Source organism: Myxocyprinus asiaticus, chromosome 42, assembly GCF_019703515.2.
Source record: "Myxocyprinus asiaticus isolate MX2 ecotype Aquarium Trade chromosome 42, UBuf_Myxa_2, whole genome shotgun sequence".
Classification (NCBI taxonomy): domain Eukaryota; kingdom Metazoa; phylum Chordata; class Actinopteri; order Cypriniformes; family Catostomidae; genus Myxocyprinus; species Myxocyprinus asiaticus.
Window position 1 is genome coordinate 11,947,826 of NC_059385.1, and position 144,179 is coordinate 12,092,004.

The window sequence follows — 144,179 nt, forward strand, 5'->3', positions numbered from 1 at the left end:
CTGACTATGTGACTGACACCATGGGTTTTTTCAGGTTTCAGGCCATTTTGGCATGAAAAATGTGATGCCTTCAGTGTGTAAATTGAAGCTCGGTGATCACTGGACTTTCCAGCAAGACAATAACAACATGGTTTCATCCAAGTTGTCCAAAATCTGGTTCAGGGATAGGTCGTGGAATGTCCTTAAATGGCCCTTTCAGTCCATCATTAAAATCCCATTGCAAACCTCTGTTGGGATTTCAAGGAAGCAGTGGCAGCACAGAAACCAAAGAATGTCAATGAGCTGGAAGCTTTTGCTCATGAGAAATGTGTAAAAATTCTAATAGAGAGGTGTCCGAAGCCTGAGAACACTTACCTGAAACATTTATTTGCTGTTATTAAGGATAAAGGATGCTCCACAAATGATTGACTCTGGGGGTTGAATATTTTTGACATGACATTTGTGGAGAGAATTAGTTATTTGTTATTTTAAAATTTGGGTAAACTGAACTCTTTGTTCTCAAAATCACTCAAATGTATATTAAAAACTTACTTTGACTGTTTACTGAGGTTTTAGTTGATGTGTTTTAATTCACATCACCAGAATGTATTGCTGGTCAGGGGGGGTTGAATAATTTTGATTGCAACTGTATATATATATATGTATGTATATATGCTGCTGATTACACAAACTGACTAGCCTCTCTTAACGAGGTAATCCACAGGGCATCAAGGGCAACCACAATCAAAATATTAACATCAAATCTTCTGCACAGCCAAGGCACCATAATGAACTCACAGCAGTGATGGATCTTAGATACAGAGTAATAATCTTATTTGCGCATCTCACAACTAAACTGCTCTCAACTCTCTTTCCATTTTCCATGAATCAACACTGTCATCACTTGATGAGAGACGTTACAAGCGTTCCTCTTCTCACACAACTTAACAATCTACTTTCATACAGAGCCAGACAAAAAGAGTGGATTTCAAGTAGTTGCTTTGAGGGAACCAGATCCAAAAACTGATTGGATCTCTCATCAGAATGAAAGTGAAATGACTGAGAAAGACAGCGTGAGAAGGAGTATGTATGTATGAGAAAAGTGAAAGACAAAAGCGAGAGACTGGTTTGGGCACTAATGAAATCCAGAGCTTTTGTGTTATTTAATGATTCTGATGCACATTTCAACATTTTGTTTGCATTTCAGCTCTCGACATCAATGAAGCACCAGGCGTGGAGAAGATTATGTGACACATGGTAACAATATACAGATCCGAATGATGGGAGATGACTGAATGGTGAGACATACACTACTGGTCAGAAGTTTTGAAACACGACTGAAATGTGTCTCATGATCTTAAAAATCTTTTGATCTGAAGGCTTATGCTTAAATATTTGAAATTAGTTTTGTAGACAAAAATATAATTGTGCCACCATATTAATTTATTTCATTATAAAACTAAAATGTGATAAAAAAAAAAATAAATAATTAAAAAAAAAAAACAGTTTTTGAAATTGATGACTTGGACCAAATAATAAAGAAAAGCAGCCAATAAGAGCCCAACATAGATGGGAACTCCTTCAATACTGTTTAAAAGCATCCCAGGGTGATACCTCAAGAAGTTGGTTGAGAAAATGTCAAGAGTACATGTCTGCAAATTCTAGGCAAAGGGTGACTACTTTGAAGATGCTAAAATATAACACAGTTAGGGTTAGGGTTAGGTTAGAGTTAGGGTTAGTGTGCAAAGAAATAGATCGGCTTCTTTCAGCTTGTTGAACATGCATTTTCATTTGGGCATTTCTAAGCGCCAAACGCGCGAGTCGTTGTCATGGTAACCAGATAGATTCTGAGCGAAAAAAAAAAAAAAAAAAATCTTCCCTTCCCTGCAATCGATACCAGACACGATACCAAGAAGGAAGTTGATGATATTTAATTTCAAAGAAAAAAAAAATAAAAATAAAAATAAAAAAAAATCAGTGAGCCTAACAGCTGAAACCGGGACATTATTATATATTTTTAGAGAAATGACGGGACAACAGGACACACCTCGTAAAACCGGAACCGACTTCTGGTCACCCTAGTTTTCTACCTGCTTTGCTTCTCTCCATGATGTACTGTAGTGATTCCCTCCAGCTGTCTATGTTAGTGTAATGAGGGGAATAGACATCTGCTAGTGCTATCGCCGCCTAGTGGCATCTTCATGTTAAGGTGAAAACGGGTTTAAAGGTTAAAAACCTATCGCAACAAAAACGAAAACGAAATACTTTTTAAGATTATTTTTGTTTTATATTTGTTTTTTCAGAGCCATGAAAATTTATTTTAGTTTATCTTCAGTTTTTACAATTACGTTTATTTTTATTTCAGTTTACGAAAATATTTTTTTACATTTAATTTTCGTTTTAGTTCACGATAATAACCTTGTTCTGCACCAAGCAAAGTTTCTGCGCAATTGATTGTTGCTTTTTCCACTCAGCTCTTGTGTGCTGAGGGGTCGCCGTGCTTTGTTAAAACTGTGTATATTTGCTGTTACAATACTGTTACAACAGTTGACTACAATGCTTACATAAAATACAGCCTATTGCAACAATACTTACTTGGAAAAGAAATTATAATAAATAGTGAGCTATTTCGGGTTCAGGCTTAAAATCTGTGTATGTTTGGGGTTTCATTTTAAGGCATGTGCAGACCTCTAGTGTGTGCTTACCAAATTCAAAATACTGCCCCCAGTGGCCAAAGCCATAAGTGTTGTTTGGTTAAATGTCCACAGAGGGGCGCCACAAGTGAGTTTTTTCAAAGGTACAAGATGTTATACAGTGAAGAGGAATGCATACTTTATAATATGTACCCCCAACTCAAAACCCGAAACCTAAACCTAACCATCAGTTGAGTAAGAACTGTAATGTTAGAGGAAAAATGCAATGTCAGAATTGTGCTTCTGTGTGATCCTGTTGTTAAATCAGGGATATAATCTTTTCATTCATCTTTTTTAATGAGAATTAAATAAAGCTTTACAAACTACAGGCCTACTTGCACCAGCATGAGTGTGTACTGCATGTTGACACACTTAAACTAAACTTGATGAACTTCAGCTGAAGTCTCAATGGGGTTCTATTTTGGCAGCTGAGAGAGTTTGCCTGGCAGTTTCTGGCTGAGGAGAGACGCACAGTCTCACTTCCTCTCTGAACAAACCATGGCCTGAGCCTCTCCTGGACGCTTCAAAATGGGGAGGGGAGAATAAAAATGTTTACACAAACCAAGTCTCTGTCTTAAAAAATTAGCCATTTATGATCTGAAGCAGGTGTGTATGTGGGTAGATGCCTACTGTATAAACTAAATAGAGCCTGTGCCACAAATAGATACTTAGAACTTGTGAAAAAAAGGTGAACTTAATCAAATAGTTTTAAAATGCTCTTTAACAAATTACGCGTCATTATTTGACAACAGTATACCATGGACACAAAGTCGAAAACTTTGTATCTTCTTATGGATTTCTTTTTTCTCTCCAGCAAATTAAATGACACAGAATTAACTAATTCCAGTGGAATTCTCGTAAAATCACCATGTGACAGTTTAGTTGCATCTTCAAAGCACTAAAAAAGGTCAATGTGGTTTCTGTCCAAAATAAGAGAAGAAACCTGATTGTTGGTGCGAAAAAAAATAAAATAAAAAAAAACTACAGTAGTGCTTTTGAGGACAAAACTCTCTCGAAGGCAGAAGAGCACACAAATTGACAAAAAGAAGATTCAGAAAATTGCATTTCACTAACATTAAACCCCTTACAGCTTAGAAAAAGTCACACAGATTCCATTTGGAAAGTCAGAGAGAGAGAGAGGTGAATTTAGTCAAGGGGTGTGTAAGTTCATTGCTTGGTGTGTCCCACAAAACTCATGTCCTAGAGTACTGTGTCCTAACATGGCTTCTATTTTTTCTTGTTTTCTTTCTAATCCCTGACAGTGACCCATCATGAGGAACATATGGGGCGCATATGTTCCCAGCTCCATTCTTCGGCAGACCCGACCAACCACAGAGACCAGCCAACCTGACCCAGCCATGGGGGACAGTGTGTTGCTCTTTCACTTAACCAGAGCTGTCAGTCAATGACTCAACTCCGCACCTATAATATGTCTTCTTTGTCTTAGCCTCTTCACCTTGAATTCATATGGTAAATGTATTTTGTATATGAGCTGGGGCAGGGCCAAAAGGGTGGCACAGGGTGGCAGCTGCCACCCTAAAAATGAGCTTTTCCACCCCACTTGCCACCCCAACTCGGACCCCACTCTTGCCTGGAGATGGTGCGCAAAAGCTTAACCCATCCGTGTTGCAAATGGTCCATAACAACGTTCCAAATGAGTGTGTTTACACATGCACATTTTTTTTTTTAAATCAGGCGATGCAAGAAAACAGTGTTTACATGACACATGAAAACATTGGGTTTAATGATGTCCAGTTCGCAAACGAATCGTTCTTTTGAACCAATTCACCAAATTGGACTGAATCGGGAACAGTTCGCAAGTCGATCTCAAGTCGAAATGAGCCGAGAACTGGGAGTAATATTCAAGGGGCGTAGCCAGGAAATTCCTTTTAGTGGGCCTCAATAAAAATGGATGGGTCATGTTTTTGCCCAGATTTTTTTTAACTACATTTTCCTTAACAACAGAGAAGTGGCACATTCAAAGAGTTCTTTTACACTTTCAGAAATCAGAATTTATGAATTTTTTAAACTATTTTATAAATATATATTTGGAGTCAAATAATAATCTCTAATATTCTGGGTGGGCCTGGGTCTAATTTGAGTGATGAAAATGACTCGGACTTCCCATTGCTAATCGGTATATTCTCTGCTTTTGATGTCAAAACATACACAGGCATGCAAACAATACTTGGGCACATTAGAGGGCCAGTGAAAATGCCGGTAAAGGTGTTTACATGCAGAGCAAAATCGGGGTAATGGACAGAAATCTGTTGATCGGTGTGGTGATGTGGGCGTGGCTAAGCGACGTCTGTGGAGAGCGAGGCCGGGAGAGGAAGAACGGTAAGGATTGACACCTGTTAGAAATTATCTCTAACAGCTGTTCTGTGTTACAGTGAGAACTGGAGGGGGATAAAAGGGCAGTCCAGACCACCGGAGGGGAGAGAGAGAGACACACACACAGCAGAGTGTTCTGTGTGTTTTGTGTTGTGCTGAAAAGCAAACCTGGTTGTGTTAGACAAAAAAGTGTGTGCAATAAAGATTCACATTGAATTGTTTGTCCAGCTCCCACTTCCTCCTTCAGAAGAAATCTAGAGACCTGTCACAATCGTTTTTTGCTTTGACAGTTTTTGACTTTACTCCAATAAAGGAAAGCCATTTTAGGTGTTAACATGACCAGGCATGTTGTCATCTTATTAAGCATAATCAGTGTAAGCATATGCATGTGAATACCTTCAATGTTAAGCATAACAATTTCAGAAAAAGACAATTATCAGCAGTACAATATTTCATTTTCATATGTTTTTTTTTGTTTGTTTATCGGAATGTGGTAGATAAAAGAACGGACACAAACATACTTATACATTCTCACCAACACAAACGCACACCTCTACATATACTTTTCCACAATACACAAACTTCAGATTCAGCAGCAGATTTCTCCCAACATTCAAACATTTTTAAATACATCTACAATAATGACACTCTTAATTATTATTTATATATTCATACCTTTATATACAATTATGGCTTCATATAACAGCTGCATTTTGTCTTTTGTTAACTTTCATCAACAGTTTGTCATCTGTGTTTAATTACATTACAGGATTATCAGCCACTTCCTCCATGTAGAGCTAGTCTATAAAAGCATTGTGGTTCTGACAAGGACTGTACAACAAGTGTAACTGGCTACAGTGCCATGAGAACACATCTCCCCATGTCAATCAGGTCATATTAGACAACATTAGAATCAGCAAATACAAAAACCATCACTAATACATTTAGAGACTAAGTCATCCATTAAGAAATTAGAGTCAAATCTAGCCAATGACATTTGTGGTTATTAAATAAGACGAAATCAACACTATTTACATGCCAATCGATCCAAACAGACAAAACAAAGACCAAATGTAAAAATAAAAGTGATATATGTATAATTACATACAGAAGCATACAAAAGCATAACTTTACTATTTATAGACAGTTTAAAATGACTATAAAATGCAGTTTTCTTTATAGCTGTTAAAAATATATGCATATGTTTAAAATATTATTAATAATTTACAAACCCTTCATGGTTCTCCTCACTGTTTGGATAGAAAACTGTCCCACATGTTGAAAATCTCAAAGCATTCAATATTTTACAGTTAGAATGCATGCACTGTATAATGCATTCAACACATTTGTGTGTTACAGTGATATTTAAAATTCAGACAAGAACCCAGACAGAACCATTTTAAATTACACTAAATCATGATATATTATGTTTTAAATACAAAATGGAAAAGCATTTTGAGGAGCCTTTTAGCCCGACCCCCACAGACAGACTCAAATTAGGCTTGAAGTAAACTTTTTTTCTGGTGACCTTCACTGAGAATTCTAAAATACCAGCAAAACTAATTCTATATTTATTCAATCTTGCCATTACTCTTTTTTGAAAAAATGAATAAATAAAAATAAATACATACATATTTACAGTATATATATATATATTTATATAGACTCTAAAAATTATGATATTTAATTAAGATATTTAAACTTTTTGTTTTTTAGGTAAAAAGTATTTTTAAACAAATACTGTATCATTAATTTTATCATTTGACTACCTGAACTAACCAACTGTAAATTACAGGGAATAACTCTGAAATATTTTTTCATAATTATATATACTGCAAAAAGGCCACAATACAAAATCTTTTAGGCTTTAAAAGTCTGGTGGGGGTTCCTGGAGAAACTTAAGCAAGAACTTAAAATGATCAGTAAGACGCTGCAATTCACATATACACTGTAGTATAAACATTTCATTTACCAATCCAATTGGTACAACAAAAAAAAGGCATTCTCTGTACAAAAGGCATTCAATTCAACACACTGACATGTGAAAATGAACTGTAATGTACAATATAATATACATTAAAAACAAAATTCCAGTTTAATCAATATGACCCAGTTCTGCCCTGAATTTGAGTGACCTACAGTGCCAAAAATGAGAGGAAAACTACACAAATATGTACAAAAAAGCCATGATCTCTGACTAGCCGACTTATTTACAGTTGGACTAACCAAAAGCAAATCCAGATTATGATGATTCCTGACAACAATGGAGTCTACTGGAACAATGTACTGTAAATTAGTACATAGTGAGCAATCACAGGCCTCTGCTGATTGGCTGCAGAAGTTCTGTCTGAAGTAAACAGCTGAGGAGGTGTATGCACACACTTCAAAGAGAGAAAAAAAGGAAACAGTGTAATAGAGTATTTGAACAGTGTATTAGTACTAAAACTAAATATGTCATTGCTGCCCATAAGAGCTGAATGCTACTATGGTTTGAATATGAAACGCAAGTCTGCTTGATAACAGGCACAATGGATGATCCGAGACCAGTTTTACTGCTTTCTGTTCAGGACAAGAACATAAATTGGGAAAAAGCAGTTAAAAGTTTTTTACGATAAGTTTTACAGTCCTGACAGATGAGGATAAGGAAAGTCCTGCTGAAAAAAACATTTGCTAAAAAATCCTTAAAGCTGGTCTGAGCTGACTTAAGCTGGTCTAGCTGGCCTCCCAGTCTGGTCAAAATGGTGTTCATTTGGTTTAGCTGCTGGTTTTAGCTAGTCTCCCAGTCTGACTCGCTGAAAAATGCTCCCTCATAAAACCAGCAAACAGGCCAGCCTGGCCAGGATGGAAGACCAGCAAAACCAGCTTTGGCTGGTTTAAGCTGTTTTTTTTTTTCAACAGGGTTAGCAGATAAGAATGGAGTGCTTAAAGGATGCATATGCAGCCAATTGATTTGACCTTCATTCTGCAATGGTCAACTGTTTATGAGATATTTACATACAGTATATATTCAAATATCTGTGCTATACAATGGTGTGTCACACTGTTTTGATAACATAACATCATCCTCAATCACAAAATACATCTGAAACCGTCTACTTATGTGAATGAGTTTGAGCAGATATCGGTGTGTTTATCCAGATACCCAGTTTTGTGTGTTGGACTTTACCCCATGAGAGAAATTCTGTTGACTGCTCATGGGGTCAAAGTTGAAATCTAGCGCATCACCATCCATAAGTGTATCATAAAGGACAGTTTCAACGTCACAGTCAAGCTGCTCAATGGACATATCATCCAAGTCACTGGGCAACCGCTCTGGATGTCCATGGTGGTGAGGACCAGGTCCATGCCTGTGGATGCCATTGGTGCTGCTGTAACTTGGCAACCCTCCCTCACCGCAACCTCTTCCCAGCTGTGCGTGATGATTATGAGGCAGGTGTGGTTGGGGCTTCATATTACCAAGGCGACCAGGATGCCCATGGGGCAGCATGGTACACCCATTCATGCCCATAGTGGGCGAGGGCAACTGATGAAGCGATCGTGGCTGTGTATGCAGGTGTAGGTGATGGTGTGCGTGAGGGCCCATCATTTTGCCCCCTTGTCCCAACTGACCATGACTAGCATAGGTAGGTAGCACCTGTCCCCCCTCCCCAGTCTGCGACCCCAAAGACTGCATTAGCTCGCCTCTTGGATTGGCATCTGCGGTCAACAGCTCTTTGAGCAACCCTGCAGCGCAGTTATACTGACCCATGAAAGGTCCGTAACCTCCGGGTTTACTGTCTGATAAAGTTGGTATGGAAATGGGACTCAGTCCCCCAACTCCTCTCTGTCCATACAGGCACTTCCGGTAGTCTTGTTGAATTTGGGATTGAGGGTGAGGGCCAATATTAGGGGAGTTGTAAGATGGGTATCTGGGACTACTCTGCATCATAGGCTGGGCGTCTTGGCTGCCCTGACTGTTATTTTTGGGTGAGATGAGGTTGAGGTTGTCAAGCAGATTATCCATCATGACATTTTCAGAACCATGATGAACCAAGGAAACTGCCACTTCGGACAGGCTGGGAAGGGGGCCACCCAGCTTGGTGCCTATGGTACCCGGGTACCCGATATGGACCTCACCAGCCTCGTTCAGGTCCTCCTCAGGGAGAAAGGGTGAGCGGCGTCCGCTAAGAGTGCTGGCGTCAGAGCTGGCACGTGTACGAAAGGTGGTCCAGGGCTCGAAATCATCATTGCTGTGAGAGTTGGGGCTGCCGAGCCATTTTGGGTACTGAGAACCAGGACTGTTGGAACCACCCTCCAGTCCAGCCTGTAAGGACATCTACAAGCACAAAAGAGAGAATCAGAACAGTAAACAGTGAAAACCGGGTTTAACCCATTACTGTATATGTATTAATTCTTATCTTGTGAGAAAAAGTACTGTAGCGGTACCATGGTACAGTGATGGTATAAGCTGATACTATGATACCATGGTAATTTGATATATACAATGGCACTGAATTAGATGTGCCATTCATGTGCCATGGTATTTACATGGAATTTCAAATTATTACATGGCTCTCCGTAATGCTCGATTCTGATAGGTAACACCATCCAGTGGTCTGATATTTCTGAATCATGACCACACATCCAAGGATAAAGTGATATTTCACCAGTCATCTTTTCTACTCCTCGTATCACACTGCGATCTCTACAAGTAAGCTTATAAAATAGTTTAAACTCAAACCAATATTTCATGACCATTTATTTAGTAGTCTCTTAATAAGTGGGATAATGAGCAGCCAGACAGTCATTTTCACAATACTAACACCTTACAGGACTCCGATGCAAACCGGAGGAGGAATTCAGCTGTTTCTGGAGACTCAGCTGTCTCTTTCTTCTCACATGATGACGCCATTTTAACTTCAATCAATATTTCAGGTCAGTTTAATAATATTTTTTGGTAAGTAGCCATGTAATAAGTGGGATAATCTCCAATTAGCTGGTCTTTATCATCCTGTTCACCCTGTGACCAATGACTATAGATTAGCCCTTAAGAATACCATGGGATTGTCCCATGGTACTTTTTTGGAACTTTTTTGTTAGTATTGTAACCTACATTCAAACAACATATTGCTATAAATTACTCTTAAAATATTTTTTGTTTTTGATATCATATGGTAATAAGATGAATGATTATGAATGATTCCCATATTCATGTACCACGGTATTTAAATGGTACAATGGTACTTTGATATATATACAAAATGTTATTGAATTACAATATTTATGTGCCGTGGTATGTATGTGATATATCAAAGTATACTATAGTATTGCTAGGGTACAGGTAAAAAACAAAACCATCCTATTACAATGGTAGTTTTTAGAACTTTGTGGTTTGTTTCTCTTAAAATCAAAGAAAGGTCTGTTGCAATTTTTTTTGGGAGCGGTAAACTTATCAAAACTTCTGATTATAGAGATTTCATGCTGAGTGAGGCATGCAAATACTCAAACCACCATATTTACATGCGCTCCCACACACTGCAATCTGCTTCAACAAAACTGTGAAGTCACTCCCAGTAGGTGACCAGAGATCTGTTTCCCCTCAACTGACCTTTTTCTTGGAGGCTCGTCCACGGCTTTTTGTAAACTTGCTGTTGTTGTCCATGGAAGTGGCTCTCCTGCGTAAAGACTTGCCACTCTTGCCTCCTTCAGGGTTCAGCATCCACCACGAGCTCTTCCCGGTTCCTTCATTCTGCACCCGCACGAAACGACTGTGCAAGGACAGATTGTGTCTGATTGAGTTCTGCAAGGGAGACAGAAAAAATGGGATGAGAATTTACAATCTGAATATATTTATATATAAATATTTACTGCAAAACCATTCACAGAGAATGGAAATGACCTGCAATCATTTAATCAATGTCATAATATAATGCTTTAGTGTTATGAGACAGTAACGGTAAGCAAATATGATGAAATAAATACCACAAAACCAGTCAGTGATATTTTTCTAGACAAAAGATCCTTTTGTCTTACCAAGGACTTTTTGACTGCCAGACATTGGGGTTAGGATGTTTGCACAGAGTGGCCACAAAAGTATTAAAATACACAAACTTAATGTATGAATTTCATTGCATTACATAGAAAAACATAAAATCAAGTAGAATCCACAAACAAATATTTTTGGAGTTTTACAATCAGAATACCTTTTGTCTTCATTTTAAAAAGAATATGTATTGTTTTATCATTTAAAACTAACAGAAGTCTTTTTGTGAAATGTTTTGCTTGAAAAAATTGCTAATAATGCAATGACATTCATACTTTTTAAGTGTGGCTTAAGTTTCAAAATATTTTTTGAGGCCATTTTTTAACAGTATATGTGTGTGTCTGTATGTTTGTTTAGGAGTTTCTCAAAAGGTCAGTATGGTTCACCTTTCATATACTTGTCTAAGAATGACAGCTATCCCTTAGCTATCTTATGTTACCTAATCACATACACACAATCACAGATAACTGCACACACTTAAATCTCCTTCAGCGTTTATAGACAATGTCAGCCTCAAAACCAAAAAACTTATTAGTCATGTCCTTTTTGAAGGCACACACACATGCTCAGACATCAGTGTATACACACACATCCTGTGCTAATGATATTTAGTCTGCTTCTGTTTTTTCCACTCACTCCAAGACCATACCTACACTGAGATAACAAGAGGGTAAGAAAGAGAGAGAGTACTATAGTATAATTTAAAAGCTCCAAATATTTGCTGGATTAACTTCCCTGTGACGGAAAAGAGGAAGAGGAGACGTCATTAAGACCTGATCTGTGAGCTGATTACTGAGGCCTGTTCATTGACCTATGAGAATGACCATCAATTCCCTGACAAACAACAATAATACCAAGGTAATACCATGTTTTTCAACATTTACCATGGCAATACCATGGTATTCTCTGAAGTGCCTTGGTGTGCAATGTAAAAACCATGGTACATGAATATGGTATTCATTTAGTACCATAAAACATTTTGATTTTGGTATTTGTGTAAATACCATTTCTCCTTAGTAGAACCATGGTAGAAGAGGACCCATGCTACAAGAAAACGTCATGGTTACTTGCGTAACCTCCGTTCCCTGATGGATGGAACGAGACGTTGTGTCGATGTAGTGACACTAGAGGTCACGCTTGGGAGCCTGAGACACCTCTGGTCTTTGATAAAAGGCCAATGAAAATTGGCGAGTGGTATTTGCATGCCACTCCCCCGAACATATGGGTATAAAAGGAGCTGGTATGCAACCACTCATTCAGGTTTTATGCTGAGGAGCCGAGACAAGGTCTGGCCATTTCAGCGGGTAGTTCAGCGTTGTGGCAGGAGGGACACAACATCTCGTTCCCTCCATCAGGGAACAGAGGTTACGCAAGTAACCATGACGTTCCCTATCTGTCACTCACTCGATGTTGTGTCGATGTAGTGACACTAGGGGTCCCTATACAAAACGCCGCAACTGGCTAAACTGTGTTACGTGAACTGGCGGTGTGTGAAAGGGAAGAAAACTGTGTGCCTCGTAGTCAGCGCACCAGGCCGACACGTAACCTCCCCCAACATAGTTATGAGTGTCGAACGGCCCTTTGGGGACAAGTCGACTACCCAAAAGATAGAGACAGGCTAGCCCAGTCGTGGCCTCTTTTCCCTTTCTTTTTTCCACTCCCTAAAAAAAAGGGGGATTATCCGACTGGGCCGACCAGGTCTAGTTGGGGGGTGTCCCTCCCAAGGGGAGGACACCGCGGAGACCACACCTCGCCCAGAGAGAGGGGGGATATTTAAGTGGAAAATACATCACATGGTCTTGCCGATCATGTGGAGAAGTCTCATGGTATGTCCTACCCAATGGGGGAGGAGTTACTACAAACATGGAGACTGTGGCAGAGGGGCCTCTGCCCAAGGAAGACGCAGTTTGCCAAAAGGGAAACGAATTAGTGGAAGATATACATCACATGGGGTTGCCTACAGGGAACCGCCACATGCAGAGCACCTACCTCAGAACAGGACTTTTAGTTAGCACGTGTACTGGGCCGGCAGCGAGTCTCTCTGAAAACTCAGCTGCCACAGGGCTCGGAGGAAGTCAACCAGGGAAAATAGTTTGTGAACACTACTGGGAGTTAATGGTGCACGTCTTCAGCTCAGAGGAGGTGAAAGGCGCTATGTGCAAGCGATACACCCGGCCGGCTATCCCGGGCTTATCCGCTTGTATTGCGTGCCACTACCCGGGACGAAACCGGTTCCACCCGGAGGTTTTAGAACCTCACAAAGGTGTTGGGTGTTGCCCAGCCTGCTGCTCTGCAAATGTCTGGGCCAGGGCCCAGGAGGCTGCTACACCCCTGGTAGAATGGGCTCGTAGCCCTACCGGGGGCAGCACGTCCTGGGCATGATAGGCCATAGCTATGGCATCAATGAGCCAGTGGGCGATCCTCTGCTTGGAGACAGTGCTTCCTTTCCGCTGTGCACCAAAGAGCTGCTCAGAGATCCTAAAGCTCTGCGTGCAATCCAAATAGATGCGTAAAGCGCACACCGGACACAGCAACGACAGGGCTGGGTCTGCCTCCTCTTGGGGCAGCGCTCACAGGTTCACCACCTGGTCCCTAAAAGGGTTCGTGGGAACCTTGGGCACATAGCCCGGTCGGGGTCTCAAGATCACGTGAGAGTAGCCCGGACCGAAATCCAGGCACATTTCACTGACAGAGAACGCTTGCAGGTCTCCTACCCTCTTGATGGAAGTGAGCGCAGTCAGGAGGGCAGTCTTCAAGGAGAGTGCCTTAAGCTCAGCAGACTGCAAAGGCTCAAAGGGGGCTCTCTGTAGACCCTGAAGAACTAGAGAGAGGTCCCATGAGGGAAAAAGGCGCGGTCTGGAGGGGTTCAGCCTCCTGGCACCTCTCAGGAACCTGATGATCAGGTCGTGCTTCCCTAAGGACTTACCGTCCACTGTGTCGTGGTTTGCTGCTATAGCGGCTATGTATACCTTTAAGGTGGAAGGACTGTGCATCTGTGGCGTCTGCTTCCTGAGGTGGGCTCCACGCCAGGGCCGGGACGCAGGGGCGGGCTGTGGCGGAGCCGGTGCAGTCACCGCAGGGGGACGCCCTTGGCGACGAGCAGACGGGGTGCGGGATCTTGAGCCGCGGTGCGGCAGGAAGTGCCGGATGACCTCTGTCTGCTGCTTCACCGCTGAGAACAGCTGGGCAAAGTCCTCAGTGCCGCCGGACTGGCCAATTTGGGAAATGGGGGCAGCAAGGAACCGTGGCCAAAGGTTGAGCCAAAGGTGGCGCTCCTGGACCACCAAGGTGGACATTGCCTGCCCGAGAGACCGCACAGTGACCTTCGTTGCCCGGAAAGCGAGGTCGGTCGCCAAGCACAGCTCCTGCATCAATCCCGGGGCGGAACTACCCTCGTGCAGTTCCTTTAGTGCCTTGGCGGACTTGCAGGAGAGCCATGGCATGCAGGGCGGAGGCGGCTTGTCCAGCGGCACCATAGGCCTTGGCCGTCAGAGACGACGTAAACCTACAGGCCTTGGATGGGAGCTTTGGGTGCCCCCGCCAGGTGGCGGCGCTCTGCGGGCCGTGAGACAAGCCGGCGGACTCATCCGGAAGCCTGAGCGTACTGGGGAATGGGAGGTCCATGGGGAGATTCCCGGCGGAGGTGGTCCCATTGGGGTCCCCAAATCGCCCCCAGTGCTAGCTGCGCTGGCCTCATACCCATGGGTAGAAGGACCGAGGCGGGGAGCCTCTGGGGTGGCTTGCTTTCTTACGAAGGTAATCCGCAACCGCATCGTTGCCATGGACATGTTCTCGCAATGAGTACATGACCCATCCACGAACGCTGTCTCCGCTTGAGCAGTGCCCAGACACGAAAGACAGTGACCGTGACCGTCAGAAGGCGAAAGATAACGAGCGCAACCAGGAATAACACACAAAGGAAAGGCATCTTTAAAAAGACGCGTCTTTAAAAAGATGTTCCGTGTGTGCTGCTCTTTTAGAGATATATACTCTTTTAGAGAAATATACTCTTTTATTTCTGCCAAAGCGCCCAGGGGCATTCTCTGCAGTGCACCAGTGCAGAGGAGGGAGAAGCTGCTGAAAAGCGTCGTCAGATCCAGCAGAGGTGAATGAACAGTCGTGGGAATTCAGCTCAGTGAGTATGACCGTTCAGCTCCGAAGAGAAAATCTGAATGAGTGGTTGCATACCAGCTCCTTTTATACCCGTATGTTCGGGGGAGTGGCATGCAAATACCACTCACCAATTTTCATTGGCCTTTTATCAAAGACCAGAGGTGTCTCGGGCTCCCTAGTGTCACTACATCGACACAACGTCGAGTGAGTGACAGATAGGGAACTTTATTTCACACACAGACACACAAAAAAATTATATATTTACATGTATAATATATAATAAATATGAACATACTAAATGTATAGTATAAGTGCCAAACATTGGTTTAATCAGCAAAGGGGAAGACAAAATTAGCAAACCTCAGTTTCCCAGGAGATCAGATGCTGATTCTAGATCTGCTTTTGATTTTTTGGCATGTAGGTATTGTGACTGGTGTACACAAGAGAAACATTCTCTTTATTCAAAATACAGTGCACTTTGTGAATATGATGCCTGGCTAAGTGTAATTTATGTATTGGGCACAGAGATCAAATCAATGAACCCAACACAAGAGACAACAGAAAAAAAAGGAAAATAAGAGCACTAACAGACAATTTCCCTTCACAAGCATGTGAATGTAACTGCTCCCTCCATCATAAATGCAGACTACGCAGACAAAGACAAAAACCTCACTGGCAAGTCTAGATCAGTACTGACCTCAGTGAACTTGTGAAAAAAAACAGGTCATTCAAATTGGTTAAAGTGAACCAAACACATTTTTTACATTCCTGATGTATTAGTACATAAAGATTCTATTAAAGGTGCAAGACCAAGTGACCAAGGCCACATCCACACTAATCCATTTTCATTTAAAAACGTTGTTTTCAGTTCCCTAATGTCATTGTTTGCCAAAGTATGTGGTAATGGAGAGTGTTTTCGAAATGCTCTGTTTTTGGGGGAGGAAAACTGGTGTGGATTAGAGGCATAAATGTAGTGCAATTATTGTGTTTTCAAATAAAATGTATTAGTGTGGATGTGGCACAAATCTAACGTCACTACACTGGAAAAGGGCACGGTTTATTTCCTATGTAGCAGGAAGTAGATTGGTAGGAAGAGGAAAAGAGAGGCACCACAGTAAGGGCCACCTCCAACCTTTGATGAAGGTCATGACTTATAAGGTCAAGTCAAGGGAAGTGGAGCTTCCACATCACAGAATCACTCTAAGGGGAGCTGACCACATGGGAGAGATATGAATTCCAAAAGGCTGAGAGCAAAATGTGATCCATCTGAAAAGAGAAAGTGTACAAGTGGAAAAGATGGACGTATTGTGAAGTACCATGGAAATACATGGCGTGGATGACAAATCACGTGAGACATTTAGAAGAGCTGGGTCATCAATATTTAACTAGTAACTAGAGGTCAACAGAACACAGTTCAAAAGACCAGCTTAGACCAACATGATTCTGATGTTGGTTAAGGTTGGTTTATGCTGGTAGGTTCTAGTTTGGTCAAAACACCATTTTGCAGGCTGGTTAAGCTAATGTGCATACGCGTCTTCGAGATGACTGACAGGTGATGTTTGTATCTAAATGGTGTAAGGCAGGACTTCCTTTTCTACATCCGCCATATTGGGTGTTCCAATTTCTCCCAATTATTTAAATACAAGTGCTCCGTTTCGGGTTAAATAGTCTCTGGTTTGGTGTTTATCTAGCTGATGGACCAGAAAAGCCAAGCTATTCACCTGCAAAAAGGCTGGTTAAGCTACTTAAAAAGCGTATTGGATGAAACCAGCACACCAGCATGCAATGCATGGAAACAGCATCCAAAATAACAACATATGATGGCGACCAGCATATGGAAAGTAAAGGTGTTTGAGAAAAAATGTGTAAAAGAAAGTGAAAAGGATGAAAAGTGAGAGGAAAAGAAAGAACTGGAGTAATAGAGATAAAAAAAAAGAAAGCGAGGTAAAACTAAGGAGAGTAAAGTGCTTAAGAGTGAGTGAGAGAGCTAGCAGGAATTGAGTCAGGGAATGGGAGGGTGTGTAGAGGTAGAAAAGGGAGGCAGGGCGGTTGGGAATGTTTTCCTGGTGAGAGGGATGGGGTCGATGGGTTCATTGTGTTTGTCTGTGTGTGTGTGCGTAGAGAAGGGCAGCTTCTCCAGTAGTGCTGACAGACCCTTGCAAACAGAGAGAGTGAGTGAGTGAGAGAGAGAGAGAAAGAGAGGGGTAGAAAAAGAGAGTAATAACGTATGGTGCTGTCTGGCGTCTGTCTCCACTGTAATAGAACCCCCACAGCACAACCTCACTCCACCCTGAGACCGAATTCATACCGTGTAGAGAATGAGACAAAGAAAGAATGATAGCAAGAAAGAAAGAAAAAACAAAGCAAGAAAGAAAGAAAGCAAGCAAGCAAAAACCTCTAATCCTCATTTCAGTCATTTCGTCAGTTTAGCAGATCGCCAAATAGTCACATTTAGAGCACATGTGCACACGCTTAGCACATGTACATAAGAGCCAGGCGACAGGATGTGAGTCAGTACAAGAATGTGTATCTTTGCAACGGGGAAGGTGTCACACTTTTATAATCAAATCATAGATCACTTGTTTAAAAAGAATAAAATGAGGTAGAGGCCAGTATCCACTTTGTTCTCACTGAAAATGAAATGCGAGACTTGCACATGCATATTAGCTATTAATGTAGGACAATGCAGGCACCTGAGTTAAGGACTGGGACAGTACCTTCAAGATACCTTCAATCTTGCAGTTGGGGGGTGGGGGTGGTTGCTCTTAAGGGCACCTCTGCATTTGTGAATGAAAGAGGCCCCTGCAGCCCCCATTCTGTGCATGTCAGTGCTTCAGAACTATTCTATATACTTTTCAGAAAAATTTGAACAGTTTTGTTTTTCATGTTAATAAAAGGGCCAATGTGAAGTTGACTGTTTAGGCACTGTGTTGATTCACTTATGTATAAAACAGCAATAAAGTAATTCAAGGACACAGCTCACAGCTTGCTTTGAATGTGTAGCCTGCATGGCATGAAGATGCCCCAAACAAAATATACATTTATATATTTTAAAATAAATGAAATTCATTGAAATTAATCGCAATTACAATAATCAATGAAAATAATCGACAATTATTATTTTTGTCATAACTGTGCAACTCTACTAGCAATGGCGAGCCCATGGGACATCTCTGCATGGTGTGGGGCCTTTACCTTTCTCTCTGACCCCTCTCTTATCACAGGTATGTGAGGTATTTCAAAGGTACGATGTGACCTTTGGTCTCAGATCTGGGATATCCCCAACTGATCTGCGACAGTAAAAAAGTTAACATTAAAATCCCCTTTCCTGTAAGATGTGAGTCATTTGAAGTCTGAGATGAAAAGACTGTGGACTCATGCACCAGTTTATCTACAGATGGGTGGGAAGTGTGCTCAGGATTGCACAAACTGAAACTTCTTTTATTTTAGGTTGTTATAAGGTTGCACAGATAAATGGGTGATAAATGAAATCAATACATCTGAAAAATTGCTCTGTAGACACCAAGAGGAAAAGAAGACTACACATGAACAGTGGCGTCTCAGGGTCATTATTTAGTGTGGGGCACAAACAATCACTTAATCAATTATTTGACCGATCTTTGACACATTGACGAATAATTCCAAATTCTGTCCGTCATTTTGACAGATAAATAAGAAACAAGAAAAACATTTTAACCAAGTGCATCAGTTTTGAATTCACTCTTTGTCCCTCACATTCCCGTTGTGCATGTGCCCTGTTGATTTTCTGGTATTAATATGTGTATATGATGCGTATTAACTGGTGACATCATCATTTACACCTGGTATTGTGCATCGCTTTTGTGTTTAGATTTTTAGTAAAGGGTATCTGATTTCATGACTGCTTACATCAATCATTACTTCAGTGTGTTAATGCATGATAATAAAGTGCAGACTGCATAATAACAAAAAGAAAACACAAAAAAGTAGCACATCATTTCAGCCAATTATGCATGCATTTAATATAAGCGCAAACATTACGTTTAGAGCAGAACTGCCCTTTATTTTAGTGGAGTAACTGTGATAATTGAGCTTCACAGATGTGCTTCTCGTGTTACACTTTATGTTCACATCAGGGACTATGAAGTTCTGTGAACTTGTGCATGTGTGTATGCGCTTTAACTGGCAAAGTAAAAAAAAAAAAAACTTGTTTTAGTGCAGCGGTTGATTGACAGGTAGAAATTTCACACTAGAACTCATTGGTTTCAACAGACTCAAACAAGAGGACTCAAATGATCTATCATTAAAGCCTATATACTGTCATGTATGTGCCATTATAATGGATGCTACGTCCCTCAATGCCCTAGCACTTACAAAATGAAAACAAGTATGACTGATAAAAATAGATCATGACAGAAATTTTACAGAGTGACGAATACATTTTTTTGAACATGATGCCAAACAAACATCCCTAATAATTTAATCTCAGCACAAAACACCACTAAGACGTGCACATCCACGTCAAAAAGCTCAAGTGACCATGGAAGTAAATCACAAATAGGCAAATCTTCAAAAGGTGTGCATATTATAGCGGGCCTGGGTAGCTCAGCGAGTACTGACGTTGACTACCATACCTGGAGTCACGAGTTTGAATCTAGGGCGTACTGATTGACTCCAGCCAGGTCTCCTAAGCAACCAAATTGGCCCGGTTGCTAGGGAGGGTAGAGTCACATGGGGTAACCTCCTAGTGGTTGCGATTAGGGGTTCTCGCTCTCAATGGGGCACGTGGTAAGTTGTGCATGGATCGCGGAGAGTAGCATGAGCCTCCATGTGCTGTGGCTCTCCGCGGTGTCATGCACAGCGAGCCACGTGATAAGATGCGCGGATTGACGATCTCAGAAGCGGAGGCAAGCCACCACGAAGACCTACTAAGTAGTGGGAATTAGGCATTCCAAATTGGGAGAAAAGGCGATAAAAAAAAGGTGTGCATATTATCTCACTAACTCGAATGAACAGCATAACAAAACTAATCAAAATGACAGACTCCCAATATTTAGCAGTCATAGTAATATAATACAAACCAATGCATAAACAACACAACACCTCAACACAATGGCATATAATTCATTGAAATGATGAATGGTGCACTTTAACTAATCCAACCAGCAGCACATTATAATAAAATTAGCTTTTAAAACTTACCAATGAAGTTCACTACGCTGGTCTACTCTGCACCCGGTAACTTCCGAGGCTCATGTCAACAGCTTGACATAAATATGATCAAAGCTTTTGACTGGCTCAGGGGCAAAAGGCAAACTAGGCCATCATTGAATGCTCGTTGCACATGCGCATGATGTTCTCCAGATCTCCACTGATTAACATTGAGGATGAAGGGCTAGCCCCACGCATAGCAAATGAGAATGATTAAATGGCTTTTACGCAACATACCTTAATAATAATAATAATAGAATTCAATCAAAATAATACATGCTATTTTCTTGTATAATGGACATAAAACACATTTAAGTTATGAAAATATATTATTTCTCAAAATAAATTTAAGATGATGCCATGCAATTTGCACAAAATGCCCCTAATGTAGAGATGCTGCTGCACATGAATGGAGTTACGGAGATACAATGGGTTTCAAATGTCTCAGTCCAATTCTGAAAATACCTCTATTTCGCATTTTATTCTAATTTATTAGCCATTTTTGTTCATTACAAATTATATTATCAGGAAAACAATTGAAAAAAGTTAGTTGAAAAATGAGCATGAATTTCAGAATTTCTTAGTATTTGGTATGTCCCCCTTTTGCTTTAACGCACTTGAGCTGGCATGGACTGTACAAGTTTGTGCAAAACCTGATGATCCATTCCAGCATGATTTGAGAATGTTCCAAATAGCGTCTTGTGGGATTCAATGAGAGCAAGGAAATCTGACCTTTTGTATGGAGTTCAAACTTCGCTTATATTTGATTAGTTACAAAGAAATAGTTTAGAATTCATTTGACGACATAATGTTTCTTAGCTTTAACCTGTTGATGTGCATGCCCCCCCCCCCCCCAAAGAACTGATGTCACTTTGCTTAAATTAGTTCAAATTTACTATATAGTCTAGTCAAAATAGAGTTAATAATGTTGACAAATTATACAGATGTATAATTTGTCAACATTATGACAATTTTGAATGGCACACTATATAGTAAATGTGAACTCATTTAAGCAAAGTAAAGTCAAACCCATGGGTGGGGTCAATAAGCATCAACAAGTCAAAAAATTCCAACATCTTAAAACATATTTCCAGGTTTAAATTAGATTTTAAATCCCAGTTTTTCAATGTGGACTGTATGTACAGACAAATTGGTTTTCTGGTACTCTGAGTAATTGAAAGTCAAGTAAAAAAAAGAGTAAATTCTTCACGGGCCAATATACAAGGAATTGGTAAACAGAAGTGCATTTGCTTATAGTAACAGGTGCAGTGACATATATGTGTGTGAAGCTATAATTGTGTAATGTTTAATGTGTGTGTTCATGTATATCATGTCTTTTATTTTGTATTCTAGTTCCTGTTTCATGTCATGTGTTCCCTAGTCATGTGATGTCCAGTTTTCCATCCATGTTCATGTGTCTTGTTTTTATTGGTTCATTGTCTTATCTTGTTATCAGTTCTGTCTGTTCATTGGTCATTTTTGTCATGTGTTCTCCCATGTCTAGTATTTAAGCCCTCATGTTTTCCATTGTCCCTGGTCAGGTATTGTTGAATGTAACTTTGGTTGTGATTAGTAATGTTATGTTAATGTCAAGCCAAGTTTATGTCAAGTTTAGTCAAGTTCATGTTTTATGTTTCTTTCATGTTTATTGTTCGGGTTTTCTGGATTTCATGTTTAATAATAAATTTGCACTTGGTTTCTTCATTTCATCGTCATCGTCATTGCCAGCAGCAACATCGTTACAGAATAACTGACCTACAATGAACCCAGCAATCCAGCTTCTCTGCTTACGTCAGGGGAATCATCCCCTGGAGGACTATGTGGAGGACTTTTGTGCTCTGGCATGCCGGGTGGACTTTAATGAGGTTGCCCTCAAAGACATTTTTTGATGTCAGAGTTTCACATCATGGCTGCCAAGCCAGAGTTCCTCGTCATGGTCGCTGAACTAGCGCCATCTTTTGCTCCTGATCCTGTGCCTGCCCCATGCCATGTCACAACAATGCCTCAGCCTGCTCCATGCCATGTCACAGCAATGCCTCAGCCTGCTCCATGCCATGTCACAGCCATGCCTGAGCCTGCTCCATGCCATGTCACAGCCATGCTTGATCCTGCTCCATGCCATGTCAAAGCCACACCTGAGCCTGCTCCATGCCACATCACAGCCACGCCTGAGCCTGCTCCATGCCATGTCACAGCCACGCCTGAGCCTGCTCCATGCCACATCACAGCCACGCCTGAGTCTGTTCCATGCCATGTCATGGCCACATCTGAGCAGTTGGACCTGGAGATGGTTCCCGCCCTTGTACCCACCCTTAGTTCTCCTGCACACGCAAGGGGAACTTTCAACCCTCCGACCCCGCCTGGACCCACCGAGCCCTGGACTCCGCCTTGGCCTGTCGGTCCCTCGACATTGCCTCAGCTCTGTGTTCCCTCGGCTCCACTGCAGTCCTTCAGCCTGTTGGCTTTGCTGGGGTCCCTCGTCCCTCTGGCTCCTCCTTGGTCTGTCGGTCACCTGGCTCTGCCTTGGCTCTCCGATCCTCTGGCTGCGCCTCGTCCCTCCGATCTGTCAGCTCCACCGGGGACCTCCTTCCCTACGGCTCCACCTTGGTCCTCAGTCCCACCGGCTCCGCCACAGTCTTCCGAGCCTCCAGCACCGCCTTGGTCCTCCCTGCCATCAGCTCCACACTGGCCCTCCGAGTCTTCGGCTACTCTCCGGGCACCAAGTTCCACGGTGTCGCCCTTTAAGTCTCTCACAGCTCCGCTTTCCAAGGCTCCACCCCTAAAGTCTCTCACAACCCAACCTTCCACAGCTCCACCCCTCGAGCCTCTCAGGGCCTGACCTTCCATTGACTCTGCCCTGGTCCCATGCCCCACGCCCTGTCCCGCCAGGCCATGCCCCATGCCTCAAGCCTGTGTTCTCCCATGTCTAGAATTTAAGCCCTCATGTTTTCCATTGTCCCTGGTTAGGTATTGTTGACTGTAACTTTGGTTGTGATTGGTAACATTGTTATGTTAATGTCAAGCCAAGTTTATGTCAAGTTCATGTTTTATGTTTCTTTCACGTTTATTGTTAGGGTTTTCTGGATTTCACGTTTAATAATAAATTTGCACTTGGGTACTTCATTTCATTGTCATCGTCATTGCCAGCAGCAACATCGTTACAAATTGCATGTGTGTGTTTTTGACAGTCTGTATTTATAAATGTGTGTGTGTGTTTGCGAGATTTGTGAACGCCTGGGTCAGGTTTTTCCAGCACAGTTTGGACCAAATGTCCCCACAAGGAAAATGGCTTAATAAACATACTAAATAATGTCTTAATGAAAATGTAACAATACAGAAATGTTTCTCTAAAAGGTTAGGTTTAGGGGTAAGTTTAGGTGAAAATATCATTAGCTCAGTATAAAACAATACAAGTCAATGGATAGTCTCCACCAGGATGGAAAAGCATGTGTGTATTTACTGTATGTGTGTGTATGTGTGAAAAACGCAATTCTATTCTAATCCTCAAAGCTATATCTGCAGTGCTAGGTGCCAATAGGCTATGCTTAAGGGGTCAGGTATGTGTGTGTGTGTGTGTGCGTGTGTGCGTGTGTGTGTGTGTGAGTGCACGACACATGTGTGCATGTGTGTGTGTCAGATCTCCTGAGGGATTTATAAACAAGTCCGAGAAACCCCATCTGTATCCTGTCTGACACCCAGACAGCAGACACATAGACTGCCATTCAAAAACAAGCAGGCAATATTAATCAGCCATCACCAAGAACACTTACAACTCGTCAACATACTGTTCCCAAACCATTTACACTCACATTTTATGTAATCAAGGACAAATCAAGGAGTCAGACTGTGTTAAATGGAATGCCTAAATCAGAAATCATATTGCACATCATATTTTTGTCATGCTTTTTTGGATATAGAATTGGACATGAGTGACCTTAATGGGTTGTTCAAACCGAATGCGTTCTTGCGTTATTAAAAAAAGATAGACGCAGCACAACAAATGGAACCAAATTCCGGTGTCTTAAGACACGATTTTAAAAGCTGAAGTTCTTTCAACTTGACAGTCTTAAAAATGCTTTGTTCGTGCAATGAGATTCTGACAGAAGCAACAAGATGCCTAGCTAGCACATAGAAAAACAATTCCAAAACAGCGCTGACAGATGCATAAATGCTTTTTGTGTAAACGGCCCTTAACACTTTGTTTACACTGCAAGCCAGCAGCACAATTTAAAGTGGTGTTTACAGCATTGTTGATAGCATTGAAGACATGGTATAATGCTCGACTGAGGGCATCAAAAGTTTAACATTGGTAACAGTACAGCTGTTTGACTGGAGCCAGTCATGTGTGACACTTTGACAACGGACACCGGTCGAAGTAAACAAGCAGCGCTTCGAAAGACCAGGTGCGATCTGACAGACAAGTGCCTGATGTTCACACACACACACAAACACACACACGCGCACACACGTTGGTGCGGCTATCCTTATGAGGACTCTCCATAGACATAAAGATTTTTATACTGTACGAACTACAGATTCTATCCCCTAACCCTAACCCTACTCCTAAACCTAACCCTCAAAAAAAACGTTCTGCATTTTTACATTTCCAAAAAAACATCGTTTAGTATGTTTTTTAAGTGATTTGAATTATGGGGACACTAGAAATATCCTCGTAAACCACATTTATAGCATAATACCCTTGTTATTACCAGCTTGTAACCTAAAAAAAATGTCTTCGTAAACCACCCAAACCTGCCCACACACACAAACACACACACACACACACACACACACACACACAACGCAACAACTCCCTCCCCGGTATCATGCACGCAAATGCATCAAACGAGCAACAAACCAGCTTTTTTATTTTGATTTAAAATTTCCTTGGCCCAATGAGTCGGCTATACTATATATATAAGGTGTTGTCTAACTTCGGACCGAACAGTTCTCGTTTACCATAACGTTCTGTACCGATCTGGGCTTCCCACTGTGGTTCAGCAAATTCAGGATTAGAATAGATTTACTGGGCAAGTGACACCAAGGTAGACCATGACAAAAGTAGACAGACAGCGAGAGCAACATTGTATATATAAACCTGTATAAACATCAGCAGACACATGGGCATGTCATCAAGTCTGTTGCACTATTACCACATCAAGAAACCTAACCTAGTGTAACAGGTGATTCGATAAACCATGAGTGCACCGAGCAAAGATTTTGTTTCTGCAAGTGAGATTCAGTCATCTGTTGGACGCGGTCTTGAGTAAACACAAAACTGACATGCTGCATCCCATTTTATGCCTCATAGGAGTTCTGAACCAGAGGAGTATGCCAGTGGATGAGATTTCAGTAAGAAGAGATAAACACTAGTGGAATGCAAAAGTTCAACAGAGAATGGTGTGAGGTTCTATGAGATAAGCCCTTGACAGAGACTTCAATGGGCTAACCACTTCCTCCTGCGCACATCCGCTTTATCTCTCTCTCTCTCTCCTTCATTGTAAATATTTAGCACTGAGGTGAAAAAGCAGAGAATAAAATATATGTCTTGAATGTGTCAGTGTCTAAATTCCCAGTAAAACTGTTATGAATGAAAAACTGAAGGAAGATCAGTTCTTTAAAAGTCATTCACTTCTGTATTCAAACACACCCAAGCAACAGCAAAGCAAGTTAGCAACACCCATGATCAAGCACATAGTCTACACATTATATTGTGCACTCTTTATTTTATTTTATATTGTGTTTACATTTGGTGCAATAAACAGTCTGAAGCAGCTTGTCATTTTAAAACAAACTGAATCTGTAATATTAATCGAATTGAACTGAATAGTGTATTAAACTGAATTCTGAATTTGCAAAAAAAGCATTTGAATTTAATGGAAAACTAGTAAAGTGTGGACAGAATAAATCTCTGTCAACCCAAAGATTCACACCCCTACATAGCACCCTTGCATCATGGAGCATGGGCAAGCACGACTCATATTTTCTTTTTAAAAACAATCTAGTAATCTTTGTAAAAATCTAGTTATACTATAATATAGTTATTTCTAATTAAATATAATTACAATATTGATGATTAACAATGGTGAATACTAATACTTCAATGTTAGTTCAGCCAAAACTTTAGGTATAGTGGCGATTTATAGTAGTCTTCAGGCTTCACACACAGATTTCACACCTCTCAGTGAGAGACGTTATGTATCTAAAATAAAACTGAGCATTTTCTGTACATTGCAGGAAAATATTTGCACTCTAATCTACAGTAGAGGAGATTCACTGTGAAGTACCACAAGCACCTGTGCTTTTTAAGAGTTCTTTAGTATCACACACACACACACACACACACACACACACACACACACAAACACAAGCTGCACTTTACCTTAATTTCATGCGGCTTCATATAGGAGGGACAGGAAAAGCTGAGATGATTATAGCGTGTGAGCAAAAACAGTCATCCACAGGCCCTGTGTGTAAAGAACTGTAATCTGGCTTATACTGTAAAGAAAATCACATAATCCTGCATATGCTTAAAGTAAAGGTCAAACGGGGCTAAACGCATAAAATGTAAAGAGCTCTAATTTCGATTCTGCTCATTTTTCCTATGATAGCACCACAGAGCCACAGTGTTTACACATTTTTCGAAGATTTGCTTGTTTATAGTGGTCTCAGCATATTAAAGAGATAGTTCACCCAAAAATGAAAATTATCTTGTAAAAAAATATTTGTGTAAAAGGAGTTATATTTTGGTCTGTTCTCACCAAAAACCAATAAGATCTCTTCAGAAGACTTGGATTGAACCACAGAGTCTTATGGATTACTTTTATGCTGCCTTTATGTGCTTTTTGGAGCTTCAAAGTTTTGGTCACCATTCACTTGTATTGTATGGACCCACAAAGCTGAGGTATTCTTCTAAAAATCTTAATTTGTGTTCAGCAGATGAAAGAAAGTCATACACATTTGGGATGGCATAAAGGTGAGTAAATGATGAATGAAATTACATTTTTGGGTGAACTATCCCTTTAAGATGGGATAGGGAAAAAATGGCACACTTCAACTTTATATTGGTGTTTAGGACTGATTTATTTTGAGTGAGTATGAGACAAGAGAATGGAAAATTGAAAGAGAGAAGGGGACAAATTGAAAAACTTGACGTCCCACATGTGCAGTCAGACAGTGGACCGGTCGCCCTCACTGGCCCATCCGTTCAGGAAAGAGCTGTGTGTAGCTGATAGGAGCCCCGTCTGCCCTCTCGCACTGCCAGACCAAAGGGCTCCTGATGGGCACAGACTACTAGAGAGACACTGCAGAGATCTCTGCAGAGTAAAATACCCTAATAAATGATAAAACGACTTGCCTTATGATGTAGTGATGAGAGTCAGCGGCAGGAAGGAAGTTACCATTGAGGAACCGCTTCAGACATGTGAAAAAAGACCCTGATTACAGTATTATTTTTATCACACATTCATCGTAATAAAGGATATTTTACAGCTCAAAGAAACAATACCAAGAACTCCCACTGTGAAAAATTACTGATTAACTGTGCTTCCAAATAAAAGTAAGAGGTTTAGTACTTTAACCCTTTTAATCTCTCCCAGAAGAACATTTTATTGCACAGAGTGTGATCTTTTGCAGCTCAGAAGACTTAACAGACATCATCAGTATCAAGTATCTTCAATCTGAGACTTCAATCTCAGATGTTTCTCCAAAAAATTCCTCTAAAAGTCGAGTTTATATTGAAATCCATGACTGTTGATTGCAGACTTTTGGTATCTTGGCACATAGTTTTTTTTTAAATTTTTCCCCTCTTTTGTTTTTTCTCCCAATTTGGAATGCCCAATTCCCAATGTGCTTTTTAAGTCCTCGTGGTCGCGTAGTGATTCGCCTCAGTCCGGGTGGCGGAGGACAAATCCCAGTTGCCTCCGCGTCTGAGACCGTCAACCCACGCATCTTATCACGTGGCTTGTTGAGCGCATTGCCACGGAGACATAGTGCGTGTAGAGGATTCACACCATCCACCGCGGCAACCACGCTCAACTCACCACGCGCCCCACCGAGAACAAACCACATTATAGCGATCACGAGGAGGTTACCCCATGTGACTCTACGCTCCCTAGCAACCGGGCCAATTTGGTTGCTTAGGAGACCTGGCTGGAGTCACTCAACATGCCCTGGGATTTTAACTAGCGAACTAGCGAACTCCAGGGGTGGTAGCCAGCGTATTTTACCACTGAGCTACCCAGGCCCCCATCTTGGCACATTGTTGAGATCTCCTCTGAAATTGTAGAAGAAACATGTGAGATTGCTAGGGCCTTTTTCTCAGAAAAATCTGAGAAGCAAGAAAATTCTGTCATTATTTACTCACCCTCATGTCGTTCCAAACCTGCATTACTTTTTTGTTTTTTTGCTTTTGTGCTTTGGTGAAACATAAAAGGAGATGTGAGACACAATGTTAGCCTTTGTCACCATTCACTTTCATTGCATCTTATTACCATACAATGAAAGTGAATGGTGATAGTTGCTGGCAGTCCCTAACATTATGCCTAAAATCTCCTTTTGTGAAGAAAGTCATTCGGGTTTGGAACACATGAAGGTGAGCAAATGAGGACAGGATATTCATTTTTGGCTGAACTATCCCTTTAAGAATAAGTCACAATGTGCTTTCCATTTAATCTCATTGCTGTCTAGGAGAAACAATTAAGATCTTAAATAAATATCATTTGTGATTTTTCTTTCCTACAGTATGGGTCATGTGTTTTGTCCGGCTACATACTGTACATACATTTACACAAAAATGTTAACACAGGTATGTATGCAGACACTGCGGACAAAGAGGGCAGGAGGTCACAGGAATCATGACAACCATTGAGGTTTATCATGCTTTTCTAACTTCTTTCCACACCCCACCAATCCAGACCAGACCCACCTTTACTAACTAAATCACACACATACACACAAGCCAAACTGGTTTGAACTCAGATCTGTCGTTTTATAATTTCATGTGGTCTCTCCAGGGAGGGGCAGGAAAGGCAGAGACAACTAAAAGCATGTAAGAGCACAGCATGAAAGCAATGCGCGTGCACACACACACACACACACACACACACACACACACACAAGAGAGAGAGAGAGAGAGAGAGAGAGAGAGAGAGAGAGAGGGTGATTCAGCAGTTCTGTTGGTTGAATAAATGCATTATATAGTCACTTATTAGCATTAATCAGGATTTCTTAATTGTAAAATTTCTTTAAAAGATTATGGTCATATTTGTAATGCATTAGATGTGCCTTTAAAAGAATGTGTGTGCGTGTGTGTGTGTGTGTGTGTGTGTGTGTGTGTGTGTGTGTGTGTGTTTGAGGGGATCTGAAGCCGTGAAACCAGAGGAACCTGATGATGCAGCCTCTCTTTTTTCTCTCTGCTTTAAACACAGGGTGACCCGACATGAACTATGTCACTAACTAAATGAGTTTGACAGTTTATTTCACTTTTAAAGTCTTTTCAATTTCTTTCACTTACCCTCACCTCTTGCTCAAGGTCAAATGGAAAGACTGAGTCTACAAAGAGGTTTGGCGAGAGAAGAGAACTGCGTTATTTGATGAAAATATTGCTCTGCAGTGTAGCGCTCAGGTTTTTTTTTATGTACACGTACACAAACACAAATAAGATCTGAGAGTGTTGGCGGAGGGCAAGATTTTCAGCAAAAGATGACTTAAATTTCAGTCTTTTCCTTACACAAAATTATAATATGAAATCAGAAGCCCTGGAATATAACACACCAGTCATATGGACAAATCTTTTGGTACTTTTTTATCCTTTTCGGCAGTAAATGACAGTATAATCACTGTCCGCTTTCTTTATATGGAAAAGGACCAGTGAACCATCCCTTTAAATTTGGATCTGATTTGCAAGTTCAAATATAGGTTCCATTCTAGCATTCTGTAAGGATCATCACACACACACACACACACACACACACACACACACAGGGGCCCAAGGAAGAGTAATTACCTTCAACCATACTTAACACAATACAATGAGCCAACATGCTTAACATACCAGTGTCACATACATAGAGACAACCTACACTGTACCAAGCCAAGGACACACACACATACACTTTCCCACACACAAGAAAGACAAATTACTGTAGGCAGTCAGCTGATGGCTCGCACTGACCCGATTTTAAATTCTCTGTCTAAATTATTTTTCTTCGTCTGCTTGTGTGAGCAGCCTTTTTATTTTTTTAAATATTTTAGTCTGTAGTACAAATGTAATACATTGAATACTGTTCTTACATGCTTGCTCATACACTAACACTATACTCCTATACAGACGGTGTGTGTGTGTGTGTGCGCAAAGTAACAGCTCAATGAAAAATCTCTAAACCAAAGATATTTACAGGAAGTGACATCACATCTTTACAGGGGAAGAGGACATACACATCCAGGCCAAGGTTATGTGACCATGCCTTATCTACATTCTTTTCATCTACGTTTTTTTCCGCTAACAGAAAAAAGTGTGCACACAAACACACTCTCACACACACACACACACACACACACATTCATCTCTTTATCATGGGTTTCCCACATCAACAATGTTCACTAACTTCCTTTAACCCTATTTGGGAAAGAAAAATGGAAATTAGTTGTAATTTTATCAATCAATCTAAAAAAAAAAAAAAAAAAAAACTTTTTTTAAAGTTTGCTTTTAGTAGATATAAAGAGTAGTCCAAAGTCTGAGACATCAAGTGAAAGTGCTTCTAATTAAAATGTGCATAATTTAATACAAAATGCTTCATTACTATGACAGCATATTAATGCCACATAAAAAAAAGCATTTGAGAATAAAGTCGTAACATTACAAGAATGAAGTCACAATGTTTTGAGAATAATCTCAAAGTAGGCCTTTTAAGAGAATATAGTAGTGTTGGGTTCGAGTCCACCTTAGTCGAGTCAAGTCTGAGTCTTTAAACAATCGAGTCCGAGTTGAGTCCAAGTCCAAAAGGGGCCGAGTCAGACTCAATACCGAGTCCATAACAGGCCGAGTCAAAGTCGAGTCCGAATGAATCTGTTCAAGAAACTGAATTAAAATTGTAACCGTAAACTCAACATTAATATTTTAAGCTTATTTTAACCTTCACAACTAAGAAAAACTATTTGTCAATATAAATGCAAAGAAACAAATGATTAGTATCCTGCTGAACAAATTTCAAAGTGGTTTCAGAATAAAAGCATATGCTTTAGGTGTATGAAGATAAAACTGTCTTCAACACACTTCTTATTGCGTTCTGTTGACATTTCAATTATTTGTTACTTTTCCCCTCCACTCAAACATACACCAAAGAAAGTGAAAGCTGCGTTAGTCATTACAACCAGAGTTATTATTATTTCGAATTTTAATGTAGTTTTTATTTCTACTTTTTTTCAATTTGTCAATTCAAATTAGTTTAGTTTTATCTAAAATTATGGGTGAAATACATTTAATGTAATTAATTAAATACATTTAATGTGTTTAATACATTTAATAAATGGTAATATTAAAACATTTAATAATGCCCATAAAATTAAATACAACAACATAAAATAAAAAGATCAGATACCATTAAAAAAATATTTATATACTACAGTACTACACTTCACACTTTTCAGTCCTCCTGCTGTGTCCAGGCGTAGCCTACTTCCCTAAAGTCAAGATACATTTTTTTGACAAACTCACATTGGGCTGCCAATTCTTTTCACATTATATTTAGTATAGATAGGTGAATAGAGACTTCTCCCCTCACTTGTGTTCTTCATTGTATTTTCTGACTTTTTTGCCATTGAAATGCAAGTGTCAGCTTTACAGGTAACACACAGAGGTTGCGCTACAAATATGTGACGGACGGAGTTGTGCAATTTCCATCATGGTCTATTTCATCCGTCATGTTAGTTTAAATGCCCCTGATACATAGTAAATTTTATTTTGTCTCGATATAGTCAACATTTTCAGTTAGAAATGACTTTGCATAGTAAGCATGAGTCTGATAAAACATGTTTTCTATTTAATAATTTGCAGAGTAGGGGAACGTACTTTTTAAAGTGTACTTACGTTATTGATATTTCTGGATGAGAGCGGAAGCATACAGCATGGGTGCACAGGCGAGAGAGTTAAAACAGTACTTTGAATGAGTGCGCGCTGCTGCTCTCAGCAAGAATAATCACACGTAAGGACATATACGCGTGTAAATTGATGTGCAGTATCAAATACACAGAACGTATGATAGTAATAACTGTAGAGAGCACATCAATATGAAGACAAAGCCAAATCCCGGACATTTAGAGGCAATTTTGAAATCCTGCCAGAACGCCGGCAAAGAGGATGTATGGTCACCCTATGTTACATAATTTTGTTTGTTTGTTTGTTTGTTTTTCATTGCATCACAAATGCCATGGACTCGGCCAGACTCAGAAAAAAATCCCAAGTCCAAAAGGCTAGAATCCGAGTCAAGTCCGAGTAAAAATGCATCCGAGTCCGTGACAAGTCCAAGTCCATTAAAATTGGACTAAAAATTCTAGAGGTGGGGTACTCGAGTTCGGACTCGAGTCCGAGTCACGAGTCCGAACTCGAGTACCCCACCTCTAGAATATAGTCATACAGTTTCGAGAATAAAGTCTTAACATTACGAGATTAAAGTAGTAATATTTTAAGGCTATGTCCACATTAATCCGGATAAATTTGAAAAGGGCGTTTTCATTTTCGAAACACTCTCCATCCACACTGTCGTTTTCAAATGTTCCACTTACTGTGCATGCGAAAAATCGCCGTTGCATGTACAGTCTGAAACACAATTATCCTGGTGTTCCGCCACCGGACAGCAATTACGAGTAAGCTTCCCATCACCTTTGAAGGAAAGCAATGTAAATGTTGTACAAAGTAACATTTATCTTTACCAACGCTCTCAAAGTAAATAGCAGACAAAACAACACCGCTAAATTGTCACTTGCCATCATAATTGTTTTGGATTGGATGGATTACATGACTGAGTCACATGACAACAAATACATCATTGTTTTCAGACATCTCCGTTTTCCCTGTCCACACTTCAACACAAAGACGGCGTTTTTAAAATGTATCCACTAGTAGTATTAGGTATGCCACATACACTCGAGCTGGCATGGACTCCACAAGTTTGTGCAAATCCTGATGATCCATGTTATCCAGCATGATTTGAGAATGTTTTATCGAATGCTTCAATGGAAGCAAGGAAACCTGACCTACAGTACTTACAAGGTCAAAGTCAAAAATTTGCTCACATTTGAATGGAGACCTAGAAATAGTGCAACATGTCTTTATTATTATTATAAAAAAAATTATTTTTCAAAATTCTAAAAATTTGTTTATTCCCAGGTTTGAATGAAAAAGTAAAGCTTCCACTGTACATTAAGCCATTCTGCTGCCAGTTTACATACTGCACGAGTCGAAATGGTTCAGTTCACAAGCCGATGAGAAAAACACTGACTTCCAGTAAGGCGCCAAACATTGGCGGTCTTTGTGCCCCCCCGGTATCCAGAACTAGGCCTCTCCAGAGAGAAAGACATAGCAGAGGGACCCCTTTCTGAGGAACACCCTGCGAAGACAAGCACCTGGCTTTTTGTATGTGTGTATCTCCGCAAATGTGCCTGTGTGGGTGTGTGCGTTTGCACGTGTACATGTGTGTGTTACAGGATGTAGAACCCCCCCAACTGGCCCCCAGAGGCCTGCAGGGGTGTGTTTGTTATTGTGAGGTGGTGTAAAAGAATAACACTCCTCCTCTCCCCTCCCGTTATCTCTCATTCTCCTCCCCTGTTATTCCACATCGGTCATTATGAGAGTGACAGTTATTTATCAGCAAGCTCCAAATCCCTATCCCCATCAAACTTAATTTTAATATTAGCAAACTATAGTTTTGGCAAGTCGTTTAGGACATCTGCTTTGTGCATGACACAAGTAATTAGGAGATCATGGGAAAATCAAAAGAAATAAGCCAAGACCTCAGAAAACAAATTGTGGACCTCCACAAGTCTGGTTCATCCTTGGGAGCAATTTTCAAACACCTGAAGGTACCACGTTCATCTGTACAAACAATAGTACACAAGTTAAACACCATGGGACAACGCAGCAATCATACCGCTCAGGAAGGAGACACATTCTGTCTCCTAGAGATGAACGTAGTTTGGTGAGGAAAGTGCAAATCAATCCAAGAACAACAGCAAAGGACCTTGTGAAGATGCTGGAGGAAACAGGTAGACAACTACCTATATCCACAGTAAAACGAGTCCTATATCGACATAAACTGAAAGGCTGCTCAGCAAGGAAGAAGCCAATGCTCCAAATCCGCCATAAAAAAGCCAGACTACAGTTTGCAAGTGCACATGTTGAAAAACATATTTTTATATATACTTTTTTGGAGAAATGTCCTCTGCTCTGATGATACAAAAATTTAACTTTTTTGGCAATAATGACCATCGTTATTTTTGGAGGAAAAAGGTTGAGGCTTGCAAGCCGAAGAACACCATCCCAACCGTGAAGCATGGGGGTGGCAGCATCATGTTGTGGGTGTGCTTTGCTGCAGGAGGGACTGGTGCACTTCACAAAATAGATGGCATTATGAGGAAGTAAAATTACGTGGATATATTGAAGCAACACCTCAAGACATCAGCCAGGAACTTAAAGCTCAGTCGCAAATGGACAATATTTGGAGCATACCTCCAAAGTTGTGGCAAAATGGCTTAAGGACAACAAAGTCAAGGTATTGGAGTGGCCATCACAAAGCCCTGACCTCAGTCTGATAGAAAATTTGTGGGCAGAACTGAAAAGTCATGTGCGAACAAAGAGGCCTAAAAACCTGACCAGTTCTGTCTGGAGGAATGGGCCAAAATTTGAGCAATTTATTGTGAGAAGCTTGTGGATGGCTATGCAAAACGTTTGACCCAAGTTAAACAATTTAAAGGCAATGCTACCAAATACTAATTGTATGTAAATTTATGACCCACTGTGAATGTGATGAAAGAAATAAAAGCTGAAATAAATAATTCTCTCTACTATTATTCTGACATGTTTTCTACGATTAAATGTCAGGAATTGTGAAAAACTGAGTTTAAATGTATTTGGCTAAGGTATATGTAAACTTCTGTCTTCAACTCCATCCATCCATCCATCCATCCTTCCATCTATCTATCTCTGTCATAACCGATTACGTATGTAAGCGCTCTTCTCTTTGTCACCTGTTGAATGTACATAATGCTGTATGTTTCGTATTGTATATTTTAAAAAAAGTCTTTCTTTTGGGAATCGGACTACACTGGTTGCGTTGCATGTTTCGCACTGCTGATTTAGTCGTGTCAATAAATGGTATCGCAGGAAACACTATCACAGTGATTTAGCATGGTGTTGTGTCCACATCAGCGAAAGAATGCATGTTCGAGAACCATTAACGGAACAGAAAGTCATGAAAATAATATGGGTCTGGTATTTTTATATATATATACATATATATATATATATATATATATGTATATATATATATATATATATATATATATATATATATATATATATATATATATATATATATATATATATATTTTTTTTTTTTTACAGTGGAATCAGTTCTGAATCATAAAACTTTCTTAGTTCCCAACACTACCCAACATCCAGGATCTAATAAAATCTTCACGGATAAAATCAAGCCCCTCCCAACATTATTTCTATCTGAAAATTGTTTTTCTTTTGAATAAGATCCACACATAATTCTTCCATAGAAATAGTACACATCACTCACAAAATTTTACCTATCCTCCATCTCTTGTGTGTTCGTTTATTAAACAGCACAGAAAACATGAAAAAGTGCACAAAAACTCTGTGCGGGCCTATATACGACACAACCTGGTCTCATGAACGTTATGTGACCATGGCAACATTTTTGCAAAACAAAATTATGTGCCTTATTGCACGTTTGGCTGTAGTTTCCTAGTGAAATGTCCAGTGGGGGGTGCCAAAAAAGAGTGAAATGGTGTCGTAATCAGAAAAGGTTTAAAAAGTTATTATTAGATGGAGGTTTTGATGAGTAACACATACCTCCCTATTCTAAAACTGTAGTCTAAATCTAACCAATAGTTATCTAAAATCAAATGAGAAGTAGACACAAAACGTACATTCTTACCCTTCACCAACACCTAAACCTAACTGACAGTGTCCACAAACAAAATGCTAAAGAAAAGCACATTTTCTGAAGCAACCACATCCTCATGTCACTTCTTTGACACTCTCGTCTCACCTGTCAGCTTTCATGCTTGACTGGTCTTGAACCGCGGCCTTCAGAGTCCAAAGTTCAACACTCTATGAGGTGAGCTACCATGAAAGCTAGTCAAGTTGGAATAAATGTGTAAATGTAGGTCAGTCTGTGATACAAGTTTTTTAAATGATGCATTAGAGTAAGTGTTTCAATATATAACATGTGTTAGTGTGTGAGTAATAGTGTGAAAAATAAGTGTTAAATAGCATCTTAAGTCATTATCAGCCGTTGTAGTCGTTATTTTTGTAAAAGTGAATAAAATGCAGATGTTGTAGTGCCTCTACCATTAATTTAACCAGGAAACTGCGACAAAATGTAGAATTCGTCATGTAAAAGTAAGTGTGCAAAGATTTATTTATAGTAACGTTCTTTCTATGGTTGACAAGGTTGATACCACAATATGTGGGTTAATGAAGTCTGGCAGGATGGTAAAACAGCATTATGTTGTACAGCAGACCAGGTCTTTATTCTGAAATATACTGACAACCAGTTTTATTGTCAAACTCTAGTGCCCCCCGAGTGTGTTTGTGTGTCTTTTTCAGGGAGGGAATGTCGCTATTTTCCAGCTACTCAGCAGGAAATGCATCATCACTCATTGTGGGAGACGTGTGCACTGCTTTTACAGAAAAGTGCAAAAATAACCTCAAGCCAAAGGTTCCACCAGAGCCGCTGGACTCAAAATGACAAAACTCTAGAAGCGGTTCAAGTTTTAAATAAAGGAAAAGGATATCTCAACTCCCAGCAGAGAGAAGAGAAAAAGGGTCATGTTTGATTTAGTGGTGGCTTTAATGAGAACCCTTTGGGAGCAACTTATATGAAAATGATATTAAGTGTCTAAATGCCATTGTTAAGTATTGAAAAGATTACTTGTGATGCACTGATTATAAAAATGGAATCAATAGGAAAAGAAGAACAGTGTGTGTAAACATTCTCTGAACACGCACACACAGGAAGGACATGGACTGAGACGTCTAATCAATGCAGCAAATGATTAGTGGTTGAAAATAAAGTCGGGGAGGTCATTCATCAGTGTTCTCTCAATGAGAGCTGCTTCCAAGGTACTGCGCCAACGTAACTTAGAAACACATGGATGCAGCGGCATTAGACAAGGGAGACATTCTTAGGTCAGTCACCCTTATTGGTAGGAGCAGGGTTTTGATGTCAGAGGGACAGGATAGTGTACAGTCCCGTTTAAAGGTAGAATGTTTAGTTTTTATGTTAAAACACTTTCTCCTATCCTAGCTTAATATAACTATAAGTAAACACTTTGTAAGTTGACTCCCCCGAAAGTGTAAACACTGGTGTCCTGTAGCAGAGTTAAACATTGCTTCAGCCCAGTGCAGCAACATTAGCTCAACCAGTGGCATGGGTTTGGGAAAAGACTATGGCCATGTACACATTACAAAGTTTCGGGAGTGACAACCACATTTAAACGCGGGAGTGAATCCTCTAAATTATCATGTGCAAAGTGTGCAACGTTTAGCAATGTTTTAAAGTTTTTTAATGGTTACGTATTAACTAATCTGTGCTCACAAGAAAGCTGACTGCAAATAAACACAAGCTTTGGGCAATGGGTATCATTCCCAAAAGACAAATAAAATGTTCTTACACACACACAGACACACACACACACACACACACACACACACACACACACATGTTGGTTATCCTTATGAGGACTCTCCATAGATATAATGATTTTTATACTGTACGAACTATAGATTTTATCCCCTAAACCTAACCCTCACAAAAAAACTTTCTGCACTTTTACATTTTCAAAAAAAAAAACATCATTTAGTATGTTATTTAAGTGATTTGAACTATGGGGACACTAGAAATGTCCTCATAAACCACATTTATAGCATAATACCCTTGTAATTACCAGTTTGTAACCTAAAAAAAAGTCCTCGTAAACCACATAAGCATGCCCACACACAGACACACACACAGAGAAGATGAAAATGCAGAGAGACAACTACAAACTCTTAATATGACGTCAGCAATTCTAATCAAAAGGTTTTGGTTCAACACTGAATCAACATTAAACATACTGTAACAAGCAAAATCAATGTTCTTTCAACCTGCTGAGATGGACATGAACATTACACACAGGGACAAAAGACCAGCGCCAAAATAACTGTTAGAGAGCCTGTAAGAGTCTGGGACAAGGATTTGTGCCTGGAACATGTTGAAGTTGTAAAATGCAGACACATAAACCTGTAACTTAACTTGAAGAGCATGGGCATGGTGCTAGAGTAGCAATGCCAAGATCATGAGGCCATTTGAAAACTCATATCTTGTCTCCCCATGAAGTCACACACACATATACACACATATATGAAGCGGGAATGCACAGCAAGTCTCTCTTGTAAATGTAAACCAAAAATGCAAACATGAAAATGAAGCAGTTCAAGCCAGCATCACCATAATGTCCCTCTACAAGCCACTGGCGTTTCTGATGGACCGCAGAGGAAATGCTTTAAGGAACATGCTCAGTTGGAAATGAGCGCAGCGCTCAGGAATGGAGGATGTTTGACGTTTTTCCCTAGTAATCCCTTTTCCCTTCAACTCCTCCTGCCCCTTTCTCCTCTCCCTCTCTCCATAAGAGTTGTCAACTCCTATGATTATGCAGTAAGCCCTGAATATTTCACTGGAGTACAGTGGAGCCTAAAAAATTACCCCCCTGCTGCCCTTTAGTGACCTCTGTGATCCCAGATGCCTCTGAACTCTCTGGGATTCAGTGTGAGGAATCCCATGACAGAATTTTTAGACATACATGGGAAGACAGAGAATATATAGGCTCTGGAGGGTGTAGACTGGCTTTTCACTGATAACAATGCAGACCTCCCATCATGGTACCTCCACCGCCATAGAAGTGGCTTCAACAAGGTGCATTCTACATGACGGATGGGAGTTGACAAAGAGATGAGGTGGCCTACCACCGTCTGCACATCTCTTGCCCCTTTGAAGGTGCACACTTGTTTATATATATGTTAGCTGTCCCAAACTACCTAGACTTGGTGCACTCTATTAATCTTTGCACCTTGCTGCATTTTATACATTTGTTTGTAAAGGCCTATTCAAAATAAATGGCCTGTTCTTGCCTAATAAAAATGATAGATTATCTGTGACTTTCTGGCTCATTCTTTTTTTTTTCAGAAAAATAATGTATTGATTTATGGTGACCTCCTTTTTCCACAGAAAATATACTTCTTTCTGTATTTCTATGGCTTTGAAATATCTGTGTATTTTGCCTTAATGCTTTGCTTTACAGGGGACGAACAAGGCACCAGGCACCTGCTTATGAATCTCTCTGCCAGAATCTACAGACCACAGAATATCATCCATTGTGCTGCGCTTCCGTTACATTGTGAATGTGCAACACTGATTTGAGACACCTTATTTGACCCATAGTACAACTTATTCACATACACATTAGAGAGGTCTACTACCTGACCAGAGCCCGTCAGGACCCGACAAACAGTTTTTTTTAAAGTATAACTTTGGGTCGGGTAGGGTTTGTAATGAATGAAAAAATAAATATTATTATTATTATAAATATTTTTTTATATATAATACTGTTATTGCCACTCTCTCTCACAGACATGCACTGACAGCCGATTAGGGGATGTTCACACGAACATGTTTTACGTGCTATTTTAAAAAAAAAAAAAAAAAAAAATTATTCTATACAAACACATGCTGGACGAACGTCTTTGACCGCTGCACTGTCTCCCTTTTTACAGTCTTGCACACGGCAGACACCGTTTTGAAGACATTTTTTGAAAATGCATCTTGATACTTCTGCATTCCACTTCATTCTAACTTTTATATATATATATATATATATATATATATATATATATATATATATATATATATATATATATATATATATATATAAAACACAGGTGTCAATACAACATTCTGAAACTATACTGTAACAAATTTTGTCTACGATAAATCAATAAAATACAGTCTACTGCAACAAATGTACTTGGAAATGAAATTATAAAGAAAGTGAGTGATTTGAACTTTGGGCTTAAAATTTGATGGTAGCAGTTGAGTTGTGTTGGGTCACACAGTCACGGGTATGGGATGGATTCGGGCTTCGACTTAATGCACGTGAAGTCCTCCTACAGGGCAAAAATTACATTGAGAGATGTGTTCTGTATTTTTGTGGCAAGTAAAGGCAAAGTGAGAGGTCTTGGGTATGACTTCTTGTGGTGTGTTTGATGGAAATAACACAAATGCCTTATTGTCTTGCTTTCTGAAATAATTAGCTAAGGTTGGCATGACTCGAGTCCCGGGACTCCTTGCAGCTAAAATGCAAACATCTTTTTGCAACATGCGCAAACAAGTTGTCTTAGGAATGTTTCTGGCAAGCTAAAGGGTAAATTCCTGTCAATCCTATACCTATTTAATTCTCTTCATCACAAAGAATGCTCTAGGCTTTAATTGTTCATTCTTACTTACAATGCTAGACCACAATTCAATGACACAAATATCCATTCCAGTTAATTCAGTGTATAGTAGTGTACAACGACAGGTGTGATATATTTCCAAATCTAAAAATACAGCTCCCTTAATCCAACTAAATTAAATCCAGATAAACTCCACCCCGTACCCAATTCAAACTATTCGTTAGTTGATTTGTGTAAACAATGTGGCTCTGTGGCATTCAAACATTGATCGGTTTGTTTGGGCGGTCCATCTAGCTGGAAGCAATTACACTGGTGCAATTAATGACATGAGTTTGTGGTGGGACTATCTGTTTGTTCCACCAGTGGCGGGCAGAAATCTAGGACAAATTAGGAAATCTGTTTAATTTTAGTTTGGTTTGCAATTTAGTTTGGTTATGCAAGTGTCACAGAAATTACATTCAGCTTCAAGTAACTCTTTTAGTGAAAAAATAAAATCTTTAGGTACAAGATAATACAACAACTAACTGATTGTTGTCACCTACGCATCTGGTTGCTGTCATTTGAATTTGGGGATTTTTTCTGATATCTGATGAAGTTTTTGTCACACTACTGTCCCAATGCATGCACACTGATGTAGCTATAGATTAAAAGCCACAGGTACCCACAGATCCAGAGTGTGCACCAACCCTCAGAGCCTACAGTGACAAAGTCTTTAATGTGTTTGTGTATGGTGGAGCAGCTCTGCAAATGCTTTCATTTCAATTTCAACCCTTTCCTTTCTCTCATTCATTCTGAGTGTGTGAATGTATGCTTAAGAAAGAGCAAAATATCCCCTCAATTTTGTTGCACTTTGCACAATGCTAATTACATATTACCCGTGTTATGTGGAGCAGGTATCATCTACAAACCACAAACTTCAACCTCCACACATTTCACCTGCCTATGCTGACATTTATCCATCAGATAGATTCTAAGAATTTGTCCAGAATTGGATTAGCATGGAAGGATATAACAGAATAAATAAACAGAATAAATAAATATATCATTAAATAATTAAATACTGTACATCAGGAAATGTTGCAATCAATAAATATAAATACTGTGAAATATGGGCATAAATAAGTAAATAAGGGATGAAATACACCTTAAAATGAAATAAGACATGAAATACGCCATGAAATGTAAACTGTCACTTTCACCTATCAAAGTTGCAAGAGTTAAATGATTGGCTGAATGGTTCTCAATGACCCGCCTACTTAGGATAACAGCCAAAAGAAGATGGAGTCTGTGGAAAAGATGGAGAGACCAAAATCCTGTCCAGAGCTTTTAAGAGAGGCAGCGAATTTAATTCAGGCAGCACTAAATTCATCTTCAGGTTCCTCATTCTGTGTGAATTCCGATTTGTTTGCGGTTCGTCCAGAGAATAGCAGCCATAATCTTACTACTGTAGGCATCAATAATTGATTCAAGATGACCCAGTCATCCCTCCCTTACATCTTTCCCACAGACTCTATTTTTCTGGCTGTTATCCTAAGTAGCTGTCGATTATTCTCGACTAAAACCGCTGGAGGCAGGTCTCTGAGAACCATTCAGCCAATAATTTAACTAATAATGCAACTTTGACAGGTGAAAGTGACAGTTTACATTTCATGGCGTATTTCATGTCTTATTTCATTTCGAGGTAGGGCTGTCACGATTATGAAATTTGGCTGACGCAGTGGCGCAACTACCGGCAGTGCAGGGTGTGCAGCCGCACTGGGCTCGGGGAGAGATGGTGGCCCGAAAGCAGAGGAAAACTGGCCATCGGGAGAACCAGGAAAGAGTTGCCGGCTGTGAAACGGGGCCACGGTATGCCAAAGTGGGCTGCGATATGATGAAGGGGTCCCGCGATATGTCAAAGGGGGCCGCAATATCAGAAGGGGACAGCGAAACACATTGCCTGCCCCCCTTCACTTTCACATTTTATTTCAATGCTCTTTGATTAAACTCACAAGCCCTTATTTCACATGTAGCAAAACCTTTGAGATTTAGTTTCATCATTTTATCACTCCACAGAAATAGAGTAACTGTGCATCTCCTCCTCTGTGTCACTGCGTGTCATAAACACAGCACGTATGAACCCTCTATAAACAGGAATATTTCCCAATACACGATGGTTAAAGTTAACCCGGAGCGCTTTGCGTTCACAATCAAAGTTTGTATTTGTTTGTTTATATATTTGCAGGAGTTTAGCGCAAGCCTCTGCTGACGGAACGCGCATCAGAGCAATTGCGAAGTGGTTCACGCGCTCTTCCGGACAGGGGCTGCTTGATGTCCGCGGTGTGGCTCAGTGACGCTTGGAGTTCAACTGAATGGCATACAAATGTCCCTGTTCATAGCATTTATATATTTGCTTAAAATTCCCTTATTTGGACATTAAAGTATGATTGGAATTTAAAGTGCACAATAATAATTAATTAATCGTCTGATTGCAGTTAGTTCAGATAACCACGATCAGATGATTAATTAATAATCTCGACAGGCCTATTTCAAGGTGTATCTCACATGTCCTAAGTAAATAAATAAGTAAATGTTCACGCCCTATTTATTTATTTGAACTCACTATTCATGATACTTTTAATTATTGATTGCAACATTTCATGATGCATTTAATTATTTCTTTACATATTTATTTAACATTGCCCATAATATTTCATTTCAAGGCATATTTCATGTCATATTTCACATAGATTTTTCTTTTTACACCCTTAAATAAATAGATACATTTAATCCCTTTTTATTTATGCCCATATTTCACAGTATTTAAATTTATTGATCGGAAAATGTCCTGATGTATTTATTTATTTAATGATATACAGTGCATTCATAAAGTATTCAGAACCCTTCATTTCTTTTCACATTTTGTTATGTTGCAGCCTTATGCTAAAATGCTTTAAATATTTTTTTTTTATCATCAATCTATACTCCATACCCCATAATGACACACTAAAAAAACAGATTTTTGATAACTTTGCAAATTTATCAAAAAGAAAAAACTGAAATACCACATTGACAAAAGTATTCAGACCCTTAACTCAGTACTTAGTTGAAGCACCTTTGGCAGCGATTACAGCCTCAATTCTTTTTAGGTATGATGCGACAAGCTTTGCACACTTGGATTTGGGGATTTTCTGCCATTCCTCTCTGCAGATCCTCTCAAGCTCTGTCAGGTTGGATGGGGACCATCGGTGGACAGCCATTTTCAGGTCTCTCCAGAGATGTTCGATTGGGTTCAAGTCTGGGCTCTGGCTGGGTCACTCAAGGACATTCACAGAGTTGTCCCTAAGCCACCCTTGTGTTGTCTTGGCTGTGTGCTTAGGATCATTGTCCTGTTGGAAGGTGAACCTTCGGCCCAGTCTGAGGTCCTGAGCGATCTGGATCAGGTTTTCATTAAGGATATCTCTGTATTTTGCTGCGTTCAGCTTTCCTTCAACCCTGACCAGTCCCCCAGTCCCTGCCACTGAAAAACACCCTCACAGCATGATGCTACCACTACCATGCTTCACCGTTGTGATGGTATTGCGCAGGTGATGAGCGGTTCCTTGGTTTCCTCCAGATGCTTGGAATTGAGGCCAAACAGTTCAATCTTTGTTTCATCAGACCAAAGAATCTCGTTTCTCACAGTCTGAGAGTCTTTTAGGTGCTTTTTTGTAAATTTCAAGTGGGCTTTCATGTGTTTTGCACTGAGGAGATGCTTCCATCTGGCCACTCTGCCATAAAGTCCAGATCGGTGTTGCAGTGATGGTTGTCCTTCTGCAAGTTTCTCCCATCTCCACACATGATCTCTGGAGCTCAACAAGTGTGACCATCGGGTTCTTGGTCACCTCTCTTACTAAGGCCCTTCTCCGCCGATTGCTCAGTTTGGTAGGGCAGCCAGCTCTAGGAAGAGTCCTGGTTGTTTCAAACTTCTTCCATTTAAGAATTATGGAGGCCACTGTGCTCTTGGGAACATTCAGTTGGGAACCTACAGTTGGGAACCTTTTTTTACCAAAAAAATTTTTTGTAGCCTCTGTGTGTTCACACAATCCTGTCTCTGAGCTCTGCAGGCAGTTCCTTTGACCTCATGGCTTGTTTTTTTTTGCTCTGATATGCATTTTCAGCTGTGAGACCTTATATAGACAGGTGTGTGCCTTTCCAAATCATGTCCAATCAATTGAATTTGCCACAAGTTGAGTCCAATCAAAGTATAGAAACATCTCAAAGATGATCCAGAGAAATGGGATGCACCTGAGCTAAATTTCAAGTGTCATAGCAAAGGGTCTGAATACTTACGTCAATGTGATATTTCAGTTTTTTTCTTTACAATAAATTTGCAAAGTTATCCAAAATCTGTTTTTTGCTTTGTCATTATGGGGTATGGAGTGCAGATTGATGTGAAAAAAACAATAATTTAAAGCATTTTAGCATAAGGCTGCAACATAACAAAATGTGAAGAAAAAAATGAAGGGGTCTGAATCCTTTATGAATGCACTGTATTTATTTATTTAATTTAGTTTGTTATATCCTTCCATAGATTAGAGTTCACAAACACTAGAATTTAAACCTAAAATTCTAGATTTTCTAGAATTCATAATGCACACTCAAGCCACATCCACATTATGTTTTAAGTTAAAAAATGGATTGATTTTGCTACATTTACACCTCTCTTCCACACTGGAATGACATTTTTCTCCAACAAAAACAGAGAATTTCAAAAACCTTCGCCATTAGCATACAGTTTGGAAAACATTGACTTTAGGAAAGAGAAAACCAAGTTTTCAAACTAAAATGGATTAGTGTGGACCTGGCCTTTGGTTAAAAAAAATAGAAAATTCACTAATTTTGCTACATTTATGCTTTTCAACCACACCTGATCAGCGCTTTGAAAACACTTTTCATTACAGCTACTTTGGAAAATGATGATGTTAGGAAACGTAATAGTGTGAACATGGCCTTAGGTCATGCCCAGACTAATACGTTTTTCATAAAAAAACTTTAGAAAGCTCTTTCTAGTACTGTATACCGGAAAACGATGATGTTAGGTAATGGAAAACCATGTTTTCACCCAAAATGTATAAGTGTAGACATGGCCTTAGAATCTACAAACAGTCAAGGTCAACAGAGACTAGTATTGGAGAATCAGTAGCCAGTTCACCTACAGCCGAAACTCTCAATGACCGACAAACTAGGAGACAATTTAGTATCTGCTGTAAGATAAGCTCGTACAAATATTGTGTGTGTGCCTTTCAAATGCTCTGAAAATTCTAGCGTACAAATGTACAGCTTGCATGTTTATGTATGTATTACTGGGAGAGGTTAAAACCTATGGTGAACTTCAAAGCATGCAGAGGTAACAGGGTTCATCTGCTGAAAGTAGGGCTCAGTTAAACATTTTTAAAGAGAGAGAGAGAGAGAGAGAGAGAGAGAGAGAGAGAGAGAGAGAGAGAGAGAGAGAGGAAGTGAGAAAGCATGTTTTTTTTTCTCATTATGAAAACCATATGATTGCATTTATTATTTCAGGTGACTAAACTTTAGAACTGTTAATGTCATTATGAATGGACATAAAATGGCAATAAACAAACACTGATTCTTTGTGTTAGCATTGCACACAAGATACTATCACTATACCACATACACATATTTACAAATACAGATCTAGCTATGGGCCCAGACTGCCAGAGTTTAGAAACAGAAAGTAAATGCAATTTTTTAAAGGATTCACAGTGGTTATGAGGGCACTTGGCAGTGCTGAATTACAACTAGAATTCTACCTTCACTGTATGTGTGTTTGACTATTTAAAAACACAAGAAAGTTATGAAACAAAATGCTAGTTGCCAAAAACTCATAAATTGAGTTTGAACACCATCCTCATTATTTTGCTTTGACTTTTAGGGGATGAACATGGATTTCCATGAAATGCTTCACAAATTTGGTGATATGACCTTTCAATTTTGACCTCTTACACTAGGGTAGCAATTTCACCTCTCAATCTCCTTGGTTATGTTCAGAATGGAATACTATACTGCTTACTGCACACTGTGCAGTATATACTGAATACTGTTAACTATAAAATCAAATCAAATCAAATAAAAAAATGAGTCAATAATAGTGGCAAAAATTTAAATAGTATTAAATATAGCATTTTCGCAACGCTCTATTTTAGTGGAGGAAAACAGCATTCAAGTGTGGATGAGAGGCATACACGTGGCGAAAATAATGCTTTTTAAATGAAAGTGTATTGAGTGTGGATGTTGCTTTTGGTCATGTCCCTACTAATATGTTTATAGTTTACAAAACGCATTGATTTTGCTTATGTTCACGTCTCTCTTCCACACTTGATCACCGTCTTCCTACCCCAAAATACGAGACTTGGCTATCTTCGGAATAGAATACTAGCATACTGCTTACTGCGCAGTATACACTAAATATATTTTACTGTTTATTCTTATATTCGGAATGGAATGGAATATAAAATGCTTACTGTACTGTGCAGTACTCGCTAAATACTGTTAACTATTTTTTTTTTTTATGATTACTATGTTTGGAATGGAATACTAGTGTAGTGTGCTACTTACTGCATACTGTGCAATATACAGTACACTAAATACTATGTACTATTTTATAAAATACAGTATACATAATGCAACAATAACATCATTTAAACCTGGTATTAAGATAAGTTTGGATAAGTTTCAGGTGATCTGATCAAATGTAGTCCCAGACAGCAGTGAACTGCAACCCCTCACCTGTCAATCAACCGCTGAGCTAAAACAAAAGTTTTAAACTTTGCCGGTTATGTAAAGGAAATAACCATCCGATCGTAAAATTTGAAAAAGCAGATACTTACACAAGCATGAGAACTTCACGGATCTGCTTCAGTGTATCTGATATACACATGCAAGGACACAGATGAGAAGAAGATGCATCGGAAGCTGAACTAACACAGGTACTCCACTTAAACAATGGATAATTTTGCTCAAAATTAAGCATTTGTGGAAGAAACAGCGTGCTGGGTTTTGTTCGTACAGTACTTTGTCTTTTCGGACATTTTCGTGGTTTATTATCAGGGCTGTATCAAGGAATTCTGAGTCCAATGACTGTATAGTGCTCTGGGCCCATTTCATATTTAAAAATACAGTTTAAAATCTATTGTGGGGCCCCCTAGACCTGTGGACCCCCTGGAATCGTTACCACCCCATTAGCTATGGCCCTATTTATTATGGTGCAGTAACACAATGACATAATGATTTATATATTTTGTCATGAAATCAGAGACCCTCCCCTCGAAATCCAAACACAAGTGGTCAAAGGAGACGCATTTAGCGACCAGTTGTAAACAGCGATGTGTCACGCCTGCGGCCTGACCACATGTGATCAGATCACCCGAGATGCATTTTAATATCAGGTGTAAATGGAGTCAATAAACATTTCAAATAACAATATGCTACATTGATGTCACATGACCTCATGATGCGTATGTTTAATTTATCTCAGAATAGGCCGTGACTCAACAGCTCTATGGCAAACACCTTATTTTGGTGCTCAGGTTTCACTAGGTTAATGGGCAATCACAGACTGGAATCTACTGGGACAGGAAGCAGAATACTGTTTCAGTCTCAGGTATGTAGACAGCATGATGACAAAGAACAGTCCTACCCCTACAACCTGACAGAAACATCCTACGATTGATTGGAATGCTGACACTATGATGTCACAGATGTAAGAGACCAAAAAATTATTTGTCGTTGTGTGTAGGGTCGATGGAGGTGAGGGAGGGCAGGGGGTGGACCACACCTTACAGGTATATATGTCTCCCTGTAATGACTTTGTAATAATCCTGCAGGTATTTTTAGCTCAGTGATGGGAGGAGGCCCTGACATATGTGACGGTAAGGATTTGTATTTCCATTTACGCACCGAACATAGCAAAGAAACAAATGTGGTTTGTATGGAGATGTGAAACAGAGTGGAATGCAAAAATGACAGGTTAACAAAAACCCTTTCAACACTGAAACCACTCTCTGTTTGCTTCACCTTACTCCTGAGAAATGAGGCCGACTCCTGGATTTGTGTGATAGATCTTTTTAGTCATTAGGCCCCTCAAAGCACCACAGGGGCTTTAGAAATCTGTAGTTAAATCATGAGACTTACTACATACTTCTGCATGTGTGTATTCAGAGTGCTAGTATAATGGGTCAGATGACTGAAACCAATTAACATGACCACAGTTCACTCACAGTCCTTGGTGGACGTACAGTAGTTTGAGTGTTAACTACTAAAAAGCCAATCTACTAAATCACAGACAAAGTACAACTGCATGCTCTCCTTCTTCATCTGGGTAGGGTTGCACCAGCTGTGCGTAAGGTCTAACGTAAGTTGGGATGTAAAGTTCAAACTAAGGGCTTAGTAACTACTAGTTAGTTTGTAAATAAGTCAGTGCTTAATTTGGTTGCACCACCTGTTCTTAAGGCAAGACTTAGCTAGTAGTTTGTAAGCTCTCCGTAAAGTACTGGGTAGTCGCATAATATGACGTTTACCTTAATTGAGCCAATAAGCAGCCTTCAAATTTGTACACAGAAGTGTTAAAAAGCTGTGAATTTCAATTTGATCTTGTTACGGTTGATGTTCAAACCTTATTTGCTCATGTAACTGTCAGCTGTAGTAAATTATATCCCCATTAAAATATGATACGTAATAAAAGTAGGTTTAATAAATAGTATATTTGCCCTGTGTAAATAACAATATATAGGAACTGTAACTAAAATAAATAAGGGGTGATAAATAAATACTAATACAACAGGCTGGGAAAATAGACATTTATTCATTTTAATATCCTGTATATATTTTGAATGTGTTGAAACTTGACGCTGGGCGACGCACCATGAAAACTGCACCATTAGAACGGTTTCATGCCAAAGAGTCACTTAAAAGTACATTTTCTTCTCTCTCGTAAATGTAAACGAGTGCAAATGTCAACATTATAATGTATGTCAAAAGGACTGATGCCTGTCATGCAAAACATGAGCTCATTGATGTCATAAATGTCAGTCTGCTTTTTTATTCCATCCATTACTCCTGGTCAGAGGCTTCTGTAAATATTTAGTTTATACATAGGGTTACGTCCCAGTGCGTAAATTGTGACTTAGTGCCCATTTATGCCACAACTAGGCTAAGTTTTAACTTCGTATAGCTGGTGCAACTGGCCCCTGAACCCCAGAGCGCTGAAAATCTTCCCCTCTGTTCCATATCAAATCTCATTCACTTTTAAGTACAGTGCATTCTAATATGGCAAGTGAAGAAACATCATGCCTGGTTTTGATACCAATTAGGGCTGGGAGTCAACTCCAAAAAGAATCAATTTTTTGATTCTGAGGTTTTGGGAAGTGAGAGTTGACACCAAAGCTTAGAGCATTACAACCCAGTTTCATAAATATTGTAAAAATGCTTTATATTACGCTGTTTATTATGAGATTTCAACCTGCCTCTCGTTTTTGCTTAAGAATCAAGAAAATGAGTCTGGAATCTACTCATGAAAGCAGGAATTGGCCTCGATTCCAAAATGTCTGGAACCAAACAGCCCTAACATCACTGAATTATGGAGCACAAGTCATATAGATCACTTTTATGGTGCGATTCCATAATTTTTTTTTAGCTTGACAGCCCCAGTCCCATTTAGTTTCACTGTATGGAAAACAGCAGCCTGGACATTTTGCAAAATAGGTCCTTTTGTGTTCCATGGAAGAAAGATAATCATATTGGGTTGAAACAACATAAGGGTGAGTAAATATTATGAGATTTCGCCCTGCCTCTCATTTTTGCTCAAGAATCAAGAAAATTAGTCTGGAATCCTCTCATGGAATCGATTCCGAAAGCAGGAATTGGACTCGATTCCAAAATTTCTCAAATCGAACAGCCCTAACATCACTGAAATATAGAGAACAAGTCAAACAGACCACTTTTAATAAACTTTTATGGTGTGATTCCATAATTTTTTGAGCTTGACAGACCCAGTCCCATTTAGTTTCACTGTATGGAAAAAAAGCAGCGTGGACATTTCGCAAAATAGGTCCTTTTGTGTTCCATGGAAGAAAGATAATCATATTGGGTTGAAACAACATGAGGGTGAGTAAATAATGACAGAATTTTCATTTTGGGTGAACTATTCCTTTAAAGATAATGTTCATAGTTTTTTTTTTTAACGAGAGGATGCCAGATTTTTTAATGACCGCTTTTAAACCCCGTTTACTTTCAGTTTGGCGCCTAATGGTAGAAAAGCAAACTACAAAACAATCTTCTCAGTCAAGGATATTAAACAATGACTTAATGAACTGCCATCACCAACTGAGCAGATGATACTGGGTCGTTACACATTCTTTTGAATCTGAACACTTACTCGAGTCCCTCCTCTTTCGCGGCTTAAATTCCATAACAAACTGCGCGTCATCAGTTTGCGGTGAGGAAATCTGTTACTGTTTTATTTATATATTTATTTTACTGTTGCTATTGAAGGTCAGTTGTTACAGTCATATAGTGTTGTTTTTTCAAAAACAAAAATCAATGTATTTCTAACCAGAATAAATAAATAAAATAAAAAAAATAATATATATTATTTTATATATCCCTCAAATGTTCAGGAGACAATCATTACTTTTCAAAAACGTAAGCCTCAAGGGCCGTTAACACCAATCGTTTTCCTCTGTTAACATGCAATTGACGGACGTCTTTGGCACGTGGTTTTAGACGCGTGTCAAGTAAAAAAGAACTTCAACTGTTAAAAACGAGTCTCGAGACACCTGCGTTCTTTCTTTTATTTTTTTTTTATTTTATTTTTTTTTTTTTATAGCGCAAGAGCATACTCGGTGTGAACAGCCCTTTAATGTGTTCCCCACTTTTCAAATCTTTTTACGATGAGAATTATTCATGTTTTTATTATCTTATGTTAAAGTACATTAATGGACACTAACAATACAATTATGTTTTAAATGTGCGTCAACACATTTCCCACAATTGTGTGTGTGGGTTTTAAACCTATAAAGCATTATCAACTTATGCACATACTGTACTGTGGGACCACAAATGGTACTTTACATCTGCTAAATGACACTTGTAATTAGCCTTGGAGAGCAATTACCTTCCAGCCGGCTGAGCTGTTGCTGTCGCCCTTATCTTTGAAGTAAGGCACGCTCTTCACCATCCACTCGTAGATCTGAGACAAGGTGAGCCGCTTCTCAGGGGAGCTCTCGATCGCCTTGGTGATGAGGTCAGCATATGACATATTCCCCCATGCGTTCCTACGAGACGAGCTGCTCTTTCTCTGGGCGGCTGCAGGGCTGGAGCTGTTGGCAGGGGCGGGGAGCGGAGGCACCTGTTGCGGGTGCGTCAGCTGGGGATTCGGCTGCTGTGGATGCAGCGGCTGGGGATGAACGCAGTTGTCCTGGCAGTGGAAGTCATTACACAGAAGGACGGGTTTCTCCTCCGGGTAGTCCTCGGTCTCCTCGAGTAAACTTAAACTGCTGATAAAGTCCACGATGCCTTGCTCCGGCTTGACGGACGGTGCCGGGGAGGATGTGCTTGAGCTCCCCGGCTCGGTGAATTCAGGTCGGTGCAGCGGCCAGGTGCATGAGCGCGGCCGGGAGAGCGGTTCAAAATCCGGGTCGATGTCTACCAACTGTTGCTGCGGCTCTGCCATCCCAAAATCACAGCTTTTGCCCTGACTTTTCCTGAAACAGATGATAAATGTTGTGAGGGTTTTGACATCCGCTGGTGAAATCTCTTCACTAGTTTGTCTTACGCATGATTAGATAACCTGGCAAACAATTAAGTTCTAGTCTTTTCTCAATCAAAGTTATGTCTGACTGATTGTACTGCAAAACTCAACTTTGTCTGAGTAGTACCGTGGTTTTAAATCAAAAGGGGTTTATGGAGCGCTCTGTGTTGCAGCAGTGGAGTAGAGTGAGCTGGCCACGCCCACCGCTGAAGTGACATCCATGTCAACCAATCACAAGAGCGCATTCAAAAGGTAAACAAAGAATGCGTTTGCATAACCCACGTTACTCGAGTTTATCCTTTCAGTTAAACAGGATTTACAGAGGATTATGACTACCATGGAAGAATTTGACCACACATTTTGACTTTCCATTCACCTTTTTAGTTGTCCGATATCAAATAATCAACATTTTAATGTAGTATATTTTTGGTGAGAGGGTTTAAAAGTAGCTCTTTGATCAAGACTTAAGAGGCCAAAGGCACTGGGATTTAGATACTATTTGGCACTTATCTGTCTTTCAAATAGTCTGTAAATCCTTTTGGACTTGGCCTCCTAAATGTGTATCTAGATGCTTTAGGATTTCAATAAAGCAAATGTGTGGTGTTTTGCTCACTAGAGGGAGACATTAGCCACATAGTCATCATGACACTGACATTTTCAAGTCCAAGAGCTAACTGTAGAAAATGGTGTTTGCATTTTTCTAAAATAGCTGGCATAAGTGTATGTATGGGTATAATAGAAGTCATTTGAGTTAACATAAATATTTCTGTTAAATGTGAGATTATCTACTGATTACTGACCACTTTTAATGAGATTAAGTTTCTTATTAAAATTACAATTTTATAAAAAGAATAGAAAGGGCTGAGTAGCTATGAGTAATGATAGCATTATAACTGTTATAACTTCCTTTATTAATTTAAATTATTATAAATGTACATTACATTGTCATTTAGCAGACAATTTGATCCAAACTGACTTTCAAATGAGGAACATAGCAAGCAATTTGTCACAAAAAAGTGAACAATATCTAATTCTCAAAGTGGATGGATTATAATTATTGTTTTTATATACAGTACTGTGCAAAAGTTTTAGGCACTTAAGATGTTTCACAAAAACATTTGTCTTAAGATGGTTATTTATATCTTCAGCTTTAGTGTGTCAATAGGAAAAATACATTTTAGACTCACAAACTTTACTTTTGCAAATAGAAAAGATTAGAATAGAAGAACACAATTCTCTGCAACAGATGGCATTGCCCCCACAAAGCCCCCCATTGAACATCGAGTCAGTCTGAGATTACATAAAGAGACAGAGCAATTGAGACAGCCTAAATAGAACTGCGGTGAATTCTCCAAGAAGCTTGGAACATTCTATCTGCCAGCAACCAAGAAAAACTGTGTCCAGGTGTACCTAGGAGAATTGGTGATATTTTAAAGGCAAAGGTGGCCACACCAAATATTGATTTAGCCTTCTTATGTTTACTGGACTTTGTATGATGTTGAATGATACATGAAAACAATATATATATATATATATAATTCTTGTTTTATAGAAAAAAGGAAAGAAAGAAAGAAAGAACTATATCAAAATCAAAGATGAAGCGATCAGAATTCACCTACTGGTTCAGTCACCAATGTAACATTGATAATGGTGACTAATAATACATATGCAATTTAATATTAAATTGTGTAATCCGGGTTATTAAAATATTAATTTGAGAAAATGTGGGTTTTTGGATTTCTTTTCACCATTTACTCCTAAATGTAATTACTATTACGTACAATTGTCTTTTTTACAAATGAAATTCGATTTTCTTTTTTACTTGATTTCCATCGACGCGACAAGACTTTTATTTTGAAAATTGGACGTGGGCTATCCCGGTAGTTGAATCATTTCAGAAGCTTATGCGTGTGTGTATATTGCTAGAAACCCCTCCGCAGTGCCCATACGACTAATTAGCAAACAAATGCGCTTGAAATAGCCCATTATAAACCTAGATGCATTGCAGAAGATAAAACAGGTAGCCTGAGACCAAGACGGAATTGGATTGATGTGGAATTTGTCCAGGTGTTAGAATACAAAAGGATTCCACAGTCCAGCGCAAGGTGTCGGGATGAGCTTCTTCAGTTTCGGACAAAGTGCTGAAATTGACATAGTTCTAAATGATGGCGAGACGAGGAAAAAGGCCGAGCACAAAACAGAGGACGGGAAGAAGGACAAATATTTTCTGTTTTACGACGGAGAGACAGTGTCTGGCAAAGTCAACGTAACGCTGAAGAACCCAGGGAAAAGGCTCGAGCATCAAGGAATCAAAATAGAATTTATCGGGCAAATCGGTAATTAGTTGCTGTTGCGGTGTTTTGTAACGTATGTGCTAGAATGTAACATTGTTTGTTTGGTGGTGTTACACGCATAATTCGATCTTGTCAAATTTGTAACGTACGTTACAGGTTTCACACTGAAGAATTATACACGTTCAGGTCGAGTGTCAAATTTCAAACACACAGTCTCGTGACACATGACACATCCGCTGTAAAAAGGCAGTATTATAGACGAGCCCACACCTCTGGCAGCACGATACATGCTTTGAATCATGTTTTATAGTAAACGATAATTTTCAAAACCATGCTTGCTGTAGAACTATCAGTTTGGTTAAATTGGGGCTATATTCACTTGTGAATACCCCGAAAATATTCCTCTAAGGAAATACATTTTTATTGTTATTGTTATGAACGTGAACAATTTTATATATTTGTTTTTCCTGAGCCGGGGTATATTCCTCAATAATTCTATATACCTCCCATTTGTTTATTATACCTACACAAATTTGAACCCTTAACACATTTGAAAGAACAATACAGATACACAACTAAAAGTCAAACAAACAACATTAAAATGTGTGAAGACATCATGGCAATCCTTAAATACATGCAGTGATATTTTTTCTATCTTGCGGCTTTACTATCTCCCCCAGAATTGTACTATGACAGAGGAAACCACCATGAGTTTGTCTCTCTGGTAAAGGATTTAGCTCGGCCTGGAGAAATGGCCCAATCTCAGACCTTTGATTTCGAGTTCACACACGTGGAGAAACCATATGAGTCCTACACAGGCCAGAATGTAAAACTTCGGTATGTGAATGTGAGCTTCCCAAATATTTTGTATTTACTTAGTCGAATTATTAAAGGAATAGTTCCCCCCCCCCCCCCAAAATAAATCCCAGATGTGTATGACATTCTTTCTTTTCCTGAACACAAATAAAGATTTTTAGAAGAATATCTCAGCTCTTTTGGTCCATTCAATGCAAGTTAATGGTTTCCAGAACTTTGAAGCTCCAAAAAAGACATAAATGCACCATAAAAGTAATCCATATGACTTCAGTGGTTTCTAAAGCGATATGATAGGTGTGGGTGAGAAACAGATCAATATTTAAGTCCTTTTTTTTTTTACTATAAATTCTCCTCCCTGCCCAGTGGGTGGCGATATATGTGAAGAATGCAAATGGCCAAAAAACAAAAGAACAATGTGAAAGTGAAAGTAGAGATTTACAGTAAAAACAGGACATAAATATTGATCTGTTTCTCACCCACACTTATCATTTCGCTTCTGTAGACTTGGATTTAACCACTGAAGTCATATGGATTACTATTATGCTGCCTTTATGTACTTTTTGGACCTTCATTGTTCTGGCCACCTTTTACTTGCATTGAATGGACCTACAGAGTGGAGATATTCTTCTAAAAATATCTGTTTGTATTCTGCAGAAGTAAGAAAGTCACATCTGGGATGGCATGAGGGGTGTGCATGAGAGTAAATGATGAGATCGTTTTCATTTTTGGGTGAACTATCCCTTTAAATGTTTCTTTGTTTTAAATACAATGTATTTAACTGGTTTATTATATCGATACATAATATCATGCAATCAACTGTTCTCTCAAAAACTTTACCCACATTCTGTTTTATTCCCCAGCTATTTTCTGCGGGCAACCATCAGCAGGAGACTGAATGATATCTCCAAAGAGATGGACATCGTAGTGCACACACTCAGCACGTATCCAGAACTTAACTCCTCCATAAAGATGGAGGTGGGAATCGAGGACTGTCTACACATTGAATTTGAGTACAACAAGTCAAAGTAAGTCTGATTAACGGTTACTGGGTGTGTGCTCTGAATGAAATGCCTACAAACTGCGATTAATTGAATTGTCCCTGATTTGAAAGAAGTCAGAGTGATGCAGCTTATACAATTTAAAGCCTGGAGCTTACACTTTAGTTTTTAGGTGTAGAAAATATGGACATGCTAATATAGTTTTATAAAATGTAAATAGCTTGACGATTACATTTTTCCTCCTTGTCAATTTTTTCTTTCTCCCAAAACTCTTGAAAATGGCAGGTATCACTTGAAAGACGTGATTGTGGGGAAGATATATTTCTTGCTGGTGCGAATTAAAATCAAACACATGGAAATTGATATCATTAAACGAGAGACAACGGGGACCGGGCCAAATGTTTACCATGAAAACGACACCATTGCAAAATACGAGATCATGGATGGGGCACCTGTTCGAGGTACTTAATTGTTGTGCATTCCTAACTGTCGCTTCAGAGTTGCTTCTGTTTAGTCTCTATTTTATTCATATCAAATGACAGATTAAGAATTACTCTTTTTTTTTTATATATATATATATATATATATGATGTATACTGAAAGATACAGGTCAAAAATCTTTTTAACTAATGCAAACTTCATCTGTATACTTAAAGCTGCACTATGGAACTTTGTACTCTCTAGCGACGTCTGTGTTTGAACTTAAAATTGCAAGCGATTTGCGGAAGAACACGTTACGTGAGGTTTGTTTTGGCACTGCTCTTCTGCGTGGATGAATCTCATGATTTGAGGTTACCTGGACATCGCCTATGTGTGATCATGACTGGAAGATATTCAGAGCCAGAGTCATAATGTGCTATTTTCATGTTGATATGTTATTTGAAAAAACATTTAAAACCGAAATATTACTTGCTTTGATTATTCTCTGACACTACACTCAAAGCAGAACAGGGGACTCTCCTTAATCACCACCAGTTACCAGTATATTTGTGTTTTATCTACTATTAATGTTTGTATTGTACTACACTTATCAGTTTAAGAGGTGAAACTTGTGATATGGCTGAAACGATTTCAATGGGAGACTTTATTATTTTATATGATATTGTACAATCTCAGTCGATAATGCAAGTGAACCGTAATACTACACACAATAAAACTGTAAACCTAAAATGAGGATTCAACAATGACGGGGATGAAATAAACATTATTAAACATGAAAGTAATATGTAGAAATGTGCAATGTAACAATAACAACAATACGTTTCCTTTAATAATTACTTTAGCAGTAAAGTTATAATAGAGAGATGGTTACACACTAAACAAATGAATATATACATAACTGTGCTATGACATCAGCTCATTATAAACAACTTAAGATGAACATACATTTCATTCATATAGTAACTTGGACATTGTGGCTTTTAAATAGACAGAAAATGAGTAATTATTAGTAATTAGACATATTAATAAACATGTTACTGTAACGTCACCTGACAATGTAGATACATAGCGATCGGTTAACACACAAGTATTGTTTGATTCAAAAAAGCATGACAAGTGGGGCCTGGGTAGTTCAGCGTGTATTGAAGCTGACTGTCACGCTGAGTCACGAGTTCGAATCCAGGGTGTGCTGAGTGACTCCAGCCAGGTCACCTAAGCAACCAAATTGGCCCGGTTGCTAGGGAGGGTAGAGTCACATGGGGTAACCTCCTCATGGTCACGATTAGTGGTTCTCGCTCTCAATGGGGCACGTGGTAAGTTGTGCTTTGATCGCGGAGAGTAGCATGAGCCTCCACAAGCTGCGAGTCTCTGCGGTGTCATGCACAACGAGCCACGTGATAAGATGCGTGGATTGACTGTCTCAGAAGCGGAGGAAACTGAGACTTGTCCTCCACCTCCCGGATTGGGGTAACCGCACCACCACGAGGACCTACTAAGTAGTGGGAATTGGGCATTCCAAATTGGGAGAAAAGGGGATAAAAAAAAAAAAGATACAAAAAAAAGCATGACAAGCAATAAAAGCTTCAACATCCCTCCAAGACAACGTATCCAAGCATTACAGCAAGTAAACAACTTCGCCAAAGAGTGAAAAGATAAACATCCATCCAGATGGCAGTGACTGAACCAAACAGCATAGTTTCCCCAGTTTCTGTGTTTACTGACATGACGTAATGACACAAGGATGAACGACATAAGCCTGGGTTTCATGCCAAATCCGACCCAACAGCTCAAAATAAAAAATTTTTTTAGGCTTACTGTAGTGAAACGGGGTAAGCTAAGGACAGTGTTTTAAACACTGATTTTTTTTAATGTACTCTATCAGTAATGGCATTTTGCCATTCCGTAGTGCAGCTAGTGTATTACCAACTATTTTTCTTGTGTATTTACATTTTTATGTTTGTGCCTATAGGTGAATCCATCCCTATCCGTCTTTTCCTGGCTGGGTATGAGATGACGCCCACCATGAGGGACATTAATAAGAAATTCTCTGTTCGATATTATCTGAATCTTGTTCTAATTGACGAAGAAGAGAGACGTTACTTTAAACAACAGGTGCACACACCCACACCACAATATACTGTATTAGCTGAAGTAATGCAGCTTTTGTATAGAAATACAGATTTATGTGCTTATGTTCTATTTTTTTATTTTTTATTAATGGACATAGTTTATGTATTCTATAGGAGATCACACTATGGAGGAAGGGAGACATTGTAAGGAAGAGTATGTCCCATCAAGCTGCCATTGCCTCCCAACGCTTTGAGGGCTCAGCAACCGCAGAGAAAGCTCTTGCTCAAGCTAAAGAGGACAGCAACTAAACTTGACCATGGTATCTCGTGTGTATGTGCATGTGTGTGTCGGAGAGATTGTTTACGGACTGAAACCAAGACTGGATGGGCAGCGTAAACATGATTATTCATGGCATTCCTAAACATTAAAGTTTATGTTCAACAAGTTCTTAAGTAAGGGATGAATATGAAGACACTGATTAAAAAAAACCTTCATTCGATATTTACAAATTCTTTGTGGCAGTTTCTCTGATGGTTACTTTTTGTGTTTTTTTATGTAATTGAAATCCTCATTTGCTTTTAACATGTCAGACTCAGCAGTCCATCAAGTAATGACAAAACATTCCAGTCTCTTTATTCCACCTACAGTGTATTTTAAAGTTCAGTTTCTAATATTTTGTTATTGTTGTTTTCTTGCATAACATATGCATTGCATACAGTGTTCAGTTTTAGTTTCCTAATGCAACAGTGTTAAATTCTTATTTTTAGTGATTTTATATAGTTATTTTAAAATCTTAATCATATGTCATATATACTTTATGCACACCAATACATGCCTTTTTACTTTTTGTTGCCATTCCTGAAGACAAATTATGGGCACTTCAGGGTTGTACAAGGACGGATTATGACTTGCAATGCCCCGGGGCCAATTATCTCCAAGGGCCCCCCTCCTCTCCCACCATTTATTTTCATTGTTGATGGGTTTTCAAGCAAGGGGATCGCCAAACTGGATCGTGCAACCTTAAAGCCCAGTGCTCCCCAGGCAGTCAAAGGCCCCTGGTAGTCATGGGCCCCTGGGCACTGGCCCCATTGGCCTGGTCGGTAATCCATCCCTGGGGTTGTAGCCAATGTGATTTTAGTGTCTCGGGGATACCCTATACTCCATATCGGCCCAAATGTACTTTACATTTCTATTTAGATTTTAAACTAACAAACCTATAACTAATAATCTCCCTGTGTAGATGAACTCAGATGCACTTGTGTTTTATTTAAACTGAGGCCGATCACTTCATATTGATGATAATTTAATAGATAGAGTTCTTGTACTCTGCTCCCTGCCATATTTTTAAGTGTAGAAAAAGTTTGAAATGAAATTCAGTATTATTGCTGTATGACATTTGACTATGGCAAAGCAGAAATGTTTGACAAAGTTGTTTGCTGTTGATTTAGTCTATTTTACTGTCAACCTCAGCCTTATTTCACATTAATTCCTTTAAACTTTTTTTTTAGAATTTAGGAGGCATTAACATCTTTAAATGTTTTATATTTGTTCTTGTTTTGACCAACACTGGAAATCAGCTAGCCTCTTATTTCATGTCGGAGATTTTACCATTCACTAACCAATATAGAATAAAAAAAAAAAATCTCTTAAGTATAACACCGCAACTTTGCAAATTCTGATAGTGTGTGATTATGACTGTTTGAAAAGCTTCCAGAAGTATAACCATACTTAGTGGAGTATAAATGATGCATTTCCTGGAATTATTTCCCATTTTCAGACAGCCGGGCCATTGCGGCTGCTTTTTAAAGAGGTGTTTTGTAAGCGACTGTCGGGATTATTACTTCTTGCCATGTTTAGAAAGAAAGTGGGGGTGTTTATCTGTCCATAAAAAAGAAAGGATGAGTCATCTCGCATTGAGCTGCCTTCTGTGAGACTATAATTTCAAGATATTGGTCTGTGCGAGTACTTTCCTTCACTTAAGTAAAAATGTCCATGTGTCAGGAACTGAACATTGACTAAACTAAATTACAGTAGGTTTTGTAGCATACTGTTCAGTCACCAGGGTACTGTTTCTTAAACATTATAAAATTTGCATTGGTGTTAATGTAGATGACTGAAATTGTGACTGTAAAATGTATGAGGACAAGTACAGTACCTGTCACAGAGGGCTGAAGCTCATGTTTAAAGACTTCCAAATATAACCAATATCTCCATGGTCTGTTTCACTAAAGCATCTCTTTGCAGAATAGTCATGCCTTTGGCCCTTCATGGCTCTTCATGGCTTTATGTGCCAGACTGTGTTTACTGACTTTACGTATAATTACAAATTAGCACTGTGTATCGTTTCAGAACAAAGACGGGGGAAAGAATTATGTTTCCTAACTTTCGTTACATTCATCAGTGTGCAAAAATGTGCTGCTTTAAGCAGCACTAAATAACCATATTTCTATATTAATATTATGTATGTACAGTATAGATTTACAGAATTTTAAGTATATGATTTTGAAATGATTTAGAAATTGCTGATTGACAGCTCTTAAGGTACTAGCAGAGTTTACGAAAGGGATTTACAAGACTCTAGAATTTAAACGTGCTAACTTAAATAGGAGTGCAGAAAACAAATGATCTAACTGCTCTTTCAGTACATGTATCTTGTGCTCTGTATATTAAATTTGTTTTTACTCTGATTTCTCAGATTAAAAGAATCCCATATAATTCTCATCTTTTTCCCGATAAAAACTTCCACTGTGTCATGTGTCCTTATTTTACCTGCGTTGGACATTTTTGCATAATGATATTACGTGGCTCCTCACATGCATCATGTCAGTTCTGATGTGAAATGTCCAATGTGGTGCTAAAAGCAAGTTTTCTTGCAAACTATTGAGTTTAAAATGAACAAATCTATCTCCCTGCCTTAAACATAACCATAAAAAGTGTCATTAAAAGCAGTTGAACATGAAAACGCAATTGCTGAAGCAGCCATATCCTGTTGTGGTGCTTCTGTTAGACTTTCAAGTCACATGTCGCCTTGTATGCTCTTCAGGACTTATACCTGAGTCCTTTGCATTATAAGTGCAATGCTCCATAAGTTGAGCTATTGCACAATTTGCTTGCATTTGAACAAGCTTATGAATATAGTTACTTATGCAGTGCAAACAATAAAATATATCGGTGTATAGGTCATGCACTTTAGTTAAAAATTTTTTGATGTCATAAGTATGAACTGTTAATCTGCGCTTGTATTTGTGATTTGTCTAAAAGGAAATAAAAGTTGTTGTAGCCTTTAGCATTCATTTCACCAGGAAACTGCCATGATACGTACAATAAGCCACATAAAAATATTTGTGCAAAAATATAGGTATAGTCAAGGGCGTAGATTTGCAGCGTGAAGCGTTTACATAATTCCATTGATCATGGAATAAATAATGGGGTGTTGCACTTGCTTGTTTTGATTATTGGGGTGGTTACCTCCTTCCCATCCCCCCTAGAACCCACGCCCCTGTGTATAGTAACGTGTTTCTATGTGACCATGTACACAATATTCACAACTCAGCTGAGTAAAAAGACAGGAAACATGCCAGGGATGTACTGTACATGCTTCCAGTTCTTAAGTCATTACTGTGGTCATATAAATAGTGTTGGAGTTTTCCTTACTTCTAAGATAAATGACCTGTATTTCTCATTAGATAGCAAGCCCTCAAGGTCTTGCATTTTTATATAAATATCTGACAGGAGAGATAAAAAGAGTTAGAACTGGTGCTGAAGTTGACAAATGAAGTTTTCAAGATAATATCATTCCTCTGAGTCTTTTTGCAGTCAATTTGGTGATTTAATGCTGAAAAAGGCTGCTACAGGATTACAAACTTCTATGCACATCAGGCCACTCAGTCTGCAGTGCTTCTTCATAAACACTAGAGGGCAGACAAACCTCATTTGCCCAGTCAGCAACAAACAATATATTACTAAAGTTGCATGGAAAGTAAAAAAATAGAAATAATGTACATTTGTATGTACTAACGAATACTAATGAACAATATGTAGGCTACTTAATATAATGAATTATGGAGCAGCTTGTAAATACATTGTTGTTGTTGTACGTTGCAATGAGAAGTTTTTATTCAATCATAAGCTTTGTTCTAGAGTCATCCAAGTATAATCAGGGTTGGGAGGGTTACTTTTGAAATGTATTCCACTACAGATTACAGAATACATGATGTAAAATGTAATTTGTAAAGTATTCCGTTAGATTACTCAAGGTCAGTAACATATTCTAAATACTTTGGAGTACTTCTTCAGCACTGGTAGATTTTTTCACTTGTCTTGACTATAAAAACTCTGCCAGTACAGTAAGACAGAATACACATGTTAAAAATACATTCTCTGAAAAACCTAAATATCTTATGCAGTGTTGTTTCTAAAACAAGATAAATCAAATTGATCTTGTTTTAAGGATTTTTATATATTTTTACAGGAAAACAATAAAAAAATTATTATCAAGTATACGATTTTTGCACTCATATCAAAGGTCTTATTAGAAAAAAATAAATTATGATCCAACGTGAATTTTCTTGATAAAAAAATATGATCGTGCCTGGTAACATGTGCATGTAAAATGGCTAGAAATAGCATTTTAGCTTAGCGTAAAGCTGACAATTTACACAAAGTTTATTTCTATTTCTTCTGCTCCAAACTTACTTCAAACTTACTTTCTGTCTGCTCGTATGAATGTAACACACCATAAGAAAGTGTTTCACTGCTGTTCAAATGCACTTTGGATCGCATCATTTATATGTATAAATGTTTTCCATCTGAAAGGACTAAATATTAAATGAAACAAATGACTATAAAATGCAAAGTAATCTCTTCAGTAATCAAAATACTTTTTGAATGTAACTGCATTCTAATTACCAATGATTTAAACTGTAACTGTAGTGGAATACAGTTACTTATATTTTGTATTTTAAATATGTAATCCCGTTACATGTATTCCGTTACTCCCCAAACCTGAGTATAAAGCTATATAATGTGTTCTATTTGTTAGACGTTCAAGAAAGACAAGTATTAATGCGGATACTCTAGCCAATGAGTTTTCAATACAGTGTGTCGTTCTTTGGCTGAGGAGATTGTCTGTATTGATCGTCTGGCCGTGGTGCTGACAGCTGTATTTTCCAAGTGAATTCTAAAGATCAGAAGAGAAACCTGGATGAGTATTGATCATAGCTCAAGTAAAGAGAACTCTTCCACTAGGCCTGCAAGGAGAAATAAGAAGCCTTTGTGTTCAAATCCTGAACTGAATCTGTCACACAATATGAAGAGTAGCCGCATACAGCAGACATACCGTAAATCATAAGGGAGGCCATATTTTGTTCCTTGTAAGCAAAAAAATCAGTCTTTACCGTGCAAAATTCCATCTGATTTCTAGAGCAATAAGCTACAGATTATGGCTGAATTTTATTATTATTATTATTATTATTATTATTCACTTTTCTTTATTTGACTTGCACTTAAATTAAATTTTACTTTCATCATGAAAATAACATTGAAAAGATAGGAGCATTTGCCTCAAGTTTAGCATACTTCTCAAAAAATGCTGCCTTTTTACTTTTAGATAAAGATTGTGAGCTGATGCCAGACTTTATATACACTGTAAAAAATTTCTGTAATTTCCCACAATTCTCTGCATGACCCACCATATTTCATTATATTTTATGGGAATAGTGTTTCTTCTTATTTTTAATATCAGTTACGTACATTGGGGTGTTCTGCTTTATATTTAATGTAGTTTAGTTAATGTTTACTGTATTATTTAAATTTCACATGTGTTACTCTGAAGGTGTGTAGTGTTTGTGTGAGTGACACTGAGCACTGTCTCTACATGTTTATTGGTCATTGCTCTTGGATGAGCCACTATTGGTGAACTTCATGTCTTCATGTGCTCTTCTGTAATTTTTATGGTGATAAACAATACCTTGTAAAGTAAAAAGCAGATTTTTACAGTTTCAGAAGGTTAATATCAAGTTTTTGAGGGTTTTTACTGTAAATTTAACTTTTTTTAATTTATTTTTTACAGTGCCATCGTGGTCATGTAAATTACAACAGTTTTAAACTGTAAAATTGACAAGTTGTTCTGTAAAGTTGTTTACATTTTTACTGTATTTTTTACATAATTATTCTGGCAATTACAGCTGCCAGTGTTTATTTATAAAATTTTTAGTTTTTATTTTATTTTTATTTTTTTGTTAAAACAACAGGATTTTTATTTTTTTATTTTTTTTTACAGTGTACAAAGTCACATGTTCTCAGTATTTGCAGGAACCCTCTTTTCAATATTGTTCACAAAAATTTGACAGAATCACTCATTGCTCCTCTTCCCAGCCAGTTAAATGTTTGTATCCCCCTGGATACAAAAACCTTTTTAGGGTTAACAATGGCAAGGAAAAACTCCTGTCTTACTGTAAAGGTGAAGCTGCACTTGGTGCGTAATAGCATAAATACAAATGCCAGCAGCAATATATTAGTTCTGTAAATTATGCCGCCCCATTATTTAAAGCTATTAGGCCCTACAGTGCAGAGGCGTGGAGCTAGTGGGCCAGTTCCAATCTTTCACCAATAACCACGGCAACCCCTCCAAGTGCAATGCTCAGCTGCGCAACCCCGTTACCATGGCAATGGGTCCTTCGTCATTCTGAGTCTTTTGACTGTATTGTGGAGGAGAGTTGCGTCTGTAAGAGCAGAGCTGCAGAAGGAGGGGGGAGTGTTGCACAGAAAAAAATCATGTCATTCTAGCATTTTTTTTAAATTATTATTATTTTTACATGTTTTACTGCAGTTAATGAAATGAAAATGGGTAGTTAATCTGTAATATATACATTTTCAAATAAACTTAGATGGCAGCTGTTTTTATAAAAGTTATTTTATTTAAACACCATCTCTATTTGTTTGGTTAGTGTAGAAGGGCCTTTGAAATACCCTATTGAAAGGGTTCTTTTATTGAAACAATGCAGCTAACTTTGATTATAAAAACATGTTGATTAATGATTTAACACTTTTTGTACATGTTGAATACATTAGTAGAAAGATTGACACTCCCATGGGAGATGACGTCATATTTGTCTTTGAGCTTTGCAGAATATTCCTCCCCAGAAAGACCCACTACTGTTACTTTGTACTGTCTCATCCGTCACATTAACCACTAATGGACTCACATCGTTTGAAGTCTATTAAACAGGACAGTCTCTTACATGCATACTGCCTACAGCAAACAAATGTACCAAACTCAACAGTATAAAATATTATATATTATAATAATATTTAAAGAAAAAATGTTTTAAAAATAATATTATGCATAAAGAAAATGAGGCCTACATTTTTTTTAAAGACCATTAAGAATTAATTAATTAAATAAATAATAATAATTATTATTATTTTTACATAGTGACATTATTTTTAGGACACTAATCAGACACATATATATATATATATATTTCATATTGCAATAATGAGAATATAACAATGAATCTCTTTTTGCATCGTTGTAATGTGAAATGTACATAATTGCCTTGAATATGAAAAGTGACTGAATATATGAATATATAAATGTGAAAACAATCTAAATGGCCCTTAAATAGGCTTCATTTTCTATATGCATTAAATAATTCTTTTTAATTTGGAGTAAAATAGGAACAGGGCATTTAGGTTTCGTGAAAATCACCCAAGTACATTCACATTTGTATTTTAGTCATGCTGCATGCCGAATTTGCTTAAAAAAGCGCATTGCACCTCAAATTAAACACATTTCTGAGTAAAGCTGGCTGCACAGAGAGGAAGCTTTGCTATATAAGGACAGAACATCCTGTGATGTTTAAGCACAATTAATGCAGCGTGTGCCACACTCCTGTTTTTTCCCGCTGTTATCAGCTAAAAACTGAGAAAGCATTGTCTGTAATCCACAAAATCAGATTTTAGTCTTTGGAAAATGAGGAGCCAATTGTGAGCAGCTTGCATGCATATGTATGACTGAGAATGGTGTCTATATCTGTACATGTGAATGTGTGGGGCTTTTTAAAGTCTGAGGGGCAGATTAAGACCCGTGAAGGATTAAGGCCAGTGGGGAGAGTGGCGTTACACACAGGAGGTGTGTGTATGTGACGTTGGGGGCGGCTTGACAATACTATGACCAAACTACACAGACAGTGCTCTTTATGCCTCATCAGTTACTATAAGCCATGGTCTTTGTCACTGACTGCATTCTCCTCGGTCTTTCTGACTCACTAGATGGCTTAGACTCAGCCAGACAAAGCTTGCTGAAAGTGATAAATGATACTAGCACAGTGGGGTCCAAACATCTATGACCACATTGAAAATCTTCGATTCAAAATCTAATTTTAACATTGCAGTTTAAAACAAAGAAATGGGTAAACTTGATAAGAAATACTTTTAATTCTGCACTATTCCAAACTCACTAATCATCAGTGTTGGGTAAGTGAAAATAAATCACTTAAAAATAGTAATTACTACTTAATTTTAATCAGATTTCTGATTTCACTGTTTACTTAACTGGAAAAGTAATCACATTACCAATTATTTCTAAGTTACTTTCTAAATTAATTTCTACAGAAAACCTTTTGTTTTTCCTCTCTACGAATTCAAAATAATTAATTGACTATATATTCATTATTCACTATATATAATGTTCATTGACTCGTTAGGAGGCGCACACCATTCATCTTTCACAAACTCAAACAGATGTACAGTACATATTAATGTAAGTTTTAAACGTATTCTTCATAAATAATATTAGAAAAATGTGTAACCTATGTAAAGTAACTTTATTGAAAATCAGTAACTGTAATGTGATTACAAGAATTTGAAATGTAATCCACTACACTACTTTTTTGTACTAAAATAAGTTAGATTACAGTAATTAATTACTTTGTAATAAGATTAATCCCAACACTGCTAATCAAATAAGCTCATTTGTGACACTGACCATGTTAACTCATTTGGATGAAAGGTCAGATTTGCTTGCTTCCATGTAAGCACTCGAGATGCTCTTTGGAAAATTCTCAAATCATGCTGGGATAACATGGACCATCAGGGCATTGCACAACCTTGTGGAGTTCATGCCAGCTCAAGCTGTCATTAAAGCAAAAGGGGGACATAGCAAAATACAGATTAATTATTCAGTTTATCTTTTCACTCCAACAATATCATTTGAAATGAAAAAACAAATGCTATATAGAAGCATTTTTTCTGTTGGTCTCAGACTTTAGGAACTCACTTAACATGCTACAGTGTTCTTTTCTAAATTAGTATCCATGCAGGTGCAGTGCTGAGCTGTTTCTGAAATGATTTGGTATATAAACTTGGCTCATATGTAGTGCCAATTTTAATAGGAATGACTGACAGTAAGGAGCTGACGTACAAGCTGTAAGCACAGGCTTTCTCGTTGAAAATCCCTTGAGTGTGCTTTTAGGGGTAATGAGAGAGGGGCACTGGCATCCTGCCATGAGACCCCTGATGTGGCCTATGACAAGAGAGTGCAAGGTGTGAATAAAGACCCACTGCAGCTTCTCTCCATTACCTCTCAGTGTTATTTGCCTTCATCATGAATATGTAGGGATTTGGCTTATGGCAGATGAAGAGAAAGAGAGAGGGGAGGGCTGGGGTGGGGGCGGAGACAAAGGGAGAGAGTGAGGTGCATGAGGAGAAGAGCAGAAGGGGGAGGGGCAGAGAGGAGGAGGATGATTCCGTCAGTTGCCGTAGCAATGCGCAGGCTCCATGGATGAAGAGAGGACGGGTTGTGCTTAATGATCAGAAAACAACACTCACAGTCTCTGCTGGCTTAGACAAGACATTGTAGACTGGATCAGGATACCGAGCAGCCATTACGACTCAGAACCTGTGTGTGTGTGTGTTTATGAGGGTGTGATGGGAATAAATGTGTCTGCTGTCATTTTATCGTGATCAGGATTTGCTGATGGTGATTTTGCTCTGAGCAGCTCGGAATAGGAGGGGCTCTGTCTACCCAGATACACAAGGAGAGATTCTTCTGCAGGTAATTTGTTCCTCCCTCTCCTTCTTCCATCACTCTGTCTCCATCCCCCCCATTGTTTTCCCTTTATTCCCAATGGGAAATAGAATAACCTTGATCTACATTCTCCATCCATCCCTTGTTTCTCCAACTCGTTTAGCCTGTCTTTCTTTCTCTGTAAATATTTGTGGAATAAGACATTATGGGATTTCTTGCCAATATGTAGTGTAACATATTATACAATTTACACATTATTTTTTATTAAGGAAATCCAAAAAAGATTCTTAATGCATTGTTAATTACAATGTCCTGTGATGTGGCTTTAAGAAATAAGGCAGTTATCGAGGCAGTACTGATATTTGATGCTATTTTATCAGCCATACTTTTTGAGATCCGCCATATTCTTGCCCTCCTGTCTCATTACATTCATCTTGTAACATGGATGTGTTCAAATTCATATTTCACGATTAGGGAAAATCCAGTGCAAGCACCATTAATGCATGCTCACAAATTCATTCTGGAACATAAATTCACCTTCTGAGCAATGCATTTATGAATGAATTTAGCCAGTTATCAGAATGGTGATAAATAAAGATTATAATGCACATTTGGATTACATCATCCTCACCAGAACAGTTGCTCAATAGCAAAAGTGTTTTGTTCCATTGCCACAGTTTGTGTTCTATTGATTGATTTGAGGCAATATGCTATTTACACTCATACCCAATGCTTCTACCCCTCCCCAGAAAGTGTGAATAAGGGGCAGCAGTTTATCACTCTAACATTAAATAAACTCTATGATTTGGTCATTGGTTTATTATGTTAAGGTTTTTTCAAGCTGAGTTTGGCCATATAGGCACAGAATTACAGGGAAAGATGAATAGACTGGGGACAGATAAAGGTCATTAGACAGATAACCAAACATCTACACACTAGGCTAAATTAATGGGGTAAAAGCGTTTGGAGCTCATTCATGGAAACTGTCAGATCACATGCCGAAAAAAAGGATGCATGAACTACAACTAATGGGTGGCTAGACGTTATAATTACACACAAACTGAACTTGATTCAGTTTTACTTAATAAAGGTTTTATCAACTTAAAGTCGATTTTAATACAATAAAAGTTGACTTAAATAGTTTTTGAGTATGTTTTAGGGGTGAATCAGACTACAATATATTGTTAGCATTTTGTTTTTGTATAGTATACTGTATATTATTTTATATTTTGCATATTTGTAATGAATGTTTTTGGAAAGAAAAAAACATACTATAGTATGTACAGTACTTTACACTATATACTACTTTATTTACTATACTGTATGTATAGTATTTTTATTTTCTACAAAGAAATGTAGAGTTGGCCTTTACACATTGAGGTTTTCATCTAGTGATAGCAGGAAAAATGCTAATGCACATGCTTATACATTTATTCATTTTTTAAGTGCACACTTTGTTCGAGCATCATTATGAGCAGTATAACTGCTGTTTGACTCTGGCTGCCCTCCAGTACCGGAATTAATTGGGCAAAATCCCAGTGGTTTTGCTGAATCAACCCAATACAATTGAAAGACAATTACTTTCACTCTGAACAAAATGCAGTCATTGGAGCAGTCATGTTCCATGCAAGTTTAGTGAAAGAGAAAGGAATTACTTTAATGAGATGTCATGAGAATTATTTATTATTTATTTATTAATCTGTCCTCTGACTTGATCTTTTGGCATGCCTGTCATTACATTTTTATATTAAACAAAGGAAATATTTTCCTATATTGTTGTCAGAGTCTAAAATAATTATAATAAAATGTTCTTGGTTCTAAGGAATCCATTATTATTATATAAAGTTACATTTAAACTACAGTTATATATTTTTAAAGGAATAGTTCACCCAAAAATAAAGATTCTGTCATCATTTTACTCAACCTCATGTCATTCCAAACCCATATGACTTTATTTTGATGACTGTTGCTGGACTTCTTTCCAATGCAATTACAATGAATGTAGACGGAACATTTTAAGCTTCAAAAAAGGATGTAAAACCACAATAATTGTACAATAAAAGTGGTCCTTATGACTCACACACTGTGTTCCAAGTTTTCTGAAGCCATACAGCTTTGTGTTAGGATCAGACCCAAATTTGTGCAAATGATGACAACATTTTCATTTTTGTGTTAACTACTGCATTAAGCGGTTTAAAAATAATCCACAATGATCCAATATTTTTCTGTTTAATCAGGATTGTTGCAACACCGCCCCTCACGTGACAGCGTGATCGAGAGGCCATCAGAATGGAGGCCCCTCTGGTGTGCCTGGATGAGGAATTTGAGGATCTGCGGCCCTGCAAGATGGAGGAGTATGAATCAGAGCCTCCCTGTCGACCTCGCAAAATCATTCCTTTGGCCCCGCTGTGTCGGGAGGATTTCTCAGAGCTGGAGAACTTCTCTGAGATGATGAGCTTCAAGTCAATGGAGGATCTCGTCAACGAGTTTGACGAGAAGCTGAACGTGTGCTTCCACAACTACAACACCAAGACAGAAGGTCTGGCACCCGTACGCAACCAATCACATGCAGAGGAAGATGAAGAGCAGCTTCAAGACGAAGAGTAAGCAAGATCTGTTTCTATTCTACATAAAGATTTACAATTAAGATGCCTTTAGGTGGACGTAATACAGATACAGTGTATGGGTACTTGACATTAAATACAATTAGAAAGGACATGTTCTGTGGTGTGGCATGTTAGACTATTTTTAGATTTTAAACAGCAATTTGCTAATTGTTTTACAATCAGCTTGTATGAACTCATATTACTTGAGCAACTACTTGGAATGTTAGTTTTTATTTTTTTAAATATATTTTTCATCAATGTCAAAATTATAGGTAGATATTCCTAAGATAATTGTTTTTGCACATCCCTCCCAACAGCACCAAAAATTCCACTGATACTGTTGCTCTAATGATAAATACGCCCATCCATTTTTCCATCCAGTGGCTGTCTTTCAGCCAGACAAAAGTGAGGACATGTCTGACATCCATGCCAACTGGCCTACCAATTAAATTACACAAAAACCATCCTTTATCCATCACCAATGTCTATCTGTGTGTGTCCACGCTGTGGCCTTGAATTATTCAGCAAAATTCTATACGCCTGAATGCTTTTGTTTGTCCTGACTTGTCTATTCTGGCAGCCTGTCACCATCCCTCCCTTTGCTGTCAAATCTGGCCTTTCAGAAAAAAACCTGAGTCTAAATATAGCACACATTCTTATTGATTTAAACTACATAATGTTGTTTCAAGATCATATACAAAACAAAAATAATAACTTGTTGGAAATGTAAAAATATTTATGAAATGACTAAAAATGACCAAATTAAAAATTTTAAATAAACGTTTTAATGTCATTCCACCCCTGTGCAATATTTTCCAAGTTTTTAAAGCCTAAAAGGAAATCATGTATCCCTATTTTATTACATGATTCCAAGTTAAATATGAATAAATGACTTTTAAAAGTGCACACGTATTTAGCACATCTTAAGAAGTATGACGATTTGTATGACAATTAATCGTCATAATCGTATAAAGCAAAATCATTAATCACAATTTTTTTGTATGACAGTCAATCGTCAGCCAAATTTCATAATCGTGACAGCTCTAATAAGTCAATAAACATTTTGTCCTAATTGTGGAATACAATTTTCAAACAAGATTTATAACTGTTCCCTCACAAAATATGATTAATTTACCCAGTGATGCATTTGCTTGAAATTTCAAATGATCTGATCCACATTAACAATTTGCAGCCTTTTGAAAGATAAAAATAGTGAATTCTATCACGTAAGGATCTTGCTTATTAAACACTTTGTTTCTGCAGTAAATAATAAGTCGTTGATTTATGATTTGTTAGCATGTTTTCTGCGTCTCATGCTGTGATGTGTTCTTATTCCCTGTGGCTTTTGTTCTTGGCACAAATTAAGACAAAAATCTGTCCCTGTGTTAGAACTTTGCATTTGACAAATGATAGAATCGAGAGAATCAAACTGCAAATTCTCAGTTTTTCCCTGCAGTGGGTAAATATTCTAAAACACCAGTAATGTCACCTCTAGAATTTTACATACTGTAAACAGAAAAATCTTCAGACAATGACATATGGGTAGACATATGGTTGTTGTTGTGCTGAAATGGAGGCTGGTAGGCTTGTGTCTCTGCCCTCAGAGATCAGGGCACTTGTGAATGGGCACTTGTTCCCTGGATGGCAGGACAGAGGCACTGAGAAAGTGAGGAGAGAGTCATTTCAGTAGATGAATAGCTAGAAAAGAGAAAAGAAAGAAAAGAGAACGAAAGCTTTGCCACTGCCTCTGTAATTTAAACATGGAAAGCAGCTACTTAAAGTGAGCATCTTTTAGACAACGTAGCATAATGGTTTATATGCATTCGTAGACCTTCATAAATTCACAGTGTGCCCACCTCTTCAGAAACTACTACACCACTGGTTGGAACATTGTTTATATAAATGTTCATGTATGTGTTTTGTAGCGTGTGGGATGCTCTGACTGACAACTACATCCCCTCCTCTGTGTCCAGCTGGGATGACCCCACTTTAGAAACACTGAATGGCAGTCTCTCAGATCAAGAGGTAAACAACCCTTTCACTGCTCTGCTTTGATGCCTTCTCTACAGACATGATGTAAACATGATTATTTGTGGTTTGTATTTCTTGCAGAGTACTGCGTTTATTACTGCCGGATGAGTAGTAGTAAAATAACAATCTGATACTACAAATAGTAACAACTAAACAACAAATTCAAACATTACTTTTTGCTGTAGTACTCAGCTATTAGCTACAGTATTACACATAGCTATTAATGAAGTTGAGAGTTATTAATTCGGAAATCAATTAGCAATCTTGAAATAATTTCTCTCCCTCTAAAGTCTGAAATATACTTTGTGCAAATACGCATATGCAAATGCGAGGGCTTGGCCAACACCAATGCGTGTCCTGTTGAAAATGCTTAACGTGCATTCTTGATTTAACGTGGTGGAAACAAACCTCAGTACTCAAGAGGGCAATAGCTATCTTAAAAAGTCTGTCCCATTAACCTGAATGTGTCATTACTCTGGCAAGCTGCTATAAATATATTGACTTTAAATGACTTGTTCAACAAAATTATTTTCAAACTGTTTCTCCTCCATGATAGTTGATAACTTGAAAGAGAAACAACGCATAAAATTGAGCTTGCGTAGTTAGAAGCATTGCATTCACGTACTTGACAGATGTTGAAAAACAAATCGATTATTTGGATATAATAATCCTACTCCGCCCGTGACCAAAGTTAATTTGGAACGTGTTCTTGAAAGCTTGAAGATCTTGAGAATAGAAGCCGCAGGAATAACATTCGAATTGCTGGAATTCCTGAGCATGAAGAGGGCAGAGATATTATGAAATTCCTTGATGAGCTCTTCCTGAGTCTGCTCAACAGAACAGGCCACAAGATGGAAATCGAGGGAGCTCACAGAGTCCCAGCTCACAGATCTGCTGAGGGAGGAAGGCCCCGATCGATTCTGGCCAAATTTTTGAAATCATCCGATAAGGATCTCGTGTTGCACCAGGCGAGGAGCAAAGGAAAGCTTTCTTGGAAGAATTACAATATTTTCTTGTTCCCAGACTTTGCGAACTCGACAAGAGAGAAACGCGATCGGTTTAAGGAATGCAAGAAACTCTTACATCAGCGGAAGATCTCTTTTGCTCTGATGTTTCCAGCCATACTGAGAACAAACACCAAGGATGGCAGCAAAGTATTTACATGTCCCAATCACGCAATGTCTTTTATTGAAACAATGGGTGAGTAACCATTGGGTGTTTTTCTTGTGAGTGGATTGACTCACTGTACATACTCTGGCTTTCGGAGGAAGCTGGGCGCCATTTTTGTTTCTTTTTGCGTTGGCTCCGCCGAGTGGTTGGAGTTTGTTTTGTTTTGTGGATTAACACTTTTCCTTAAAGAAACTTTTGCATTGACGGAAGATCACTTTTACAATGAAGTTCCCAGCCAGATTGAGAATAAACACTACGGATGACCGCAAAATATCTACATGCCCACACAAAGGATGTCTTTTATAAAGTTGGCGGACTGTGTAAATCATGGGATATACTTTTATGCGGCCTCCGAATGAATTGACTCTTGACCATCCGAGGAACCGGGATGCTTGTTTCGTTTCCTTTTGTGCTGGTTCCGCCTAGCGGTTGGAGCTTGTTTTGTTAAATAACATTACTTCGGGATAGTTATGGATGAATCTGTCAGTTCCTTGTGCTTATGCCTCCTGCTTGCTGGAGTATGATTTGTGGAGTATTTTCGTGGAATGATTATGTCATCTGCTGCACTCATCAGCTGGCTCACTGAAGATTCGTTTGTCTGACCGAGGAAACTGAACGGCTTTATATCGGCTGGAATTTGTTTTGTGAAGGAACACACCTTTGAGACAGTTCTGTGAATGAGTATACACGTTCATTGTCTTTATTCTGCCTATTGGCTGGGGTTTGTTTTACAAAATATTTGATGTTATGTAATTTTGCCTTACAAATTTGTGAGGCAAAGTTGAGCAATCCGATGGCAAAGTTGTCACGGGGGCTCTCGTAGGCGTACATAGACTCTTTGAGTTTAGATGGATTGACGCCGGTTGGCGCTTTCATGCGCGGGGTTAATACGAACATTCTTTTTTCTGTTTGTTTTGTTCAGGGGGAAGTTTGGGGTTTTATTGTTGCATTGATGTTGAAATGTGTTTTTCAGGAAGCTGAAAAATTTGGGAAGATATGGGGTGGACATGTTTTCTTTAGTGTTGGCTCAAGTAAGAGCAAGAGAGTCATTATATTGGTAAATAAACATTTACAATTCAAATTTCTCAAACAGTTTAATGATAAATTAGGAAGAGTCATTATTGTTTTAGCAGAAATTCAGGGGCAAGTCTGATTTTGGCTAATATTTACACACCTAACGCTGAGGATCAGGGCTTTTTTATAGATCTTGAAGGGATGTTGCAAGCCGCTGGCACCACTCATGATATAATTTTGGGAGGAGACTTTAATCTTTTGATGGACTCAGTCCTTGATCATAGTGAAGCAAAAGTGTGCAAGCCTCCTAGAGCAACATTGACGCTTCACAGGATGTGTAAAAATCTTGGTCTTACAGATATTTGGAGACTTTTGAACCCATCTGGTAGAGACTATAAATTATTTTCATCAGTCCATAAGATTTATTCTAGAATAGATTTTTTATTTTTTATTTTTTATTTTTTTATATCCAAATCCCTCATTTCATCTGTTGTTGATTGCTCAATTGGAAACATTTTAGTCTCAGATCACACCCTGGTGAGTTTAGAGGTGTTGCCACATATAGAGAAAAAGAAATCATATAGTTGGCGCTTTAATGTGTCCCTTTTGCAAAATCCTGATTTCTAACAAATGTTAAAGACTGAAATCAGTGTTTATATGGAGACCAACTGGTCTTCAGTATCCTCTGTGGGCGTGGCTTGGGAGGCACTTAAGGTGGTTCTTAGGGGTCGGATCATACAGTATGCCTCATTCATCAAAAAATCCAAAGCACGAGAACTCGTGGTGTTGGAAGGAAATATTAAAAGTGCAGAGGCAGAGCTGAAGCTCCGGATGTCAGCTGATGGCCTCAGAGAATTGACCTGATTGAAATACAGATATAATACTATTTTGTCGCAGAAAGTGGAGTTTTGGTTATTCAGGGCAAGACAGTCATACGCTGAGTCGGTTGACAAAGCAGGGAAGCTTTTGGCTAGATATATAAAGCAGAGAGAGTACTTTTCTACCATTCCCTCAGTGAAATCTGCTGGTGGTCAAATTTGTACCTCAGCCATTGATATTAATAATGCTTTTAAAGAGTTCTATCTTGATCTTTATAGTTCCACGTCTTCGTCTACTGATGAAGATATTAGAAACTTTGTGGAACCATTAGATCTTCCTAAACTGAAGACTGAGCAAATAAATGCCCTTGATTCTGCGATAACCTTGGAGGAGCTTGATGAGGTAATTAAGTCCCTTAAGTCTCTTTCCCTATTATTGTTCTGTCTTGCCCTGGAACCATTAGCAGCCGAGATAAGAAAGGAGGATGATTTTCCAGGGGTGACGGCGGGAGGTGTGGCGCATAGGCTTCTGCTTTACGCAGATGATATTTTATTATTCATCTCCGACCCCACTAGATCTATGCCTTGCCTCCACAGAATTATTAATTCCTTTTCCAAGTTCTCAGGATACAAAGTCAGTTGGTCTAAATCCGAAGCTTTGGCTTTGACAGCGTACTGTCCAGTAACGGCCTTCCAGCCAGACGCCTTCCAGTGGCCCAAACAGGGCATTAAGTATTTGGGAATTTTATTCCCAGCAAATTTGTCTGATTTAGTCAGAGTTAATTTTGATCCCTTAATAAAAAGGGTTTCGAATGATGTGGACAGGTGGGCTTCATTACACTTATTGATGATTGGGAAGGTTAATGTAATTAAAATGAATTGTATTCCAAAATTCAACTACCTGTTACAATCTCTCCCTATAGATGTCCCCCTCTCTTATTTCAAGCAATTTGATAGCATAGTGAAGTCCTTCATTTGGAATGGTAAGCGTGCCAGGTTAAATTTCAATAAGTTACATAGGCCAACTGACAAAGGTGGGTTAGGCCTACCCAAGATTTTGTTTTATTATTATGCATTCAATCTCAGACATTTGGCTCATTGGTCGATTCCACCTGAAAGAGCCCCTCCCTGGTTTTGTATTGAAAAGGAAGCTCTTGCCCCTATCTTGCCTCTGCATAGCCTTTCGATCAAATTAATCGGAGAAGTTAAGTCACACCCCGTTATTTTGCATTTACACTCGATAGGGACAAAAGTGTCCAGAGTGTTTAATTCGGATATTTATTTAAATGTAGCCTCGAGCATATGGCAAAACCCTAAACTATGCATTAATAAGTCCCCTTTCTGTTGGTCAGATTGGATTGTGAGGGGGGTTACTACACTCAGTGACCTATATGAGAGTGGAGTATTGAGACCTCTTGAAAATTTGGTTCAAAATTTTTGAATTCCCAGATCTCAATTTTATAAGTATTTACAGCTGCGCCACCTAATCTGCTCTGTTTTTGGGAGTGGCACGCACCCCCCTAGTGCGGCAGATACTCTGGGAGTGGTGATTACTGCTTTTGAAAAGGTCATGAGGCATCAGTGTATTACTCCCTGCTAATTCAGAGTCTGGGGGACGGAGCTTTAAATTCCCTCAAAAGATTATGGGAGGAAGATTTAAATTTGTTCTTTCAAATCAAATCAAATCACTTTTATTGTCACACAACCATATACACAAGTGCAATAGTGTGTGAAATTCTTGGGTGCAGTTCCGAGCAACATAGTAGTCGTGACAGTGATGAGACATATACCAATTTACAATAAACATCAGATTTACACAACACAATTTAAAATCTAATATACACATAATTACACATAACACAATATACAAATAATAACATACAATGTACATTATACAATACACACAATATAGAATACACATTATACAATATAAATAGTATATATAGTATATATAAAATGTACAGTAGGTTGTATTGTACTGTATTGACATTCAGGCTGTCGGTTGATAGTAAGTTGCCAGTGTGTTGTTAAGAGAGAATATAATTTATGACAGTCCGGTGTGAGATATAAGTAATAAAGTGCAGTGCTGATGTATTTTGATCGTGAGAGATCAAGAGTTCAAAAGTCTGATTGCTTGGGGGAAGAAGCTGTCATGCAGTCAGCTGGTGCGGGTCCTGATGCTGCGATACCGCCTGCCTGATGGTAGCAGTGAGAGCAGCCCATGATTCGGGTGGCTGGAGTCTCTGATGATCCTCCGAGCTTTTTTCACACACCGCCTGGTATATATGTCCTGGAGGGAGGGAAGCTCACCTCCAATGATGTGTCTGGCAGTTCGCACCACCCTTTGCAGGGCTTTGCGGTTGTGGGCGGTGCTATTGCCGTACCAGGTGGTGATGCAGCCAGTCAGGATGCTCTCTAGAGTGCAGGTGTAGAACCGTGTGAGGATGTGGCGGTTCATTCCAAACTTCCTCAGCCGTCTCAGGAAGAAGAGGTGCTGATGAGCCTTCTTCACGACGGCCTCAGTGTGGACGGACCATGTAAGTTCCTCAGTGATGTGGACACCCAGGAACTTGAAGCTGCTGACTCTCTCCACTGGTGCTCCATTGATGGTGATGGGGCTGTGTTCTCTATCTCTTCTCCTGAAGTCCACCACAATCTCCTTTGTCTTACTGACATTGAGAGAGAGGTTGTGCTCCTAATACCAGTGTGTCAGAGTGTGCACCTCCTCTCTGTAGGCTGTTTCATCATTGTCAGTGATCAGACCTACCACCGTCGTATCATCAGCAAACTTAATGATGGCATTGGAGCTGTGAGTTGCCACACAGTCATGTGTGTACAGGGAATACAGGAGTGGGCTGAGAACACAGCCCTGCGGGGCTCCAGTGTTGAGGGTCAGTGATGAGGATTCTAACCACCTGGTGTCTGCTTGACAAGAAGTTCAGGATACAGCTGCACAGTGAGCTGTTTAAGCCAAGAGCCCGGAGTTTCTCATCAAGCTTGGAGGGCACTATGGTGTTGAATGCTGAGCTGTAGTCTACAAACAACATTCTCACATAAGTGTTCTTTTTTTCCAGGTGGGAGAGAGCAGTGTGTATTGTCGATGCAATGGCATCATCAGTGGGGCGGTTGTTGCGGTAAGCAAACTGCAATGGGTCCAGTGATGGAGGCAGCACAGAGCAGATGTAATCTCTGATTAGTCGTTCAAAGCATTTGCTGATGATGGGGGTCAGAGCAACAGGATGCCAGTCATTTAAGCAAGTGATTTTGGATTGCTTTGGAACAGGCACAATGGTGGATGTTTTAAAGCATGTGGGGACTACAGACAAAGAGAGGGAAAGGTTGAAAATGTTCGTAAAAACACCAGCCAGTTGGTTCACGGTTTTTGGAAGAGGGAGTGTGGGCTAGGATTTTTAAAAATGTCAAGTCTGCATCTAGAGATGCAAGGGTGCGCCTTATGCAATTTAAGATTCTACATAGATTTTATTGGACCCCTTCTAAATTGTATAGACTTGGTCTTAAGGACACACCCACCTGCTGGCGATGCCATTTAGAAGATGGAGACACCACCCATGTTTTTTTGGGGTGTCGTAAGATACAGGAGTTCTGGATGAGGGTCCAGAATTTTATAGCCAACGTATTGGGTACTCGGATCTCCTTTTGCCCCAGGCTCTGTGTTTTGGGTGACAGGGTGGTCATTGATGTAGGAGATAAGTACATGAAGAATTGGATCCTGGCTGGTATTATGGTGGGCAGACAGATTATCCTTAGAGGATGGAAGTCAGCTGGAGCCCCCTCGTTTCGTGAGTGGTGCAAGGAGATGGGCAGGGTGGCAGCTTGGGAAGAGTTGTCATATAGAAGGCTAGGCAACATGGATATGTTCATCAGGAGGTGGGGCAGCTATCTGGCCTTTTTGGAGGGCTTTCGGGGAGGGGCGGTGGAGGGAGACGTGTTGTTTTAAATGTGTATGTTGTAGCCTCTTTGTTTTTGAAGATATACTTTTTTTAAAATGTATTTCTAAATATTTTCTTCTGTTTTATTGTTTGTTTGTGTCTTTGTCAATTGTATTTGACCACTGGGGTATCTGTTTGTTGGGTGGTGGGGTAGGGTGGTTAATGTTTGGGAGGAAGGGTTGTAAATAATATAATGTGATTCCAAATATTCTGTTTTTGTTTATATATATATATATATATATATATATATATATTTGTTTTTTTATATGTTATATGGAACCAATAAAAACTTTTAATAAAAAAACATTTTTCAAGTCTGTATTCTTTGTATTGAGTACAAAATATTTGTTTTAGATTAGACCCTTTGCTAATCAGATGTATATTCATTATACAAATTTGCAGAGTTCAACAAATTTGAACTTTGGTACCCAGTGGAAGATAAAACTTTGTTTCTACTTAACCACATTTGAATGCATATGAACGAAAGTGAACAGAGTGCAAAGTGTAATGAGAGTGCCTCTATTTCCTGGGAGCAAATGACTGCAGCATTATTGGAGTACAGCTTTACCCTCTAAGTTCAGGGTGTGGTGTGTATATTAATGCCAAATGGACTGCAAATGTCACATGCTTCCAAAAAACCAGACCGGATCTACTTTCTCTGGCATTCAGCCAGAACAAAAAAAAAAAAAAAAAAAAGGGGCAGTGGTAGCTCAGCGGTTAAGGCTCTGGGTTACTGATCAGAAGGTCAGGGGTTCAAGCCCCAGCACCGCCAAGATGCCACTGTTGGGCCCCTGAGCAAGGCCCTTGACCCTGTCTGCTCCAAGGGCGCCGTATCATGGCTGACCCTGCACTCTGACCCCAGCCTAGCTGGGATATGTGAAAAAAGAAGAATTTCACTGTATATGTGCAAATGTATAATGTGATAAATAAAGAAAATTATTAATAATTATTATAATTATAATTATTAATTATTAACTACTATCACAAGCTTTGCATCAAATGCATTTAGTCTAGACATAGCTGATACTATATAAAAAAAGCCCACAGAAGCTTTGAAAATTTCATCAGTTATCACACGACACACTAGCAGACAGAATTTCTGCATTTTATGGCAATGACTGTTCTATCAGTATTCCTTGTATAGAACACAAAGCTGTTATTTTTTAAATTATGACATCATGTGAAACAGATAATAATTTACTTTATAATACTTTACCAACTAATTGAATTGATAGGTACTTATTAGGAAATAATCAACATAATGATGTAAATGCTATCTTATTATAGCCCTTGACCAGTTTAGGCAATGAAGTTCAGTAAATGAGGAAGAAGGTGCGATAGATTTATCTGTACAACAAGGCCACAAGAGCTGTCAACCATTCTATAAGCACAGGGGCATTGCTTATATTTGAAAGCACTTTCCTCAGCACATTTTTAATACGTATAATGGAACGTTGTGGAGGCATTACTCATAATACATGTCATATTGATACTGCTGATGCTTGTAAACATGTTGCAAAGCTTTTCATTATCCTCCTTTTCTTTGCTTTTAAGATACATGAAAAAGAGGAGGAGGAGATGAATGAGAAAAATGAAAATGCCAATTGTTTGAGTGAAGAGCCCCTTATTACAGCTGATCAGGTGAGTCTTAACTTTCCCAGCAGCCTCATTTTAAAAATTGTTGTTTCTGATGTAAGTATTAAGTTTTATGTTGCATTTATTTGGTTTACCTTGATTTAAAATGCTAAAAATCAATCCAGATAAGGTTTCTGAGTCTTTTAAGCAGGTTCACAACTGAACTAATCTAGCCCCAGAGCTTTGCTATATTTGAAATAAAGTGAGCTATTTTGAGATTACATTTAATTAATCTTTCTATATATTGCTCTCAAGGCTAAAATGCCCTGAATTTGAGATTGAATTTTTGTATACAAAGTTTTGGAAAGGCCCTATCTGTTTTTTAATCCATCACTAGGTGATTGAAGAGATTGCTGAGATGATGGAAAACTCGCCAGATCCTGAAGAGACAGAGGAAGAGGAGGAGGATGATATTGGGGTTTCCTCCTCTAAAAGCAGCCCTTCCCTATTGGAGGAGATCCGCATGCTGTCTCAGGCCTCCAACAACAACTGCTCCTATGAAGGTACTCACTACATCTAATAGAAATCCATGCCAACCACAGTGTGAATTTTAGAACTTTGCACACTTCACAAATTTGGACTAAATTTGGGAAATATAATATAATAAATATAATGAGAAAAATCTAGGGAATACTGCTTTAATTGTAGTTGATTTATTGGGGGTTTATTATTATTATTATTATTATTATTATTATTATTATCAGAGGTAAGTATCTCTCAATTCATATTAACAGATCAAGGTCATACAGACCTGTAGAACATGTCTGGGCATGCTCTGTCTCCCCAAGAATAGAGAAGAATAGTCTAATTGGGCATAAAGAGGTTTCTGTTTTAAAATGTATTGTTTTAGCATTTCTCCATCTCAGGGATTGAAGAAATAGATCATGTGTTTGAAAAGATGTTATTCTCTATAAGGCAGCATAGGCAAATGAAAATACCTGATACCTGGAAATCAGGGAATCAACTGTGGGACACTAAAGTGGAAAGTCAAATTGTTGTCTTGTACTTACTTAACATCAGGGATTTTCATTCATTAAGAATTAATTGCGACCACTGTTAGCGTTGTTTATTTGCACTCGCTGTCTGCATTATTTAAGCTTCTGATTCACTAAAGGAAATCAGCTAATGCTGCAAACACTGCAACAAATCTGCGATAAACATGATTTGCATGGTACAATTCCCCATCTTGTAGGCCGAATCTACAACGTAAGTGTTAGTTTGTGGAAGATGCAGCACACTACTTCGATCTGGCATACTTTAATGCAACTGTACATTGCTCCGCAATTGCAATCCAGACATCTGAATCATCTCTTTAAAAAACGGAAAGTGCACTGCAGCACGTTGAATAGATATTTACCATTTTATAACGCTCTTCTTCATCATTTGATGAATTACTGTTACAATGATCAATAGAAAATATACACAAATGTCTGCTTTGCATGGACAATAAAAGTGCAACGTTAATTGTGGCAGGCAAGTCTGTGAATAAAACACAATCTACAACAAGCCTAGTTTACATAAAATGGAGCCATGTTTGTGCTTAAAAGAATGACAATGACTTAATTTAAATATGCATTGTGCATCGCCATACCAGCACAGAAAGTGCCTAGATAAACTCTATTACAGGTGTCTAGTGAATAAAAAGTTTTTTTTGCACTGAAATACTATGTGCAAAAGTGCTCATCTGTTTAGTGAATTCACATCTGAATGTTTTTGCACTTTGTCACACAGGTCTAAGGCTCATGCCAAGTTCAGCACTGCTCGACATCTTATGTCGCATGGAGTCAGCGATACGTGAGTATTCGGAGGAATTAGTGGCTCAGCTAGCCCGGCGGGACGAGCTGGAGTTTGAGAAGGAGGTGAAGAACACCTTCATTACGGCTCTAATGGAGGTCCAGAACAGGCAGAAGGAACAAAGGGACCTGAGCAAGCGCAGACGTAAGGACAAGGCCATGAGTCTGCAAGGCTCTACATGCTCCGAGAAGACTGGAGGCATGCCTGTGAAGGTGAGCATTTTGACGATAATGTACTGTAAGTAGCTGCATGAGAAGTGATTACCTCCTGATTGGAGAGGTTGCCATTCAGTCTCCATGCACAGACATGTTTTGGCCTGTGGTTAATGGATCTTGCCCCACTCCTCTGCACTTAGCACTTACTGGAAGAGCAGGGGAAGCATTCCCTCAGTCTGGGCAGTAGAGACAATGCAGCTCCCTCTTACAGTACTGTAGCTGTTATTCGATTACTTGCATGCAAGTACTGCAGTTTTACTTCACCCTCACTGAAGCTTTATTTGCCATGTTCTAAGTAGTGCTTCTAGTTGATAATTTTAGTTGTTTTGTAAATATTAATTAGGGTTAGTTTACATGGCAAATCCTGAACTTTTAAGGTCAATATAATATAATGAAACATGAAATGCTTTTTTGGATTTTTAATATTTCTCATTTGGTTCTGAAGCACTATTCGAGTTAATACTAGATCTTTGTGTCATGAAACGTTTGAATGGGAGGATCCTATGTGAGCTGTAGACTATAGTATTTAATATGTTATGTTTTAATGTTCTCCAGCGCTTCAGCATGGAAGGTCTGTCAAACATCCTGCAGACGGGGATCAGACAGACCTTTGGGACCTCAGGGACAGAGAGACAGGTAAGAAAAATGTCTTTCAGGTAATACTCCAAATTACACTGGCATTAATGTTCAGCTATATTTATTATGCTCATGCAAGACAACCTGGCAACGTGTCTTGTCAAGTGGCTGAGAAAATCTAATTGATGTGTTTTCCATAGTCCTCCATTGTACATTACCAAACTCCCTTTGCTATCTGTACAGTGTCAGACAATACATTGTATTTATTTTCAGATATAATCTTAGTTGTGGAAATGTTAGTATTTATTGCCAGTCTCGACGGGACAATGTGTTATGTATGAAAACCTTCTTGAAAGCCATAACTACTGTTGGTGTTTCTTCAATTTCAGGCTCTTTTATCACTACTTTCTTACATTTTTCTAATAACAGTGTCCAACATTGTATGTACATGCATCACAGGAGATTTATGTAATTTTTTCAAAATAGTCATGAAAATTCCCACCACAGTGTCAATTCCAGCACATTCTGTGTTGTGTTTAATAGAAATCTGTGGCGGAAATGACAGTGATGGAAATGACATTTTCAATGTTTCTGGAATAAAATAGCAGACTTTTTTGCCATACAAAGGCTTATTTCATAGCTAATATTTTATGTGTCCTAAATACAAAGATTAAAGAATACTTTCACACTTTATGAATAATTTGGCAAAATTACATATTGATTGGAAATTACGGTCAATACAAATATTCTGTTCACAAGTGGTTTTCTGTGATTTTTCAAAATCACTCATATTTAATCTCAAGCATTCTATTCACTGACATTTAAGTTAACTTGGTTAACTTTTGAAAAAAACTTGGTAACACTTTACAATAAGGTTCCATTTGTTAACATTAGTTAATGCATTAGGTATCATGAACAAACTATTAACAATATATTTATTTTACAGCATTTATACATCTTAGTTAATATTAGTTAATAAAAAAGCAATTGTTCAATTTTAGTTGATGTTAGTTCATAGTGCATTAACTAATGTTAACTAATACAACTTTTGATTTTAAAAATGTATTAGCATATGTTTTAATTAACATTACCTATGATGCTGTAAAAATATTGTTCATTGTTAGTTCATGTTAAATAATGTTATTAACTAATTGTGGTGATGTGGGCATGGCCAAGCGACGTCTGTGGAGAGCGAGGCTGGGAGAAGAAGAACGGTAAGGATTGACACCTGGGGAGAATTATCTCTAACAGCTGTTTTGTGTTACAGTGAAGAGCTGGAGAGAGATAAAGAGTGGCCAGTGCGGCAGTTGGGGGGAGAGGGACCTGAGTCTTACAACTGCACGTTTTATGTTTAAGCTGAAAAGCGACAGCGTATTAAATTGCCTTAAAGAGTGCAAGCTGGTTCCCGCTTCCTCATTTCCCTTCAACTGACCTGAGAGTGTCACAGTGGTGTGGAAACCCAGGATTAGGAAGGAGTTGCCATTATGGAGTCCTCGCTGCTGGCTGAGGTGATCAAGACCCTTGCTGGTATCCACCAAACCCAGCACCAGGCCCTCCTGGACCTGCCCACAGAGCAAGAACAGCGGTTCCAGGTGCTCCTTTAGGCCCAAGCTGAGGACTGGCAGGTGTTACGGAGCTTAGTACCCCAGAGGGAACCTTCAGACGTGACCCCGGCCACAACTTCGGCCATCCCCCATATCACCCTTGTCAAGATGGGCCCGCAGGATGACCCGGAGGCCTTTATCAAGTTATTCGAGTGGACGGCGGATTCCTGGGGATGGCCCAACAACCAGTGGGAGGTCCTCTTTTTGCCGCTGTTGACCAGGGAGGCTTAACCTGTGGCCCAACATCTCCCGGTGACAGACCTCCTGGACTATGAGAACATGCGATGAGCCATCTTGCAGCAGGTCGGCCACAGCCCAGAACAGCATCACCAGAGCTTCTGCCCGTTTGCGCTTGCGCAACAGCTCCATGACTCCTGCTGGCGGTGGCTGCTGGCAGCAGGATGCGACGCCGTGGCAGTGATCAATCTGGTGGTGCTAGAGCAATTCATCTCTTGACTGCCAAAAGGGACAGTGGAATGGGTCCAGTGAAACCGCCTGGCGTCGCTGGATGAGGCCGTCCAGCTGGCTGAGGACCACTTGGAGGCGTATCAGGGGGCCAGCGAGCCCTCTTCTCTCTCTCTCTCCTTATCGCTCCTCTCCCTCCTATTTTCCATGTCCCGTCCCTACTCCTCGGAAACGGGAAGTGGTTCCCCCAAAACCACCTCCCTGGTCCCGGGTACCTTTTAACCCACCTGTCCCCCCATCTTTCTCCGCTCTCCTCCCCAGGTTGGGGAATCCGCTGCCGCGGGTGTAGGTTGGTAGTCTGGGCCGGTCTGTTGCAGCTGCGGGTAACCTGGGCATTTCCAGGATCGGTGCCCCACGCTGGAGGTGGGGGCATTGGTCCAGATCCCCGATGTGCCACAGGCCGCCCCCGATCAAGCTGGAGTGTACCAGATACCAGTGAGTATTAAGGGGGGAACATACCAAGCCTTGGTGGATTTAGGCTATAATCAAACCTCCATTCACGAAAGCTTGGTTAAATCCGAGGCTTTGGATACAGGCAGGCGGGTGAAGGTAAGGTGTGTGTATGGGGATATTCAAAATTACCCTTTAGTTATGGTCATCATTCAATTTCAGGGACAAAAGCATAGTGTCAAGGCTGCGGTTAGTCCCCCCTCTCCCATCCACTAATCTTGGGGACAAATTGGCTTTATTAAGTGGAATTTGTGTGGATAGGTCCTGCAACAAAGCATATCGATATGTGGTAGGTGATTCGCTGGCTGGGGAGATGGTGCCAGGGCCATCAACATCAGCTCCATGTCAGGAGGAAGTAAGGGAGGGGGAAGTCTCGGCTTGAATGTCAGCTGGTGAATCTGCAGGCCACCCTGAGAGTGCCATTGCACCCCCTTCCATTGATTGAAGTCCCCTTCAAAAGAATTGGTATGGAACTCGTCAGGCCATTAGAACAGACAGCACATGGGCATTGCTATGTGTTGGTTCTGGTGGATTATGCAATGCGATATCTGGAAGCAGTGCCTCTGCACAACATTTCAACACGAAGTGTTGCAGAGGCACTCTTTAGAATCATCTCCCGAGTGGAGATTGGGACAAGTGGCTTGAGCCCCTATTATTTGCAGTTTGTGTGGTCCTGCAAGCCTCCACAGGGTTCTCACCATTTCAATTATTGTATTGGCGTCGACCTCACGTTGTGCTCAACATCCTATGGGAAAATTGGGAGGAGGAACCTTCAAACAGCAAAAACGAAATTCAATACGTTCTTGACCTGAGAGCAAAACTCCACACACTGGGGCAATTGACACAGGAGAATTTGCTCCAGGCTCAAGAACATCAAAGCCAGCTTCATAATATGGGTACTCAACTCTGGGAATTTACACAGGTAGATAAAGTCCTTGTATTGCTCCCCACAATGAGCTCTAAATTATTCGCCAATGGGCAAGGACCCTTTGAGGTCACACAGGAATTTGGGGAAATCGATTATGAGGTGAAACAAACGGTTAGAGGCGGGGCACGTCAGATTTACTCAACCTCCTAAAACCGTGGAGAGAGGCGGTCCCCGTGACTTTGGCAACGGTGGTTCCGAAGAGGGAGGAGTTCGGATTGGAGGTGAACTTAAAAACCACAGATCAAGTCACCCTGGTCTCTTGTGGAGACCACCTCTCACTGTCCCAAATCACGGATGTTGCTAGGTTGCAAGAGGAATTCTCCGACATGTTCTCGCCTCTTCCTGGTCATACGAATCTCCTAGAGCACCATATCGAAACTACTCCAGGGGTAGTGGTACATAGTCATCCCTACTGATTACCAGAGCACAAAAAAAAGTGGTCCATAAAGGCCATGCTGGATGTGGGGGTAATAGAAGAATCCCACAGTGACTGGGCCAGCCCGGTGGTTTTGGTCCCTAAGAGCGATGGCTCGGTCTGGTTCTGTGTGGATTATAGAAAAGCCAATGCAGTGTCTAAATTAGATGCATATCCAATGCCACGGATTGATGAACTGCTCGATCGGTTAAGTGTGGCACACTTTAATTCGACACTAGATTAAGTGAAGGGATATTGGCAGATCCCCTTAACTCCCATGTCCCGTGAAAAAACAGCATTTTCCACACGGTTTGGATTACATTAATTCGTGACCCTTCCGTTCGGTTTGTTCGGGGTCCCGGCTATGTTTCAGCGGTTCATGGACCAAATCCTCAGACCGCACGCTGCTTACCCAAAGAAGTGCACAATTGGGCGGGTGGAATTACGGTATCTGGGCTTCCACTTGGGTCATGGGCAGGTGTGGCCCCAAATTGATAAAACTGCAGTGATTACAGCCTGCCCGAGACCTAAGACCAAAACGGAGGTGAGACAGTTCCTGGGGCTGGCTATTATCACAGGTTTGTGCCTAATTATTTGACCGTCACCAGCCCGCTGACTGATCTCACTAAAAAGGGGGCACCAGATCCGGTCCAGTGGATGGAGCCATGTCAGCAGGCGTTTACGCAGGTGAAAGCTGCATTTTGCGGTGGGCCGTTATTGCACTCTCCTAACTTCGTTCTCCCTTTTATATTACAGATGGACACATCGGACAGGGGGTTGGGAGTGGTACTGTCCCAGATGGTGGAGGGGGAGGAGCATCCCGAGCTGTACATTAGTCGCAAGCTTTCGCTGAGGGAGACTAAGAACAGCACGATAGAGAAAGAGTGTTTGGCCATTAAGTGGGCGGTCCTCACCCTCCGGTACTATCTGTTGGGGCGCGCTTTCACCCTCTGTTCAGACCACGGCCCGCTCCAGTGGCTCCATCGCATGAAGGATGCCAATGCGTGGATCACCCATTGATATCTAGTTCTCCAGCCTTTTAAGTTCGAGCTGATCCACAGGCTGGGGGCGCAGATGGCTGTGGCGGATTTCCTCTCCAGAAATTGGGGGCGGGGGGGTGAGGGGGGAGTAAATGACTGAGTAGGGCGATTGGGGTATGTGGTGATGTGGGCGTGGCCGACCGACGTCTGTGGAGAGTGAGGCCAGGAGAGGACGAATGGTAAGTATTGACACCTGGGGGGAATCATCTCTAACAGCTGTTTTGTGTTACAGTGAAGAGATGGAGAGAGATAAAGAGCGGCCAGTGCGGCAGTTGGGGGGAGAGGGACCTGAGGACCTGCAGTGTGAATTTATGTTTGTGAAGCTGATGAGTTCTGTGTTTAAGCTGAAAAGCAACAGCAAAACAAATCACCTTAAAGAGTGCAAGATGGTTCCTGCTTCCTCATTTCCCTTCAACTGACCTGAGAGTGTCACACTAATGTTAAAGAAATAGTTCACCCAAAAATGAATATTTGCTGATAATTTACTCACCCTCAGGCCATCCAAGATGTATCTGAGTTTCTTTCTTCATCAAAACAGAATTTAAGACTTTTTAGGATTTCATTTTAGGCCTCCTCCTCTAAACAATGCAAGTGAATGTCCTCCATTTTTTGACAGTCCAAAATGCATATTTAGGGTGCATCAAAATAATCCACATGACTCCAGTCGACAAATAAAGTTCTTCTGAACCCAAATGATTGATTATTTTGAGAAACAAAACAATACTTATATACTTTTTAACTACAAATGTTCACTTCCGTACATCTCTGTGACGTGCGCTAATGAGAGGAATGACATAAGCTCATTGGTAAGGTCACGCGTCACTTGGAGGGGGAGTCAGGAAGCACGTCATTGTTAAAAAGTATATAAGTATTGTTTTGTTTCTCAAAATAATCAATCATTTGGGTTCAGAAGAACTTTATTTGTCGACTGGAGTCATGTGGATTATTTTGATGCACCCTAAATATGCATTTTGGACTGTCAAAAAATGGAGTACATTCACTTGCATTGTTTAGAGGAGGAGGCCTAAAATGAATTCCTAAAAATCTTAAATTCTGTTTTGATGAAGAAAAAAACTCAGATACATCTTGGATGGCCTGAGGGTGAGTAAATTATTAACAAATTTTCATTTCTGGGTGAACAATTCCTTTAACAAATGGAACCTTATTGTAAAGTGTTACCAAAAACTTTATTAGTGGAAAATTTGTTTGGCATGTTGGAAAGGACGCCACACTGTGGGACAGTCATAATATTTGAAAAACTGATAGAAATCAATTTCACACAATGAATATCAAAATGGTTTATGCTTATTTAACTCTTTGTTTAAATTATCATAGTTTTAAACATGTCATAATTTGTATTTTTATAGTGGATTTTTATAGTTTAATATTAAAAGTCTGGGTCTAGGACAAGGCTCAAATAAAACCTATAAATAAAAGACATTTGAAAAATAACAAACATAAATATTGAAGGCATTGTATAATGTTTCTAATTCAGTTTTAATGTGACCTTCACATAACAAAATGGAAAAAACTAAAAACAAATGAAAAGTCTGTTAAAAAATAAACAAAATCAATAATAATAAAAATTAAAAATAACGGAAAAATGATAAATAAAGAAAGAAAGAAAGAAAGAAGTAAGTAATAATATCAACCCCTGGGACATAAAATTGCACAAAGTCGAAGACACATCCAATATGGAAAAGCAAGTTTAAATTTTGAAACTGTGAGTCGAAACAATAACCTAATAAAATGTCAAGTTTAAGGAAAATTATAATATTGCAGTTATGAGATGTAATTTGCAAACAATGAGAAATGACGCTGCAAATATTAGTTATGTTATAGCAATTGTGAGAAAGTCCAGGGCACTGGCCACATTTGCTCAGGCCACAATGCATTCTTAAATGTACTGTGTTTGACTGTTTTTTTTTTTTTCTTTGTGTGTGGTGAACAGTACCTAAACACAGTTATACCATATGAGAAAAAAGGGACTCCTCCAACTGTGGATGACTTGCAAATGCTCACAAAAAGTAAGTCTATTGACCTTCATTAGTATTGATTCTTGTCCAATCCATAAAGTGAAACCCTTGGATGTAGGGGATGTCGAAATTTGTCTGTATAGTAGAGATTTTGTCAGTAAGCAAAATCATAACAAATGCAGATGAAGAAAGAAAGAAGAAGAAATATTTCCAGTGTCTGTTAATTTATACTTAATTAATGCATCTTTTTGTTTTTTCAGTTCTTTTTGCCATGAAGGAAGACAGTGAGAAGGTCCCAACTCTGCTGACTGACTATATATTAAAAGGTAATTCTCCAACATTTTCACTTTTCAAGAACCAATCTAGATTTGGAGATAACTGGATTTAGACACTCTCAAGCTAACAATGTTGTCCAGCTGAAGTTCAACTAAAAAGTTCCTTTTATTCAAGATATTTTTCAGCATGGCTGTCCAGTGGGATTAACACTTTATCACTTCTCCATTTTCCAGTTCTGTGTCCCACCTAAAGTCCTGAGTGTGATCTGCTGTTGGTGAGACTGTGGAGAGGGCAGGTCTCTTCGTTCCACCTTTCTTTCTCCCAGTCTTCAGGTCTCCAGCCCAACTGCATGAGCTCCCTTACCCATTATCAGCGAGGGACCCTGAACATCTAACCAACCTTCTCTTGCTAATCTAATGACCTTTGATCCCTTCTCATCTCACTGCCCTTCCAGTATTCATATATCCATGAGGTTCATACCACAGCGCCTGGTGCTTTACATGTTTTCTACTACGTACGTCACAACGGGCCAAAAGCCATATGGAACTTGTAAGGGTAAACTATAATTGGTTTAACTATGATCAGGTACTATTTTTATTTATTTTTTTAAAGATAAGCCTGACATAAGGCGTTTTACATAATACTCCATCATTCGCATCCATTCAGTAAACAGGTGATGAGAAGGGCATTATTCACAATCTTCTTAATGCGTAGATGCATTGATTTGAGAGCACATTTGAAAATAATCCATCCAGAATTTCTTCTTTTTGCTGTTTTAGTATTGTGGCTTCATTTCAGCCAAGGATGGTTGAAAATACAGCATGTTTTAGTGTTCTACATTAATGCCAAATTATAGGGATAAACCTTATTACTTTTCTCTGTAACACTTTACAATAAGGTTGTATTCATTAACATTAGTCCATGCATTTGGTATCATAAGATGACAAGGATTTTTGACAGCATTTATTAATTGTTTATTGTTGCATTAATTTTAACGTATACAACTTTTAATGCAGTATTTTCATTGTTAGTTCATGTTAACTATTGTATTAACTAATATTAAAGAATATAACCTTATTGTAAAGTGTTACCCTTTTGTCATTTTGAGTAACCTGAGAATTGTATTTTTCATCCTATGTATGAAATATAAAGTTCTTCATGATGTGATTTCTTTGAAAATATACCATTTGTTTAATAAAACCATTGTTTTTTTTTTTTTTGTTTTTTTTTGTTTTTTTATTAACATTAACTGTAATTCATGCCTTGTGCTTATATCTTTAATGTATATATTTCTTGTTTACTAAGGGACATGGAGGAATGTGAAGTATTTGCAGAGTTATAGTTCCAATAAATGTCGAACAACCATGTACAAGCCTGAATTGCTGTTTAATTGCAATACCTCAAAAGTCCACTAGAGGTCAGTCATGTACAGTTTAATACAATTATCACTCACCCACAATTTTAATATGCTTGTTCATTGCAGGAGGGGTTTTTATGTATTAAAAACACATTTACTTTACCTGTTAACTCTAATAGCTGATATTATCAATCCTACAAATAATGTAATTACTTAGTAGCCGATTGTTCAACAATCAGAACTTGGTACATCTCCACATCCATTATCACTTTTAAATATTCAGCCATTCGTCACAATAAAAGGAATGCAAACAAAATCAAAGTACATGGAAATTAAACAGTTGTTGAACCGTCCTTCTTCTTTACCCCATTTTAATGTGCTACCAAAAATTATCCCATGTTTTTTTAAAATTTCCCCCTCATTATGCAGTCTCCCCAGCATACTCTCATATGAGGTGATTTTGATCATCCCCTCAATCCAGTCCTTCAGATTTGGGACTTTGGGACTTACGTGCCCTCCTCTTTATTACACTTTCAACATAAATTATTTCCCACTATCCCCATCCTTTAAAGCCTAGATGGCGTCTAGTAATGTCTATGTACTATTTTGTATTGGATACATTTTCCCCTTGCTTCTCTTATGTTCTTACCCACATTAGACAAAATGTCCAGCCAATCATTGTCATTAATATTTATCCCCAAATCTTTCTGCCATATTGTTTTCAGATTATTACATGTGTCTGCAGTTACCCTGAGCATTGATTTGTAACACACCGAAGATGTCTGAGCTTCATGCAGCAACTTTAGATAGGCATGCACAGGGTTATCATTTACATTGACTTTGTTCTTGACACAGTGCCTAGTCTGCAGATACTTCCAAAAATTCCCTCGGTCCCCAATATTATATTTTTTCAACAGTTCAGAATATGGATGCCATTGTTTCCAAAACACCACTGTTCTACCTCTGCGAATTTCAGGGTTATTCCAAAGTCATGCATATAACTGTCCATTATGTGATGTCCTGCACAGTTTATTAACTTTGCTCCAGACGTGCCTTGAGTCACCAGGTTTGAGTCCAATTTAGCTCCAGAGCACTGTGAAAAAGCACTGATGGGATGAAACAGCCAGTTTCTGTTCTACCTTGACCTATTCCAGCTCAGAGTCCATGTCACACCAGTGTTTTGCCAATTTGGCCATTTCAAAAGACAAATTTTACATCCTCACATCTATGCGCCTGTCACTCGGGGATCACAGTCATAAGCATCTCCCTCGTGATCCGTCACCATTATTTGCATCTCTCGCGATCATTCACCGTTAATATACAAACAATATATACAGTATAGGCTACACATAAACATTTGGATATATATATATATATATATATATATATATATATATATATATATATATATATATATATATATATATATATATTTAACCAATATCACATGAGCAAGAGTGCGATATGACCCTATATCAGCACTGCTGTGATTACCTACGGCACTCTGATTGCTGATTTAGTGTCACAGAGCATGACTGCGAGTGTGATATTGCATTATATTATAATATATTATAATATTATAATACATTATAATATTATATGCTTATATACAACAGCTGAAAGAACTGAGTACGGTCACAAAAAACACATTTGTACATGGAACTTCTTTCTTACGTGATGGATCAGAATCTGCCGTTGCTGGTTCAAACCAAATGATGCATCCAAGCCTCTCAAAAACCTCACTTCAGAACTACCAGTATCACAGCTTGGGCTGTTTCTAACATGTTATTGGAGAAACAAGGATGTGTGTGTGTGTGTGTGTGTGTGTGTGTGTGAGAGAGAGAGAGAGAGAGATATGGAGGTGTGCGATCACCTGTCTCTCCCAAGCAGAGGTGCTGTAGTGTGTTAGTCAGCTTTCTGAAGATAATGCCATTTTGGTGAAATGCATCCTATTTTCTCAGTGGAAAAATAGCCGTCCAAGTGAGGTATTCCCCTCTATTTCCCGGTAGCCAGTGCACAAGAGTCTTTCACTATAGAAACCGCAATCTCCTCCGCCATTTTGATTCTTCAATATGGAAAGTTCGGTAAGAGGTAAGCATTTTGAGTTTGTGTAATTAATCAGTCTGTTGTGTCTCTCAGCTGTGATGAGCCTTAATGCTTAAGTTGTTAGTTTAAAGCCGTTTAAAGCTATTTGCTAGCTTTAGAAGTGTAGTAGTAATACGGGCAATCACAGAGTGCTGTTGAATGAATACACTGAGTGACACTGACTCACTTCACATCACAAACTGGCCTTCACCTGCTGGATAAAATATGTAATGTCACAAAATTAAATGTAAAGAGACAGATATACAGTAGCTCTTAACTCATCTGCACTGCTTTTACACTTTAGTTTAGAACAGAAGGAACACAAGCGGAGTGATACACACAGTGAAGCGTCTGAGTGCTGATGGTGTGAGACTACTTATGGAACGTCTCTCGTCCAATCAGATTCGAGGACCGGAACTAACTGTTGTGTGTGTGTGTATATATATGTATGTATTTTATGCATGTTATTAAAATCAGATGACAGCTGGGACAAGTTTGTCATCTTGCCTTTGGACATGCTGAACTATCCAATTATTTTACTATTCAAAAGTAATTCTTAAGGGGTATATAGCTTTGAAATTATCTAGCAAAATTGCTACTGCATATTGATCTCAGAAATGGGTGAGTAGTTGATTCCATACAGTATTTCACAATTTCTATGAAATAGAGATCGGACCACAGAACAATAGCAACTGTATGCGGGGCGCACAGTCTGGTGCGGCTCTTGAATAGCCTCTACCAGCATGGGGAACTGACTACAGCAACACATAGTGAACTTGAAAGGTTTCTGTGCAAGTATACTCGTGAAATGCCAGAATGTGTGAAATAACCTACACACACTCACAGCGAAATCATAAGGATTCATACGACTTTTCTTAACTTGGCTACTTCGTATACTTGTATGAATTCCTATGACTTTCACTACAGCCAATGACATCGCTGGACATCGTTTGCGACAGTTACTTGCTTCTGTCACACACAACAGCTTCCTATCATGTTTACATGCTCTACTGATCAGTTAGGTTTAGGGAAGGGGTTTGGGTAAGGACATAATATTAATAAGCATGTCCTTAACCGCTCGTGCGTGAAACTCACACTTCCACATTAGACATCCAGGCATTTGCACGTGATGAAATCATACAAACTTATACGAACGAACTCGAACGAAATCATAGGAAATAGCCAACTCGTAAAATATGTCTTTTGCACAAAAGAACTTGCTGCAACCTTATAATGTAAAGCCTGCATCACTGCAATATTTGCAGATGTGAAACTTGCACAACAGTACTACTAAGAATAAGATGTAGGGTACCACAAACCCATATGTCTAGATGTAAATGTAATGAATTTAATGATTGTATTTATTGTTTTTCTGTGAAGAGTTCTATTGTTAATTGTAGGCTACTAATACATGGGTCTACTGGTGTAAATCTGAGGGAGTCCCATCGCTTTCCTTCATGTTTGACAGCGGCAAAACAAATGCTTGAAAAGCCTGAAGCAGTCGCAACATATCCAAGTGCACAGCTGCCTTTGTATCATCTCCACTGAAACAGTAAGTGTGTCCACCTAGTCTCCTCCACATTGTTCTAATTGCAACAGGCCTAATGAATCCTCATTTGTGTTTTTAGTTTACAGATTTATTGCACGACTATTTTAAACTTAGAGAAGTTTTCTTGCATTGTCTGAGGCAGAAAATTTAGACACAAAAAGAATTAAGGGTCTTCCAATACCCACAGGTTTCACCTAAATGTATGGTAGCCTATTTTTGTATAATTCTTTTTTTTTTTCTTGCTAACTGCCTATTCAGTTATTGTACACTAAAATATTTACATGTAATTGCATTTACAATGTAATTAACACAATTACATAGATATATAATGATGAGCTGTGAGTTTGCACTGTAAAACAACATCCAAAAATTCCGCAAATTGCATCGCAAAATTTGAGAAAAGCTGCAGAAAATTGTCATTTTGGGCCGCAAAATCCTGGTGGGACTGAATAACAATTGCACTTACACTTGCACTTGAATCCAAAGATTCAAACTGAGACTACTGAAGAGTATGGAATGAAATGTGCCATTGGGACTTGAACTTTAATATTAGGACTTGACTTTGAACATATTTACTTGAAATTGAATTTGCAGTTTTGATCTTGAATTACATCAAACTTGAAATTCAAATGTATGTGGCACGAATTCAGATCATTACATTTTTTTAATACACTGATTCAGGTTTTATATTCAGATTTGGGTACATTTGACAAAGACATTCAGGGTACCTGCAATCAAGCCTGTATGTAATCAGACTTCTTTTTTCCCAATTTGGAATGCCCAATTCCCAATGTGCTTTTAAGTCCTTGTGGTTGCATTGTGATTTGCCTCTATCCAGGTGGCGGAGGACGAATCCCAGTTGCCTCTGTGTCTGAGACTGTCAACCCGTGCATCTTATCATGTGGCTTGTTGAGCGCATTGCCACGGAGACGTAGGGCATGTGGAGGCTTCATGCTATTCTCCACGGCATCCATGCACAACTCACCACGCGCCCCACCGAGAATGAACCACATTATATTGATCACGAGGAGGTTACCCCATGTGACTCTACCCTCCCTAGCAACCGGGCCAATTTGGTTGCTTAGGAGACCAGGCTGGAGTCACTCAGCATGCCCTGGGATTCGAACTAGCGAACTCCAGGGGTGGTAGCCAGCGTCTTTACCACTGAGCTACCCAGGCCCCCCAATCGAACTCCTTCTTGACCAATCACAATGTAGCTCACAGTTCACATTTGGAAGAGTAAGGGTGTGAAAAGATTTTACCCCTACTGAGTTGAGCTCAGTTGACATTGGCGGCATAATATTGATTACCACAAAAGTAAATTTTGACTCTTTATAAAAAAGAAAAATCTGGATTCCATTGAGGCACTTACTATGGAAGTGAATGTGGGCCAATTTTAACATTAAAATACTCACTTTTTCAAAAGTATAGCCACAAGACATTGACAATATGCATATAAACATTATTTTGGTGTGATAAAATCAGACTAACCTTTTCTGTGTAAAGTTGTAAAATTGGCTATAACTTCGTTGACGATGCCATGATGATGTAATGTCAACAAACCCTAAAACGACTGTAAAAAATTATAATTTAAACAACTTTACAGCTCAAATAATACATGAGTTTTCACAGAATAATTCATGGAAGTGCTTTTATAAAATAATAAGCTTTACATTTCTGCCTTTAAACCCTCCACATACACTTCCATTGACAGTGCCTCACTGTTACCTTGATTTTTTCTTTTTTTAAAGGAGGGACGAGTCGAAATTATATTTTGTGGTGATCAACATTATGCCACAAATGCTGTCGATTCAGCTAACCTTATATTGAACCAAGAATATTCCTTTAATAGAGGGCTTATCCCCCACTCACATCCCCCAGCTACAGTACTGGTTGCCAGTCACTACTGTTAACAATAATGCTATATTAAATTGATATACTTTTTTTTTTTTTTTGTAAAACAAATTAAAGACTGCATTTTCCCAGCCAGTTTCTTTTATTCAAAAATATGAATACAAAGTGTTTTCATGTCCTTCGACAGTAGATGTCCTATATACAAAGCAGTCTAAGTTTCTCCAGTCTCCAGATGACAGTCATTGACAATACAGCCAATATATTGCTTGTTAGCATGTACAAGAAATGCTGTCTTTGTGGGGGGGGGGGGGGAGAAAAGAAAATGAAATTCTAATGAAATGGAAGATTTTGTGCTTTCAAAACAGTCAGTTGCACGGTTTAGTAAATACAAGCATTTGCTTGAAGAAATACAGCATTTATGAGCATTAATGAATTATCTGGTAAATTAAGAAACAAATACAGTAATATGGCATACTTACAGATATGATATTGTGATTTATTGGCCTGATTTGAAGTATTCTTGTGACCTCAAAATGCAGCCTTAAAACATTAGTATATGTCGGTATGTCACTTATTTCTTAATTAATTTTATTGGGGTAAACAGCTCTCAGCTGTAAATGTGATGACAGCAAGTTATCAGTGGATCTAAGCTGGTAAGGAAACTCTGCAATTGTAATGAGTTGCCCTATATTGACAACCATTCAACAGGAAATCTTTGGTTTCATATCCAGTATACTATCCTTGGAGAAAAATCATATTTATGTCACATAAAAATCAACATATTTGCTGTGGTGAAATGATAACCACTGACGTAGAATGAGAAATAAATACCTTATTAACAGTAAGGTAGAGGAATCTAATGTCCATTTAGTCACTGTGTATATTATCAGTACTAACAAAAGTTGTAAAATAGCATCATAGAGTACAAAACATTTTTTTCCCCACAATATAAATAACAACATCCAAATTGAACACTTCTAAATTGAAAAGAGAGCTACCATATATCTCTAAGAGCTAATGACATATTAGTTTCTAAATATATTTGGCCAAAATTATTTAAAGGCAAATGTACAGCAACATAATGATATAACATCACTCTTTAAGTGGATACCCGCAACATTCCCTTTAAATATACGTAAACGTAATTATTCGAAATGACAAACAAAAGGAGTCAGTAAATGATATGGCATAGACCTTTCATTTGCTTTTATCAAGGCAAGTTAGCATCTTTCGTTTGCAAAAGAACAATCAACAAAGCAGTAACAGTAACAAAAATAATAAATGCAGAGTCGTTCATTTCATGAAGTAAAAAAAAAGTAAAACCATTTTTTCAGTGTCTAGTTGTTCAGTGTATAACAAAGTTCAACTTTACAGCAAGTAAAGGCTTTTCTGGAATACTTTGGAGAATTTTTTTAAAAAAATCTGACAATGAATGTATAAAACAATCAAATGAGCATTATTACGTCAACATCTTTACATATATTTGTTTACATTACTTATATTAAAAATGTTAAAAAATGTAAATAAAGAAAATTATTTCCATACAGGGTCAATACGTTTATCGGTTGCAAATTCATCCTTTCCGACAAATCTAATGTCCTTCAGTTTGTGGGACCACAGATATACGGTTCTCTTCTCTCTTTACCTTCAGAGGTTCAGCAAAATCCTAAACAAGAGAGCCAGCCTGGTTTTGAGCTGGCACCATAATGGGTACGCCTCCCATGCGGGAGATGTTGGCAGCAGTTACCGTGATGGGCAGTATGGGTGGACGTGGAATCTGAGGCTGGGCTGAGGCTGTCCGGGGCATTGAAGTGTGCAGGGAGCCTCCATTGGTGCTTGGGGGTCCCCAGAGCCCACGGGGCGGGGTGGTGTTGGAGCTGTACCCTGGCAATGTGCGTTCCAGGGTGGAATCGCCTGGTGGGTGGGAGCGGTACCCGGCTGTGCTGCCTGTAGCCGTGATGATGGAAGCAGTGTCTGAAGCCGGGTGAGAGTGAGGATAATGGTGGTGGTTGTGGATGTCCCGTGGGTGCGGGCTGGTGTGAATTGACGACAGGGTGCCATTTTTAGAGATGATGTCGGATCCAGTGCCACTCTTGGCCCATGAGACACGTTTGGGGGCCTGAGCATCCTCCCTGTTACACACAACAATAGTTAGCATCCATCCTTCTCAGATTTATCCACACATGAATAAACATACATGCCTCATTCTCTCTAATGTAACAACAAAGAACTACTTGATACTAATCGTCTTACTTGATTTCATTGGCCAGATCTTCTTCTGTGTCTTTCCTTCTTGTCCACATGAAGACGAAGAAGAGAATGATCAGAATAAGACCCACAACACAACCCACCGTAGCACCAGCGATCACCCCGGCATTGGTCGCTGTACAAAAAAAAAAAAAGTATAATAAAAATATATTTATGGGTCTTTGACTTAAGGTTGTCCTTTAAGTTTAAAATCTAGTTCAAATTTGTAGAAATGTAATCTTTGTGTCTAAATTGGTTTCATTCATTTTTGAAAAACTTTTATTACATTTCCTACAAAAAAATTTATTTAATGACTTTCTGAAAGTAAAACTTATTAAAGTATCTTCCTTGCACCTTGAATAATTGTGTACACAACTTAAATCGTTAACTTTTCAATTAATCATTAATTTTCAAACACATTTTTCAAGGTACAAATAATTAAGTAATTATTTTATGAGAATTGCATTTTTTGTATCGCAATTTTCTTAAATAATTTAATAGATCTGAAAATGAATGTCACATCATACACCTATTTATACCAAAGTCTTCATCTTTAGACTACTTTAGTCACCAAATATTAAGCATTGTGCTTTTGACAAATGGACTACACAAAGTCATACATACAGACAGAGACCAAACATTTCTGCAATGAGTAAAAAGCAGTACATACAGGTGATAACCTCAAGGTTGATGTAGCATGTCTCTTCTCCTGCAGAGTTGGATGAAGTGCACACATATTTTCCTGACATGTTACTGCTTAGATTGTTCAGTTTCAAAGTTCCTGCTGTTTCATCTACAACACAAGATTTGTGTAAGATTAAAGTCAGACTAACTTGATGAAACACAAAAATATCTAAAAAATATCTAAATTTAGATATTTAGAAGCCAGAAATCAGAACCATAATAAAATATCTGAAACACCTGCAGAGTTGGATGAAGAAGCACGAGGTGTAATAGTAACCAATAAAGTATGAAAGGGATAGTTCACCCAAAAAATAAAAGAAAGAAAAAGACATACAGGTGTTGAACACAGTGACGAGTAATAGCTGGATTTTCATCCACATATTTTTATGCAAATGTTGGGATATCGCATAAAAAATGCTGGATAGAAACACCAAGATGCAAATAATATCTCCAAAATGTTCATAAAACAGAAATGTAAATGTAAAACTTTGCTTGAAGTGGGTATACTTTTTTTGCTTTTTAGATAGAAGATATGCGCCAAACTCCAGTAGAATTTATATATGAACACAGATCAAAAAAAGTCATGTGACTGAATAATCTGTTCATAACTGGACAAACTAGCAGATCAATATAATTGCATGGCATCTCGGATGTTGCTCTGGTCATTCTTAAATACAGGAGCCAAAGCCTGCGTAGAGATTGCGGAGCAAATAAGTAGAATATAAACTTGAACTGTGCTGAAGAGTAGGTTTATTGACAATTTTGGAACTTCAGACACAAAGAAAAATATCTCCATTAGACTCCAGTGGTTAAATCTATATCTTCAGAAGCAATATGATAGGAGTGGATGAGAAACAGGTCAATATTTACTATAAATTTTACTATAAATTCTGCTGCCAGCATAGTAGGTTGTGATGTGCACGAAAAAAGTGAATCGGCAAAAACAAAAGAAAAATGTGAAAGTGAAAATGGAGATTGACAGTAAAAAAGGACTTAAATATTGAATCTATTTTTTATCCACACCTATCATCTCGCTTCTGAAGACATGGATTTAACCACTGGAGTGTTTAATTTTATGCTGCCTTTATGTGCTTTTGAGCTTCAAAGTTTTGATCACCATTCACTTGCATTGTGAGGACCACAGAGCTTAAATATCCTTCTTAAAATGTTTGTTTGTGTTCAGTAGCAGAAAGAAAGTCATACACTTCTTGGACAGCATGAGGGTGAGTAAATGATGAGAGAATTTTCATTAATAGGTGAACTATTTCCAAACAAAACTTTATTCTAGAACTCACATGGGGAAGGAAATTTCAGATATCTTATTAACAAGATTACTGCCACTCAGAAGTAATGATGCACCTCAAAACTTCTTGCACCTATTGCACGCAATGATGTGCCACCTTGCTTGTTAACTGACATTGGTTCCTTTTACAAAAACAAAATCCATACAAACATATTTAAAAATACAGGCCCACCATCTGATGTACCCTAAAGAGGCTTTTTGGCTAAGAACATATCTATTCCTGTGGATATCCAGTGAATCAAAACTTACATAATAGCTATTATATGGTTTAAGACTTTAATCTCAGCCCCTAACTTTTCCCCAATTGTGCATTACAAAAACATTGTCAACATGGTGAAAATTAGGAGGTGCCTCTAGGTAGAGGGACACAACATGGCAATAAGATTATCAATAAATAAAATAAAAAGACTGGAGGTAGGCTCACTTAGTGAGGGAGAAAAGAAGACCTCTGAGGTGGGGCTGGTCCTTGTCCACTTGTATTTGGGGGCCGGTTTACCAGCATCGGAATTACACGTGAGAGTGACGTTTTCTTTGAGAACTGGCTTTCCTTGTAGTTGACACACCGGCACAGAGGGAGGGACTGAAAGAGACAGGGTGGGTCATGTGATGTGTAGTAACATACATAAATCTGCAACATTTAGAGTGGTGAAGACATTTGTAAGCAGCAGGGTTGTGCACCGTTCAGAATTGAATTAAGAATGCCCTTTGGAATCCGAATTCTGGAATTTTAATTTGTATTCAGGCATCAAACAGGACTGAAAATTCAGTATTTGAATTGAAGGAAATATAATAAAAATTTTATTCAAAGAAATACATATGATCGCGGGTCTAGTTTTTAATTTAGTTTAGTTTTCCAATACACAAAATAGTAACCTATTTTTAAGATTTATGCACTTCAATTTCATAACAAAATTTCATCAAATCGAATTGTGTAATTTTTAACACCGTTAACTTAAAACATAAAATATTTAGTTTATTTTATTTTGTTAAGAATTTCTCAATTCAAATTGCTGGAATTTTGTTATGAAATTGAAATGCGTAATTTTCATATTCTTTTTTGAGTGTATGAATTACCCATAAATGTTATAATACATACAACATATGGGATATTTCTAGAAACATTAGATAGATGATATTAACAAACAGAGACAAAGGGTCTTTATTAATAACAAATGTTTGCGGTTTGTATTTAGTTTATATATATATATATATATATATATATATATATATATATATATATATATATATATATATATATATATACACATTTTATGTATTTTTTTTTCCATCATATTTATTACATTTGTATTCAGTTGACTCCAGCCAGGTCTCCTAAGCAACCAAATTGGCCCGGTTGCTAGGGAGGGTAGAGTCACATGGGATAACCTCCTCGTGATCGCTATAATGTGGTTAGTTCTCGGTGGGGCGCGTGGTAAGTTGAGCGTGGATACTGCGGTGGGTGGCGTGAAGCCTCCACACGTGCTATGTCTCCGTGGCAACGCGCTCAACAAGCCACGTGATAAGATGCGTGGGCTGATGATCTCAGACATGGAGGCAACTGTGATTCGTCCTCAGCCACCCGGATGAGGACTTAAAAGCACACTGGGAATTGGCCATTCCAAATTAAAAAAAAAAAAAAAAAAAACAAAAAAAGTAGTGGTTCTAGCTTGTATGGCGCCCTGGGCGAAACCCACTGCAACACGCCCTCAAAGGGGGAGGGGGGTCTGTTGGGGTGCCTCATGCCACCCCACTGCAAGATGCCGCCCTGGGCAACTGCCCATGTGGCCCTAGCCTAAATCTGCCACTGTTTGTACTGATTTTAAAAAAATGATTTAATATGTAAATTTCTTCTTTAATCGATACTGTTATTTGTTCTGACAGTACTGAACTTGGTTTAGAGATTTAAAAATGTCAAATTATAACTAATCATAAAAATAAATAGGCATTGTTTGTTAAAATTAATGATGCAATTATTTGTTTAGTTGCAGAACTTGTGATTGTGTTAAATTTCAGTAAATTCCTCATCCTTTCATTCCAATTCAAATTCCAACTCATAAATTGAAAGGAAGCCAATTCTTAAATTCATAATTTTGCCCAACCTTGGTAGGTAGATATGTTTGAGAAGGCACTGAATGTCCAGAAACATAAATGCACTTTAAGGGAAACACTTCAACCAATGTATGTGTGATTGTGTGTGATCTGTGTCTACTAATTCTGAAAGAGAATTAGGGGATGATGTGTGAGTTTATGCAACTTACGTGCTTAGGCATGCATGCTTTTGAAAATTTTCATGGGTGCACCACAATGTTGCAGTACATACGGACCTTTCACATTGAGGGTCAGTTCTCCGGTGAGTCCTGGAACCCCAGGGATGATCACCTGGCACATGTACCGTCCTGAGTCTGACGCTTTTGTGTTGTTGATAAACAGGGACAGGTTGGTGTTGGGCATTGCATGGGTAAAACCGACTCGACCTGAAAACTGGGCTCTGCCCTGACTTAACTCTCCACCAACATACGAGATGACCTAAAGAAAAAGAGAGGGAGTGGGGTTTGGGGGAGGTAATTAGAAATATGGCATGGATGATTTTAACACATGTTGGACTAATGATATTCTGTGTTTTGTGTTATTGTGCTCCTCTTTCTGTCATTCCAATTCAGATTACAATACAAAATCTTGTAAGGCGTGGCTAATTCAGTACAAATTCCATCTCAATAGTTAAAGCTGAAGTGTGTTATTTCTGCGCCACTAAATAGAATCGTAAAAATAAAGATTATTTTCGAACAGCTTTTCCGAAGACTGTAAAAGAAAATCTACAAAAGCTAGTTTGCAAAACAGTTAATGTATAAAATAAAAAATTAATGCTTAATGACAAAAAGAATAATGATTCATGAAAGTTCAAGTTATAATCATTCTGATGCAGAGACAGAATTTGTGGGCAGGTCTAAAGGATTCATCACATCAGCTGAACCCTCTGTGTGCGGAGTTAATCTCAACTGAAGTAGGATATTACAATCTGCAGATAATACTGTTTTTTACTAAGTAATAAGATGCCATGTCATTCAAAATGAAAGACAATTGCTGCCAAGAGTGGACATTTCAATCACTGTATTAGAGTTCTTAAGGTAAGATGAGCAGGCATACGAGTGTGGTCTGCTGTGATGCCATGCTTAACTTGCACGAAACACTAAATTATGTAATTGGAAGTCAAAAGGCAATAAAAGATATCTTGAGAATATTTTTAGGTATTTTGAGAATATTTTTTGAGAGGTACTTTTAGCACATTTGTATTATTATCAGTTCATAACAGTTTGAACAGAAAAGCATGTTCTTAAATAATATGCAATAAAGTATCTTCTATTGGTAATCCAAATCTTAACATGCACAGATGGTTCTGAACTTTTTGGCATCTGCACAAAAATTCACAAATGACTACAATCCCACCCACAATTCCAGACCATTTTGAAATCTAATTTGGACTGACATAACATTATCGGATTTCATTATAAATCTATGCAGAATCCTTGATGGTGTGCTAAACTGGAAACATGTTCACACGAGTCAGACATAAGTGTGTAGGATAATGAAGTTCATGTGCACTCTTGACCTTTGCCACACTCTGGAACTCAAGAGCCCGTGGAACCAGGAAGAGCAGGTATAGCCATTATATTACATTACTCACATGTCATGTTACATACTGAGATGTAATCTAATACTATAAAGCATCATTATGGACTGAACTACTGTACATGAGTTGGTGAAAGAATTATGTTGAGTATCAATGTTAGTAAATTTAATATAAACTATTTAATCATTATTTAATCATTTTCCTTTTATTGTACTGCTCTGCATGTGGTGTAAAAATAACACCTCTTCACGATGATAAAAATCACAATAATACACTTAATCTTGTGATTTATTGCTTTCATTTCCAATATTAAGCGTTAATGACATCTATCACATCTGAAAATCCTATGACTCTAATTTCTAGAGCTCTGGAAGTTAATTTCCATGTTGTTATAATAGTTTTAGTACCTTAATTTAATGCACTAAAAGTCTTCATATCAGCAGAAAAATTTCCATGAACTTAAATATTATATAGAAAGGAAAGTGTATATTTCAGGTGCTGTAACTGGCCAACATTACTTACTTTGTCTAAATAAATCATAATTTTATATCACTTTTTTTTTGCAGTAATTGCATTTTTTGCAGTTCACTTAAAGGAATAGTTCACCCAAAATTACAATTCTCTCATCATTTCAGGGCTCTACAGTTTGACGGAAAATTACAGTGTGCAACTGAAAAAATATGTAGGTGCATATTCGAGTGACCTGATTGAAGTAGGGTCTATTATAGAAAAATCTATTCTCCAATTAATCAATTCTGAGTGGCGCTTATGTGTGCGCCAGAGACAGATGTTAGAAACGCACATATCCTAAAGCCAAGCACATCCTACAAAACTGATCGCAGACTGGATGCATCAACCACACACCATTCATCTCCTAATGAAGCTACGATCTCAAAATTAATTCACAAACTCGCACACATGGCAAGGGAGGTGATCTCTTGATTATATGTCAACAAAAAACATGAAACACGAGCTTGCGCTTGTTATTGCGTTAATTTGCACAACAATGAAAAAAATAATGATGAGACAGCGGTTCGGGAGACGTGGGTGATGTTTTTATTTTCCAATTCGTTTTTTTGTCTGCTGCTTCCCAATGTCTTTCACTCTTGTGCTCTTTCATTTGCTGTTGCACATTGCCGGTCTTTCTCTCTTCGGGAAGTTCACGCACACCTGACAGCTCGTTAGATAAATGTTAAGCAGGTGAGACTTCTACTTGCAGAGCAAACAGATGGAACAGCGGATACGAGATGCTTGACAGATTTTCTAAATAATAATACCGCTATTTGTGCTGCTTTTTCACCTGTGGTGAGGAAAGGAGAAGCTGACATCTGCACTCTCACAGAAGCAGATATCTCATGTAATCAATCTGGAGCACCAACCTGTAGTTATAGTTCAAATAAAAAAAGGCCTTGGATAGATTTATTCTAATTAAAAATGTAATACTATTAAATAAAAATGATTAACAATGCTTTAAAGATATAAAAGTTATTTAACAATCAGCTGAATTATTTAATTTAATAGTGTTGTGTTTTGAAAATGTATTTTCCTATTTATTTTCTTGTGTAAGGAGGTCAGTGTTGATCACTTTTTATAATGACAATACTGCCATACAAAAGGTTGCACAGTACACCAACAAAAGAGTTACTTGATTTGAGTGTGGATTTTGTAGTTACTGCAATTTTCTCAAAACCTGGTTATAGTTGAGCAAGACCTGTCTGTCACAGGGGAATTTACAGTCTAAGAACTTCAATATTGATCAAAATGTGAAGTTACTGTGTTTTGCCTTTGCGCAGCAGAATAATCAATAAGAATTTTTTTTTTAGATGTATCAGGAATCGTTTTGAAATCGGACTGTGACTCCCAGAATCAGATCGAATTGTGAGGTGCCTAAAGATCCCCGACCCTAGATTAAAACTCATTAAGTTTTGTATAGTACAATCGTAATAAAAATTCCCAAATGCATTTACACTGTGCAGAAGTTACGTTCCACACTGCGACTGGCTGATTTTCATCCCTTCAGTCAAGTGCGATAAACTTGTGTTAGGCGTTTTAGTCAGCTTGAATGAAATGAAAAGCAGCAAATTTCAATTTTAACTTTAAAAGTTAAAAGTTTACAAAGCCTGGCCAACTAAAATATGCAGCATCTGATTGTTGCACATTGTGTGACAGGAGCATTTATTATGTTCAACAGTGCAGATGTCAATTTAGAGTTCTTAAATACATTTAAGAGGACCACACTTCAAAGACTGACCATTGTATTTTTATATATTTATGTTCACAAGGTGAAACAGGTTAACATGAGCTGCTGTTGTTTTTTTGCAGACTGCCTGTCAAATTAACTGAAAATATTAAATTTGGTTTATAACTCCTTTGTCATGACTTAACACTATGTTCCTGAATTTAGTCATAATTGATGAGCTCAGTTTTCTCATGCCTTTTTGTGCATGTTATATTGTGGCACATTAACTTTACCATCGCTATAAAAAACTGGACTACAACTATGCTCCTAAATTTTTGACTGTGCTCCCAATTTGTTTGTTTTTTAAAAGAGCCCTGGATTTATTCACCTTCATGTCATCCCAGATGAGTTTGTCTGACTGACTTCTGCTGAACACAAATGAAGTTTAAACAAACAAACAAACAAACAAACAAAAAAAAAAAACCTCAGCTCTGTAGGTCCATACAATGCACGTGAATGGTGGACAGAACTTTGAAGCTGCAAAAAGCACATAAAAGGCAGCATAAAAGTAATCCGTATGACTCCAGTGGATAAAATTAATGTCTTCAGAAGTGAAATGATAGGTGTGGTTGAGAAACAGATCAATATTTAAGTCCTTTTTACTATAAATCTCCACCTTTGACCAGCCCTGACCAGCAGGTGGCAATATGTACAAAGAATGTGAATCACCAAAAAACAAATGAAGAAGAATGTGGAAGTGAAAGTGAAAGTGGAGATTTATCATAAAAAAGTACTTAAATATCTATGCATTTCTTACCCACACCTAACATATCGCTTCTGAAGATATGGATTCAACCACTGGTCATATGGATTATTTTTATGCTGCCTTTATGTGCTTTTTTGAGCTTCAAAGTTCTGGTCACCATTCACTTGCATTGTATGGACTAACAGAGCTGAGATATTCTTCTAAAAATCTTTGTGTCCTGCAGAAGAAAGTAAGTCATACACATCTGGGATGGCATGAGGGTAAGTAAATGATGCATGATTTTAATTTTTGTGTATATTATTCCTTTAAGTAGTCCTGCTGTGTACCAAATTAATCTTTTGATAGTAAAAATATTCCTTGTAGTCTCTTAATTAATAATAAGTAATTAATAGTGTATGTATATTAATTGTACAAGAATAAGTAAAGAACAAAAAAAAATAGTTTTAGATGAAACAATATCACACAAAAGGACAATGCAGTCACTGGACTGTAAAAAGTGTTAACCTGCAGTTGTTACTATAAAAGGAGCTATTTCTACTTGACCCAACCCTTAAAATTGGTTTTGTTATAATATTTTTGATTTGAATAAAACCACTTAATTTAGATGTTACAACATAATGCATATTTTGTAGGATAACACTTAAAGTGGGCTTCAAATTTCCTATCAACTAACCAAACACATATCTAACAAATGAAAGTCACCATTTCTGTGTTGCTGGACATGTAGTTCCAGACGACAGTATTTTTCTGAATCTCAGCACCAGTGTAAGAAGCCTGCAGCACTACCATCTTTCCCTGGATTACTTCTACATTTTTTTGAGGCAGCTGAAGTTGGGCCAGGTCACCTGCGATGAGAGAGAGAGAGGAAAAATTAAAAGAAAGATCAATTAACAACTTGTAAACCACAAAACATTGACATTTAAACCCGTTGACGGACTCAGTGTTAGTATGTCCTTCATAATCCACAAGTCCATGTGCACTAATTTGAAACACCCTCAAATATATCCACAAGAAACTTACACTCCCCCAAGTGGAGGTAAACAAGCTGAATCCAGCTGTCCTTATTGTCAGTCTGTTCCGCCAGCTTGGCCAGGGCGCTTCGGCTCGGCTCCCGGAGAAATAGATACGTACCACACGCAAAGACTCATATGAGAGAATCTGCTCAAATCCTCTCGTCTTTCAGGACTTCAGATGAAAGTCAGCAGGGGCAAAAAAAAAATTTGTGACGCAGATGGTGAGCATCTTGTTTCAGGCTTAGTGGAAGGTAAAGCGAGAGAGAGAGACAAAAATGTTGTCCATGGACCCCGAGTAGCATTTCCTTACTGCAATGCCCCTCAAAGCCATGTGTATGTCGAATCCCCCTCCATTAAGTGTAAACCCACTAATCCTTCAACAAGAATCCAGCTTGCACTTGTTTTTTGTTTCTCTGACATTTTGTTCTTCTGTATGTTGTTACGTTTGCAGGCTGGTGCTAGCCTGATTAGAAACTATCTACAGGGACAGAGTAATTGCTTTGACTGACCCTGTGGTGCAACCGTGCAATATAAAGCCATTGTTTACGGTCCATTCAGAAATGTAGCCTGTAAGAGTGCTGGATAAAAACTAAAACGCATTATGATGTTTAAAAGATTCAAACTAATCTGCTTTCGCAGAAAATCTTTATCAACATTTCATCTTAATGGTCAAGGGGGAAGGTCCAAATCTCTGGTAGTGTTCCCTCCAGATTTATACTAAAATCTTTTGGTTTTGTTTACCACAAATAATTTTATAGAAATTATTCAAAAATATGTGAAAATTATTGTTGCCAGGTCACTTATAATAGTGACATGAGGTAAACAGAGAGGATACACACAGATTTTTTTTTTCTTTTTAAAACTTTCTTGAGAAGAGCATGCTTTGGATGAAACTATGTGTCAGTCTTCGCTCCCAAATGAGTATGTATAACATCAGCAAGGACACCTAAATCTGCTCAAAGGTAAATTTAAGCTAAAAACTTAACATTAATTCATGTATTGATTCAGGTGAAATAAGAGGTGATAGTAAATAAAGAGTTCATGGCACCACAATAAGTGTGCTGCAGTAATGTTATCTGATGTGTAATCGCTATCAAATTATGCTTTTTTTTCAAGGGGGGCGGAGCTTAGCGAAGAGTCAATGAGAAGGTTATAGCTGCAGACCGAGCTCCAAAAAGGGGTGGGAATTCACCAGCAAAGATATACAGAGCCCCTTCCCTAAACCTAACCATGTGTGGAAGTGCCGTCCCCTTTTAAAGTTGGCCCAATTCCCTTCTGGAGTAACCCCCACCCCCTTCTGAAGTTACCCCACCCTATTTTGGAGATTCCACCCCCTATTGCAAATCTCTGGGCTGCAGCTAATCCTACTTAGAGTCAACTGCAAACAGTCACTGTCATACAGCCTAAATATGGAGCCAGAATCATCAATATTATATGTATATATATTGTAATATATAATAAATTCAAAATGTTTACACAAATATGTTCCATCAAGTTTTTGAATTAATTTGCATCAAAAATTTGTGAATGTTTTTACATTTATTAATGAATTGTTGAATCTGCATTTGCAAATCGTCACGTGTGTGGATCGCTTTGGATTTGTGTGTGGCTGTTTTTGAGACCTTCAAAAACGTGTTTTATCAGGTATGTCTGCATGCCAGGTTGCAATTCACAAATAGCATTTTTTTTTTTTTTTTTTGGAGAAGTCCTCTTTATCCAATCACATTGAGATTTTAATCCACCAATCATAACATGCCATGCTGATTGTTTAGGAGGTTGGCTGACTACAATATGTCAATAAGAGCATTGTATAGCACCTGTACTGATGATGAGCTGGTGACAGGGATGAAGAACTCTATACCAGATGCTGGATAACGGATGGCCCGAGGGGCTCTCCTCGTACAAGGACACCATGTGCAGTGGGACAGATTGTGTGCATCCAGGTACATGGTGCATACAGACACCAACCACAAACTAATCAGGTATGTCTGCATGACATTCTTTATATCACAACTATAATGTGTATTCACATTGGGGGAATGATTGCAAAGTACTTTCAGTGTAGTTGGTAAAAATAAAAATCTCTCATTTTCAGGTACAGCAAATACACACTACTGCTATTTACACTGGCTTTCTGACTCAACACCTTGAGATGCTATGAACTCAACAGTGTGTTCTCAGGGAAAATACATGTCATGTTTGTGAGCAATTTATTTCTTGGCACTTTCAATGTTTCAAGGGATGTCATGTTTTATTAGGTACAACATCACAATCTTTGGGGGAATAGATAGTTATTCGATTTTTTGTGTTATTTGCACTCTGTCTTTAAAGAAGTATTATGTTTTATGAATTTACATTCACACCTGTTAATATTTATTCTACAGATAATGTACCTAAAGGTAACAAACATCAATCGCTCTGACACCCATTTGGAGTGAGGCTGTGAGTGAACATGGGTTTACACTGAGGTAACAGGATGTATTAAAATAGAAACTTATATATTTGCCAACCTTTAATGTTGTCACACAAAACAGCTGTTAACTCTACTTAACTACACTGAAAGTACTTTGCAATCATTCCCCCAATGTGAATACACATTACAATTGTGATATAAAGAATGGCAGGCAGACATACCTGATTAGTTTGTGGTTGGTGTCTATATGCACCATGTACTTGGATGCAAGCACTCCGTCCCACTGCACACGGTGTACTTGTGCCAGGAGAGCCCCTCGGACCATCCGTTATCCAGTATCTAGTATAGAGTTCTTCACCTGTCGCCAGCTCATCATCAGTACAGGTGCTGTTCAGCTGGGTCCTGTTTTCTATAATATCTTCCAGAAGTCGCTTAATCTTCAGAAAATACCTAAATTGTGGAAAGAGGCCATCGTTGTGCCTGTAGGAAAGACGAGCTATCCTAAAGTTTTAAATGATTTCAGACCCGTTGCTCTTACATCCTTGGTGATGAAATGTTTGAGAAATTGATCAGGGATGAACTTCTGCTTGAAGAACCAAGTCTGTTAGATCACTTGCAGTTTGCTTATCAGGCTAGACGGGGAGTAGAGGATGCCTCAACTACCTTGTTAAATATGATTGTGAAACATCCGGAGGGAAGCAAAACCCATTTTGATTTTTCTTCTGCTTTTAATACAATTCAGCCACATGTTTTAGCAAAGAAACTGATTTCAAATTTTAAGTTGGAGTTTAAGATAGGGGGGTGGCTATTAGACTTTTTAACTGATAGAACACAGAGAGTCAGGGTAAACAACACTTTTCAGACATTCTTACAAGTTCACGGGTTCACTTCAAGGATGTGTTCTTTCACCCTTGTTCTATATTTTGTATACTAATGACTGTGTGAGCAAATACATAGATAGGTTTATTTTAAAATTTGCAGATGACACTGTTGTGGTTAGTTTGTTGAATAAGGATGAGACATGTCATGGTCCAGTGGTCAATGATTTTATGAGAAGGTGTGACAATGCCTTTTTGCAAGTAAATCTACAAAAGACTAAAGATATGGTAATTGATTTTAGATCTAGCCCTATTGTCCATATTTCCCAAGATTGTACATAAAAGGTCAAATGGTGGAATGGGCTAGTAGTTACAAGTACCTTGGAACTATCATCGACAACAAGTTACGTTTTGACGCAAATGCTGAGGCATTATGCAAGAAAAGCCAGCAGCGGCTACATTGTCTACGGAGACTCTCTTCTTTTAATATCAATAGGACTCTTATGAGTATGTATTATAAAACTTACATCGAATCTGTACTTTGATTTCCAACCTGCTGTTGGTATGGTCATTTACATTTTAAACATCTTAACACACTGAATGGTATTGTCAATCAATGTGCTAAAATCATAGGTGTTAAGCAGACTGGATTATCAAATATTTTTTGAACGGTTTGTTTTACAGAAAGCCAGAGCCATTCTTGGTGAACTTAACCACCCACTGTTTCATAAATTCGTAGTGCTTCCTTCTGGTATTCATTATAGTATGCCTAGACTTAAAAGTAATCGGTATAGGAATTCCTTTATCCCCACTGCTGTAAGGCTTTTAAACTCGTAAGATGTTTGAATGTTGTGTTTTGATGTAATGAATGTTTTAATGTATTTGTATTATATGTTCACAAATTTTTTATGCTGCACCAAAAATTGCCCCTTGGTCTTATAATAAAGCTTGACTTGACTATACAATGCTCTTACTGACATATTGTTGTCAGCCAACCTCCTAAACAATGTTGCTCAAGAGAATCCAAGTAGTTTGGCAACACATTTCAGAGGCAGCCCAAGTTCAATAAGGTGGGTAAGAGTGTTTATTATAATTTTAAATCTTGGATGCCCCCCCTCCCTCTCCACATCCACTGTCACACACACATAAAAAAAGCCATTCAGACCTTATTGAACATATCAGAGCTTTAAACAAATAACTGTGCTGATGTTGTGTCAGGATGACAAGCTGTAGGGGTTGTCAATAAAACAATCCTTCTACATGCATAAATGTATTCGATTTTTGTTACTAAAAGAAAAATATAGAAATCAAGTAGTTGTTAACTTTACATACACTCAGATCACTGAATAATCATGACATAATGGTGTAAAGTTAAAATTGTACCATTTTCCTTTCAATTACTAGTAATTTTAAATGTGGTACCTATGGTTTTCTGGCTAAAATAATGTAAATTCAATCTATATAACGTGATTGCAAAACTCTTTTTTCATAATTAAAACGTAGGTTGTTTTAATGAAACCAATGAAATAGTTACATTTATCAAACCAAGGCAAAAATGAATTATTCAGTTTTCCCAACTCTTGTGGAACCTGTGATTACTACAACCTTCCTACAAACACTAGAGTTAAAATATGTTTCTCTTCATTTTAAAGATAGCTGACTTCTTCAGAATATGTGGCTACCAGTCATTAGCATTAGCTTTGCAGCTCTGCAAATGCCACACTTCATTATCAAAAACAAACCTCATAATATATTATGAGTTATAAAATCCCATGAGAAAATCTGCTGCCATGCTGAAATGCTGAAAATGTCCCTCGATGTGCACTAATGCAGGCACATTGCGAAAAACAATGCAACGTTATGCTTCTCAAGTCAGATCAGCATGGTGTGTTATGATTGGTGGATTAAAATCTCAATGTGATTGGCTCAAGAGGACTTCTCCAAAAAAAAAAAAAAAAAAAAAGACATTTGTGAATTGCAACCTGGCAGGAAGGTCTCAAAAACAGCCACACACAAATCCAAAGCGATCCACATGTGACAAAATGCAGATTCAACAATCCATTAATAAATGTAAAAACATTCACACATTTTTATGCACATTTTCTCACAGATTTGTGAAAACATTTTGAATTTATTAAAGTGAGATGTATTTGTGTGGGCAGTCGGGGAAATATCTGTGTTCTCACTTGTGTATTTATGAATTGTATTGTGAATTTATGAAATCAGATTGAGAATTTGAATTGTACTGTGCACTTATGAATTGTATTTTATATATATATTATTTTTGAGATCATTCTTGATCCATACCTAAACAGCAGAAGAGGGCAGCAAACACTCAACCATGGCTAACATCAAACATCATTCTGGCCTGTACTAATACTGTACTATACTAACACTAATAATTTGTTTTAATTATGAACTGCAAATGTAAAATGTTATAAAAAAAAACCTTGGGTGTTCACTGCACTTCACTAATAAGACTGGCAGGCAACACAACTCAGTAATGTTGTCACAGCTAATGCAATAGTTAATATGCAAGTATCCGTACTGTATATGCAGTTTTTGCCTATAATGAGAGATGTTTCTTCAGCCATATCTGCATCTAGAAAAACAGATCTTCTGAAAGGAATATTCTGATCAATACAAGTGAAGCTCAGTTGATAGCATTTGTGGCATAATGCTGATTACAACAACAACAACAACAACAACAAAATATTTCGACTCGTCCCTCCTTTTCTTTAAAAAGTGAAACCCAAAAAAAAAAAGGTTACATTGAGGCAATTACTGTGTGTTGGGGCCAATTTTTGGAGGGTTTAGATAGGTAGATATGTGAAGCTTAGAATTTTATAAAAAAACACATTAATTCTTCTGTTAAAACATTTGTTTTATTTGAGCTGTAAAGTTGTTTAAATTGAAGTTTTGACGGTCGTTGTCTTCATGGCAACAAAGATTTAAAATTTGATATAACTTTACACAGAAAAAGTTAGCAAGTGATTTTATCACACTGAAATCATGTTAACATGCATAATGTTTAAGTCTTGTGGCTATACAGTTCCTTTGAAACAGTAAGTATTTGAATGTTTACAGATTTGCTCCATCCACTTCCAATGTACAGTAATTGTCTCAATGTAACTCAGATTTTTCTTTATTTTTTAAAGAACCTTGAACAAGTTTAATGTTTGTGGTAATCAACATTGTGCCACAAATGCTGTCAATTGAGCTTAACTTGTATTGAACCAGGAATATATCTTTAATTCTGAATCAGTGGGTGCATTAAGGGCCTTCATATGAAATCGAAAAAAATTAACTGGTAAGATGTCATTTAGAACAAAATCTGTCCAAAAAGAAGGTGTTTTTGAGTTTGTTTCAGCTTACCGGGGTGAACTTTCAGGAAAACTTTTTACAGGCTGCTAAACAATCTTATTGCCATTGTTTAACATCATCAGTGGGTGTGACCTTGAGCTCCACCTACTTTGAGGCTGATAGCTCAACCCTGTTCAGTCAGAAGATCAGTCACCATGAACACACCGGCATGCAGATTTATTAGCAAGCTGGTGCAAATTCACCTACAGTAATCGTTCGAGTAGACACATTTTCCAGGAACATGTCATGTGATTTTTTTTGTTTGTTTAATAAGTCTACAAAAGGAATCAAATCTACTCAAGTACTCATAAGTGCCCATTCACTTTGTTGTTTGATATGCTGCTTCACTCATGTGCCTTCTGCAGCGAAAGCCATTCACACATCTGCCCAAAGTAAGATATGCCTCTATTATCATCATTCTTTTGTCTGTATTCTGACCATTAACACTCTTTTATACACATATCTTTGCAGTAGTATCAGTGTCATAATAAATCCAACAGCAGTGTGTAATAATGGCCACGTATTAGCGTGTTAGCTCATTAGCTCAATTAATTCAAAATGTAAACAAGACAATTTACACTTTACCTATTGCGCAAACATTACTTTAATTAATCATTGAGTAGTAAAAACACTGATCTCTTGAGAATTCTACTCATAGAATGAGGCATGAAGTCATTGATAACACATTTTAATGTCATATTAGTTGATGTTTTGCATGTAGTCTTGAGCGTCCTCATATTTAAATGTTCCTCCAAATGCCTTACCCAGCGGTGTGGCCAGTTTCTGAATGTTTGCAAACAGTATGTCGTTGCTCAGCTGTTTCGAGCTTCTTTTTACCTCTAAATGAAGACTGAAGACACACTTCTCTATAAGTTTGCTGGGGCCTCTACAATTCAATGTCTTCTAATCTAGATCTCTTTCCCCTTTTTTCTTTCTCTTTCTTTTTGAAGCCTTAATAAGAGATTAAACTAGTAACTGATGCTCCGTAGGGAACCTGTGTCAACATCAGCCTCTCTCATTTATCAGAGCACTTTCTGGAGTGTTTTGATTGGTCTCTCTCTCTTGTGAACATACAGTCTCTCAGATCCACAAAAAGATCTTAGCTGTATTTAATGCCTTCTATTGAAGTCTCATTAGCATTAGAAACCTCAATAACAAACATGACTAGGGGGGCCTGGGTAGTTCAGCGAGTATTGATGCTGAATACCACCCCTGGGGTCGTGAGTTCGAATCCAGGGTGTGCCGAGTGACTCCAGCCAGGTCTCCTTAGCAACCAAATTGGCCTGGTTGCTAGGGAGGGTAGAGTCACATGGGGTAAACTCCTTGTGGTTGCGATGAGTGGTTCTCGCTCTCAATGGGGCGCATGGTAAATTGTGCGTGGATCGCGGAGAATAGCATGAGCCTCCACATGCTGCAAGTCTCTGCCGTGTCATGCAAAGCGAGTCACATGATAAGATGCGTGGATTGATTGTCTCAGAAGCGGAGGCAGCTGAGACTTGTACTCCACCACCCGGATTGAGGTGAGTAACCACGCCACCACAAGGATCTAGTAAGTAGTGGAAATTGGGCATGCCAAATTGGGGAGAAAAGAGGATATATACAAAAAAATAATAATAAAAAACCCCCAAAAATACCAAACATGACTGTCTTAACATGCCGCAGGAGGCCAGAAGAAAGCAACAGGGCTGTTATAAGGATGTGATGTCATATGGAAGACTTTTCAGTGTGTGCTTACCATAAGCTCACAGCAATCAATACAAGTGAATCTCCACTGCCAGTTGTTTATAGTCATTTAACTCTGAGAACTTCAACGATGTGAGGCATTTTGCTCCGAATGACTCCTCAGGGAGACGTTTTGAGGGAAAAGGTTTTTTTGGTTCTACTGTGAGAATGACAGAGTAAAAGTGAAAAGGGACAAAACAGGGAAAGAGCTTATTTTCCAATGCTTCACGTGTTCTGCGGAAACAAATTGCAGCATAACATCTCAGTGTCTTCTGATGAGCAGGCATTGTTTGTGCGCCTTAACGACAAGACATTTTACCACTGTCCCAATCCCATCAGCCTAATGAGCCTGAAAATGATTTCTGGCATTAGAGTCCTTGAAATCTCTCATTTGTGTGCACAAATGTTTTGCTAATGCAAATGTGCTTTTGTTTGTCCTTCCTTTTGTCTAACCATGAAAGTTTCAAGGAAAGATCTGAGGGCAGGTAGGAACAGTGAGAAAATAGATGAACGAATTCAGCTAAATGCAAAAATAAAAAAAATAAAAAATAAAATAAAAAAAAGAGACTTATACCTTCATAATCTTCCTTATACCGGAGGAGTGATGGCCTTAATTAATTTGTAAGTCAGGGACGACAGCGAGAGAGATTGAAAGCATGGCGACTCTACTCATCTTATGTGATGTCACCATCTGATCACATCATTCCTATGGGTCTGATCTGAATAATATATGTTAGAGGGTGGCACAGAGATGGAATAAAGATGGAATGATCATCAATTAGAGTGACATGTGCCATGAATTAATCTCACTTATGCCACATGTTTGATGAAAAGAGACATTTAAAGAATTTTAAGGATTTCGTCCTCTAAATTGTTTTCTCTCATACTGAATATGTGATGCAACAGATTCCCTAGAAAGCTCCAGTCTATTAATTAAACCTTTCTATGCAATTCACTTACTTAAAACTAACTGCAATGTGGAAGATTTAGCTGATTCTTAAATTCTGAAATACTAGCAGAACCATATCAAGAGATATTATCCAGCAAGTAATTCCATTATGTGTGAAAATCAATTATGCTAAAGTGCTGTGGTGACACAATACAGGACTTTTGATAAATCCTGTTCAAGTTAAAAACATAAAATGAAAGGTAACAATACACATCCATGTTATTCATATGGTAAATGCAGATGCAGAGGTCCATTCCTGAAAAAGAACATATGTTCCCATTCATGTACTATATGTTGGTCAATTTTGAGGCAATTCACTGAATCAAATAGTACGAACTAGCTTAAATGTAACTTTGAGTGAATCATATGAAATGTGATTAAAAAAACATGTTCAGCTCAATCAACAGCAATAGTGGCATAATGCTGATGTTTTTTATTTTTCATTTTTTAAAAGCAAAAATTGAGGTTGCAGTGAGGCACTTGCAATGGAAATGAATGGGGCCAGGCCATAAATGTATAATGTGGGTTGAATAAAATTAGAGATTTACTGGCGTTATGACATTTACCAGGTTACAGTGTTTATCGTGTTAGGTTGTCATGCCGACAAAGGTTTAATATTGGAAATAACTTTACACAGATAAGGTTAGAAAGCAATTTTAGAACACTAAAATCATGTTAAAACATACAGCATATTGTTTATGTCTTTTGGCTTTACTTTTGAAACTGTTTTAATGTTTATAGTCTTGCCCCATTCACTTCCATTTTAAGTGTTTTTTAAATGACTGCTGAGTTGAAATAATTCTTTGCATAAATCCACATTAATGCTGTTGACTGATCTAAATTTTTATTAAACCTGGAACATTCCTTTAATAAGACTTAGGGAGTTAGGGAGAGCACATATTTAATTGCAGGAACAGCACCAATTATACTATTTATTTTTCTGTGGTTGTCACAAGGCTCTGATGAAGGTTTTGGGAAAGCACTTTGATGCATTTAAAGTTTGCGTGGATGCCATGCAACGGGTGGAGGCCAGCGCTTCCTGTTTGACCTCTATCTACACTGCAAAATTATGTTAAAACATTCCTGCCCTAGGTCTTGCAGATCTGAGACTGCGAGCCTATTCAAGACAAGGTAACACCCACGATGATTACAGATGCTCTGATAAAATGAGTCAACTGAAAATGACAAATCTAATCTTGACTATAAAGCCTAATCAGATGGACCCCAGAATTGATGACTGGGGTGGGGACATACACAAGTGTACACTCTTGATGCACATGTGAGTATCTGAGAGATTGGGAGATTGACTGATGTTTTTTTTTCTTTTACTGATAAAACATTTATGAAGTGGTTTAGCAAATAACACTTTGGATGTGGTGGGGAGGATCATATTTGTGTGCCTTCAGGGGAAATCACTGTCTGAGGTTCAGAAATTTGAAATACTCAGGAGAGGAAACACTCTTACACACATCAGCAGTGTAATATACTTTCCATATAGGGTACAAAAAAGGGGCCTGAAACTCCTAAAAATTAAGTCACTTTTCTTTTTTCAACAAATGGTCAGTGAAAGGTGCTTAACCTTCAGAAAATGTTGATTGTCAAGCGCAGGAAAAACTAAATATTAAATCAGTTGCTTTATTGTCTATAAATTGTATTCGTTTTTAATATGTCTAACTACAGTTTAAAACCCTGATTTGTGGGATTACGTACTTTTGTTAAGAAATGTTAAATTTTTGTAATGGAAAAAAAAAAAAAAAAAAAGCCCAGTAATAGGGTTGCATGAAAAATGTAGGACATAGATAAATAATACTTTTTTTGTAGTTAAAATTGGTTAATTAAAAATATTTGTTACTACAATTACTACTATCAGTTCAACAGATTATGTCAAAATGATGACATTATGCTTTTAACTCATTGTTAGATAGAAGTCGAGAAGGTCAAGACCTCTGTAGAAAAGGCCAAAATGCTATTTTAAGAGGTGTGCATTAGATTTGACATCTGACATGTTTTAATCTGGCAACTTTTCATTCTATGTTAATTTTATTCATCTTACATAAAAATTTTGTTTTGCCTCAAATGGCTTACAAAAAAGTCATGGGTAGAGCCCGACTGATATGGGATTTTTGAGACTGATACCGATTTTAGAGGGGGAAAATTCAGCAATTACCGATATGGTGGCTGATATAGCTAATTTTTGAGCTGGAATGAAAACAGACCTTTTCTATGTGGATTGTGCACTGATTTTGCACCGATATGACTATGCAAAGGTACTCAAAAGGCTGCTTTCTTAAATATTTTTATCATTTGACATTATTATTATACATTGTCAACAAATTCTAGAAATGAACACTGAGAAAATAAAGAATAAATAAAAATACAATAGCTAAATAAACAGTACTGTATGTTTAGTATCAGTCATTTGCTGACCATTTAAATAAAGAATAAATACAAATAAAATAAATAGCTAAACAAACACAGTAGTACTGTTTAATGTTAGTCAAATGCTGAATATTTTAATACTGCCAGTCAGAAGCATTTACACCTGCCGAGTCAACAGATAAACAGTGGCGTTACACTGTATTCTGCTAAACAAATTCAGGGGAAACAAGTTTCAACGGTGGAAAACCAGACTTTTAAATATTATATTTTATAAATGCAACGACTGGAATTGTTTGGTTGTAGGGGGTACCAGACTGCGAATCCTGAACAAAACAGTTTGGTGAATACATGTTTACACATTAGCTTCCACTCAGCTGACAAGCAATGAAAGTAGCTACGTGGTTTGCTAGTTAGCTATAAGCTCGTTGTCATGGAGAGCAAAAGATGGACTTTATTTACTTTCTAGCATTGCGTCTCATCAACTAGGTAACAACGTAGCGTGAAATTGACACTCAACAGACACAATCCACCACGCACTGTTGTCTGCTGAGCTGCAAAAAGATGCTCTGATGTATACCTTTCAATCTGCTACATTACTGACTGCACTCACAAACTATAGCTGGCTAACAGCAAACAGTGTGATAAACATGAATGACACGGTTTTCAGGGACAAGGTTAACATTATATTAGTTATATTGAAAAGGGAAAATGATGGGGTCATTGTTTATTAACTTTCCAGTATGTATTTCACAAACTAGTTAGCAACTTACCATGAAGACACCGCTGAACTCCGCAATGTCTGCAGAACCACCGTCACCAGAACCACTGTCAGCTCAGCTCTGTAAACAATGGAGTCGGCGCGCGCTCTGCTGGACAAACTACTTTATGACACCAATTCTAAAGCATTGTTTTCTGCATTATATGTTCTGACATTTTTTTTTTCATATCTGCGCATATCGGTAAATATATACGCCGATACCGATATATCTGTGAAAGGCTAGTATCGGGCAATAATATCAGCTGACAAATCGGTCGGGAACTAGACATGGGACACCAGTGTACAGTATTAGTGGAAAGTGCCTCTACTTCAAGAATGTAAAAAGAAGTACACTCATCTGATAAGAAAAGACTTATTCCCTTGCCTCAATTTGTCGCTCTTCCTCTTTGCTTCTACCAATTCTATTTTTTTCCTTTACCCCCCATCTTTAATGCAACATCTCTCTCTCTCTTCTTCTATCTTTCCACCACTCTGTGTAATTACAGACAATGCACAAGAGTGGATAGAACATCAGTTCCATCAAACCGTGACTCTCTGTTTGGTTCATTTGAGAAATATTTATAAGCCATTAGTTTAATTGTAGGGGCAAGATTGTGTGTTATCCACAACATCTGTATGTGTGCGTGTATGTGCGAGGGTGGATGTGCCGATGAAAAGGATTGATAAGTGTCTCTCCAATCGGCTTTAGTGAAGCTGAGTGTCTCAAGGTTAATTGAAGCAGTAATGAGGGTGCAGAGAGAGAAATCTGACTTAGAATTACACCAAAGTCCTGTTGATCGGGAAATGTGGACAGGACAGTTTTTATATCAAGACAACTGACAAAGTTCTGTCTATATGGCGATCAATGATTTAGAGTCATAACAGGTGGGAAATGGGGCATTAAAGGAAATTAAACCTATAAGAAACATGTTTGGGTCATATTTCAGCCCAAAACGAATATAAAAGAAATTATATTCTATTTTTGGACCATAAAGATTTTTTATCTAAAAAAAATTAAAACACCAATATACTGCCTTCATGTTGATTTAATTTTAAAAAATCATTGTATGACAAAGTTATATTTATTATCTTATTTCAGTAGTGAGAATCTAATAAGAATCACCACTGAGAATAACAAGAATTACAAAAGTAAAACCATACAGACACATTATAGCAATGAGAAATGGGGAAAATAATGCCACAATGCACAAAACCTTAATGAAAATAAAAATAGGCTATATTTTTATATTATGCTTTATGCTAATACACACACACACACACACACACACACACACACACACACAGGCGGCCAAATATTTGGAATAATGTACAGATTTTGCTCTTATGGAAAGAAATTGGCATTCAACTGATCACAATGTATAGTCAGGACATTAATAACGTGAAAAATTACTATAACAATTTGAAAAAAATTTTTTAAACTACTTCAAAGAGTTCTCATCAAAAAATCCTCCATGTGCAGCAATGACAGCTTTGCAGGTCCTTGGCATTCTAGTTGTCATTTTGTCCAGATACTCAGGTGACATTTCACCCCACACTTCCTGTAGCACTTGCCATAGATGTCTTGTTGGGCATTTCTCACGCACCTTACAGTCAAGCTGATCCCACAAAAGCTCAATGGGGTTAAGATCCATAACACTCTTTTCCAGTTATCTGTTGTCCAATGTCTGTGTTTCTTTGCCAACTCTAACCTTTTATTTTTGTTTTTCTGTTTCAAAAGTGGCTTTTTCTTTGCAATTCTTCCCATAAGGCCTGCGCCCCTGAGTCTTCTCTTTACTGTTGTATATGATACTGGTGTTGAATGGGTAGAATTCAATGAAGCTGTCAGCTGAGGACATGTGAGGCATCTATTTCTCAAACTAGAGACTCTGATGTACAGTTGTGCTCAAAAGTTTGCATACCCTTGGAGAATTGGTAATATATGTACCATTTTTAAAGAAAACATGAGTGAGCAGGCAAAACATTTCTTTTATTTCATATGGGATTCATATTCAACTGTAGGTTATAACAGAATGGCACAATCATAAAACAAAACAGGGCAACAAAGAAAAAAATTAAATGACCCCTGTTCAAAAGTCTGCATACCCTTAGTTCTTAATACTATGTATTGCCCCCTTTAGCATCAATGACAGCGTGCAGTCTTTTGTAATAGTTGTCTATGAGGCCCCAAATTCTTGCAGGTGGTATAGCTGCCCATTCGTCTAGGCAAAATGCCTCCAGGTCATGCATAGCCTTTGGTCATCTTGCATGAACCGCACGTTTGAGATCTCCCCATAGTGACTTGATGATATTAAGGTCAGGAGACTGTGATGGCCACTCCAGAACCTTCATCTTTTTCTGCTGTAACCACTGGCTTGGCCTTGTGCTTAGGGTCATTGTCGTGCTGGAAAGTCCATGAGCGTCCCATACGCAGCTTTCCTGCAGAAGAATGCAAATTGTCTGCCAGTATTTTCTGATAACATGCTACATTCATCTTGCCATCAATTTTCACAAGATTCCCCATGCCTTTAGAGCTCACACACCCCCAAATCATCAGTGAGCCACCAACATGTTTCACAGTGGGGATGGTATTCTTTTCACTATAGGCCTTGATGACCCCTCTCCAAACATAGCGCTTATGGTTGTGAACATAAAGCTCTATTTTGGTCTCGTCACTCCAAATTACAGTGTGCCAGAAGCTGTGAGGCGTGTCAAGGTGTTGTTGGGCATATTGTAACCGGGCTTTTTTGTGGCATTGCCGCAGTAAAGGCTTCTTTCTGGCAACTCGACCATGCAGCTCATTTTTGTTCAAGTATCGTCATATTGTGCTCCATGAAACAACCACACCGTCTTTTTCCAGAGCAGCCTGTATTTCTCCTGAGGTTACCTGTGGGTTTTTCTTTGTATCACGAACAATTCTTCTGGCAGTTGTGGCTGAAATATTTCTTGGTCTACCTGACCTTGGCTTGGTATCAAGAGATTCTCGAATTTTCCACTTCTTAATAAGTGATTGAACAGTACTGACTGGCCTTTTCAAGGCTTTGGATATCTTTTTATATCCTTTTCCATCTTTATAAAGTTCCATTACCTTGTTATGTAGGTCTTTTGACAGTTCTTTTCTGCTCCCCATGGCTCAGTATCTAGCCTGCTCAGTGCATCCATGTGAGAGCTAACAAACTCATTGACTATTTATACACAGACACTAATTGCAATTTAAAAAGCCACAGGTGTGGGAATTAACCTTTAATTGCTATTTAAACCTGTATGTGTCACCTTGTGTGTCTGTAACAAGGCTAAACATTCAAGGGTATGTAAACTTTTGATCAGGGCCATTTGGGTGATTTCTGTTATCATTATGATTTAAAAAGGAGCTAAACAACTATGAGATAATAAATGGCTTCATATGATCACTATTCTTAAATAAAAGACAGTTTTTATCTTTTTTTGCATGATCAGTCATTTTCAAAATCAATGCCAAAATTTCACAATTTCTGCCAGGGTATGCAAACTTTTGAGCACAACTGTACTTATCCTCTTATTTAGTTGTACATCTGGGCCTTCCACATCTTTTTCTGTCCTTGTTAGAGCCAGTTGTCCATTGTCTTTGAAGACTGACGTGTACACATTTGTATGAAATCTTTTGGCAATTTCCAGCATTGTATAGCCTTCATTCCTCAAAACAATGATTGACGAGTTTCTAGAGAAAGCAGTTTATTTTTTTTTGCCATTTTTGACCTAATATTGACCTTAAGACATGCCAGTCTATTGCATACTGTAACAACTCAAAAACAAACACAAAAACAATGTTAAGCTTCATTTAACGAACCAAATAGCTTTCAGCAGTGTTTGATATAATGGGAAGTGATTTTCTAGTACGAAATTAGCAATTTAGCATGATTACTCAAGGATAAGGTGTTGGAGTGATGGCTGCTGGAAATGGGGCCTGTCTAGATTTGATCAAAAATTATTTTTTCAAATAGTGATGGTGCTGTTTTTTACATCAGTAATGTCCTGACTATACTTTGTGATCAGTTGAATGCCACTTTTGTAAAGTACCAATTTCCTTTCGAAACAGCAAAATCTGTACATTATTCCAAACTTTTGGCCGCCAGTGTGTGTGTGTATATATATATATATATATATACACACTGAATATATTTTAGGGTGAAATGTGACCTGGACATGTTTGTGAGATTCACCCAAGACAGCTGCGGATTTCAAACAAGTTATGCATCTTTTCTTTACTGTGGTTAAAATATTGTACAAAAGGTATAGTGATTATAAACATATATAAAAGGTTTTTAAGATAAACTTTTGCTAAAAACTTTAAACTGATTCAGGCCTGAATTTGTTCGAAATCTTTTCAAAAGTGTCAGCTGAATAAATATATTTCCTAAAGGAATTAAATCCAGCACAATCCTATAAAATATGCTTAAAAGACAGTGAACTCTGGCATGAGGCACATACTGGTAAATCTTCTCCTGACATTAAAAACGTATGTGAAAGCCTGGAGTGTCCTATTCTGCAGCGGGCATAAATTATCTGGTCCAGCAATTACTGAAGTAGAAAATGCGTCTATTTTCATCTGCAGGGCTGATTTCGTGTAGTTTGTTTGTGATGCATTTGTCCTATTCAGTTTGCCATTTGTTCAATAGCATTTGAAGGAAACTTCCACATAGAGCTGGAAATGAATACAGAGTCTAAAGTCCTGCAGTGTCTTCCTGTTTTTTTCCCTTCCCATTTCCCATGCATTGTGTTAAAAGAGGGAGACAGGAAAGCGAGCTGGGCCAGATAAGACAAAGACTGGGACACACTCCAAGATTAGTGAAGAGCACGTAAAGGAGGAAGCAGGGTCACACACACCTGTAAGCTCCATATCTAAGATCCTGAAATAACTTCAGTGATGAAAGTCTCTCTTTCTCTTATGTTTTAATTACAGCCAGGATGCTCCCCTGGTCCAGATCTGATCTGTCATATACAGTGACTGACAGCTGGGAGTCAAATCTATACAACACTGAGAGGTAGCAGGTGATGCAATCTGTCCTGGAGACATTGGATTAACATGATGAATTCTGCTGGGATTACCCGGTGTATTACAGGAACTGTGATCATCCGTGACACACAAACCTCATGCCTTTAATATGATTTCCTGTGTTTAAGGCAGTATTATTCAAACCCCACAGCACTGCTGGTGTCACCAGAAGTGATACGAGCCCAGTGCTGACAAGAGAAATGAGATAATGCCCATATAAATACAGTACACTATGAAAGACATTGATGTTGATATGTGGGAACACAATGGTGTTTGGCAGTACACTGTGATGTGAAATGAATGATTTGCAGACTTAGTAGGTGCACACGCATGGTGTGTTCTTCGTTCAAAACAGCTAGATGGAGCGCAAATAGAATGTAATCCATAACAGAATACAGTTATAAATAATAAAGACAATAAGACATAAGACATTTAGTAGATTTCTGCATCTGCAAAGAACTGATAAAATTGATCGACTCGAGATGACTTTCCCTTAACCTGGCCTGCCACATCTGATTTGTCCATTGTTTTCAAACTTTCATTGATGCATTGATAAGCTGTGCTGCATGAATTATAATTTAACGCAAAGAAAAATAAAGTTATTTTCGAAGGAAGTATAGTCTGTTCAGTGGGTTGTACAGTTGTATATCTTGGTGTTGATTTGTTCAACTGATGAATAGGAATGAGAATTGGAAGGAATTCCAGTTCCAATTCTGGTTCCTTAAAGGTTCCATTAATGATTCTTTTAGTACTTAGTTCTTATTTCATTTTGAGTTGGACATGACAAAAGTCAATAATTGTGTGTCAGTAAAATTGATCCAGTTACCACTCTGACTGATGTATAAGCGTTTCTGATTCCCTAAAAGAGCCAGCTCATTAGAGTAATTTGTTCTGGAGCCACACTACACTGGTCACACTGTATGTTTTTGATTCACTAAAAAGAACCAGATAATTAGAGTTATATGTTTGGGAATTGGATATACCGGTAGTGCTATATGTTGCGCACTGTTGATTCAAAATAAATTGTTGAGTCACTGGTTCCGGAATCGTATTACACTGGACTTGATGTATAGTTTTGATTCACTAAAATTCACTAAGATTCATTTGTCATGAAAATCATACACTTCCGGTATAAAAAAAATAAAAATAAACTGGTTCTCACATTTCAAGCCTACTGATGAAACATTCAAACTATGAAGCTACATCTTCCACCCCAAAAATTGAGAGAACAAAAACTTTGATAAAGACTAAATTACCGAACTGTGTAGACAATGTAATTACCATAGACCTGTGGTCCACTAAATCAAATGGAAAAGAGTGCAGATTAATCCACAAGAATAAAAGCATTATCTATATACAATGCAAAGCTAGTGCGATACTTTCCATCAAGTAAGGAAGATACGGAGAGAGACAGCTTCATTTGGATTCCAGCAGCTCAACCTTGAATGGATGCCGTTTATTGGTTTGCATTCCAGATGCAGTATGGACTCTTCGATTAAGACTCGCATTTAATGTGGCTCTTTATAGTTGGATGTTTGGCCACAACAGTAGATAAAGGTTTTCTGGTAGGCTGGCTGAAGCATTAATCTTAATTTGACATGAGAACCGATAAAACAAATGTTTGTTAAGCTGAATTAAGAACCAGCCAGTCCAAGGATAAACTATACTAAAGGAAATGGCAGTGAATACCAACAGATAGAAAAACACACAGCTTTTTTTTGCGTCCTTTTTCTGTCCCTTATCTTCATAACACCAAAACATTAAATAGCAACAGTGCTACTTCAAAAAAATGTCATATGTGGTGGAAAAAGTCACTTTTGAGACAAATTAGAGCAGCATATCTTAACTAGCAATAAAATTAGCAACAACACAAGACAGGCCTTGCATCATGGGGGATGGATTACATTACAGTACATTCTCTGTGGACTTTACATTCCCACACACTGTCACATCCGTTTAGAGCCGGTGTCGCAAAAATTCATACAGCTTTGATCTGCCACCGAAATTGCACTCTTAAACCTGTCTTAAAAACACACGGCCATAACTGATGAGTAAAGCTCATGGTAGGATGAAGGGGTGGCTGGGGAGACCAAAAGAACATTTGCTTTTGGACATGCAGAGAACAACAGGTCGAGATATTGGGGAGCAATTTACTAATGATGACAGCGTTGTTTATTTGCACGGGTTGTCCCGATCTTGCGGGTCAGTTCGTTGTGCCTGGTTATGGAAGATGCATCTACTGCTATTTGTCATACTTTATAGCATTGCTCGACCACTGTGATCAATACACCTGAATCGCCTCTTTAAAATGCAGAAAGTTCACTGAATTACACTCTTCTCAAATATTTGCTCTCATGATCAATAAAACATTTACACAATCATCTTTTTTAATAAAATTCAGTTTACCGCCTGTTTTCTGCAGGCTTTAATAGCGCAACATTAATTGTGGCAAGCAAATAGTGCAGAATTTTGTGAATAAGCTATAATAAGTCTAACATACAAGAATAACAGTCACTTAATTTAAATACTCATGGCTCAGCACTATTTCAGCACATTTAGTGGCTGGTTAGACTGGTTTGTTTGTGGTTAGAAGATAAGACGCGGGTCTTCGCATTGAAATACTGCACACAAAAGTTTTGGGCATGATGACGAACAGCAGGTCGAGATGTTGTGTTTGTCCGTAATTAATCATCTCTGTTTTGTGTTTGCATCTTCCAATGGAGTGCTAATTAACCCAAGGACCATTATCAGAAACAAACAGAAGCCGAGAGGATGTAGATCCTGTGGCACATCTCGGCATACAAATGCACACAAGGACGCACATCCTGCGGCCGGTCACGTTTCCTTCTGCTGAGGTCGTGGCTGTGATCAAACTTTCAAGCTGTGTACATATATTCCCAGTGAGAATGCTGGTGTCTGTTGTGGCTGCTTTAATAAAGGGAAAAATCAGCCAATGAGCATAGAGCAAGCATTGCTCTTTCATTTGAAAACAACCAGCTATGAAAACATGGTCCCTGAGAGAACAGAGAGGACCTGTTTATGAAAAAATAATAATTACAGGGGTATCACCACCCTTGGCAAAGTTCCTACAGAGAGAAATAAAAAAAAGATAACACTGTTATATTATGCCGAATATTCCAGGTTATTTTCAATTTCTATGGACTGCTTCAGTAGCATTTTTGTCGAATTCCACAGACATTAATTTGGATACAAACAAACAAAAAAACATGTTTACTGTAAAATACTTACAATGAATGTTACACTAGTCTCATGCTAGTATGTGTTCTACTTTTGAACATGCAATATTTAGATTTTTTAAAAACATTTAAATAACTGTTTAAAATAATTTTTAAACCTTTATTTGCAGCACTGCCTACTTGCCTGCTAAGCTTAAATTCTAAGTGTATTTACTGTATAAACATGTTTCCCGTTGTTTAATTGACAGCAGGCCACAGATGCTGTACAAAGACATTATGTTGAAAATAACCCAGAACATTGCTTTAATGCAAAGCCTTAAATAAGCAACTCAAGTTGGAACAGTAGCAAGACTTATCTATTATCTGATTAATATCAGTGTTTGCCTCACTGACATACCCGATTAGTGGCAGATACATTTTCCCATTTGGCCAATTGTTTTCTTGACAGCGCCGAAAATCACCTACTTGCATGTGAAGCGTCTGAGACATGTAAATGACCAGTCATGGTTCGTTTTGTCGTTACATGCCATTGTGTTACTACAGTAATAGACTGGTGTGCAACACAGTGTCATTTAAGCGGTCCGCATATCAGTGGCAGATGCGTTTGAGCTCATAATGTTAAAGTGCTCGCCTGTTTCATTCTCCCTCTCTCTCCTCAACAGTTCCCTGTAACTTTTCACGGTCTTGTCTAATGATAAAAAGGCAAATATCAATAAAACTAATATCATATACCATTTGCAAATATGTGCATATCTCGTTTAAACAGATGTAATAAACCAACCTCACACAACTTCAGCAGATCCAGCATCCTGTGGAGCGCTCATTTATTTACCTCTAAAGCATGTATTCTAAAACAGTCTCTCCTCAACATTTCCCTGTAACTTGTCTAATGATAAAAGGCAAATATCAATAAAACTTATTATATACTGTCTGCAAATATTTAAAAAGATGTTATTCACAAACCTCACGAAAATCCAGTGTTTTCTTCCCGTCGAGCGCTCATCTAATATCTTCCTCTGAAGCACGTATTCTATCAGCCAGAATCAAAAACTTCAGGATCAGGATCAAAGTTCCTCTCATTCACAAATCATGACGGTCTGCCTGTGGCAATCGAAGCAGGCGATCCAGGCCATTTAAACTGTCAGGAGATTGCCGCTCGCGCTGGAGCCGCACGAGTGCGTGAGTGCAACTTCAAGGCTGCGTCCGAAAATGGTAAAATGCTGCCTATGAAGGCTTTATACGGAGGTAGAATGAAAATAAGGGGCTTTTCAAACTGTTCGGAGACCAGTTTCCATAAGAGTTCCATTCATTCAAAACAGCTGTCAGTTAAGCCATTAACTGATTAGGCAGCAAGGTAGCAAGTCAGCTGCCTATGTTTTCGGATGCAGCCCAAAGTAAATGCGCTTCATGTGTGCTATAAGTAAATGTCTTATTCATTATGCACTGTATGTACAATTGGTTTAATTCAATATTTCTTTTAGTAATTGCGATTGCTAACGTGGACATGCCATCCATGGTTGCTGGACTACTGTGTGTACTGTTATTTCCTTCTTCCTAATATATTAACAATATCTTCATGTGCAAATAAATTACTCAAATTAGATGACTAAACAGAAATCTGAAGAAACTGCTATCTACCATTTAAAATACAATATTATATATATATTTTTTAGCTTGTTATTTAATACATTAAATTGTGTGATATATCGGCATTGTATCGGCCACCCTGATCTCTGGATATCGGCATCGGCCATTAAAAAAACCCATATCGATCGACCACTATACCTGATGTCATAAAAACCAAGCATTACTTCATGGCAGTTACTCCTGTACGGCATCAGCTGTGATGTCATCTTTATTTTATTACCGACAGGTGGTCAGAATTTAATATGACCAATCAACCTGCTCATGGGTTAATCATGATCTGGACCCCCACGACTCAGATGAAGCTTAACCACTGGTATGGGCTTGATATTTGTAATGCGTAACAAATCTCATTAAATGCCTGCTGATCTAGGATCAGATTTATGATGGTTAATGCTGGTTTTAGTAACTGCATTATGACACAGTGAAGCTACCTGTGTCGTAATCCTTTAATTTTTGTTGCTACAGAAATTTTATTCCAAGTCATAGACCAAAGGGAAGCCATTTTTAGATAAATATGTCTGTTGATCAGGTTTTTTTTTTACTCATTGAGAGCAACACTGCAAGTTTCAAATATGACACTTATCCAGCACTGATCTCATAAAGGCAAAAGCAAGTGTAAAACCAAATCCAGCCTTGACTTCAAAGTGTTTTTCAAAATAATTCCTGACATTGACCGAAATCTGTTCCCCAGCGTGGACGGAACAAATCCAGATTTTAAAATAAGAGAGAGTTCTAGAACACTCAGAGAAGTGTAGAATGTAATTAGATTGGGTGTGTGAGTCTGTGAAGGTGCTCTCAGTGGCGGATTTAGGCATGGGCCTAAATTTAGGGTGCAGAGACTCGGAAACAACCTCCGTGGTCGTGAACATGGACTCGGAGACGCCATGGCAACAAAGTTGTAAAATTGTAAAAACTCTACACAGAAAAGGTCAGTAAGTGATTTTATCACTCTAAAATCATGTTAACATGTATATTGCTTGCGTCTTGAGGCTATATTTTTGAACACGGAGTATTGCAACGTTTACAGATTTGCCCCATTCACTTCCATTGTAAGTGCCTCACTGTAACACAAATTTTTGCTTTAAAAAAACAAACAAACAAAAACAAAACAAAAGGAGCAGATACAAAAAGAAGTTGTGTGTGGTAATCAACATTATGCCACAAATGCTATCGATTGAGTTTAACTTGTCTTGAACACGGAATATTCCATTTAAGTGCTGAAGTTTAATATTTGAGGTTAGGGGTGTTCAGAAAACAGGCTGGTTGCACAGAATGCAAGACAAGCTTTATAGTGTCATCTGCACATGTCATTTTTTGGCTGAGCCTCCATACAGGGGCTGCCAGCAAGTCTATGCAAGACATTTTTTTAAAACGCCAAATTCCATTTTGGTGTAACTGCATGAGATTTCATGTTTTCCCACTGGACCGACAAATAACTTTTACTCACTTCATATAGGCTACTGGATTTGATCCCTTAAGGCTGAATTTACGAGTGTTTAGTCAACATTTCCTTCAATTTCCAGAGTAAATACTGCACATATTAAGAGGGTTTGTGCCACTGGGACACAGCAGTAGACTTTGAAGCATGCACATACTATGTCTTCAGCAAAATTATGCGAACCACAATTTTGCCAGTAAGGATTATGCAAGGATTTTGATTTTATTTAAAGGCAAAAGTTCGCCCAGAAATTAAAATTCTGTCATAATTTTCTCACCCTTATTTTGTTCCAAATCCCCATAACTTTTTGCTCTGTAGAACAATACAAAAAGACACGTTACGCAGAATGTTAGCCTCAGTCACAATTCACTTTCATTATACTGAAAAAGATGCATGGATGAGTCATTCTGCTTAATTCCTTTTCATTTTTAGTTGAACTATCCCTATAAGATATTTGAAAAAATATAGTTCAAATAAAATTAATAAAAATGACAGAGGGAAAAATTATAAATGAGAGCTTATCAGCATATAAATCGATTATATGTTCTCTACTTCTGCTATGTTTCTTGACACAGATGAGAGAATCTAAAGCTTCTCAATCTGGTGTGATTAGAATAAAAAAGACACAGCGGCAAATAAACTAATTACATTGTGTGAATTAAGAAAATAGCAAGATAAGCCACAAAGCTTGCTGGTGACCAATCAGCGTAAATGGTCTATCTGATCTAGAAATCCCAAAGGGTAACCTGTTCGTAAAATCCCTTGCACACATCCTCCCTCCTTTGACACAGCAGCATTTGCGGGCCACTTAACACCTGGAGACATAGAGTTTTATGCATGCTTATTTAATAAATATATTAAATTGTCATGCTGCTTTAACAGTATGTATGAGTCTTAAAGTAAATGGTTGTTTGTGTCATATGATTCAGAGCGATGTTCCTACTACAGCCATCAGTGATATTTGATTCAGCCATTAGCTCGCTAATACTCTACCAAAATAGTAGATGAGTGGGAACGAACATTCCACTGCTGCCCACATCATGACAGCAGCAAAAAACAAAGCCTGTTAATGTCCACTGATCAACAAAGACTACAAACTACAAAAAAGCATCCATTGTTACCCTTTTAACTCCCTTTACTATATATTACAACCCCAATTCCAAAAAAGTTAGGACAGTATGAAAAATGCTAATAGAAACAAAAAGTAGTGATTTATAAATTATATTCACCCTTTGCTAAATTGAAAACACTACAGCTACATATTATGATGTTTTACCTTTATGTTTTTTTTTTTTTTTTTTTTTTTTTTTTAAATGTACAGTAATTTCAAATCAGATAACTGCAACATGCTCCAAAAAATTTGAGATGGGCAATTTAAGACTAATAAAAAATTGATGAGTTTAAATTAAAAGGCAATGTAAAACAGGAGATGTTAAACAGGTAAGGCAATTGTGTCAGTATATCCACCTTATTTTTCAGCAAAACTATGGCACCGCCGTTAGCAACATTGAATGTGGATCACTTCTGGTATCAGCTACTTCCAGCTATTTTAGCTATGTAAAAATACTACATTATGTTGCTTTATATTACACACTGCCAATAAATGTCGAAATTTTCACAAACTCACTGGCACGCATATAGTTTTACTGTTTATCGCATTTTGCCATCGTTTAATCACACATTGTTGCACTGGCAGAATGAATGAAATCATCCACAGATGCAAGTTAAGACTTTACTATGCAAAGCAGAAGCCCTACATCAACACTGTCCAGAAGCACTGCCAACTTCTCTGGGCTCGATCTCATCTTAGATGGAAAGTAGAACAGTGGAGCTGTGTTTTTTGGTCTGATGAGTCCAAATTTCAATAGTTTTGAATAGTCAAATAGTTTTTGAAAAACACTGCCATCGTGTTCTCCGGGCCAAAGGGGCAAAGGACCATCCGAGCCGTTATCAGCATCAGGTCCAAAAGCCAGTATATGTATGGGCCAGGGGTGTGTCAGTGCCCAAGGCATGGGTAACTCGCACATCTGTGAGGGCACCATTAATGCAGACAGATATGTAAAAATTTTGGAGCAGCATATACTGCCATCCAGCACCGTCTTTTCCAGGGATGTCCCGGCATTTTCAGGACAACTTCAAACCACATACTGGCCGAATAAGCAGAGAGCGCGGGTGCTAGATTGGCCTGCAGTTCTGACCATCTCCAATTGAGAATGTGTGGTGCATTATGAAGCGCACAATACGGCAACGAAGACCCCGTACAATTGTGCAGTTGAAGAACTGCATAATGGATGAATGGGGGAAAATTCCACTTTTGAAACTTAAACTTGTGTCTTCAGTGCCAAAATGCTTAAGTGTTATTAGAAGAAATGGTGATGTTTCACAGTGGTAAACTCTTGACTGTCCCAACTTTTTTGGAGCGTGTTGCAATCATCTTATTTTAAATTACTGTACATAAAAACAAAAAAAACAAACAAACAAACAAATGAAATTCACAAGGTAAAACACATAATGTTTAGTTGTAGTGCTTTCAATATAGCAAAGGGTGAACATAATTGACAAATCACTCCTTTTTGTTTTTATTGTCATTTTGAATACTGTCCCAACTTTTTTGGAATTGGGGTTGTACAACTCCACACACTTATATAAGTCTTGTTCATGGCTATAAACAAAACCTTGTACAAGAGAGAAATACTTGGCTCTTGACAACAATTAATATAATATACTAATAGATGGATGGTTTTACTTATCTTTTGGGCATTTTGCAATACTTTATTGTATACTTTATTTAATAATACATAGAGAAATGACAGGAAGTTATGGGCTGAGAAAGGGGGAATTGGATCAGTCTTAATGCAGGCCAGATTCAAACCTGCAACATGAGCACCATGGTTCAACACATCTGGAGTACAGACACTAAGCCACAGACTTTGAGTGGCCATGTAGACAGAATGTGAAGATCTTCATGGCTTCAGATCTGCTTTGACAGACAAGGTACACGGAGTACTTGCATCTCTCTTTGAAGTACGACTGTCTGAAATTCATACTAGGTTACAATGCTCCTAAGAGACTGACCTCTACGAAATGACATGAAATGAAGCTGTGGAGTGTTTGCGTGTGCCAAAGTTCTCATGTGTAAAATAGAAAATGTGTACCTTTTGTAAGTGTTGTGTTTAAGATGATTAGCTGAAGGTGAGATAAGTCTCTGGATGTCCAACCACCCTCTTCCCCCATGATGACTATCTCCTACTGCAATAACTTAGATTGGGCTCTGTCTTCTCTGGCAGTCTCTAAGCCTTGTGTCTTCCCTTTAATTTTCTCACAGTACTAGGCTGTTTTTAGATGCAAGAGGGCTCTGCACATACACACTCATTTCAAGCCTTCGAGGCTTTGGCAGAGAGATGCGTTCAGGTGAAGCACAAATACCTGTGGAGATTACAGGCACAGTGCTGATGACCAGACAAATGGTAAAGTCACTTAGTGACTGAATATGAAGTTGTGAACACAGAATTAGCGACAAACTAGTGTCCAAGCAGCTAGGCTAATTTGGTTAAGAGGATCAGACTGGCAAGACCTTTATAGAACTAAAGAGAATGAAAGCTTCACTGTTGTGTTTATGAACTGACGATCTGTGAGGACACAACTGAAGAATGTTCTACTGACACAGTCAGGTCGATATCCACATGGAATCATGTATGTAGAACCAAAGACTGTTTAGCCCAAGACAGACCACTTGTACTGAAATTAATGGGAAAAATTTGGTGGATGTAGAAGAGGAAGTCCTGCTTTACAGGTAAAAGAGCCAATCACCTTTCAGATAGAGACATTGCCTGTCAGTCAACTCATGAACGTGCATGCATATTAACTGGACCAGCCTGAGAAATATAATTTTAATCAATCATTTAATCATTTTAAAGAAGCACAATTTATGACACCATTGTTAGATTTTCCTGCTGATTTGAAATATGCTCTTTCATTGTAATCCTGACCGACTGTTTTGGAGATATCTGTCTTTCCTCATTCAAATAGATAGGAGCTGTACTTATATGTGGCTTGGATCCATAGAAAATAGCTGCCCATGAGTGTTCCAAAGATGGCCGATGAGTGGACTGACTTGCCTTGAAAGGAATTTTGGTAGAACTCAGTAGAAAGCACCATTATGCAAAATTGACTGGCTGTCATTCATAAAGCTGTACATACTCCTGCCCTTTCTGTACTCAATTATTTAATATTTTGGCCAATTTGTTCACCATGATCACATGGGAAATCGACATGTTGCTTCAAAAGTTCATGTAACCTGAAATCAACCCCATTCAGCTGAATTACTGACAAGCACCATCCCTTCAGACATTTTTGTATCAATTCAAGTGTGAAAAAAATTTCCTTCTAGCTCTACTGATGTAGCATGTTGCATCAGCAATCTCCAAGACACGGGTTCTAGTCCCATGGGAACCAGGATGTAATCACCTTCACAAACAATAGTGAGTGCGATTCTGAGGTTGCATTATCACTCTAAAATTAAATTTTTACTCATTTCTGCTTATTTTTAGGGTTGGGGTTTGGTATAAGGTGTAGAGTTAACAAAATATACACAGTATTCCTGTTGACTGACATCATTAACAACTAAAAATACAACTCGCTTTTGGCACCACTCTGTGGACATTTCACCTGTAAACTGGAGTTCACACGTTTTATGTTCAATGACACTTCCAGCTTCAGCCACTGGAGGGATATGATTCAAATTTCAGTAAGAACAGACTGATTTCAGCAGTTTTTTGTTTATGCTTAAAACTGTCAATAAGAGTATAGTACTCTCAGTTCTGTTATTTAAATCCATTCCTCAGATTTTCCCCTTAAAATCAGCAAAGAAAATTTGAAACAAGTCCGCAGATTCCACCTTGCCAGATAAACCAATAAAAAAAAAAAAAAAAACAGAACAGAACTTTTACTGTGTTGTCTGAAGATCAGCTTTGCCTGCCGTCTAACCGGTCTCTGTTAGTGAACCCCGAGGGACAGTAAACAATATCACTGCCACCGAGTCCCAACAAAGCTTTCCTTTGCAGTGCTCTCATTCCAGTAAGGGTCCATTTTCAGGAAGGATGGGTGGAGGCCCGGTTAATGGTCACATTTTCCTTTAAACTTTGGAGATTAGATTGCAAACCTTCCAAACAGTGACCATGATAATCTGCAGTGACATTTTGTTTTGTTGCATGTTTATGCATCATGGTGGAAATCTTATTCTGTAAAGCTGGTAGAAGAAATAGTATTCTTGAAGGCTGACTTAACGAAAGCCAATTTTCTAATAAAACACAGATAAAGATACAAAATTATTCTACACATGCCACAGCAGTGAAAGTCAACTTTTAAACCTCAAATCCATTAGAATGAGGGCAATTTTTGTACCAGTGAACCTGAGATACACAAAATTCTCCAAAGTTCAGTCACTGTGCTGATTTCTGCATTACTCAGAGTCACCACTCATGAGGACAGAGAAATGTATTTATTTATGTGGTGGCGTTATCGAGGTGATCGGGGAGCAGTGGAATTGCTCAGTGAGGGACTGTTGGAGCTTATCAGGGATTGCCAGGCAGCTGGAGAGGAAGTGGAGAGTCAGAAAAAGGAAAGGCCTAAATGCTGTCTCTTCCTTAATTCTTTAATGCTGGCTCTATCTCTCTGCGTCTCCTTCTGTCTCCCACCCTTTTGCTGCTTTTCTGTTCTTTCATTCTGTATTTCAAAAGAAAACATTTGCAAAATGCTGGTATGATGATATAAGTTGCTTTACATAACACAAAACTTGTAGATAGGCTGGGTTATCCAAAGTAAAATGTTTTTTCCCCCCACATCAGTAGTACTAAATATACGGCACATTTCCCAACAGCATATTTAGTTAGTAAAAAACAGATAAAATAACAAGAGCCTCCGAGAGCACATAAATTACAACTAATTTAAACTGAATGACTTAAATCTTTTTGAATCATTTTCACAGTTTACCACACTAACACAAAATAAATTATACTAATGCATTATGATTATTGCAAATCTACTATACTATGGATCTGTTCCAAAACTTAGCAAGCTGCTTTGCTGTCTCCTGCCTACATAGACAGCTGTCTTCTATGGCAGCATCCTAACGGAAATGAAGCCTCATAAGAGAGCAATTTGGAATGCTCTACATAGGCAGCAACTCCTTGCATCATTCGAATAGTGCTCCTTACGCTCAGAGCACGGGAGACTCAACTCGCAACCGATTTCAATACAGGTTATGCAAGAGGAACAATGCAATCCTCTAATGAGGATAAAAACCCATATTACACACACATTTTGGGTAAAATAGATGTTTTGTATCACATTAAACTGTTATTTATCGATACTTTTCAGTATTCAATGGATTTTAAGCAGTGCCCTAATTGATTCCAATCTTATGGGGGGTCCCCACACCTTGAGGTTTTGAGTTGGGAAGTGGGGCGGTGGGGTCAGGGGCGTTTACATTTTTAAAGAGACGTGACACATAGCCATGAATTATTCAGGGTTCTATGCTAACATTTTTTGTTATGGGCACAGTCAAAAATTTAGGGACACAGTCGGAGTTCAGTTTTTTATGTGTAACTGGTAAAGTATCACAACAGAGCATGCATATACACCAGCATGCATTAAAAATTACTACAGAATTCAAAGGACACCTTCTCTGATAAACCTTTTTGAAACTATTTTTTAAATGAACCTAACAGGCAGCACCAAACTGACGGATCTCCTTAAGCCACTAATTAACTACTAATACTGTATATTGATGACATTTTTACTTCCATTTGCCATTAACAAACATACTGTAGGTAGGCCTAATTCTTAACAGATTAGTAGCTAGTTCATCAACATCAAATCAAACTTTCATGACATTCACAACAACATTAATGTACTTTCCATTTTAACTCTCTATTAAGAGTTGTATAATCCAATAATGCTTAATGGGTTTTCATGAAAGTTATAAAATGTTAATATATTTTATATGACAAACTACCACAAAGAGGCAATTCTGCATCTGTATTAGGGCTGCAACTAACAATTATTTTGATAACCGATTATTAGAATGATTATTCGAATATTCAGCGATTATTGCAAGGATTAATCATTTGCTCTCAACCGATTATTTAGCTTGTTCCCCGACTTAAAAGGTTGTAATTAAATGTGCCTACTAACAATAAAGAGGACAAAATCATCTTTTAAAAATGCCTCTGAATGACATTCACTGAATTAAAGAAAAAAATAAAATACTTTTAAGTTTAATTCAGTAAAAAAATTCACTGCAAAAAATCCTATTGTTATCAAGTAATTTTATCTTGTTTTACATTTAAAAATGGTCTAAAAATCCTTAAAACTAGATATATTTAATTGAGAAGCAACATATGAGATATTTAGACTTGCTTTAAGAGAATGTATCTTAAATATAAGTGTATTTTGTATATAAGTGTATTTGCAAGTGCAGTAAAGACAAAATATACTTATATTCAAGATCTATCCTCTAAAAGCATTTAAAGAATTTTTAGGTATTTTAAAATATTTGTATTCTTAATATTATATTCAACATTCTCAGATAAAAAAATTTTCTTCTGCAGTTTAGCGGCTAAAGAAAATGTATGTTGTTTTAAAGGAGTTTTAGATATTTATATTGGAAAACAAGCCAAAACAAACAGATCAAAAACGTATTTTTTTTGCAGTGTATAATGAGGCAAAGACTACCCTATCTCTCCTTTTTGTTCACTTAAATCCATCTTTAACTCACAAAAAAAACAAACTCTCTCTTATTAATAAAGCTGCGTATTGCCAATTTTCTTCATGATAAGAAATGCACAGTGACATATATTATGATTCAATAAGTCGCAAGCCATCATTTTATAATCTAGCTGCATTAAATGTGCATGCTCGAGGGATGAGTGTCCCCGCACTAGTGTGTGCATCAGCACACTCCAGTGCGGGGACGCTCATCCCTCGAGCATGCACGTTAATGCAGCTAGATTATAAAATGATGAATCAGCCAGGTGCAGTTTCAATCTCTCCCCCTTAGATAGGGATATTCGCGCAACTCATAGAAGAGACGCTGACCGCACAGAGAAATGCCAGTTTCGGAGTTTGTAGTTATTTACATGATCTGCTTCCGTATTATTTGAACTTTAAAAAAAGCTATAATGCATTAAATATAACTGCATTTAAGATGTAATGCTGGGGTGTTTCCTTTAAAGACGCTCGATATGCAAGTTTTGCTTCAGCGGAGTGGCAGCTCCAGCTCCACTTATTCCACAACGAGAGTGCTTCTGTTTTTACTTATTTCATATTTTTGCATTATAATTCCCTCATATTTTGCGATCTACATCACCTGAAGCAGTTTGGAAGGTTTGGACTGCGTCTGGACTGTGAGCCGTTTTCTTCCTCTCCTCAGTCAGGCGCGAGCTGCAGTGCTACTTTATTAGTCATTATTAGAGTTTAATGTGATGCTACATTAAATGAAACGACTATTCGACAACAGAATTTTTTGTCGACGTTGTCGATAATGTTGTCTAATCGTTTCAGCCCTAGTCTGTATATGCTGTTTTTTTATGAAAATATGCACCAGACCAGTGGTTCCCAAACTTTTTACCTTGAAGCCCCCTCTACTTAAATATACTGCAAGTCTACACATACTGTATATCACTGCCATGGATGCGTTCTCCTCGCACGCTATGTATTTGCTCGTGTGCGTGCGAGAGAGAGCACCATCATCGATGGCCGTGAGAAATGCAAAATTATGATTATAATACAAATTATTTTTGGGAATTTTTGCCATGGATTTTGCATAACCACAATAGACGTGATACTTGACATTTCTACTGGTCTGTTCCACATTGACACAGAGCCAAGCAGCTGCTTAATGGTCTCGTAATAAAGCATCAACAAGGTATGCCGTTTTAAGAGGTTTTTGCAGTCTTGCAATGCGTGGTTATGATGTTATAGAATTTTCATGACTACTGAAGATCCAAGAAAAACAAACCCACAAGCACTTGTCCACATGACAGCCAGCGCACCTGCATATAATGAGAATACCATAAGTTTGGTGCACGTCATCCTCACGCAGTTGTGCAAAGAGGCTCTTATTGGTAGTGACATTTTATTATTATTTATGTTTGAGATTTTCACGTTGCGTTAGACGAGGTCGCTGACATGCTGTTTAATGGTATCGCACATTTTATGGATTCGCATATTTTTGTATTTTCTCAGAATCTTGCGTGCGAGTGATGCATTAGGCAGTTTTTATTCTGATGGTAGGCTGCAATAATAAAGTTAAAAACTTTAGGTGTTAGATCAGCTG

At 38.3% G+C, this 144,179-nt stretch overlaps 4 protein-coding genes across 4 annotated transcripts in view; 2 read left to right on the forward strand and 2 right to left on the reverse strand.

Moving 5' to 3' along the window:
* Nucleotides 1-5,352: 5,352 nt before the first annotated feature.
* On the reverse strand, nt 5,353-53,054 carry foxo1b (forkhead box O1 b). The gene is made up of 4 exons (XM_051684096.1): nt 52,981-53,054; nt 52,218-52,806; nt 10,594-10,785; nt 5,353-9,321 (listed from the first exon to the last, which is right to left on the reverse strand). The coding sequence occupies exons 2-4, from the start codon at nt 52,773-52,775 to the stop codon at nt 8,137-8,139; spliced, it is 1,935 nt and encodes a 644-aa protein (XP_051540056.1). The 5' UTR covers nt 52,776-52,806; nt 52,981-53,054; the 3' UTR covers nt 5,353-8,136.
* Nucleotides 53,055-54,737: 1,683 nt separating this feature from the next.
* vps26bl (vacuolar protein sorting 26 homolog B, like) lies at nt 54,738-62,217 on the forward strand. Its single transcript, XM_051684098.1, has 6 exons — nt 54,738-55,189; nt 55,828-55,984; nt 56,824-56,988; nt 57,247-57,422; nt 59,372-59,514; nt 59,646-62,217. The coding sequence occupies exons 1-6, from the start codon at nt 54,967-54,969 to the stop codon at nt 59,778-59,780; spliced, it is 999 nt and encodes a 332-aa protein (XP_051540058.1). The 5' UTR covers nt 54,738-54,966; the 3' UTR covers nt 59,781-62,217.
* A 7,010-nt stretch (nt 62,218-69,227) lies between these two features.
* LOC127432953 (fasciculation and elongation protein zeta-1-like) lies at nt 69,228-93,545 on the forward strand. Its single transcript, XM_051684496.1, has 10 exons — nt 69,228-69,529; nt 71,740-72,105; nt 74,034-74,133; nt 82,646-82,732; nt 83,064-83,229; nt 84,458-84,732; nt 85,291-85,371; nt 92,165-92,240; nt 92,450-92,515; nt 92,699-93,545. The coding sequence occupies exons 2-10, from the start codon at nt 71,792-71,794 to the stop codon at nt 92,713-92,715; spliced, it is 1,182 nt and encodes a 393-aa protein (XP_051540456.1). The 5' UTR covers nt 69,228-69,529; nt 71,740-71,791; the 3' UTR covers nt 92,716-93,545.
* Nucleotides 93,546-99,441: 5,896 nt separating this feature from the next.
* Nucleotides 99,442-144,179, reverse strand: part of esama (endothelial cell adhesion molecule a) — a 69,497-nt gene continuing 24,759 nt past the window's right edge. Inside the window, exons 2-7 of the mRNA XM_051684345.1 lie at nt 110,820-110,962; nt 105,869-106,070; nt 103,969-104,124; nt 102,228-102,350; nt 101,564-101,693; nt 99,442-101,442 (exon numbers count right to left, since the gene is read on the reverse strand). Of these exons, the coding sequence (XP_051540305.1) occupies nt 100,977-101,442; nt 101,564-101,693; nt 102,228-102,350; nt 103,969-104,124; nt 105,869-106,070; nt 110,820-110,962 (1,220 nt within the window). The 3' untranslated portion in view covers nt 99,442-100,976. The remainder of the gene's footprint in view (nt 101,443-101,563; nt 101,694-102,227; nt 102,351-103,968; nt 104,125-105,868; nt 106,071-110,819; nt 110,963-144,179) is intronic.

Bases quoted from the DNA above. Each gene is read 5' to 3' on its own strand.
- foxo1b (XM_051684096.1), bottom strand. From the start codon at position 52,775: ATGGCAGAGCCGCAGCAACAGTTGGTAGACATCGACCCGGATTTTGAA. The intron at 10,786-52,217 runs GTAATTGCTCTC...TCTCCCTTGCAG, and splicing joins ACAGCTCAGCCGGCTGGAAG to AACTCAATCAGACACAATCT. The intron at 9,322-10,593 runs GTCAGTTGAGGG...TTGTGCTTGTAG, and splicing joins GACGAGCCTCCAAGAAAAAG to ATGTCCTTACAGGCTGGACT.
- vps26bl (XM_051684098.1), top strand. From the start codon at position 54,967: ATGAGCTTCTTCAGTTTCGGACAAAGTGCTGAAATTGACATAGTTCTA. The intron at 57,423-59,371 runs GTACTTAATTGT...TTGTGCCTATAG, and splicing joins GGATGGGGCACCTGTTCGAG to GTGAATCCATCCCTATCCGT. The intron at 59,515-59,645 runs GTGCACACACCC...TGTATTCTATAG, and splicing joins GACGTTACTTTAAACAACAG to GAGATCACACTATGGAGGAA.
- LOC127432953 (XM_051684496.1), top strand. From the start codon at position 71,792: ATGGAGGCCCCTCTGGTGTGCCTGGATGAGGAATTTGAGGATCTGCGG. The intron at 84,733-85,290 runs GTGAGCATTTTG...AATGTTCTCCAG, and splicing joins CTGGAGGCATGCCTGTGAAG to CGCTTCAGCATGGAAGGTCT. The intron at 85,372-92,164 runs GTAAGAAAAATG...TGTGGTGAACAG, and splicing joins CCTCAGGGACAGAGAGACAG to TACCTAAACACAGTTATACC.